The following is a 137,426-nucleotide window of genomic DNA, read 5'->3' as shown; positions in this document are numbered from 1 at the left end:
CCTCACAAAAAACCAACGTATCATCCGCAAACAACAAATGCGATATATGCATCCCCTCACCCCTCCCACCACTCACCTTCCACCCAGATAAGTAGCCCCCACTAATAGCCCTTCTCATCATACTACTAAAAACTTCTATGGCGATCACAAACAAATAAGGGGAAAGGGGATCTCCTTGTCTTAGCCCCCTCGTGCTTTGAAAAAAACCGGATGGAGACCCATTAACTAACACGGAGAATTTCACTATGGAGATACACCAATCAATCCACTTTATCCATCTCTCTCCAAACCCCATCTCTTTAAGAACAGCCAACAAAAAGCTCCAGCTAACACGGTCATAAGCCTTCTCTATATCCAACTTGCATAACACCCCTCCCACATTGTCTTTCAATCTTGAGTCCACAGTCCCATATTACTTTTATTGATGATCACACTCGCCTATGTTGGGTATATTTGTTGACTGATAAAATTGAGGTTCGATGATCAGTCTTCATGAACTTTCACTCTATGATACAAACTCAGTTTCACACCGAAATTCAAATTCTTCGTATTGATAATGGTACTGAATAGCAAAACGGGGTTGCAGAACGGAAAAATAGACATATTCTTGAAGTTGCTCGTGTTTTGATATTTACCTCTCACATGCCTTCACAATTTTGGGGTGACTCCATTTTGACAGCCACATACCTTATTAACCGAATGCCTAGTCGGGTCCTATCTTTTGTTACACCCCTCCAGAAATTTCAAGAGTTTTTTCCTCATTCTAGACTCGATGCACATCTTCCACTTTGTGTGTTTGGGTCCACTATGTTTGTCCACACTCAAGGACCTAAGCGGAACAAATTTGATCCCAAAGCGCTTAAATGTGTCTTTCTTGGCTACTCTTCCACACAAAAGGGCTACAAATGCTATGACCCAATTTCACAAAAGTTATATGTTAGCCTAGATGTCACATTTTTTGAGCATACTCCCTATTACTCGCTTCAGGGGGAGTCCGTGAGTGAAACTAGACCACCTTTAACCTTTGACTACCTCGATGTTGTTGTGTTCGAATCCACTCCGTGTCTTATATCTATCCCTTCGCCTAATACAGAAGGACACTTAAACTCAGGGGGAGATACGAAATTACAGACAAATAGGGAAACACCCATCTACTCAAGGAGGCCAAAATCGAAGTTCAATGAGATACTCATCTCCAAAGTACTAAAAAAGTCAGAACCGGTGATAGTTCCAACCCCTCGGGAGTCTGGCTCCAATCCTGATCAAGTAACAGATGACTTACCCATTGCTCTTAGGAAACAACCACATTCATGTACTCTCCATCCTATCTTGAAATTTGTGTCTTATAATGCTTTTTCTGCAAAGTGTTGTACTTTTACAACTAACCTTGATAGAATCCATATTCCTAAAAACATTCCAGGAAAAATTGGAGATTACAAAATGGAAAGAGACGGTGATGGAAGAAATAAGGGCATTGGAAAAAAATGGGACTTAGGAAGTGATGAATTTGCCAAGAAGGAAGAAGCCAGTGGGTTGTAAATGGGTATTCACAGTGAAATATAAGGCGGATGGCACAATAGAACGATACAAAGCCCGCTTGGTTGCAAAGGAGTTCACTCAGACCTACGGCATCGACTATATCGAGACATTTGCACTAGTGGCAAAGCTGAACACTATACGAGTTCTTTTATCCTTGGCAGCAAACCTCGACTGGTCACTCCATCAGTTTGATATCAAGAATGCCTTTCTGAATGGTGAGCTGGAAGAAGAAGCGTTTATGATGCTACCACCAGGGTTCTATAAAGAAGAAGAAGAAACCAGGGTATGCAAATTGAAGAAATCTCTCTATAGTCTCAAGCAATCACCGAGAGCATGGTTTGATAGATTTGCAAAGGTGATTAAGAACCAAGGATACCAACAGGGACAGTCGGATCATACTATATTCTTCAAACAATCCAACGATGGAAGGATGACCATCCTAATCGTGTATGTCAATGACATTATTCTCACTGGAGATGACACGGGAGAAGTGGAAAGGTTGAAGAAGGTCTTAACCACAGAATTTGAGGTAAAAGATCCCATCAAATGCGGTATTTCTTAGGAATGGAAGTCGCCAGATCAAGGAAGGGAATTAGTATTTCCCAAAGAAAGTATGTACTCGACTTGTTCACTAAGACTGGCATGCTGGGATATAAGCCAAGCGATACTCCTATCAAGGCAAGAAAAAAGATGGAAAGCGACGGAAAACCCGTGGATAGAGAGAGATATCGGCGACTAGTAGGTAGACTGATCTACCTTTCTCACACTAGACCAGACATTGCTTTCGTCGTAAGCGTGGTTAGCCGGTACATGCATTCATCGAAGGAAAGTCATCTTAAAGCAGTGTATAAGATCCTCATACCTAAAGGGTTCTCCAAGGAGATGACTATTCTTTAAAAAGAGTGACAGTAAGAAGGTAGAGATTTATACAGATGCAGATTATGCGAGATCAGCAGATGACAGAAGGTCTACTACAGGCTACTATACCTATGTCTAAGGGAATTTAGTAACACAGAGAAGTAAGAAGCAGAGTGTAATAGCCAGAAGCAGTGCCAAGGCTAAATTCAGAGCAGTTGCACAAGGTATGTGTGAAGGACTATGGTTGCAGAAATTGTTAGAAGAACTACACATTACAATAGAGTTCTCCATTAAACTCTATTGTGACAATAAAGCTGCCATTAGTATTTCTCATAATCCTGTTCAGCACGACAAGACCAAACATATAGAAGTGGACAGACACTTTATAAAGGAGAAAATTGAGAAAGGGATTATTTACATGACTTATATCCCTACAAGGGAACAATTGGCAGATATTTTCACCAAGGGGTTACAGAAATCAAGTTTTCAAGATTTTATTTGCAAGTTGGACATGATTAATATCTATGATCCAACTTGAGGGGGAGTGTGGAAATCCGATATAATTTGAATGGTGATTTGTAGGATATTGAGGGAAAGATTAAGGCCCCGATTGTGGGTAATTTGTGTGATTTTAATTTTTTTCCATATTTTTATTTTTTCAATTTCTTTGCTCTTTGTGTATATGTTAAATAGCGACTCAATTATGTAAAAAAAATACAATTTTGAATGAATATTAGAAAGATTCTCAGTTTCTACATAGGCCATACACAAAGGAAGCCAAGAAAGCATAACAAAAAAGAAAGGGCAACAAAAAAACAACCACCCCTTCAAGAATATTCCAACCAGTCTACAGAATCTAACATGACTAGGGAGCCTCCATCAATGTACATCCTAACCCACAACAAAAGATTATAAAGAAATGAGAACTTTAGCACATGATCAAACATTTCTTTGCTTTCTAAAGATCTCTGGTCCTATCATTTTGAAGGATCAGACACCAGAAGGTCTATATTATCAAGTATATGCTTCTATCGAAGCTCATCAGTTGCATGAGTTCTTCCACTATCAAGGAGGTTTTACCACTTTCACTCCCATTCCCTCCAAGTTGGCATTTCCCCTTCATGCTACAATTAGCAACAAGGGATGGGAACTCCAAACATGTACAGTTGCATCATAAATAGTAGAAGCAGAGGTACTATCACTCATAAATGGAGTGCTTTCCAAGATTTAGACAACATGGAAATCCCATCCCAACACCCGCCGCCCCTCTCTCCCCTGGGTCATCTAGACAATATGGAAATGCTCTGTTCAGATTGCTGACTTTCACTATATATTAGAGCCTGTTGGACAAAAATAGAGAGATGAAAACCATGCATACTGAAGGAGAAAGTGAATAGAGGTCCAATACTTTTTACCGTCTCCATTATAAATGCAAGTTCACTGATACTTCTGCGTCATGATGTTCTATATCTGTAAGTATAGAGTTGCCAAGCATTAATAGTTTTCTCATTTACACTCCTATCTTCAGAGTTCACTCTCTACATCAACATAGCGGCATAAAACCTACTCAGCTATAAGTAAATTTCACCCAATTTTTCTATATGCTGCTCATATAAAGGAAATATCTTCATGCAAATAGCAGATAACTACCAGCATACAATGCAAACGCTAAAGCAATTGATAAATTCTGAACAAGTTAATAATCATTATGCAAACTAATTTTATATCAATAAAATATAGAATAGCATTGCAAGTCATTTTCTAGCAAAGCTTTTGCTGTTTTTCTAATGTTAACTTTGGATCATGGTGCTTTATATTTGAACCAATCAATTGTGATTAAATACCTGCGAAAACAAGCCAAAAGGTGTTTGTTCAGTTCGCATAACTTGACCCCTGCCACCACAAGTTGAGCATATCCTCATCTTGGAGCCTATCTTTGCTCCAGTACCAGTGCAAACTTCACATGTTTCCAGATGGGAAAGCTCAAATTCCTTTTCAGCCCCAAATATAGCCTCAGAAAATTTTAAAGTCATGTCATAACTGAAACACTAAGGAATCTGGGGTCAATTCTAATGTACTCAATAACCATCTAGAAGTAATTTCAGTGCGAAACAAACATATAATAAGAAAAAGAAACAGCATTTAACCAGCCACCAATGACAAATGCTAAAGTAATTTATAGAGGGGAATTTTTTTTTTTTTTTTTTTTTGATAACCGAGGAACCTTCCATAGCCAAGCCCTTAGGACTCTCCTTGAAGACCCAAACCTCGGGATACTGACCGCCCACAACAACCAGCACCGGGTAAATTCAGGATATCATCAGTAACAGAATTCGATGTGTCACTTGTTGGGACCACACTTCCCGGCATTCGCCCTAACCAACTGGGCTACCCTTGCGGGTAATGTGGTTACATGAATATAATCTTCATGTACCAATTACTGTATGTTTTTACATAATTATCAAAATACAATCACTGCCATGATTAATCAATAAGAGTAAGGATTCCGCACATAGAATTGGTACAATAAATCAGCTGCAAGATAATATACTACTGGACTTTTCTCTGCCACGAACAAACTCAAAAGAAATAACACTCAACTTTAACAAGTACATTACTTTCTTTTTCATAATGTTCAAGCGAAGATGAAACTTCTCAAGCATTTCACAATTGCAAAGTATATCTTTCTCACTGAGATTTGTCTAGAAAATAGGAATCGCCTCAGATACGAGCAATGATCTGAATTCTACTAGCTATGCACCTTTGGCAAAAGACAAAGACAATAGCATAACAAATTTTTTAAAAGATGAGTAAAACAGATAAATAACACATGAGTGAATAAATAAAGAATTCAAATACATCACTTAAGTATTATAAAAGAAGGCAGTAATAGTTGCGTTACAAGGAAAACAGTGAATTAATGGTTATATCTATAATAGAACAAATAAAATATGAAAACCAGGGAGGGAGGTAGAGAGAGAGAGAGAGAGAGAGAGAGAGAGAGAGAGAGAGAGAGAGAGAGAGAGAGGCAGAGGCTAATTTTCTCACTTACACTAATTTAAAGATGCAACCATTTTAGCATTAATGGTAGAAAATAAAGATTACATTCAAACATTTCCTTTTCAACCATTGCTCACAGACCAAGACTAATTTGCAAAACTATAGATATGCCATTTATTATTAGCAAAAAGTTATCAGGTCTCAGGAAAATTACCAAAAATTATGAAATAAACAAAACTAAATTGCATTAAGCATTACACCTATCCAGTGCACTTGATTAAAAAAGTACTGCTTTCATTCCTTAATTAGTTGCACAATCAAAAGTGACAAAATGCAGAATCTAGATTTGAAAAATCAAGTTCCCACCATTAGTCAGTACTCTAAGGCCCATGTTTAGAGAGATGAAAGTTCTTCTGTCCATAAGTTCCGCACTTACATAACCCTAAAATAAGAACAGAATACACAACTAGTTCCTTTTTAGGCAATAAGCTCTTATAAAGAAACTATACAAACCCAGGTCACCTCCAATACAACAATTAATGAAAATATAATAATTATAATTTCTCAAGCGATTACAACATCAAAATAAAGAAAATGTGACAATGTTATTAAACACAAACAAAATAATGGAGCATTAGAAATTCAACTGGGCCATACAACTAAGACCACTTGTAGTCTTGTATTCAATCAACCTTCTCATAGTGCAAAAGAAGGTAGAGATTCTGTACCCAGTGAGTAGTGTAAACATTTCTCTTCATCTCTGAGTACCAAAATTAAACATTGCCCTAAAATTAGCACACAAGGACCACATTGCCCTAAAACAGGGTTATTAAAATCTTGACTCACCGTATATCTTCACCTTTAGAGACAGTAGTACGCCGCCGTGTTCTGAATCCAGCTTGGTCCATACCAGAGAACCCACCCATGCTTGGTCCAAAGAAGGTTTCAAATAGATCAAAAGGATTAGTCTGTAGAAAAAAAAATTGATATCAATTGTAGATTTGCAAATTTGCAGTAACATTTTGCCATGCAAATGATTTTGTTTTCTGATCCTTTCCCCCACCCCTTATCACTTGAGCCAAGCTTCAAGGGCTCATACAACTGATTTCCACAACCTTGGTGAGTTGGATGGAAGTTGATACATTTCAGGTCTATTCTGGTGTCTTTACTACATATCGAACATTCAATAGCTCAATAGCCTTTCAGCATTCAAAAAGTTGTGGCTTTTAGCAAGAGTTAAAAACACTTCAGACTTTTTATCTTGTGTTTCCACTATTTTGTCAAGAATAAAATTTTGTAAACAAAATGCTCACTAGCATACTCTATATCATATCATGTTCAGTGACAAAAAGAAATCAGCACATAATTAAAGTTTTCTTCAGATTGGTTGGGCTGTAAGTGAAGCGAGGGTGTTGTTTTTTGTCTATCTCTCCTTTTTTTGCCTTGTATACATCGTGTATAATTTAGGCGCTTTTAATACAATTGTTACTTATCAAAAAAAAAAAATGTTTTCTTCAAATAGTTCAAAGGTAGTTCAAGGCGTAAATACAAGCCAATAAAAGGCCTATGCTTCTCCAAGAAAATGTTGCCTTTCAGTATTTATTATTTGTCACTTGTCAGATAAGTTTTAAAAGAAATACAAGACTATCTCATACCTCCTATCCCTATTGGAAAGAAAACAAGAATATGCTATACCGTATAAGCACCAGCTTGTCCCCCGACACCGCTCTTCACTCCAGCTTCACCAAATTGATCATACAAAGACCTCTTTTTATCATCTGATAGCACCTGACAAGTTGTACTTCAGAATTCAAAAGACAATCTAATGAAAGAGAGATAATGAACTTGAAGTGTACATTGATAGCATGAATTATAGGCATTCATAAACATGAAAAACATAGTATGGGCTCCTGAGACAAATATGTTGGCAATGGCAAAATGAAAAAGGTTGATAGAATCCTAGAGTAAGAGCTTCCAAAAATAAAACCAGGACAGTTATGTGCAAAACAAAGTGAAAATTTGTTGCATTCTCTTCTACTTTCATATAAAACATGCAATTTAATTAACCCCAAGGGACATTTGTGCCTTTTTCATGTCCCAAAAACATTATGCATTGTGAACTAGTATTTTGAGCCACCAAGAAACCATACGTTCATACAATAAAAGTCAAAATAAGGATGCTGAAATAGACAATATTTGGACAAAAAGAGTATCATAAAATGCTAGAGCTAACTCTAATGAATTGGTCTGTAAGTTTGGTAAGGTTCAACTAGGCCAAAAAATCCAGAAAAGGATTGACCCAGTATGAGCTGAAACTGAGCCTGAACCACACTCAAGACAGATTATTAAACCCCAACCAGCCCAGAAAAATTGTTATCATCTAATATCATTGAAGATTAATAAAACTGTTGAAAATTGGTATTCATTATTCATGTAAATGGTGGCATGCACAAACACACTGATCTACATTCAAATCCAAGCAATTGAGTTGGGGACCTTGGGCTGGCAAGTGCAATGCAGAGTCATAGACCCATCCAAAATCATATGTCATGCCTAAATCAATGGAAATATCAAATCGCAACATTGGAAGTCCCAAAAAGTAGGTTTTTTTCAAATCCAAAATAAGAAGTTAAAAAATTTTCAAACTAGTTTATATGATTCATTCAAAAATCTAGAGACTGTAATTCACTTTTCTTCCTTAGGTTACTTCTCATTTTCAAATCTTACTCATTCAATGTAATAAATCAATTCAAAATCATAGAAAAACCAAATATTTTTATCATATAACTAGTTTTACAATTTAAAAGACAGAAAGAAACCAATAAAGAAGTCCCAACCCTAGAATTTCCTGCTAAGTTTTAAAACATCATTAATTTCACTAGAAACAATATAACAAGAAAGTTTAGAAATAATTTTTATATATACAATTCAAAAAGCACTTATAAGCGATACAAGATTTTAACAAATATACATATACAAAAGAAACAACAGTACACATATAATAGGAAAATGTTAAAGCATAGTGAATATTTGTCATAAGTTATAGGCATCATGATAGGCCAAATTAAATTGATATTAAACATAGGTTTGGGGGATAAGGTGAAATGCATATTGCCCCATTTGGCCAAAAGTCAACCCTTGATAGCATTTGCAATTCTTTTTCTTTTTCTTTTTTTTGGAGTTGAGGAGAGCAGCTGCCCCAAAGTCCACATTGAATCTGACTCTAGACTTCAGAAATTTATAGATTTGTGTCAAATACATGAACTTACATCAAAATTAGAAGAACATTTTGTAGGAATGAAATTTTCAAGTTTCTCAATTGTCAGCAATACACATAGACAAACATGAGCACACAACAATATCATTGACATATAAATAAAGTACATACTATCTGTCCATAGCCAATCTATCTCATTCATAGATCAATCATATAACTGAAAGCTTCTTACTTTCAAATAAATGATAATAGAGAGGTGAAAAATGGGTTATTTGGCATCAGCAAAAATGGTCTTTTCATAGAATCTTAGTCTGAAGTGTTGGCTACTCGAGGACTCATGGAGAGTAGGGTTTTCAGTGTGAGTCCCTTCAATTCCATTTAAGTTTACTCTCCTGAATTGGCAGTGGTGAGGATTAGATGATTGGTGGTTGACAATTTGATTATCAGGAACTAGATGACCCCAAAATAGTGCCAGGTGCAAGGAGAAAGTGGAGTAGGTGGAACATTTATTTCTTTAATTTAAAGTGGCCTTAGGAATTTTTGGCATTTGTTTATCTTTTACGATTCAGATGATTATGCAATGTTCTATCCATAATTTGATGCTGGATTAAAGGATTAGCTTGAGCAATGATAGAATAAGGAGGCTTTCAACAGCACCACACGTAATCTTTTAGAGTCTTTAGAAAGAGAAGAATAATATAATTCTTGAAATATCAGAGCTTATGGTCATGAAGTGCAAAAATGTTGTCTCCAGGAAGATTTTCCATCAAAGAGGGACTGATTCTCTGGGAAATAACCCCTCTTTTTTTTTTCCTTTTGGTTTCTTTTTCTCCTTAAGCTCGTTTTCTTTTCTCTTACTTCTCTTCACCTACCTAATTCAGACGCTTTTCACATTTTTCCCTCTTAATAAATTCAGTTTACATATCAAAGATATCAATCATAAAAACGTCCTAATTTTTAAGATTGAAAGGTGATATTATGGCGTAAAGTGCAACAAAAAATCAATTTAGGGCTAATTCTAACATCCTCATATTGATAAAGCTTATATTAATAATTTATTTTTTTTCTTAATAACATTTATTTAGTCTTTTGATTATATAAAAGGAGCTGTAACCTTATCATTTTGGATCATAGCAGTGACCATGATGTGCAATTGTACCTTAAAGACCTTACATTACATATTTTATCATCAATGTGTCATAGCATTGCATAACCTATTTGAAACTTCTCAGTCACTTCTTCCACAATTTTTTCTTTCACCACCATGCTTTCCATGCATTCTAAAATAATGCATTTTTTTCTAATGATTAGAGCTTGAATGCAAGATGCCATTAACTAGGAACTACATCAAGAGAGTCACAATCTAGTCCACTCAAATTCAAATCTCTTAGTTATACAAGACAAAGCATAGGAGAAATAATGATGGTTTTGGATGTGAGGACAAATAGAAAAAAGGAAGCACCCATAAGGAATGAGTTTTAGACTCAAAAAAGAAGGGCAATGGTAGAAAACAAGGGGAAAAAATCAATGTACCACATGCTTAAGCTTAAGCTTGAGAATTGTTAGACAACCAATTTCCTAAAAGCTTAAGTTTGTAAGATTTGGGTCCAAAATATAAATCATGATTTTTAGCATCCTCTCTCATGTGTGGCCTCATACCTACACAAGGAGAGACACAAAGGCCCATAGGAAAACAACCACAATCAACCTCTTTTAGGCTCAATAAATTGGAAAAATAAATATGCGGTGAGGCTCCAATACATAATCTCCCACCAAATGAGGATCTAATACCATATTAATCAACCAATTTTCCTAAAAACTTAAGCTTATTGAATTCAAGTCCACAATATATATCATGCTCTTTAACAAGAAGGAACCCAAAATGCCTACCCTGTGTAACTGAAACAAAAAGACACTATTCCATTTATTTTGGAATGAATAAATCAATATTTCATACCTCTAACAGACTAAGATGTATATACATGAAGATGGCAAAGAAATAGCGTGACATTTACAATATCAAGGACATAAATTAGGGAGGATGGAGGAGATTAGGTCGACAGGAAGAACCACATAGTAAGAGGGTCAGCAACTCAGCTAGAGTTCCAAGAGTTCTCCCCTTTTGTCCGCCTAGTGGTGGGCAATGGGGAGAGAATTCGGTTTTGGGAAGATCTTTGGTGGGGAAACCAAACTTTGTGTTCTCAATTTGCTGATCTCTACAGAGTTTTTTCTGTGAAAAACCTCATTGTTTCAAATGTCCTTGGCAATTCCTTACCATTGTCTTGGAATTTTAACTTTCGCCGCAATCTAACGGATTCAGAAATTGATCTCCTTCAGAGATTAATGTCCTCCCTTAATTCTATGCTTCTTTCCCCTTCTTCATCAGACTCAAGAGCGTGGTCTTTGTCTTCGTCAGGCTCGTTTTCAATGAAATCTTTTTTCTATGCCTTGTCAAGAGTTTCAAATCCTTTAATGTTCCTTCCGGCCAAGTTTTTATGGAGCTCAAAAGTCCCTTCAAAGGTTAAGGCCCTCGCTTGGTTAGTAGCACATGGGAAGGTAAACACTAATGACAAGTTGCAATTGAGAAGACCCTACAAAGCCCTCTGTCCTCAATGGTGCATTCTTTGCAAAGGAAATGGAGAGTCGATTGATCACCTTTTTCTTCATTGTCCCGTTACCATTGGACTTTGGCACAGGTTGTTCAATCTAGTAGGTATGATTTGGGTCCCTCCAAGGAGCCTTGAGGACATGTTGGTTATTTCTTTTAAAGGCTTGGGGAACTCATTAAGAGGCAAGACACTTTGGCAAATTGCTTGCCTTGCTTTGATTTGGATGGTGTGGCAAGAAAGAAACAATAGGATCTTTGAGGATAAAGGGAGAATGGAAGAGATGGTTTGGGATTTGATCTGGTTTTATTCTTCTCTATGGGCTTCTTGTACTGAAGCTTTTAAAGGAGTTCCTCTAAGCATTCTACAACTCAATTGGATTGGGGTTTGCCTTTCAAGAGTTTGAAGATTGTTGGGGTTTCTTTTGTTTTTAGAGTTCTATTGTTGAGTGTTTTCCTTGGTATTTGTGTAGGAAGGACCTCTCATCCTTCCCTTGGTTTTTTTCTCTTTCTATTGTCTCTTTTTTCTCTCCTGTATTTGTTCTTTTATTAATAACTTTTAAGTAACTTTTAAAGAAATTAACAAGACAGACAGGCAGCTGCAACCATTTCTTAAAGTAACTTTTAAGCAGTACTGTTGTTGTCACATCTATGCAGGTCAAAATGAAGATCTTCTCCCTTTACATTTCTTGGAAGAAACATAAAAAAAATTGTAAATTTGGTAGTTTCATAATAAGATGCAATCACACTAGGAAGAAACTGAAATTTCTTGAAAAATAATATAAATGCATATCATCTTAAAGAGTTGGTGGTTCAGGCCATCCATTCAGCATGTGGTCTCAGGATGCCAACAGAAAAAGGAATGAAGACCCAGAAAGAACAAGACAATTTAAAAATAAAAAGAACCAAGATCAAAATGAAAATCAGTTATCATGTATACCTCATATGCAGCACTAATCTCCTTGAACTTTTCGGTGGCTCCAGGTTGTTTGTTGACATCAGGATGATACTTAAAAACAAAAAGGAGTAAAAAATCAGAATCCACAGGAGGAAAGAAAAAGGGTGCAAAATTTTTGTGAGCACTACTAGATTTGCAAAATTAAAATGCATTAAAATATAACATACATTGGCAAGACCAATAGCTAGCATCAGCACAAGAGCATATTTCCTCTATACAATTTTTTATGAATTAAAACATGGCAGTACTTAGGTGCATTTTTATTCATAAATAATGCTAATTTACACCAAGTCAAACGAAAGAGAAATTAAATTGCACAGCACTCAAACCAAGATTACAGTGCAGTGTAATCTCCCCAGATCTTCATTATATGTGAAAAGATATGATGAAATATTGGTCAACTTTTCCTTCATCCTGAAGTGGCATTATCCATATGGACTCAACTCCCTGGCTTTGCTAAATTACTTGGGTTGTGCTTGACTGATCCTTTTTTATTAGGTTCCTGATTCCAAACACTGGAGAACACGTAAAATTGGGTTGCCCAAAAGTGCATCATTAGCTTTCATTGCATTCATTTGAGGTGGGCAAATCCATGACAAACACACACATTAAACAAACTAGTAGCATCAAAATAAGAAAACCCCACAAACCGAAACGCAAGTGTCATTCAATGCTCACCATTTCAGCAAATAATTGTAAGCACTTGAAACCCATGTAACTAACCAATGCCACATTGCATCACAGTATGACAAATCAAACTTCTTCAAACAATTACAACCACAGGTTCGCAATTACTCTTAATTAGAATACCAAATGATCACTGCATTAAAGTAGAGCGCTCCATGGCCTAGTTCAATTATGCCCACCCAAAAAAAGAGCAAGGATTGAAGGAAATGCACAGAATGCTTAACAAATGAAACCTTTTTCAGGCATTTTCTTTCCTTTCTCCCACATTCAAAGTGCCAAATAAAACCTAAATTGAACCCAAGAATAAAAGAAACACAAGAATCTGATATTAACACAGTTCACCAACTGAACCACAAATAAAAAAAACACAAGAATCTAATAGAAACACGGTTCACGAAGCTACCATACTCAATTTAGTCACACAGAAATTAGAGAGAAAAGAAAATGAAATAATATTATCCTTAGCATCCTAGAAGACAAACAACACAACTCCCCACTTACTCCCACGAGTCTCCCACTTTCGCCCCAAACCAAAATAAAATAAAATAAAAATTGGCAAAAATTTAACATTTGCTTCCCTTCTCCTCTTTTGCGGCATTTTCTCCACAACCAAACAAAGACCGGTAAATAAAGAAAAACACAGATACCCCCCAAAGGGATGGAATACCTGGCGAGCTAACTTTCGATAAGCCGCCTTGATTTCCTTGCTACTGGCAGATTTGGGAACCCCAAGTGTGGAATAATAGTCCGAAGAAGCAGCAACCACCACAGAGACCCTTTTACTGGATAGAGAAGAAGAAGGTAAGTTTACACAGGCGAGACTCTTGTGGGTCCGGAAATGGGTGCCACCAGTGAAGAAAGAGGAGGAGGAAGAAGAAGAAGGGCCATTGGATGAGGAGAAGAGAAGAAGTGGACGGTCGGGATTGAAGCTGAGAGAAGAGAGAGATGTGATTGCCATGGAAATGTTGAGGAATGATTCAGGAGAAGAAGAAGAAACAGAAAATGGAGAAATGTTGGGTGACGGTAGCGTTCATCCTGAAAGGATGTTTTGGAGAAGTGGAGAAAGAGGCTTTATGGATGAAGAAGGTAGAGATTGTGGGAGAGAGTGGGACCAGACACTCGGAGGATGTGGTGTGTGATCTGCATACATCACGTTTTAAATACTGTCACTCTGACCGTCTTATCACCCTTCGTACACAAATCAGATGTAGCCTCTGCTTTTAATTATTTTCAATTCAGTTGAAAGCATTTAAGTTGTTTTCTGTTTTTAAAATCAAAAAATCAGTAATACCCGTTTTATAAGTTTTTCTGAGACTTATTTTTTTAAAATATTTTTAAGTTAAAAATTTTTAAAAAGTTTTTTTACTATTTTATTAAAATAAATATATTTGGTAAGTTGTTTTTAAAAAATAAAAAATTTGTTTGGATAAGTTATTTTATTTACAATTTTGTATTTTAATTTTGTAAAACAAAATAATAAACTCGAATTTATAAAATATTAATTAAACTTAATTCAAATCTTATTAAAAAATAATTTTTTATTACAAATACATTAAAACATAAATAGTTTTTATTAAAATATAAATAGTAATATTATGACAAATCATAAATTATATTTTTTAGAAAAAAGTTATATTATTTTAGTATAGGGATATTACATCCTATAAAAAAGCATATTTATATTTGTTTTGTTCTTACAAATAAATAATAATAATTTGGTGAGTTAGTTTATCATGTGACATCTTGACATTATCATGTGAATTCTCAAGTGTCTAAAAGGAAGTCTAAGGAGAGGTCTTTTCTCTATGAAAAGGCAGTCCCATGAGGCTGAGGCCTATAGTGATGCAAATTGGGTAGGTTTGGAAGTTGATAGAAGATCTACTTTGAGGTATTGTTCTTATGTTTGAGGCAGTCTAGTAACAGAGAGAAGCAAAAAGCAAAATTAGTGGTCAAAAGCAGTGCAGAAGCTGAGCTTCGATCCTTGGCTAATGGGGTTAGTGAACTAATATGGCAACCAAAAGTCCAAAGAGATTATACTATGACAATAAGCGAACAATCAGTATGATTCACAATCTCATTCATCATGATCACAGAAAACATGTAGAGGTTGATCGACATTTCATTAGAGAAAAGATTGAAAGTGGTGAAATTGGTATTCCTCATGTCTCTTCCTCAGAGCAAACAATAGGTATTCTAACCAAAGGATTATAACGGCCCTTTTTTGAGAAGATGTTAAGTAAACTGGGATTGTTCAATGTCTACAATCTAGCTTGAGGAGGACTATTGAAAGGGTTTTTCCTCAAGATATCATAAATCCTAAGATTTTAGGAAGCAGTTGGACTGTTGTCTTGATTTTTTAGGAATAAAATTTGATCCCATTTTGATTTTTTACCCAATTTATTGCTAATTATTTCTACGTTTTTCTGATTTGTTATTTGGTTGGAGATTTCTATTTAAACCTCAACTTTCTCTATATTTTCATTCAATATTTTTTTTTTAATAATAAAATCAGTAACAATGTTCTTTTTCTCTCTAATACCTTTTCCACTATCTCTCTCTAAAGAATTCAACATCAAATGGTGGGATAAATTCAATCAAGAGTTCAGGTGTAAACAAAAGATTTTGCAAATAATTTCAAGGCTAGGATCATCAAATTCAAAAGATTCAACAAACTCTTCTCATGGGTCAACTCAAGCAGAATTTCTATCTTTGAAAAGCAAATGTCAAGCTTCATTAGCAACAGCTATAAATTTAGAACAATATCGTCAAGGACTTATTCAAACTCTCAAGCAGTTTGGAGATGATCAAGACAATGAAGAAACATTGTAAATTATTAAACTTTATGTGATGAGATGATAACTCTAGAATTTTATCATGCTAACTATATGATGCAAAACTGTCTATCCTAAGAAATCTGAATGAACTAACTCTACTTAATTCTTTCATAATGCTACTCATTGTCACAAAAAATAATCACAATCTTATCTTTAATCAATTTAAATAATTTTATGAACAAGGACCACCACAAGCAGATCAACACGAGACTTACGCTCCTTTTGCCTTTAAACACCACTATCTAAGCTGACCAAACCGTTCATAGAAGAAAATTAAAAAAAAATATATATATATATATATATATATTGAAGTAAATTGAAACTACTTAATTAGCAACACAAGTAATGCCTATTAATCATCCTATTTATCATCCCATCCTATATATATATATTTTTTAATATATTTTGATTTTTTTTTTTTAATACCAAAGGTAGGGGAATCACACCCAATGGCCACAAGAATCTAGATCAAGTTGATAGGTAACAATAAATCTTTTTTATAAATAAAATAGTAAAGCCTAAATATGTGATAAATTTGGTAAAGAAAAACTAGAGATAGAGTTATCATGATTTTATAGTATTCTAAGTTGTCATTATTTTGGATTAGCTCTAATGCATTTATTTGTTTTTAAATTAAAATGATTAATTATTTATTAAAGATAGTGTAATCTTAAACTAAATAAATAAGGATAAAATATGAATAAAGATTTTCTAAAATATTTAATGAAATAAGTCAAACAAAAGAAGGAATATTCTAGAGAGTTTCACAATTCGATGTCAAGTCATTAGAGAAAGAGAGCACCATAAAATCTAAGGTTTACAACCAATATCAATGCATAATCAAATTGAATCTTAAGACCAATATTGCATCCAAAACTATTTTTTTTCCTTTCTAAAACAAATTCTCAAAACCATTAAGTGAATGAAATTAATTAATGATTAAATGTTTGACTTTTTAACCTTTCCTACTCCTTGTAGCTTTATTTTGGGAAAGATAATGATAGGGAAGACTAGACTAAGAAACATTAGCATCGAGTAATAATCTAACATATCATTCCTCAATACAACTCACAAGGATAAGTGATGCTTAATTTTGATTTTCAATTTTATTAAATCAAAACTTATATCCATCTTTGTAGATTTGACCATTAGATTCGTTAATAGTATGATCAAATTATAGTAACTAGTGATCAAGGTCTTCCTAAGAATTGCTAGTATTTTGATTAAAATCATTTGTAATTTATCTAGGGTACACTAAGGATTTATTTATATCAATTACATCTTGAAAATACTTTAAAAAAAAACACACACACACACACACACACAATACACACAATATTTTTACCATGTTCTTATTACTCATCTTTGGATTATTGATCTTCATGTTAGCATCTTCAGATCAAAATCAAGTTAGCTAAACATGGTGGACAATTTCTCCTCATAACTTGTTACTCTTCTCTGGATTCTTCATCTTCATGTTAGCGTCTCTGAATCAATCAAGTTAGTCAAACATAATGGATGATTTCTCCTCACAACCCATGTTTGGCTGCCAAGAAAATAAAATAGAAAGGTTGAAAAAGAAAGATAAAAAGAAATAAAAGAAAACCTAAAATTTTATTAAAAAATTCAAGAGGAGATATCAATCTTCCTCTCTCTATTCTTTTCCAAATTAAGAAACCCCTAGAAACCCTAGAAATTGAGTTTTTATAGTTTCCACAAAAACCCCACATGTAGCATGTTCCTATTGGCCACTTATTTTACAAATAATTATCTAAAATGATTAAACAAATAATAAAATCATGATTTCCAATTGTATGGGGTCCATTTAGAGTAGACAAAGTGCTTAAGATACAATTTCCGAGGTGGAGAAGGCAAACATCAAAGTAGCAGTATATGATTTCAAAATTGAGGTAATTTCAAAATAGATTTTGAAATCTTAAGTTGAATTTCCAAATGATCATTTAACTCTGTGTAGTTGTCTTCAAATGACTATAACTTCTTCATTTTAGCTCTAATTTACTCACTGTTTGAAGCGTTGAACTCTTGACTTCTTGAGCTTCAAAACTATATGTGGTTTGCCCAAAAAAGATCATGGAAAGTACTTCAAAAATCACCTCAAATTTAGGATATGTACTACTATTAGGTTTGAGTTCCAAATTTCATTTTAAGCTTGATTGCATTTGCTTCCAACCCCCTTTCTTATGATTGTTGGCCATCTACCTCACTCCATAATATTCATTACTAGTATTTGATGTTCATGACTTGCTCATCATGCCCTTGCTTGGGTTCACAAGTCTCAAGGCTATCAATTATGCATGTTTAACCCCTTCTACCTCCTTGGTTAATAATGAATTTTGCACTTATCATTTTTTTATCCCTTAAACCTAAAATTAGGCTCAAAATTGAAGTTGGATCCATACATAGGGTTTTAGCATCAATTTGAGTTAAGTTGGATGATTTGAGTTTTTTTATATAGTATAAATCATATCATATATGTGTTATTGTAGCATATATTTTGGCTCCAATTACTAGGCAGATTGCATAGATTCGGGCCTTTCTTATTAATACTAATGGTTTTCTATTGTTGTTCTTAGAATGAAATTTGATTTAGAGTACTATTAAATCAATTTTATTTTTTGTTTGTCATCTTGCTTCTTCTGAAAAAGAACAAGTACTTTATACAGTGACTTAGCTAGCTGAAGCAATTCCGCATCCAACAGCTCGTTCAACTTTTTCCTTAGTTTTGCCAACTCAGGTTGTGACATGCAATAGGGTGTGCTAAAGGACATTTGTGAACTTTTGACCTGCTAATGCTTGTTCAGATTTCACTGTATGAAGTTTAGTTTTTATATTTATTGAAACCCATCTTGAAGTAAGGATTTTAGTCTTAAATGTTAGAACTTGGATTCCTGTGGGAAGAAAGTGAAGTTGGCAAGCTTTGGATTGAAGGGGATTTGAAGTTAATTATAGAAAATGAGTGAATTCTTGTGAGCATTTGGCAGTAGAAATATCTACAACAGATGAATGGTGATGGGTTTAACATTCCCTATTAATGATTGAAAGAGAAATTTTGCCATAATATTTGGAAAAAAAAATATGAAAATTTGTCTTAAAATAATGTGACTATTGGCCATAAATATTTTTTTTTAATAAAAAAATACATTTTGTCGCAAATTTTATTTAATGGTTAAAGGTGATTTACACCAAGAATTTGTTTTTCATGGTAAAAACTTATTTGCTATAATTTTTTTATGGGAAAAAATGATTTTCGTTATGAATTTATTTTGTGATGAAAAGTAATATGCTACCACACATTTTATTTTATAGCAAAAAATTTCTTTTGCCTACGGACTTTATATTTTATGATTAAAAATAATTATTCATAAACTTATATAACAACTTAGCACAAATAATTTTGTAATAAAAACTTATATTTGTTGTAGTGAATCTTGGATATATATATAGTATAAACATCCACAAAGTTGGCATACATTTGTTGGTGTGGGTTTGTCGTTCATCCTTTGTCTTTCTATTTTACACCCTCAAGTCATTCTCAGTTTATTTGTGTCATTCATCTAGTTTTCTTCTTAGGATACAAGTATATAGATTTTCTAGTGAGGGAGTGGGTCTTTTATGAGGTGACCTACCAATGATGGAATGTGTCATTAAATCCCAGTGTTCAATTACAAAGACTTTGTTTAGAAAATATTTTTTTAAATTATTTTATAATGTTTTATAAAACATAAATTTATTTCAAAACTTGAAATGTTTGTAGTTAGTTTTTTATATTTTTATCTATTTTTTTAAAATAATTTTTATATGTAGTGTTTTATTTTTAATTATTTTTCATATTTGTATGATTATTTTTTTAAAGACTCATTTAAAAATAATTAAAAATAACTAAGAGGTATTTGTTTTTTGAATTTTTTGTTTAAAATAATTTGTTTTTAGATTTTCGGTTATTTTTTTTCTTAGTTTTTTTTATGACTTATTATAAATATTTTAACTTTTTCTAAATGAAAAAAATGGCATACGGTTTGTTTGTTTGTTTGTTTTTTTTTTTACTTTTTAATACTTAATAAAAATGAAATATTATAAAAACGAACAACTTAATACTTAACACTATTAAATACTATTTAGTTTTAAGTTCTATTTAAAATTACATGGAAAAAAAAAACAAACACCACCTAAATATTTATCAAAATGCTAAGTTTTAAAAATTAGCATTTCCTTCCCAGCAAATGTGTCACCATTGTTTTCTTATTATGTTTTCCTCCTTCCATTGACATATAGCTTGCATACTATACTAATAAGTCAATACTACATCATATCCTTGATCTTTCCTTTCTTGTAGGGAAGAGAAAATAAACTTTTGATCATAATTCAATACCACACAAAACCAAGATAATCCCACAAGCCAATATATACAGACCATACCATATATGGCTTGCAGCATACTAATACCAAGTTGAAACAACTAAGGAGTAAACTCTAATTGAATTGCTAGTGTGATAGGCAATCGACAACAGGTTTCACATCCTGTGATCTCCCCTTGACATTGAAGCACTTAACCTTAGCCGCCTTCTTTGGATCCATGGTTCTCAAATTGATATTATCAAGCACAATGTTGGTGCAGGCAGCATTCTGACTACAAAGCAAAGACATGGCATCATCCCTAGTATAAGTCCCCCGGATCCCACTGTACGATACGTCGCTCACCCGAACTGCGTCGCTCTTTGATGTTCAGAAAGAAATTGTTCGCAAATCATCAACTTAATTCAATGGAAAAACTAGAAGCTATTGCTGGTATTCTAGTGAGATAATTGTTTAGGTTTGGTTGAGACATTCACATAAGATCATGACTACCATTGCCTAGCTAATTGAAATCTTTCCTTACATTGTTCTTGCAACCTCCGCGGGGACAGTAAAATTGGTCGATGACAATGGGAGTGCCAACTTCTTGGACTTCAATGTTCTTGTATGAAATGTTCCTGACACGGCCCCGTCCTCCCTAGGAAAAAAAATTGAGAGTAAAATAAGTTGTTCGCAAACTTTCAAATTGGAAATTAAGTGGTTACTTGCCTGCCATGTTTTGATCCTAACTCCAATCCCAGGTCCTTTAAATGTACAATCACTAACATCTACTTTTTCCACTGATTCATCAGGTTTTCCAGGATCTCCAAGCGCTCCAATACTGCAAAAGTGTCAGAAATTCTTTGTTTTAATTATTTTTTAATGAAATAGACTTCGTTTCGTGATTTTAAAAAATGCTTTTAAAGTTAAAAGTATTTTTTTTGAAAAAAATTATATATTTGATGATAATTTTAGAAAACTTTTTTAATCTTTAAGTGTTAAAAATATTAAAAGTGTTTCATAAAATTATTACCAAAATGGCTTATAGATTATATTTGATAATAATTTTAAGAAATATTTTTAATCTTTTTAATATTTGAAAGACAAAAATTTTTAAGTGATAAAAAGATTAGAAATATTTCATAAAATCACTACAAACACACTTTATTAAAGTGTGTTTGATAATGATTTCAGGAAACGTTTTTAGCACTTGAAAATTTTGATCATTTAAATGTTAAAAATGTGAGAAATATTTTATAAAATCATTGTCATACACATTATAAATGTTTGACAAAATTTAAGGAACACTCTTAAAAAAAAAAAAAAAATCACTTAATGTATTGTAAAATCACTTATAGTTTTCTAAAGAAATATTTTGTAAAAACACTTCAATGGAAACATTGTCAAATGTACTATTAGAAGCATAGAGAACAATAATCACCTAATCCCATGACTAGGTGCACATGTCATGCCCTTTATTTTGATATTAGAAGAACCCGCACTAATAGCAATACAGTCATCACCTACAAAGATATTAACTTGTAACAATAATAATAACAATAACAACAACAATGACGTAAATAATATCGACGAGAAACATAAGTTGAAAATCAATTAAAAGGAAAAAAAATAATGATAAAAAGCAAAAATTATATCCTTTTTATTTTAAAAATGAGAGGGAGAAGACCAAGAAATACATATGAATTCAATGGTTTTATTATTTTGTTGCTCTTGGAGGGGCAAAGAGACTGCAAATTTACCAGTTGAAATGTGAGAGCGCTGTACTCGTACATTCTTTGAGCTAGCAATATTGATACCGTCTGTATTAGGGCTATCTTCAGGGGCGATTACTTTGATCTTAGAGATCAATGCACCATGGCATTTGGTGATAACAATGTGTTGTTTTTGGCTGTTGAGATGGGTCAATCCTTTAAGCACCATGCCTGGACACTCATAAAATTTCAGTGCCTGTCCATCGCAAATAACACAGATCATCAAGTCTTAACACTTTTTGTTGCAAAAATATGTTTTTTAAAAGAAAATTCATAGATACGACAACATTTAGAAATCATTTTTAAAAAGTCGAAAGTCTATCTATAATATTTCATGAAGAAATATTTGATGAATGACGCTCTCTAAAAACACTTCCATTAAAAACACCTTTTACTTACGGCTGGTCTAAAGTCACTGTCATGCTGTTGCCACCAAGCAGACCCTTTGCCGTCGATGGATCCCTTTCCCCACAGAGTAAGCCCTTTCACCTTATGGAAGAGAAGCCAATAGTTACCGTTGAATGCCCTTTTGTTGGTAGATGCTACGAGTTTTCCTAATACCTAAGGGCAGATTAGATAGTCATGGAAAAGGTAAGCATATGGTGCTTTCTTTGAACAAACGAATTACTGTTTATTTGTTTATTGGGTTGGTAAATTGATTACCTGAACAGTGATACGAGAGGCTTTGCATGGGCCGCTAAATTTCACAGGCTTCAGTAAGAATGTCTTCGGTGGTATGATAAGGTGAGCATCATGTGATTGACCATGGCAGACTGCAGACCATGCCTTCATAAATGCCTGCACAATAAAATTTTTGTGTTGTACCCCTATTAATCAGTTAATTAGCTAGGAAAGAGGATCTTCTCGGCTTTGTCTTCTACTATGAAAACGAATATGGTAATAATATATATATATATATATATATATATATATATATATATATATATTAAGGGTTATTTGATTAAATGATTCATGAAAACTTAATTTTTGAAATTTGACTTTTTCTATTTTTTTGTCTTATTTTGACAAAAATGTCCTTATTATTTTTTTAGTAAAAATAACTTTTAGTTTGAAAACCTACATATAAATATTTAAAATGATAAATGACATTTATATATAAAAAAAATAAGTTATTCTAAAAAGGAAAAAAAATCTGAAGGGTTAGATTCACAATTTAAGAATTATTTCATCCATTTTAACTAAATATTTCATATATATATATATAAACATTTGACCTTCTCATACCTTGATCGGTTCAATTCACTTAATTGGGCCAAATGTAATTGAATTGGTTAGACTGACAACCCAATAGCTAGATCGATGAGCCCTTCTTCTTCTTTTTGAAAAGAAAACTCATTTCAAAGCTCAATATTTAAGGGTCTGTTTGGAAAGTGGTGAAAAAATCTTCCTTTATTTGCAAACGGTCCATAATAATTTAATACCTAGTAGGATAACAATTCACCTGTCCTTTGTAAAACATTTCAAAATAAAGTAAAATTTCCATTACTTGATGTGAATAATTAAACAAAAATCAATTAAAATATTAAAAAAATGCACTTAAAATTGAAAAATAAGATAAAAACTAAATAAAATAGTTCACTTTAATTTTGATTTGTATCCTCACTAACATTATTCACATGATGAGTAATAGTACATGTATATTTTTTGTTATATTTGATAATGAACCGTTATTTTCAATTAAACCAATGATTTGCCTCATGTTAAAATGGTGGATTTGTTTTCAAGTGATATTTTTTTTTTATTGTTAAGTGTGGAATCTTAATACTAAGTCAACATGGTCAGTTAAAAGATAACCAAATTAGCGTACTTTATTCTATTTATTTGAACAAATAACCTTAATTAACAAAAATAAGTAAATACGGTGATACAATTAATATAATAAAATAATATAAAATGTGTTTGTATATTTAATAAAATAAGAAAAAAATTCTAAATATATAGAAAAATTAAGAAAATTTTTACCATAAAAGAAATGATAATAATAATGATGACTTAAGAGTTGTGCTTTTAGTCTTAAAAATATTTTTTATAAAAAAAAATTAAAGTTGGATTAACCATTTTTTACATAAAAAGTGGAGAGAGAGAGAGAGAGAGATTTAAATCTTGTTAACGTTAAATTTTAGTTGTACGTTTTAATCAAAGCAAAACTAATGTCGGAAAAGAACCGAAATGTCTTTCACAATAGATTAGGGAAAGGGAGGGACAATTACTTTGGAATCATCTGTTTTTCCATTGCCAACAGCTCCATAGCTCACCACATTGAAAGAAGGACTGAGTAGAGAATTTGTCATAATGCTCATTCCAGATGTTGCCATGCACAACATCAAGAAGAAGGGGAGAAGGTCCTGCATCCACCATAACCCATACCCTACTATGAGTCCATATAAATTATGCTTGTAAAATCTAAAGAAAAGAAAAAATGAAGTAAGTAATTCTATATATAGCAGAAAAGAAATCAAATACTCTCTTTTTCTTTGGCTCCCCTTGGTTTACTACCTGAACGATCACTGTGCTTGGCAACATATCAAGGTTATAAGTTTGGAACTAGGTTGAAGCTTGCTGTGATCACTAAAACCTAGCTGAGCAGGAGCTCTTCCAGCTCCATATTCATGAGTGAGATGCTAGACATTCTATCTGACGGTAAGCTAAACAACCACAATGCTGTTTTTATCAATAACATGTTTCTCTTTCCACTTTTGTAGCTTGACAATCTATCAGACAATACTCTCTTTCTCCAATTTAACTTAATTTTTCTTTCTTTCTGCAACTTGATTTTCATAGCTTAACATCAGAAAATGGGGACAACCAGAAAAGCAGAATGGCCAAAAAGAAAAGAAAATGAATACCATCTGTGATACTGTTGTCATGGACCTGAAAATGGCTAGCTAGCGGATGTGAATTGTATATGGTGAGATGTTTGTATGGACTGTTGGACTGTTGAAGCTTTTGCAGTGGAAGAAGTGGATGCAATGATTGGGGAGGACAAGTCCTGCCTTTATGTTATCAAGAAAGCCCTATATTTTCTTGACGGTTTCAAATTAATGCTATATTTACTCAGACTTCGTCTTATACTGTTTCTCCAATTATAGCGTTGGAAATAACAGTCCAAGAATGAAAAATGGTTTCCTATTTTCAAGTGCCAACAGCTCAGATGACCTAGTCATTCTCCAAAATAATCTCATCACAAAACCTACTTTCTGCTACGTACTGAAAGTCATCACCATCCAGGCAAAGCCTTGTTACGGTTGAATTGTGTGTTCGCATCCAATGTCACTGATAGGGGTCTTTTATATTTTTTTTATGTGTTGTTTTGGAGAAGAGTAAAGAACAAAATAATAGTAGATACCTTGGTTGAAGGTTTAATGGTGAAGGAAGTGATGCTACGTACTGGTAATGTGGAGATCATGGTGTAAGGAAATTTGACGTCAAACTCAAGAGGTAGAGAAGATTCACATCAATAGATCAGTTCTACGATTTGTACAACTATTCAATACCCAACACACCTCTAAAGTTTATACCATAACCCAAAAAGGGTTAAATCGATCCAACACGGTTTTTGCGGATTTGGGTCCAGTGCAATTGTGTTTTAGTCAAATTCGTATCAAGTATAATTTGGGACGAGTGTAATTGTGTTTGGTCAAGTTCGTGTCTATGATTTGGGTCGAGTTTAATTATGTTTTGATCAAATTCATATCATGTCTACTTACAAAAACCATATGATTATAAGCATGTCCCGATAGTACTTTCATATGACATGAACACAAATTTGGTCCCTAATTAACCTATTTATAAATTTAATTATTCAGTTCACTGGTATTTAACTCATTTTAAAATTTATTTTTGAATAAATAAGTCAATTAAGTATATTAGGATGGAAGATTAATAATATAGACTTATACAAAACCTAAGTTGGAAAGTCAATCATATAAACTTATATAAGACCTAATTTAACTTAATTGTTAAATGATTCAAATAAGTTCCACATTTATTTAGTTTATATTTTTAATTTAATTATCATTTATGTTGTGTTTGGGTCGAGTTGTTTTATTCAAATGCATAAGTTTTTAACAACAAAAATACAATCCATTAACATAAACTATTACCCCTAACATCACCGACGTTGGTGATTACTTATGACACCGACGTTGGTGATTACTTATGATGATTCAAACTTAAGGTTAATTTGGTAAAACTAAAACTTTAACACTTAATGATGATTCAATTCATATTTTACTAAATTTATTATTTTATCTTTATTTAAGTCATTAAATTATTAAATCTATTTATCAAATGTGGCTTGATTTTGCCATTTTATTTGTCTTTTGGGTGGGATATTGTAAGAATGAGATCTCTAGATTCTTTAAACGGCATAAATTCTTTATGCTTACTTTTTATTAGTATCATAAGAGTGAAAATATGCAACAAAGTAGGCATAAAAGAAACAAATAAACCAATTTCCACTCATTGTGGATGATAAATATTTAAAAATAAATACTAATCAAAGAATATAAATTTATCTCCCAAAATAATAGAAAGGACAGATTGAGATTCTGTTTTGTAGGAAGTGTTTGTATCCTAAAAAGTTTTTTTTTTTTTAAATATATATATTAGGGGGTGTATGGCATGTTTTTTTTAAACTTGTTTTTAAAATAAAGAATAAAAAATAGTTTTTAAAAGCAAGTTTTAAAAAACATGGTCAAACACACCATATTTTTCTTTTGTTTTTAGAAACCAGTGAAAACAACTCATATTTGTTTTCTAAAAATTGTTTTCTATTTTATTTTATTTTTAAAAATTGTTTTCAGAAAACAACTGTTAAATAGTATTAAAAAAATTTTTAAAACAGGTTTTTATTTTTGAAAAAAAAAACTATTTTTAAATCATATTGTCATATATGCTTAAATTATTTGTTAAATTTTAGGAAACATTTTCAAAAATCTGAAAAATCACTTGTAATATTAAAAAATCACTTATAGTGGTTTTTGAAGAAATATTTGGTTGGTGATTATCTTAAAAATATTTTTAGAGAAAACATTTATACTAAAAACGATTCCAGTAAAAACACTGTCAAATCCACACTAAGTTATTTTCCTTACCTCATATTTGGTAGTACAGATTAAGACATACACTTCTGCTAATATTTGGATTTTTTATTTTTTATTTTTGTGATATTTGTTCTTACAAGTTTACGTGATATGTCAAGAAGCTCTTTTAGGTGGAATATTTGGGAAGAATGAATATGGGCCCACCTAATAAAACTAATTTCATATCAATTTGGTCGATTAAAATGGTCAAGTAACCTATGAGAGTCCTAGGAAAATTAGGAAAAATAAGTGGGGTTAGTTATTTATCTTATATTATCCTTATATAATTTTTTTAAGATCATATCCATATAATATGCAACATATGCCTTAAAATTGAATCTATCCTTAGATAACCAATTGTCTACATGGATTTTGTAATCCTTAGTAGGATTGTTTGTGATCATCTTCTTACATGGCTGCAGCTATGATCTACCTTTGGGTTTCCCTTAGACCTTATTCTTTACGTAATCCTTAGTAGACTTAAAAGAAAGGGCCCCTAAGAGTGATATTGCTGCAGTATACAACACTAGCTATGAATTCGAGTCCAAAATTGACCAAGGGTCGGATTAGTGGACTATGAGTGATTTCCCTGCATAAATACATCATTCCATTATTATGGATCTAAAATGATGATTTTTCTCTTTTTCCAACTTATCATTGGTTAACAAATTGATGCTTCTTCTTTTTTTTTTTTTTTTTCCTAGAAGTCTAGTATTCAGTGATCAAACTTGTGAGAATCCACATTCGAGCTAAATATTTTCTTTCTATTCCTTTTTTTATTGATCTTTGTGTTGGTGCAAAATTGGTGGTTTTTATGCATGCATGATTTCTCGATGAAGAAAGATACGAGAGCATTCTCCTTGGCATAGTGTACTTTACCTAGACTATACCAACACTTTTGAACATCATATTACTTTGGCACTTTTGAGTATTAAATTACTCTTTAACACATTTGAACATCAAATTACTTTTATGTGCCCATGTATCATACTAGTTGGTTCGCCTTAACATAATGCCTGAGATAGAGATAAGATATTTTGCTACATCAATCATACTTAAGATTTGAAAAAAAATGGAAGAATTATTTTTCCATTTAGACTATGTTTGATTGATCGAGTTTGATTGATTAAATGTAATATGAGATGAGATAATATCATATCTTATATTTGGTCTTATATATATATATATATAGTGGATCATAAATTTATTTCTATTATCATTTTTTAAATTTTATATTACTTATTTGAAAACAAAAAAAAAATCAATTAAAAGAAATTAATTTTTTAATAAAAGAAAAGGTGATAATATAACCTAAAATAATACTAATAGACAATATTATTCAACATGGAAAATGTTTTTATATATTGAACAATATGATACAATATTTAAAAATTTTTGAATTTAAGATATTTTAATAATAAAGGAGTAAAAAGTTATTTAGTGAATTATAATGTAATGCATTTAACTGTATAGATATTATCCGTTTTAGACCTAAATAGATTCTCATGGCTTAAAAATAGGTCTACATGGTTGTGAGTGAATCATTACAAATAGTATTAGAACTGATTCTCAATCTTGATGTGATTTTTTTTTTTGTAGTGTCCTATATTGGACAAGAGAGAAAGTTCTGAATGTTATATATAAGAGAAAAAGTTTATAATGCTCCCAATTATGTAAACGAGTTTTAAAGTTGTGAAAACCTTTCGAACTTAGTATATAGTTATCATTTTATATATATATATATCCTATTTTACCGATCCTTAAAATGAAAATTTAAAAAATATGAATTTTTAAAAAATGCAAAAATATTAAAATACCATTCAAACCAAATTCTGTACGTACGGAACTAGTATCAATTCTCATCTGCAAGCTCTGAGTTTTCACGAGTGATGGCGCCACTGAGTTCTACACAAGGTGACACAGACCAGGTTCGTGTATGGGGATTCTCAATTGATTTTTTTACTTTAGGGTTTGCTGAATTTTCATTTTTTTTGAGCGAGAAGAAGCAAATTCTGGATTATATATTTTTATGCAATTTTCCATTTCCAAGTAATTGGAGGCTTAGTTTCACCAGGGCGAATAGTCGTGTTAGACAATATGTTCCAATTCAATTACCTTTATGATTTTGTGAATTTCTTCCACCGTGTGTGTGTTTGGCTGTTGGGAACAAGGAAGAGAGGAATCTTCCTCCGTGTGTGTGTTTGGTTGTTGGCAACAAGGAAGAAAATGAGAGGAAGCGCAAATTTTGGATTCTATGTTTTTGCTGCCCAATTCAGTAGCCATGTGAAATGAGTAGTCTTGTTAGAAAAGGAATAAGTGAAAGGCAGAGAGAAACTCAAACTGTAATCACTCTCAAACTTCTCAGCTGATTTTTGCTGGTCTAGGTCACCAACAGGCCTATTTTCTTTCAGTACCTTACTTGATAGTGGCATCAGGAAGCTCAAGTTAAGCTGAATCTCCAATGTTAGTGACAGGAAATCAGCTACTAGATGCAAGGTTCAGCCTCAATAGTTGGTCTTGCGTCATGGATTGGTAATTGGTAAACTGAATATGAATTTGTTGCTTATTAGTTAGGAATCATGAAGTCTCCGATAATGGTTCTTTTCATTTCATCCAATGCGTGACATCTCTAAATCCTTTACTTCTGTAAAAATTAAAGTTGTAGTTGCTTAATTCATTCACCCTTGCCATTCTGTTATGCTTGGCCTCTGCATGGTATAGCTTCTGAATGTCTTTTCTCCCATACCTAGGACAGTAATTATTCAAGTTATTTACCTAATTATTTAGTTATTTGAATTGGAATTGGAATTTTTATTGAAACAGGCACACCTAATTTGAATCCCTTGTTGAAATTTTCTTGCCTTTCTTGTCCAAAGCTGAAAGCAAGAATTGGTGTTGCAGGATGAGGCTAAGATTCTCTTTTTAGGGTGGTCCCTTAATCCCTTATGGAAGTACTTATTCCATGTGAACTTGAGGAATGGATGATAAAAACACAAGCACTGAAGTTGGACATGAACTAAAGGATCCATTTCTTGACTATAAGCAGTCCAACATGTTTTGCTTGTTTGTTTGTTTGGCCCCCCCCCCCCCCCCCCCCCCGTTTTTTTGTTGGCCTGCTGCGTAAGCAGACAGTTTTTACAGACTTCCATTTTCTCTGGGGTAATAAAGAATGATCCTCATTTTCAAGCCTTGGAGTGTCTCTTTTGGTGATATTGTTATCTTGTGAAAAGGCTTCGGAGTTTAAGAGTAGCTCTGCATTTATAACCATGTTAAGTGAATGAATGAAAGAAAATTGGGAAAGTTGGTATACCTTTCTCCATATACTTACACAAAAACAGAACTAATAATAGTAGAAGATTGACAAGAAACTTGCATTAAACGGGGTCATAACATTTATACCTTTTTTTAGTTGGAGAATACCCTAAAAACACACATTTAATTGCACACGGATCTAATTTACTTCTAAGATGGTTGTGCACTTGAGCAAATGTAGTGCAACAAAACACCTTTAAAGGTAATGAAGTGAACAATTTAGTGTGTGGATAAAATAGTTGAAAAACATCCAATGTAATTTGAAATTGTAGGATCATTGTAGGCATACAATTTATCAAATATGAGTTTGTAAGAACAACTTCTCCCCAAAAATGTTTTGGAACCTTAGTGGTAAACATAATTGCTTGTGCAACTTTCAATAAATGTCTTTTCTTTCCTTTCACCAATTCCATTTTGTTGTGGCATGTCAAAACATGTTGATTGGTGAATAATTCCATTTTGTAAACGCAACTCTCCTAAAATCTTTGAAAAATACTTTTTTCCCTTATCTATTTTAAGCACCTTAATTTTTGCTTGAAATTGGATTTGAACCATACCACAAAAGTCTTTTAAAGATTTTTCCACCTCAAACTTTTCCTTTAGTAAATACAACCAACATAAATGAGTGTGATCATCAATAAAGTTAACAAACCATTTTGTTCCAAAAATGTTAGTGACACATGAGGGACCCCACACATCACTATGAATAAGAACAAAAGGTGTGGATTTTTGATAAGGTTTTATAGGAAAATGAGACCTATTGTGCTTAGTTAGTTTGCAAACCTCATATTGAAATAAGATGGTTTTTTTTCTTTAAACAACGAAGGAAAGAATTTTTGCAAATAATAAAAACTAGGATGCCCTGATCTATAATACCATAACATTATTTCATTCCTAATAGTTCGAGAAGAGACTTTATTTACTACTTGAGCTTGTCTCTCTAGAACGACATTATCAGTAAAGTAGTACAACTTGTCAACTTCTTTACTGCCAATCTTCATCCCCGAAGCCAAGTCCTGGAAATCACAATGAGTAGGAAAGAATTTAGTTACATAATTACTGTCTTTGGTGAACTTACTAATGGACAACGGATTACAAGAAAGGTTAGGCATATGTAAAACAGAATTTAGCACAAGTGCTTTAGAAATATGAATAAATCCCTTTCTTACAATTGAGGACAAAGAACCATGAACTATTCTTACCTCTTGGCTACCAGAACATGGAGTATACAATGGAAATAATTATGAACAACCAAACATATGATTTGTTGCTCCTGAATCTATGATCCAAGGAGCCTTTGCTTTAGAAGAAACACTTAAGGCAAAGAAGAAATTACCTTTTTGAGCAAGGGAACTGAAACGATTTGGAGTTGGATTATTTTGTGATTGGTTAATAAACCTGTGTAGAAGCTCTAGTTGTTCCTTTGTGAAGGGTTGAGTCTCAGCTCCTCTAAGATTGCTTGATTGTGAGTTTTTAGCCTGAAAAGCATGGTTGTTTCTCTCCAGAAAGTGATTGTTTTTAGCAGGCTTCCCATGAATTTTCCAGCATGTTTCCCTGGTATGTCTGGTTTTATTATAATAATCATGCCATACTTTAATCTTTTCTCCTTCTTTCCTGGAGTTTTTCTGATTGGCAACAAGGGCAGTTTCAAGTGTTGCTGTCAATAAGCTGAGTTTTCTAAATTTTGGCCAGTTTGTTGGCCATTCATCATAACATTCCTCCCACTTTCTTCTCTTTTAATACATGCAAAAACCTCTCGTACAGATTGGAGAGGTTTTCTTCTAAGAATTCTCCCCCTTGCTTCATTAAGCTCCAAGTTTAATCTTGCCAAAAATTCAAAAACACTCTTTTTCCAACAACCTCTTGAACTGGGCAACGTCTCTTGCATTCTCCCATTCTCCCATTCAGCTTCATGATACTGATCTAACTCTTGCCAGAGACCCTTAAGAATATCATAGTATTTCATGACCTCTTGAGCTCCTTGCTTCGTTTCAAGAATTCAGGGTTTAATCTCATATACTTGAGCTGAATTGCCTAAATTTGAGAATATCTCATTGACTGCATCCCACATTTCTTTTGTTGTTGATAAGAACAAACATGTCTTTCCAATTTCTGGATCCATTGTGTTAACAAGCCAGGCCATCATCATTGAGTTTTCGGCCTCACATGTTTGAAATGCAGCCTCATCTACTTTTTCTGGTGGTTGCTCCATGTTAAGGAGCATGATATGCATATTGAACCAAAATCTTGCAAGCTTAAGATTTTAGGAAAATTGGTAGTTTAACATGGTATTAGAGTTTGGTTTGGTAAGAGGTCATGTATTCGAGCTGCTTCTCCACAATTTGCATGTTTATTTCCCCATTTGCATGTCGGTAAGTTAAAAAAAAAGCTATTTGCATTTGTTTGTCTCTCTCTCCCCTATCTCTATGTCTCTCCATGTGCGGGGATGGGGCTGCATGTGAGGGAGGGTGTTAAGGAGCATGATATGCGTATTGAACCTAAATCTTTCAAGCTTAAGCTTTTAGGAAAATTGGAGGTTCAACAATTTATTTAGCCAAGCACAATTATTCATATCCGAGCATCAAAATTGCAGTCAAACAAGAAGTCATACATCACATGTAATTAATTCTTGCAATAAATTAAATTAATCAAGTAACAAATTGGAAATTAGAACAAGGGCCACTACGTGACAAGTGTTTAGTGCATTTCTCTATAGTTGTCTTGCTATTTGGATTTATTTTCATGTGAAATGGAAACATTTTGAAGACACTGATAATAAAATTGAAGAGAGAAGATAACATTTGAACAAAGGTCTTTAGTGGGGAATTGGGAGCATGGATTTCTGTATATTTTGTTTATGCTTAGAGACACTGGTCTGAATTTCTGCTAATTTTAGTAGATTTCCTAAGGTCTCATGTGAGATATATTTTCATATCTTTTTATTTATTTATTTTATTATTATTATCTTTTTACTCTTTGTCATTGTGTGAATAGAGTTATGCTATAGTGGACTTTGCTAATTGACTGAATATCCATAGTGAAAAGTTTCACTCACTTTTCAGGATACAATTAGCAAGATTGTCTCTTTTATTGGAATTACTCTTTATATGCATTGTTGGTCTAATATTGCTTAGCTAAATTTAGTATGTTCTTTTAACTTATTTGTCTTTCTTGCTTTGACAGGTCCTCACAGACAAGAACTTGTTTGTGAGAACATTAGTATTAAACAGGCCTAGACAATTGAATGCCCTCTCCTCTCAAATGGTATGTCAAGAGCTTATTGGGTACTTTATTTTCCAATCCTTAGCTGCATATTACATTGTTATGTAATTCAACCATCAATTGCATTGCCTATATATATTGTTTGCTCTTTTTCTGTTTCTTGTTGTGCATATAGGTTATTTGCTGTGGTGTTGTGTTTTGCATGCCAATGCAACTTCCTGGAACACTTATTAATGCTTACATGTCACTGCATTTTGTCAATATGCCAAGGGCATGCAAATGGTTGTAATTCCTTGGGAGTTGGAATTGGGTGCCTGCATGAAGTGTTGAGTACCCAGGATAGTCAACAAAAGAGTATTTTAAACATGTAAAATATTATTATAAAGAGAACTGTTACAACAGGACTTGATAATAATGACCCATGCACAAGCGTCTAGCTGATATTGTCGTTCTTCTTCTAGATTTTACAAAACATAAGAATATGGCTTTTAAAATTGTTGTTTAAAACTATTTTCGATAATAATTATTGAAAATGGTCTAAAATTTTCACCTAGGTTTCACATTTAAATTCCTTAAATTTTGAATAGTTGATGGGATATATATTCATCCTCGAAGTTCATAGTTGATGGGATTACCATCAAAGGCTCTTCTTTATCAATCCTCTCAAAAGTCATGGTTACATTTGAGATTTGATGCTTACCAACCTCATCTTTCTCGCTTGGTTTTATCAATATGTTTGTTAAGCAGTAGAACACGGAGTGGAATATCAATATATACTTAATTAAAACAAAAGTTTGTTTTAGGGTAATTTTGGTAAAAGGGTTTTTATTTGTATCATTTTTTGAAAGTGATATTCTTATATTTTCCTTTTGTGCTAGTAATGATGCAAATTCCAATTTGATAGAGAACTCAAGTTCATTTTTGTCTCTCCTTTCTTTACAGCAGAAAAATAGATGAACTAATGTGCGAAAATTTTTGTAAGAAGTGATATGAATGGACTTCTAGAGAAAGGTATTGGAGGAAACAGGATAATGTATTAGGAACACACATTTGCAGAAAGTAAGGAGTCAAGATTTGAGCACAATGTATGTTAACTAGGGGAATAGGCATCAGTAGACTTTTGGAAGCAAATCATTTATGAGTTATATAACCTTTTTCCTTACTTAGAAACAACACATGAAGATTCAAGTGTTATCTTAGGGGAGAGCTTGGCCAACTATCTTTAGTTTATTGATAATGTTGTGAGTACCTCCAGGAAGAGCTCAGGGTTTGAGCATGTATAGGTGCTCTCATAGGGTCTGGTGCCATCAAATTGGCTGTTGCAAGAGAGGGAGGGAGGGGATGGTTTGGGGGATTGGGTGGGTTGAGTACCGGGTAGGGTATAAGCCATTACAAAGAAATGGAAGTGAAGGGAGCAGATGATAGATGCCCATGAACCAGCTAGCAGAATTGAAAGGAGTAAACCTAGTCTTTTTCAAAGACAAAAAGGGAATATAAATTAGATTTAAAAGAAACTAATACCACATAGAATGACATGGGTGATTGTAATGAAGATGTGTTCAAAGGATTTCTCAACAAGACTTAGGGCAAATTACAATAAATCCATAGAAATTTATGAAGGCAGATTGGTAGGTCTAATTACAGAACTTGAAGAAACACCCGGATGAGATAAGTTTGAGTTTTGAGGGTTATTTCTTGCATGCCTTCTTATGCCAATTGTGGTACAGTGTAATTCACCTTTTTGTTCCTGTCTTGCTGTCATGGTGTTATGCATCTTCATGGATAATTTCCATTTTATTATAAAAATTATTAAATGATTGGGAGACTGGATAAATTAACCAACTTGCTATTAATTAACCAACTTGAATTCAATGGAGTGGGCGTTTCACAATTATTTCTGTTGCTGTTTCTTCTCAGATCTCTAAGCTCTTGGAACTTTTTCTAGCCTATGAGGAGGATAGTAATGTCAAGTTGGTAATCATGAAGGTACTTTGCCTGAAGCACTTTCCTTTTGGATTGCAGTAGCTTGTATTGTAGTTCTCTTGTCTTAATGTTTCCGGAAAATCTAATAAAGTGCATGATAAATTTATATATTAAGATTGATGACAATTATAGTATAATGACAGTTGTTGGTGATTGCTGATGATTAATCATTGTTTTTCTTTCATAAGGTGTTCTTTGCAGTTGGTAAAATGCATGGAACTGTGATTATTGTAATTAAATCAAGTCTGGTGATAAGACCATCTCAAACTCCTTTGTAAGCTTGTGGCAGTTTGAATACATATCCTGACTAGATTGGTTTGAAACTAATATTTTCTTTGTTAAGAAACAGAACAAATCTAAGGTTTTCCTTCCCCCTTTCACTTTTCAAGGTCTCAAAAAATCCACTTTAAAGAGGCATGTTTACAGTTAGTAAAACGGTTGAAAGTATGGTTGCAATTAAAACAAGTCTAGTGATAAGAATAGTTAGACCACAGCATGAGTACTTGTCCCGATTGGATTTCTCTGAAACTAATTTTTTCTTTTGTTAGGAAATAGAGTAAAATTAAAGGGCCTGTTCAGTAGTGGAAATAGAGCTGGCTTCTGGTTTCAAAAGCATGAAAATGAAAATGACACTGCAAACATGTTTGGTATCATCCTGTTAAAGCTGCATTTAAATATTCCCTAAAAATGGTTATTTTTGGGAAATTTTGAACTTTTTTTCTGTGTTTCAAAAAATACAAGCACTTTATAAATTCAGAATGATCCAAAATCAAACATGTTTATTATTTTCATTTTTGAAACACAGATATTTCTGGATAAGACCAATTTTATTTTTGTTATTGAACAGGCCAAAAATTCTCCCTTGCCTCTCACTTTTCTAGTTTTGAACTAAATCTACTTTAAATGTGGGGGGTTTAGCAACTCAAGTGAAAGAAATTTTATGTCTAGTCTTGATATAATGGAACTACTTAAAAGGTGTAGTCTTTGAATTAATCCCCAAGTTAATATTTTATTGCCTATTTTAGGTTTGTCCATTTATATTAATTCTTTAGAGAGAGAAAAAATCCCATGTAAATTTAAATAAAATCAATCACTTCAATGAACACAGGATGTAATGTGGAAAAATCACCTAGCAACTTACTAGGTGTAAAAAACCATGGATAGTCTCTCGACCGCTAAATAATCTACTAAATATGAGAAAATGGTGCACAATTTTACCTAATCAAATGCACCTACTTCGTAGGGTTTTATACTGTCAACACCTACAATCCTTTTCCATGTTCCCGACGCAACACTCTTGTGCTCCTTAGTGGATCCCTTGAAGCCCTTATCGAAGTTTCATGATAAGATCTTTGACCTTTCTTGTAGCTGAAAGTTACTCTTAAGAAAGATTTTTAAATTTTGAGAGTTGGAGGATCAAGCTTTTGACGAATGGTTATGCTATTTTATGGTTCATAAAAATCCACATTCCTTTTTAAATAAAATATCTCTATTTATATTTATAAAACTCTTTTTAGAATGAAATACCAATTTAAAGATAATCACAATTTTAAAATATTACAAAAATTCTTTTTAAAATCAAACACAAATTTAATGATAAACATAATTTTAAAACTTATAAAAAACAATTTTTCGAATTAAAAATACAGTGGAAATCAAATTAGGAAATAGAAAGTATTCTCTTCCTAATTTCTTGTATTAGCCATTCCAAAAGCTCTATCAACCATAAATACATGCTTGCCTTTTTACAATTCCAAATAACCCAAATCCAAATTTGATGAAGTTTGAATTTGTCTTGAAACGAATAAGACCTAAGGAAGTAAGTTGCATCTAATTAGCAAGAAATGAGCAACATTGCCAACGAAGTAAAATACCTTAACATCAGGCATCATGAAGAATCATCTGCTGTAACATGTATGTTCATAATGAACATCAGGAGATCTGCTGTCATGTTTTTTATAACCATAAATCCAATTCTATTCACTGAGATCTATTGATTTTGTAAATCGTTTTGTTCTTGTTGAGTTACAATTTTCCTAAAAGCTTAAGGTGATTATGATTTTGGCACACAATGTATATCATGTGTTAATACCTCCCATGTGTGGGGGGCACAGACAGTAGTAGCTTCAGACAAATTGATCACAAATAATTAGACAAATAAATAGATGGGAAGAGGACTTGAATTTTCAATGAATCAAAGCTTTGATGCCAAGTTACCAATTTTCAAAGAAGTTTAAGCTATTAGGATTTGGGTCTACATGGTATATCATGCTCTAATAGTTGTAAAAGGAAAAAACAAAAAAAACATCCACTGTTAGCTTGAAATTAAATAATGGAAAAAAAAAATGCTTGTCCAATCATCACTTGGCAAGAGAACCATCCAGTCTGCCACTAAAAGGTAATCTGTCACTCATGAAAATGAGAAGTTCTGAAATAAAGAAAAAATAAAATGATGAAAAGTACTTCTCCTGTTATACTCTTTCCCACTTTGATACATTCTTAAGTTCATGAATTTTGAGCTGGTATAGTCACCAATCTCTCTCTTTATCAATTATCTTAACAATATAAAATGCATCTCACAACAACAATTAGATCTATGTGATGATGGGGCACTGATAAGGATGGATTATAGCTGCTGGCATTATTTTAGGTTGAGTCATGATCTTCACAGTGTAGAGATATACTTAAGTTATATTATGAGTATTTTTTACAATTGAACTATTAAATTAGTATGTGGGAAAGGACTTTCACTTCAAGTATGTAGAGCCTTACATACCTAGTTGTCCAAGAATTTTATTACACTCAAGAGAGCTAGATCCAGAAAATCCCCATGTTTGTCTTAGCAGGTGCACACTTAAGCAAGTTGTTAGCTATGAGTCAAGTGTAGGTCACTTCCCAAATAAGTAGCAGAGAAACATATATACATATATGTGACAATCATAAACTGAACTATATTGCATATGAGTTTCAACTTAATTTTGATTTAAGTCAAGAAATACCACTAGGACAGTGATTAGAATGTGCTCTGAACCAGGGGTTTGTCTTGGCTATTGAAACAAAAATCCTTACTTTACTGGGAAGGGTATGGCATCCTCTTGGGGTGCTAGTGGCTGCAGGTGGAGGAGCACTTGGAAGTGTTGATGTCTTGGGTGTCCCAAGAAAAAGGGGAGCCTTGAAACTGAAATCTTAGATTTGGAAAATTCTTGATCTCTTTAGAAGCTAGGATGCTGCTTTACTTGGATGTGCATGGCAGCAAATTAGAAAGCACATAGTTTGGCCAAGAAAGGAGCCTTTTAGTTGGAGGTTTCTGTTAGGAATTTCCTATCCATTGGGTATCCTCTCATGGGCAGGAATTGTGTCAGTTTTTGTTGTATTTTAGGAAGGACCATTGCTGGTTGTTTGTAGATAGTTTTACTTGAGTCTCTTTCTTCTTGTATCTGGTTCAAAGAATAACTCATCCTTCCTTATATTCACTTCTTTTTTATTAGTACAAATTTTCTGGTTTCCCATAAAAGAAGTAGATAAATCGGAGAGATCTCAAGGAGAGATTTCCCTATGCCCCACATATTATTGTTTGATTAATTAACCCTTAATGTGATGTAAACTGCATAAAGATATTTGATTAGAAAAATCTAATAGATAAATACTTATATGAGTAAAAAAGGATGGCACACTCAATGTTATTTCTCACAGAGATCTTTGACCTCAATGGTGATTCAGAATTTGATGTAGATCACAATGTCCCGTGCATGCTTTCCTCTAGTCATTGGAAATAATATGTTGATTTCAGCTTACAAGGAGAGAAATCATTATGGCTTGTATATTACTTGTTATCTGTCTGTAGGGGAATGGAAGAGCATTTTGTTCTGGCGGTGATGTTGCAGCTGTGGTTCATGATATTAATAGAGGTAAAATACCACCTCCTTGGCTGGTGTGTAACATTCATAGTTATGGTTAGCTATGAACTCAGTGAGGAGGATGCATCTTTTGTTTTTTGTTTATTGTTTATCTTCTCCTTGTTGCTTGATTATTATTATTTTTTCCACTCTCTTTTCTTACCTTTCAAAAATTTTCAGTCATCTCCCATCAGGAAGATGCTGTCTTTATGCAAGCATGTGCTAGCTTCATTTGCATGACATAGAGGACATGTTAGCAATGTTGGTGGTAATTTGTTGCCCATTTGTATGAATCAGGTAATTGGAAAATAGGTGCAAAATTTTTCTGGGAAGAATATATCCTGAACTATGTTATGGCAACATACAGTAAACCCCAGGTGACCCACCATTGTGTATTGAGTTTGATTTTTTACAATTATTTGTCAATGAATATTGTTCTTGAAAGCATATCTTGCTGAACTCAGTTTCAGCAGTCATCATATGGAACGGTTTAACCTTATTATTTACATGTGAACATAATTAAAGGTTTCGATTCTTAATGGAATTGTTATGGGAGGTGGTGCTGGTGCTTCAGTGCATGGTAGATTTCGCATTGCAACGGAGAATTCGGTATGTCTCTCTTTATCTGAGGTTTTAAAGGATGAACATAGTTCAATGAGTTGCACCATATAATATTTCCTCTAAAGTGAACATGGATTAATGAAATGCATAATCTAAGATTTTCTCTATTCTGTTAGTTCCAAATGCCTATCACTAGAATTATGAATAAAAGACTTATATGGTACCTCATTTTTTTTCATTATTATCATTATTACTACTACTACTACTTCTTCTACGGGTACTTCTACCTCAAGGTTTTCCATTACTACTACTACAGCCTCATGTTTTTCTGTTGCCACTACTACTACTACTTTCCTTTTCTAGTAGAATTATTATTTTGAAATTTAAAGCACAAAGAAAGACATACTACAAGGCCTGAGAGCATAACTGAGTGGCGATGTAGCAATTAGTATGAAGATTATCCATCCAGATTGCAGCTCCCACAGTGGTGCAGAGCCAGCTGCTAACGTTAAGTCATGGTACATTCTAAAACACCAACCGGCACTCATACCACATAATTACCTAGTACAAAGATGAGAAATTCTTTTATATTTGAGCAATCAATCTACTTACTGCTCTTCCATAAGCTTCCTTGCCCCTGCAACTCTCATGCAACAACCTGTGAAAAGGAGAGAGCATTTAACTAAAAGGTTTTCCTAGACTACCTATCTGGCATCCCATCAAGCCCAAATTCATGAACTTGCAGAGGCTTCTGTGACTTTATCATCAATTTCCAGCTAAAAGATCATTACAAAGTAAATTTCTTTTGATTGGGGCAAAGTTACAAGACCATGCTAAGTTGCAACAATGGGCTTTGGTAAACCCTCTCTTCACCCCCCACAACACAATTCAAGGACCCTTAATTCTTCAGCAGTCAGCACTTTGTCCTAGACTCCTAGTTCATCATTTAGCATTCCATATCGTCAGTAAACCTGGATGATAAGAAAGATGGCAAATATGTAGGGTGCTAAAGATTTTGTAAGATAATGGAGAAATGTTTCTAATATGGGGAAGATGAATTGGTGGAAAAATGTGGCATACATTTGGTGATGTGAACTTGGGATATATTCCACTTCCAATGTATTGCTTTTTGAATCTTCCATACACAATGACACCTGGCTGTCAAAAGATCATGATATTCAAAGGGGAGTGGTGAGGGCTTATCAAAATCTTTTATCGGATCCAAGTGGTTGGCGCCCTTGCTTGAACAGTATTGAGTTTGACAGTATTGGGGTTGAGGAGGCAGCCAGGTTGGAGGAGAGGTTTTCTGTGGAAGAGGTGTTCTCGGCTCTTTCAGATTTGAATGGGGACAAGGTCCCTGGTCCGGATGGGTTTTCCCTCGCATTCTGGCAATTCTGCTGGGATTTTGTCAAAGATGAGGTTATGGGTTTTTTCAAAGATTTTTTTGAGAGGGGAAAATTCGTCAGAAGCCTGAACACCACATTCCTAGTTTTAATCCCTAAAAAGGGCGGGGCTGAATATTTGAGAGATTTTAGACCCATCAGTTTGGTGGGAGGTCTTTACAAGCTGCTTGCAAAGGTCTTAGCCAATAGATTGAAAGAGGTAGTGGGAAAGGTGGTGTCTTCAACTCAAAATGCCTTTGTTGAAGGTAGGCAAATTCTTGATGCTGCGTTAATAGCTAATGAGGTTCTTTGCTGAAAAGAAAGGAAAGTGGGGTATTGTGTAAATTGGATTTAGAGAAGGCCTACAATCGTATTAATTGGGATTTTCTGCTATCAGTGATGCAAAAAATGGGTTTTGGGGAGAAATGGGCTGGGTGGATTAGATGGTGCATATCCACTGCCTCATTTTCTGTTCTGGTTAACGGTTCTCCAACTGGTTTTTTCCGAAGCTCCAGGGGGTTAAGGTAAGGAGAGCCTCTCTCCTCTTATCTTTTTGTTTTAGGAATGGAGGCTTTAAGCAGCCCCATTAACAGAGCAGTGAGAGGGGGTTTTCTTTCAGGCTGCAGGATAAGGGGAAGGGAAGCCGTTGGGATCCAAGTTTCGCACCTGCTTTTCGCTGATGATACATTGGTCTTCTGTGAGGATTCCCAAGAGCAATTGACATTTTTAAGTTGGTTATTACTGTGGTTTGAAGTCACTTTTGGTCTGCGTATTAATTTGAACAAAAGTGAAATTTTACCGGTGGGTAGAGTGGAGAATGCTGAGTTATTGGCTGCGGAGTTTGGCTGTAAAGTGGGATCTCTCCCTTCCACTTATTTGGGGCTCCCTTTGGGTGCTTCGCATAAGTTGGTGATGGTTTGGGACGGAGTGGAAGAGCGGATGCGGAAGAGACTTGCCTTGTGGAAGAGGCGGTTCATTTCTAAGGGTGGAAGAATCACTCTCATCCGAAGCACTTTGGCGAGCATGCCAACCTACCTTATGTCATTATTGCGTATGCCAAGAGTGGTTAAATTAAGACTCGAGAAAATTTAAAGGGATTTTCTTTGGGGAGGGGGAGCGTTAGAGAAGATGCTTCATCTTGTAAAGTGGGCTGTTGTTTGTACTCACAAAAAGAAGGGTGGATTGGGGATTAGAAATTTTTCTACTCTCAATAGGAGTTGGCGTTTTGCAGTTGAAAGAGATTCCTATTGGAAGCTTATTATTAGTACGAAGTATGGGGTTGAAAGAGGAGGGTGGAGTACTTGCGGGGTTAGGGAGGGCTATGGGGTGGGGCTTTGGAAGGAAATCAGTAAGGAAGGTTTGTTACTGCTCAACAATGTTTCATTCTCGGTGGGGGATGGCAAAAGGGTGAGGTTTTGGAAAGAAAGTTGGTGCGAGAACATTTCCCTTTGTGAGGCCTTTCCCTCCTTGTTTGATTTAGCGGTTTCTAAAGATGCGTGGGTAGCGGACTGTTGGGATTCAATGAGGGAAGAGGGAGGGTGGACTCCCCGCTTCCTTAGACCTTTCAATGATTGGGAGGTGGAGGAGGTGGAGAGATTCCTTTCGTCCATTCAAGGAAAGAGGCTGAATGCTGATGTGGAGAATAGTATGGTGTGGAAAGAGACGAAAAATGAGATTTTCACTATAAAGTCACTTTATAATTCTCTTGTTCATAGCTGTGCAGTCTCGTTTCTGTATTGTATTATTTGGAGTCCGTATGTTCCTACAAAGGTGAGTTTTTTTTTGCTTGGGAAGCTTCATGGGGGAAGGTTCTTACCTAAGATCAACTTAAGAGGAGGGGCTAGATTTTAGCTAACAGATGTTCCTTGTGTTGTGCTAAAGAGGAAACGATAAATCACATTCTTGTTCATTGCTCTAAGGCGAAGGTTTTGTGGGATCTTGTGTTTTCTTTATTTGGTGTTAATTGGGTCCTTCCGTTTACGGTTTGAGAGACTCTTAAGTTGGTATATTTCTTTTAAGGACAAGAAGCATAGAAAGGTTTGGCGAGCAGACCCTCTTTGTTTATTTTGGATGGTTTGGAAGGAAAGAAATAGGATAGTTTTTTTATAATGAGGTCTTGTCGATTCAAAGATTGAAAAATTCCTTTGTTTGTAATCTCTTTTCGTGGGCTAAATCTTCTGTAGTTGTAGGCCCCTTGACTTTGTTTAACTTTGTGGACTGGTTGGGTTCTTGTTGAGGGTTGGTGAGTGCTTGTCCCTTTTGTTTCCTGTTTTTAGGTGACACTTGTATACTCTCTGTATGCTATGGGTCGCCTTTCAAGCACCCTTTATCTAATATATCCTTGTGCGTTTATCTATCAAAAATCTTCCATACAGTTCTACTATCTGTTATCCTTTGTGCTTCTTGGAGGTTTGATTTTTAAGGGTTCTTAGGCATTATGCACTTAATGGGGTGAATGCTTGGACGTATGATTTGGCCATTTTGCATGTTATAAGTCTTAACCAACAGATTTGTGATTTTGCTCTTGGCATTAGATATTGCTATTTCTCCTGGCTTTTGATGAAATCTATTCATACTTTTAGAGGCCATATCCACTTTTATTCTTATAAATAAGGATAGAATTTTCATGCTGTCAATTGTGTTCTCTTTTCAATTCTTGTCAACATGTTCCTCACAGTGGACTGTTCGCAGGTTTTTGCAATGCCAGAAACAGCTTTAGGACTCTTCCCTGATGTAGGCGCATCTTATTTCTTGTCAAGATTTCCTGGTTTCTTTGGTAATGCAAGTTATACCCTTGATTTATTTACACATGCCTGCAATCGATATTCTCATTTAGATCTCCAAACCAATTATCTGAGCTGCCTTTTTCTTTCAAGAGGTTGTAGGTTTTTTATTGTAAAATTCCTTTCTCATGTTTGATCAGAGAAATGGAAGTTATTTTATAAGCAGGAGAGTTATGCATCATATATAGTTCAATGTATTTTCTGATGAGTTCCATCATGGTTGGAAAGACTAAAGGCTTGAGATTTAAATCTTTTTGTTTCTTTCTTCTGTTAAAAAAAATTGAAATTAAATTTGGTTTCTTTAGAAGGATCATCTCTAACTTTTGTAACCTTGAATGTCATCGTCAATAAACGTAGGAAATGTTCTAGTTTCTTATTTCTGGGCATGGTATGGGACAAAACTGAAAGTTTATGTTCCCCAATGATTAAAAACTGTACCAGAATCCAATGAATAAGACTTTACAGCTCATGGCTAAAAAGGTTCAACTGTTTGGCCAGACCATATGGTCTGTTAGTTAAAACTGTTCAAATTCAAAAAGAAAAATTTCAAGAAAAAACAAAATGAAAATCATATACTGTCCCCTAAAAGCACAATACTTTGACGAAGGCTTCCATCTATGCACACACATCCTGTATGCTGTAACCTGTCAGGTTGTCCACCCAACTAACATTGACCTGAAATTTGCTGGTTAAGATGTTATCCATTGGGTTTATCACTAGAGTTTTGTTTTTTGTTTTTTTTTGGTGATAAGTTGGTTGGTTTACTGTCAGTTAACCAGTGATGATAATCTTACACACTGGATTGTGTGGAGAGAGAGGAACGCTGGGATTTTCGAGGACATTTGGAAGAAGCCAAAGATGACGTGGGATCAGCTTCATTTCTATGTTTCTTTTTGGGCTCATTGTACAGACATTTTTAAACCCTATCCTTTGAGTGTAATTCAGCTTAGTTGCTTTTCGATATCAACATCCTAGGTTAGGGTCTATAGGGTCAGAAGATGTTATGCATGTATAGGCATTTTGTACCTTTTGTATAGTCTTCCTTGGTTAGTGGAGGTTTACTTAGTTCTTTTGATTAGGTTTGTACATCATGGGGAGGATTCCTCATCCTTCTCATGTTTCTTTTCTCAATTAATACATATGTTTTGTTTCTGATAAAAATTAATAAAATAAAATAATCTTACACACAGAGTTGTCAGTTAATATTGTATTTTTAAGTTCTATATTTTGGGTTTTATCCTTAGGTATTGATTCGATCCATCTTTTGGACAGTCTCTATAATAAACCTATTAGCATATTTTAAATTCTCCACTTGACCGAAACTTATCATATTTAGGATTGAATTAAACAACCTAGCCTTATTGCATTTGAGATTCAATTAAACAACTTAGCCATATTGTATTTAGGATTTCAATTAAACAACATAGCCCTTTCAGCACTCATTTGAATTTTCGGGGACACCTGGTAACTGCTGTCTTTCCTCTCTGTAACATTTTACTCTCAAAGATGCTCATTTAGTTGTCTAGGGAACACCTCATTGGTTGCTTTCTGTAGTTTTCATCCCTAAAGTGATACTCTGGAAGTTGTGTTACAACTACTTTGGTTGATTGCTGGAATTTTTTTCAGGCTACAGGATGGCTTTAGTTTTTCTTGGTTGTCTGGATCTTGAGCTGATCTCAGCCTTGCTCTTAAGATACTTGGTTCTTTGAAATTTGATTAGATGGTGTTGGCTTTAATTCTTTTCCATCATGTTTGATCTTGGCCTTATCTGCTTTTCAAGTCCTTATAATTTTCCATCAGCCAATTTTTGTATCCCTCATTTTTTTGAGGCAAGGACAAATGTTGAATTTGGATTAATTTGTTTCTAAATGTCTCTTTGAGTGTTGTTAAATGTATGGTGGTCCACTTATGGTTCATATTAATCTATTATTTGCTTCTCAAGGTTATATAGCTTCCATTAAAGGGCAATGTTGATACCATATTCCCATGAAATTTCAAGAACAAAGCAATGCTAAGCTCAATCTATTGTAAGCTGCTTGAAATTTTGGGAGTTTGGAGGCAAAATTTTTATGTTGCTCTTTAAATCCTGAAATAAAACTAATTCCTTACTATTCAAATAAAAATCCATGAAATCATTCAAGTTAGAATATTCATTGGCTTATTAGGAACCTAGGTATCTGCTGCTCTTGATAAAGAGACCTTAGCTTCTCAATGCTTCGCCAAATGAAAAGAGGGAAAAAGAGAAAAATTAAATATTCTTGTTTCCAGGCTTGTATTTGCTCTAGCCTCTATCATCTGAGAATTGACCCAAAATGATATGTTGAAGTGCAGTGGAAGAGTGTTCAACCTGCACTGCTGGTTTGGTAATTTAGGTTCGAGTAACTGGTTGAATAGATTGATTGGAAGTCGGAACCTGCATAAAATATGTTGCCTGAAGGCTGCTTTATCGGCTTGCTATCTCATATGATATGTGTGTGGGAAAACCAATGAACTCTTTCTAGCATGCTTTGCTGACATGGCTTATTTCAAGACAAAAGGAAAAGAAAAGATCCATTTCACAAATTTCACTAATAAAATCACATTTTGAGTTAATGCATTCAGTTGCACCACAGCCCCATCTATATTGAAGGTGTTTGAAAAGGTATAGTACTTCTATGTCTATATGAATGTTTAAGAGCCTTATCATTTTCGTTGATGATTGTGATTGGAGTTCATTGATTGGGGCTATGGACTAATCATGAAAGAACTGCAATTGCCTTTTTTAACAATACATATATAAATTCTTTCTGTCTTGATTACTGTGCCTAACCTTAAAGAACTTTGCCAACTAATACTCATTTGTGCTATTCACTCATTTTTCCTCTACAAATCTGGCAGGAGAATATGTTGGTCTGACAGGTGCAAGGTTGGATGGTGCTGAAATGCTTGCATGCGGCCTTGCAACTCATTTTGTCCCTTCAGCAGTATACGTCTTGTCCCAAATCTCAATATGATTGTTATGTATTACACCAAGTTGAGAGCTCAAATAATAACAAAAAACAAAATATACTTCTCTGATTAAGGAATAATACTAGTTAGAAATGGTGACACGTGTTAACATGATTTAATTAATGTGAAACTGGGATGTGGCTAGCCAAATTGGGTTTATTTTGATGCTAATCTTTTGAGTTGCTTAAGTAACTTAAACTGAATGTTTCTTAATACTATGTGTATCTGAAGAGACAAATCCATGTCTACAACTGCTAACAATGAAGCAAACTTCTATTTTGATTTAGGTCTTTTACGAAAGGGTTAGGTCCATGGAGATTTATGAAAATTTGTTTTTGTTTTCAATAAGTAATAAATTTGTAAAGAATGCTAAAAAAGAGGAGTACTCACATATATGGAGGATATATAGGCAACATATGGTAAATGGAAATTAAAAGAAGAAACTACAATAATAAGCCTTAAGCCTCTTTGAAGTATTGGTGAGATCCATAGAAGCCAATGCCCCTTCCCTAAAATCACTAACCAAGGAAACAGAGATTTAAGAAAAACATCCCAGAAGTTCAGCTTTGCTAACACCAAAGCCTTCAAAAATTTGTGATCTCTCTCCCTCCAAAGTTACCAAGTTAAACACAAGGGGAACATCCTCCATAGTTTCCTCATCTTCTTCACAAGTTTCCATGCCAACTAGCCAAGTTAAAACACGAAGTGGCCATTCTTAACACTTTTCTCCTCTTCTTGACAAACTTGCCTGCCAAAGGTAAAAATCATTCCACTCTTTGAGTCTACCTTAATGAATTTCAAATAGCCCCCTTTCTCTTCCCTGGAATATTAATCGCCCTTCTCACCAAATTTTCCCATCCACTCATTTCCTTCATTATGTTTCTCTGTCAATTAAAAACCTCCAAAGCCATTTTCTTCACAAGCATTATAACAAAATCCATGCTGTTAAAACCAAGACCACCCTTTTCCTTGCAAGAAAAATAACCTTCCTTCGGATCAAGCACCCCTCTCCTCTCCATAACCAGCATCTCTTCCAGCCTGTAGAAAGTTCCCTTGGATTTTTCTCTGACCTTTTTCATATTGTTATTAGGATTACAAATGAAGAGATAAAATGAACAGCAAGCTTGAAAAAGTGCTCTTGTTAAGTTTTAGTTTGTCCCCTTAGAGAGATTTTGCCTCTTCCACCACAAGATACTTGCTTTAGGGCAATGAAGTATTCAATGATTAGCTGATTCTTCCTCAACTTTACACATATAGCATCTGTTTGACATTATCATCCCCTCCTTTTAAGTTGACAAATTGTTAAAATCCGTCCCCATGCTGCTTCCCATGCAAAGAATCCAACTCTCCCAAGTATCCAGGGACTCCAATCTTTTTTTCCTCAGACTAAGGAGTGGTAGAAGGATTTAACCGAGAACTTGCCACACCTAGACTCTTTCCACCCCATTCTGTCGTCCTTCTCTCTCCTAACTAAGCTCTTCATCAACTTCTATAAGAAGGTCATCACTCCTTCAATCTCCCAATCATGAAATTGTCTTAAGAAGTGGGGACTTCACTGACCACCCTCCCTAACTTGCTCCCACATCTCTACCACCCATGACTTTTTATCGTTAGCTATAGAGAATAATGTAAGAAAGAATTCTTCCGAAGATAAGTCTCCACACAATCTATCATTCCAAAATTTTACTCTTCTTCCATTGCAACCATAAAATGAGATCTGCTCATGAAGGACTCCCATCTATTTCTAATAGCCTTCCACATGCCCATACCATAACGATCCTTACACCCTTTGAACTCCAAGCCCATCTTCCCAACTTTTGTGCTATTACACTTTCCCATAGGGATTCCCCCTCAATTGCAAATCTTCGACTCCACTTGCCAAGAATTACCTTGTTTATAGTTGAGAGATTTTTAATGCTAAGGCCTCCATACTTTTTGTCCGAGTAGGCTATGGACCAATTAATCAGATGGGGATCAACCAACATTGAGAATCTAACAATAGAGTAAAAGCTAATCAATCCATTTTCTGCAGAAATTCATCCTCTAAGGAAATAGATATAAAATTCTTGGTTACATAATTAGCTTTCTCTTTAATATAGACCCAATGGCTTTATTTGCAATGAGCATGGTGTTTACAATTTGTTCCTCCACAAATGCATTTGAACCTCAGTAACTATTCCTCAATAACCCACTTGATCCGATAAGCTAGCATCCTCTGGTAGCTTTTTTTATTCCCTCCACCAAACTTTTGGTCTACACCCCTTATTCCTTACGCGCCTCCCTTCTTATAATTAGCACAACAAAGATCTTATTCATTTTTTTTTCCTTTTAGTTGAATTTCTAATTTGTGTTATTAGAATCTTTATTGAATTCCAAAAGAATTTAAGTCCTATTTGGTTTTCACTATTTGTTAGTCTCGTGTTAGAAGGTTTTGTCTTGGAAGTTTTTAAAAGTAAAAAATATGGTCTGTTAGTACAAAACAAATTTGATTGTGATTGCTGGTAATTTTTTGAGTTCTTACTTGTTCTTATCCTCTTTAGTTTTAGTGCTGCTACTATTAAAGTTCAATGGGTACTGTTGAATTTATTCTTATGACCTAAATTTCTACTTTCATAATGCTGAACCTCTTTCTATATTCAATTCTTTATTTGAACAGCCCAGAGTGGCAGAGCCTAAATTAGTCGCCCTCCAAAAATTTGAGCAATTTGTTTTTCTGGAATTCTAGCAGCTGACCTTAAAACCTAGAGTTTGACTTCCTTATCCGAGAACCCTAAACCATAGTCTTTCTAATTTCTTGGCTCACTAATCTTTTTAGATAGCATTTCAAGATTTACGTGTCGTCTTGTGTCACAATTATTCTGTATATGTGTTGTTCTGTAGCATTTGAGTGAACAACAAATGCATGATTGCTACATTGAAACCATGTAATGCCTCTCTGTTGAGGAGCACTTTGTCTTTTATTTTTCTTTGGAGTGATTTGCCTTCTTAATTCCTTTTTATGTGTCTTAATCAATGGACAGAGATTGTCTTCATTAGAAGCAGCACTTCACAAGTTAGATTCAAGTGATCCAGCCATTATTTCTGCGGTGATTGATGAATATTCGCTGCAACCTTATTTGAAAGACAAGAGTACGTACCACAGGTAAGTTCGTCTTAGCTCTTCCTCTTTAGGGTGTAATTAATTTGTCGTTGTGGATTGTTGTAAGCTATTTACCTTTTCCTATTCCTCATATAATTTATTGGTGACTGGAGTTCACATATGCCAAGAGGATACCAGATGTCTCTAGGATCAACAAAATTAGTATTGGAATTAGTGGTTTGTGCAATTATTTTATTATGAAATATATCATGTATCCTATAATGACCATATCAGTAAAGCAGGAGCAAAGATTTAACTGGAAGAATAACTAAAGCAAGACTAGAAGTAGTCCGGAAAATTGACAAAAATGCTACTGGGTAATCACACATTCCAAAGAAAGCTCAAAGCTGCAAAGTCTCAATTGGATTTTGACTAACTCAAAATAAATAAATAGACCAAAGACCATCATAATAAATCCTAGCACTTAACTTGAATAAATCCTAGGTATCAATTAAAAACCCTAGTAACCCATAAATTGCATAGAAACTTGTGTTGTTCAATGCTAAAATAGGATGAAACTGAATGGCACTGTACTATGGCATCGGGACAGTAACTCATTGCAGTAAATAAAAATCTCTCTGCCTTTCGTTACATTCTGACAAATATAAGACTTAATTTTGTCAAGTTTGGAAAATTAATATAAATAAACTTTCTTAGGCTCATTTGTTCTTATAAAGCCATTGGCCTTCTTTGTTGTGTTTTATGTTTAAGGAATGGAGGATCCAGGGACCAGCTTTTCCCCATTGCCTTTTTGCATTAGAGTTACGCTAGAGACTGTTTTTGATGGCTGGGATAGCATGAGCAGCTCCTAAAGGGAGGACCCTGAGGGCGGAGCTACCTTATCTATCTTGTGGTTTATTTGGGCTAGAGAGGAATGCCATGAACCTTTCACAATAGGAAGAGATCATTGGTTGATTTGTGGGAGAATATTATTCTCCCGCAACTCTTTAGCTTTCAGTCATCCAAAAGTTCCAGATTCTTCTGCAGTTACCTTGAATTATTTCACTGGAAAAGATCAGTATGCCTCTCATATAGGAGAGTAATAGAGATTCGGGTAGACTGGATTCCTCTGCTTGAAGGTGTGTTGAATACAAAAGCAGCCAGCTAGAGGCAATTTGCAGCCTCAGCTTGTCAGAGCATAGAAATAATAATCTTCACTACTAAATTGTAGAAGGGGCTTGTTGTGTTCCTTGAGCATGGTCTTGTGTCATGGATTGGTAAATTAAATATGAACTTGTGATTTTGTTGGGAGTCGGTGTTTGATTATGGTCTTGTGCCATCGATTAGTGAGTTAAAGATGACTTTGTGACTTCATGTTGGGAGTGTTGAAGTGTTTGATCATGATCTGTTTAATCTTATCCCATGCTTTGACATCTCTGAATCCTTTCCTTTTGCAAAACCATTTTTGGCTAATCCAACATATCCTTGTCATTCCCTTAAGATTGGTGCCTTTAAAATGTAACTTCTGATTGTCATTCATCCCTAGTCTATGAAGCTAATTTGTCAAATAGTTTACCTAACTGTCATAGTTTTGTAATCGGAGGTTTCATTAAACTAGACACACCTCTTGATCCATTTATTGAAATTTTCTTGCCTTGCTTCTCCAAACCTCTGATGCAAGAATTGGTAATGCATTGAAGGATGGGGCTTAAATTCTCCTCTTAAAGTGACCACTTGATCCATTTGACCAATATGTGGTTGGAGCAAGTGCTTATGCAAGTGATTGGATTCGTTCCATGTGAAATTGAGGAAGGAATGGGCCAAACAGTTGATTAGGACACCAGGCAGAAATTGGACTAGAACTAAAGGATCCCAACTCTTGAGTAGCAGCTATCCAACAATATATTTGCCAAGTACAACAGTGGACATTCTATGCACACTTTCATTTTCTCTATGGTAGTTAGGAACTTAGGAATGATCTGTACTTCGTTTTCAAGCCAAATAATGCCTCTGTAATCTTGTTAAAGACTTCAAACTTACAAAGAAAAGAAATGCTCTTCTGTTCTTGTAACCATGCTAATTAAATGAATCAAGAAAATTTAAGGTTTAGGAGAGATGGTATATTTTACTTTGTCAGACTTATGCCTGAATAATGCTAATAATAGTACAAGAACAGGGACAAGAATGTAGAGAGACAAGAAACTTGACATTTCAACTCTTACTCCAAATAAAGCTCAGAGCTGCTACTTCTCTATAAATGCTTGATAATATGAAATAGATGATTGCAGCTCTTTTGGTAGACTAGAAACTCTAATAGTAAATAAGTCTATCCCTTGAAAAAACTAATCTTATCCATCATTCCAACCTAAGGGGAAAAAAAACAGATAAGAAAAAGAACGAACAAGATGCATTATTTTCGTTGTTACAAATGTATAATAGCATGAATAATACCTTCATCAATAGTGCTACTTGTATTTTGCACCAGTAGCATAAATAGTTCTGCTAAATAACTCTTCATGCTGATGTTTTAGTAACCTGAAATGTTCACTGATTTGTAAAGTTGAAATATAGACAATTTAGGACTCAAAATAAAGCACCTAAAAAAAATGCATTTAGTTTACTCATTATTGCAATGCATGCATGCAAAGGGTATGGAGGACACACTAACATAATTGCCCTAGTCTGGTTAGAGAAGATATACCCTATATGGAAGCCAAAACTATGAAGTCAATTATTAGCAAACCTAGGGTAATCACCTAAGAGGGGAAAGGGAGGGGGGGGAGGGGGGGGAGGGGAGTGGTGTTTCTCTTTTTCAAAATTTCAAACTCAAACTATGTGGTTCTACACCAAACATGCATATGTACCTGATCTCCAAGCTCCAATCCAAGCCTTGAGGTTTCTCTACTAAAGAAGGATTCTCCTCAAACCAAGGACGCCTTGAACTTTACATGCCAATAGACTTTTACAATTTCTTCAATTCTTCTTACAAATAGTCTCACGCTCCACTCTCTCTTACACAAGAGCAATAAATGGACTATGGTGGGATTGAAAAAACTAGCATTGCAAATTGATTATAAGTGAAAAGGTCACTAGCATTGTAAATTGTTAGTAAGAGTTGCTAGATTGGTGACCTGTATTTTCCTATTATTCTGGGTTGTTACAACAATTATGAACCATCTATTACAGAAATATAATTAACCCAATTATAATGTAATTATCCACAAGTATCAATATACAAGAAAGAGTTTAAAGGATCATCTCTATCAATGCTATGTTCCAATACCCTATTATGGTATCAAAGCTTGAAGCTCACTCATGGGGAAAATATCTTCCATAGCCATCACTGCCCTATCTGAAGAAATGAAGCTATCTCCAATTGTTCCACCTATTCAAGTTACCAATCCTCCCAAGCAACTCGTTACCATGAAGTTGGATGATACATATTTTTCCTGGAAACATCAGGTTCTTATTGTAATCAAAGGTTATGGAATAGCAAACTTCATTTCAGAAGCTATGATTCCTCCTTTGGAATTTCTCGAGGAAGGTGGAACTAAAGTGATCAATCCTGCATATATTGTTTTTGAAAGGCAAGATAATCTACTTGTTTCTTGGTTGTTAGCCTCAATTAGCCTTGGAATGTTGTCTCAACTCATTAGATGTGACCGTGCAAAATAAGTTTGGAGAAGAGTATAACAGATTTTTTCTTCTCAAAGGCAAAGGTAACACAATACAATTTCAAGTTGCAAAGTCAAAAGAAAGGTGGTTTGTCAATGAAAAATTACTTGATTAAAATGGAAACTTATTCATACATATTATCTTCATCTGAACATAATATTTATGAGGATCAGATCTTGGCAATTTTAGCTGGTTTTGGTCCAGAATATGATTTTGTTGTTGCTATGATCACTTCCCATGAAGATCCATATTCTTTGAAAGTTGTTTCATCTTTGTTGCTTGCTCAAGAACATATGATCAAACAAAATTCAATCTCTTTTACAGAAACATAGCCATCTGTCAATCTATCTACACAAGGTGCCCGAGGAAACAATCAAATCTTTCAAAGAGGTTGGGGTGGAAACCATAGCCAGGGTTGTGGTGGTAGCCATGGCAAGGGACGCACTTGGGGGCATTCAAAACCAAAATTATGTGGAAAATATAGGCTTATAGTGTACAAATGCTACTACTGTTTCACCATATCATTTATTGGATTGAACAACGATGGAACTCCTTCATCTGGAAACTCCAACAATCATGCTTCTAATTCCAACTTAATGTTGGCAATGGTTGCTACTCCTAATACTATCAATGATGGCAATTGGTATCTTGATTCAAGTGCAACAAATCACATTACCAATGACCCAAATAATCTTAACTTAGGCAGTGAGTACCATGTTAAGAACAAGTTACATGTAGGGAGTGGTGTAGATCTGCATATTAGACATAGAGGCCATTATATGGTTTCTCCTTCAACATCTTCTGCTAACCAATTTAATTCTAAACAATTTTATCTTAAAAACCTCTTGCATGTACCTTGATTTCATCCTTTGTTTTGTGTTGTAAAGGATCAAGTGACAGGAACAACAGTTCTCAGAGGAAATCTGCATGGAGGATTATATAGATTCAATCTCACAACTCAATACACCGGTGCTAGAGTTTCTCCTTCTACTAGAATCTTTTCAAATCAACTTAATGTCATTCATCTTCAACTTTTAGTGGCTGATTGTTCAATAAAGTCTCAAACCTCAAGTTCTGATCATTCATGTCAAAATTCAATTTCTTGTCAATGAAATAATTTTGTGATTGATTTGCAGCTCAAATGGCTTGGACACCTTGCCTAGAAAGTAGTTCAATAAGTGTTAACTTTTCACAATATAACTCATCATTCTAATAAATTTCCTTTAGTTTGCTCAGCCTGTCAAATGGGAAAAAGTCATAAACTTCCCTTTCCTAAGTCTTGCACTAAATACATTTCACCTCTTCAATTTGTTGTTGATGTGCGGGGTGCAACTCCGGTTCTTGTTAGGCTTTGTGGAGCCTAGTTTTGTTTGATCCAATTTGACGACCCGACCCGAATAATATTGTATGGCTTTTTAATGGGAGATTTATTGAGGCCTGTTGGGCCGTTTAGCCCATTGTGGAACCACCCTTTTTTATTAGGGTTTTTTTAGTGTGGTGGGGTTGTCGTGTTATATATATAGAGAGAATATTGTAGCCGCCTTATTGTACTCTGTATTCTTCCCTGATAATAGTGATATCCCTGCAACTCCGTGGACGTAGGCAAATTGCCGAACCACGTAAATACTGTCTTGTGCGTGTGATTATCTTTTCTTTGGCGTGTGTTTTCTTTAATTTTGTTTCTCACGGGTTGGGAATTCGGTTTAATTCCCTACAACTGGTATCAGAGCCTAGGGTTAGGTTTGAGTGGGAGCAATGGCAGAGGAAGCAGGAAAGGCGTCTGGAATAGAAAAGTTTGATGGCACAGACTTTGCGTATTGGAGGATGCAGATTGAAGATTATCTCTATGGGAGGAAATTGCATCTACCTCTTTTGGGGACAAAACCTGAGAGTATGAAGGCTGAGGAATGGGCGCTTCTTGACAGACAGGTTCTAGGAGTTATTAGGTTAACTCTGTCTAGGTCTGTTGCACATAATGTTGTAAAGGAGAAGACCACAGCAGATTTGATGAAGGCTTTGTCCGGTATGTATGAAAAGCCGTCCGCAAACAATAAGGTGCATCTGATGAAGAAATTGTTTAATTTGAAGATGGCAGAGAATGCATCAGTAGCACAACATCTGAATGAATTTAATACAATCACAAATCAATTGTCGTCTGTAGAAATTGATTTTGATGATGAGATTCGTGCTCTGATCGTCTTGGCTTCTTTGCCAAACAGTTGGGAGGCAATGAGGATGGCAGTAAGCAATTCTACGGGAAAGGAAAAGCTCAAGTACAATGATATACGAGATTTAATTCTGGCTGAGGAGATTCGCCGAAGAGATGCAGGTGAAACCTCAGGATCTGGTTCTGCCCTAAACCTTGAGACAAGAGGTAGAGGTAATAACAGAAATTCAAATCAGGGTAGATCAAATTCCAGAAATTCTAATCGGAACAGAAGCAAATCTAGATCAGGCCAACAAGTACAATGCTGGAATTGTGGGAAAACAGGTCACTTTAAAAGGCAATGCAAAAGCCCTAAGAAGAAGAATGAAGATGATTCTGTTAATGCTATAACAGAAGAGGTACAAGATGCATTACTTCTTGCAGTAGACAGTCCACTTGATGATTGGGTTTTGGATTCAGGAGCTTCGTTTCATACCACTCCACACCGAGAAATCATACAGAATTATGTTGCAGGTGATTTTGGTAAGGTGTATTTGGCTGATGGTTCAGCCTTGGATGTTGTGGGTCTGGGAGACGTCCGGATATCGTTGCCCAATGGGTCTGTTTGGTTACTGGAGAAGGTTCGACATATTCCTGACCTGAGGAGGAATCTAATTTCTGTTGGACAACTTGATGATGAAGGACATGCAATACTATTTGTTGGTGGTACTTGGAAGGTTGCAAAGGGAGCTAGGGTATTGGCTCGTGGAAAGAAGACTGGTACTTTGTATATGACCTCATGTCCAAGAGACACAATTGCAGTTGCTGATGCAAGTACTGATACAAGCCTATGGCATCGTAGACTTGGTCACATGAGTGAGAAAGGGATGAAGATGCTGTTGTCAAAAGGAAAACTACCAGAATTGAAATCCATTGATTTTGACATGTGTGAAAGTTGCATCTTAGGAAAACAAAAAAAGGTAAGCTTCTTGAAAACTGGCAGGACACCGAAGGCTGAAAAATTGGAACTAGTACACACTGATTTGTGGGGGCCTTCTCCGGTTGCATCCCTAGGAGGTTCAAGGTACTACATCACTTTTATTGATGACTCAAGTAGAAAGGTATGGGTTTATTTTCTAAAAAATAAATCTGATGTATTTGAAACTTTTAAGAAGTGGAAGGCCATGGTTGAGACAGAAACAGGTTTGAAAGTAAAATGTTTGAGGTCAGATAATGGAGGAGAGTACATAGATGGAGGGTTCAATGAGTATTGTGCTGCACAGGGAATTAGGATGGAGAAGACCATTCCTGGGACACCACAGCAGAATGGTGTGGCTGAGCGCATGAACAGAACTCTCAATGAGCGTGCTAGAAGTATGAGGTTGCATGCTGGACTACCAAAAACTTTTTGGGCTGATGCTGTTAGCACTGCAGCTTACCTGATAAACCGAGGACCATCAGTTCCCATGGAGTTCAGACTTCCTGAGGAGGTTTGGAGCGGTAAAGAGGTGAAGTTTTCACATTTAAAAGTTTTTGGTTGTGTTTCTTATGTTCATATTGTTTCTGATGCTCGTAGCAAACTTGATGTAAAGTCAAAAATATGTTTTTTTCATTGGCTATGGTGATGAGAAATTTGGCTATAGGTTTTGGGATGAACAAAATAGGAAAATCATCAGAAGTAGAAATGTGATATTTAATGAACAGGTTATGTACAAGGACAGGTCAACTGTAGTGTCAGATGTTACAGAGATAGATCAAAAGAAATCTAAGTTTGTCAACTTAGATGAATTGACTGAAAGTACTGTCCAGAAAGGGGGTGAAGAAGATAAGGAGAATGTAAATTCACAGGTAGATCTGAGTACACCTGTAGTTGAAGTTCGCAGATCTTCCAGGAACATTAGACCTCCGCAGCGTTATTCACCTGTTTTAAATTATCTCCTGTTGATTGATGGCGGTGAGCCAGAGTGTTATGATGAAGCCTTGCAAGATGAGAATTCAAGCAAGTGGGAGTTAGCCATGAAGGATGAGATGGATTCCTTGTTAGGGAATCAGACATGGGAATTGACTGAATTGCCAGTAGGAAAGAAGGCTTTGCACAACAAGTGGGTATACAGAATAAAGAATGAGCATGATGGTAGTAAACGTTACAAGGCCAGATTAGTTGTTAAAGGGTTCCAGCAGAAGGAGGGCATTGACTACACAGAGATATTTTCTCCAGTTGTGAAAATGTCAACAATCAGACTTGTACTAGGAATGGTGGCTGCAGAAAACTTACATCTTGAGCAGTTAGATGTGAAGACAGCATTCCTTCATGGTGACTTGGAGGAAGACCTTTACATGATTCAGCCAAAAGGGTTCATTGTTCAGGGACAAGAGAATCTAGTCTGCAAACTGAGAAAAAGCTTGTATGGCCTTAAACAAGCTCCTAGACAGTGGTACAAGAAGTTTGACAGTTTTATGCATAGAATTGGGTTCAAGAGATGTGAAGCTGATCACTGTTGCTATGTTAAGTCTTTTGACAATTCTTACATCATATTACTGTTGTATGTGGATGATATGCTTATTGCAGGGTCTGACATTGAGAAGATTAATAATCTGAAGAAGCAATTGTCCAAACAATTTGCAATGAAGGATTTGGGAGCTGCAAAGCAAATCCTTGGTATGAGAATCATTAGAGATAAGGCTAATGGTACATTGAAGCTTTCACAATCAGAGTATGTGAAGAAAGTTCTCAGCAGGTTCAACATGAATGAAGCTAAACCAGTGAGCACACCCTTGGGGAGCCATTTCAAACTAAGCAAAGAACAGTCACCGAAGACAGAAGAAGAAAGGGACCATATGAGCAAGGTGCCCTATGCCTCAGCTATTGGTAGCTTGATGTATGCTATGGTGTGTACAAGGCCAGACATTGCACATGCAGTGGGAGTTGTGAGCAGATTCATGAGTAGGCCTGGAAAGCAGCATTGGGAGGCAGTCAAGTGGATTCTAAGATATCTGAAGGGTTCATTAGATACATGTCTTTGCTTCACAGGTGCAAGTTTGAAATTGCAGGGTTATGTAGATGCTGATTTTGCTGGTGATATTGATAGTAGAAAGAGTACTACTGGGTTTGTTTTTACTCTAGGTGGTACAGCTATATCATGGGTTTCAAATCTACAAAAAATTGTTACTTTGTCTACTACAGAAGCTGAGTATGTTGCAGCAACTGAAGTTGGAAAGGAGATGATTTGGCTACATGGTTTCTTAGATGAATTGGGTAAGAAGCAGGAGATGGGCATTCTACACAGTGACAGTCAGAGTGCAATTTTTCTTGCCAAAAATTCGGCTTTTCATTCAAAGTCGAAACATATACAAACAAAATACCACTTTATCCGTTATCTTGTTGAGGATAAACTGGTAATACTTGAGAAGATTTGTGGATCTAAGAACCCTGCAGACATGTTGACTAAGGGTGTCACTATTGAGAAGTTGAAGCTGTGCGCAGCTTCAATTGGTCTTCTAGCTTGAGGACAGGAGGATGAGTTGTAGGGATGAGGGACTGTTTCTTGGAGGATAGCGGTTTGATGTTGGTGATTGGACTAGTCTCCAAGTGGGAGATTTGTTAGGCTTTGTGGAGCCTAGTTTTGTTTGATCCAATTTGACGACCCGACCCGAATAATATTGCATGGCTTTTTAATGGGAGATTTATTGAGGCCTGTTGGGCCGTTTAGCCCATTGTGGAACCACCCTTTTTTATTAGGGTTTTTTTAGTGTGGTGGGGTTGTCGTGTTATATATATAGAGAGAATATTGTAGCCGCCTTATTGTACTCTGTATTCTTCCCTGATAATAGTGATATCCCTGCAACTCCGTGGACGTAGGCAAATTGCCGAACCACGTAAATACTGTCTTGTGCGTGTGATTATCTTTTCTTTGGCGTGTGTTTTCTTTAATTTTGTTTCTCACGGGTTGGGAATTCGGTTTAATTCCCTACAAAGTGTCCTAAATTCCTAATTAGTATAGATTCCTTTTTGTAAAGAATATTATATAGAATATTTCTAAGTTGATATATTATTGTAATATTAGACTTCCTTATAAAATAAGGAAGGTTGTTGGAAATATCTCTATAAATATTCTAGGTCATGAGGGGAAAAAGTTATGAGATGGAGATGGGCCTGTAGAGACTATACAAGGTGGATAGAGATGTGAGGAAGAACGGGAGGTACCCGGTGGAGCGAGATGGCTCGTAGCAAGGTATGGATACAAGGAGTGGGGAAACATGGGATGTTTCGGGAACCCAATAGTTGTATCTAGTTCTGTCCTCTGTAATATTCTCTATTGTATAGTGGAATCATTATCTCTCATCCGTGGACGTAGGCATGGTTGGCCGAACCACGTTAAAACCTCGTGTACCGTATGTGTGATTGTTTTATCTTTGTGTTCTTGAACTAACATTGTTGGCATCAAAGCTTTCGTTGGCACTACAACTGGTATCAGAGCTTGGGTTGAAGAATTCTGGAAGAGCAAAAGATCACAAAGCACACAAGATGAAAATAAAAGGAAGAACGGAAGGTTGTTGGCACTACAACTGGTATCAGAGCTTGGATTGAAGATTTCTAGAAGAGCAAAAGATCACAAAGCACACAAGATGAAAACAAAAGGAATTTTCACTGAAGGTGGAGTCGATTGCTCTCTCGTGGTGATATGATACAAAAAGGTTTGTGTCATGGAGAGATTGAAGATTAACTTCATGGAATTTGGTCCAAGGTGGAGATTGTTAGGAAGTGTCCTAAATTCCTAATTAGTATAGATTCCTTTTTGTAAAGAATATTATATAGAATATTTCTAAGTTGATATATTATTGTAATATTAGACTTCCTTATAAAATAAGGAAGGTTGTTGGAAATATCTCTATAAAATATTCTTTACAAAAAGGAATCTATACTAATTAGGAATTTAGGACACTTCCTCACAGTTCTTTCTCTAAATGCTTTTCAGTTTTATGTGTTGTTTGTTTATGCTTACTCTAATACATATGGATATATTTTCTTAGATGCAAATCTGATGCATACCAGTCTTTTCTTCATTTGTAAGGCTCAGGTTGAACTACAACTAAATCAGAAAATCAAAATCCTATTAACTGACATGGGAGGTGACTTTATAGCTCTCACCTCTTTCCTTAACTCTTGTGGTATCTGCATATGCACTCTTACCCTCATACTTCTGAGCAAAATGGTCTATTTAAATGTAAACATCGTCACATAGTTGAATTAGGGCTTACTCTTCCTGCTCAAGCTTCCTTACCTCTAAAATTCTGGTTTGAATCTTTGGTCACTGTTGTGTTCCTTATTAATAGGCGTTTACCTAACACAATCCTGCAGCAAAGATAACCTTTGGAAGTATTGTTTCACATTCAACCTGATTATAATTTCTTAAAGGTATTTGGATAAACTTATTATCGTCACTTAAGACTTTATAACAGTCATAAGTTACAATACCATTCTTTTCCCTACACATTTCTTGGCTATAGTGATGTCCAAAAGGTTATTAAATCCTAACTCCTGATTGAAGAATCTACATCTTATGACATGTTGTGTTTGATGAATTTACATTTCCTTTTGCTTCAAAACCACATAGCCAGACTTCTTCCTCATCTACCATTGATAATAAGTTGCATCTCCTTCCATCTCCTATACTAAAACCTTTGCTAACATCATCTAATGATTCACCTAGCCACCATCCTATTGAGTCTCCCACTACAACACCTTTTTCTCCCCTTCACCTGTGCCAACTCCTAAACCTGATTCTTCATCAACTTCCTCACATGTTTTATCCAAATCTGTCCATGATTGAAGTAATGCTCCATTACCCACTAACTTACATCCTATGGTTACTCGTAATGAAAAGAGGAATTTTCAAGCCTAAAGCCTATGCTGCCACTGATCTATCTATAAGTGAACCCACTTATATTGATAAGGCTTTAAGTTGTAATCATTGGAAGACTGCTATGTTAGATGAATACGAGACCTTGCCTAAGAATAAAACTTAGTCTCTTGTAAATTGACCTCCTAATAGGAAGGTTGCTGGCTGCAAGTGGGTCTTAAAAATAAAAAGAAATCCTGATGGTTCAATTTCAAGATACAAAGTTTGTTTGTTAGTTAAGGGCTTTTACCAACAAACTGGCTTTGATTTCACTAAAACATTTAGCCCAGTGGTGCAATTAGTAAAAAATAGAGTGGTTCTTACAAATGCTTTGGATGGAGGATGGGAGATTAGACAACTTGATATTAATAATGCATTTCTCAATGGGATTTTGCAAGAAGACGTGCTTATGCAGCAACCACTTGATTTTGAACAATACAACCAGCAAGTGTGCAAGCTTCATAAAGCATTATATGGCTTGAAACAATCCCCTCAAGCCCAATTTGAAAATTTTTAGTCTTCCTTGCTTCAACTTGGTTTTGCATCCTCTAAAAGTAGATTACTTATTGTTATGTTGACTCTGCTGAGGGATTTCAGAACTTCTACTGAGGATGATACAGTGAGATGGAAAGGGGAAGGCAATGGCGTTTTTGGGGCTAAGGGGGCCTATAAATTGCTGGTGGGGTCTTCAGCCTGTGCCTTCCCGAATAGACGCATTTGGTTGGATAAGGTCCCAACAAAAGTGTCTTTTTTTGCTTGGGAAGCCTCGTGGGGGAAGATCCTCACCTTGGATAAGCTTCAGAGAAGGGGGTGGCAACTCCCGAATCGATGTTTTTTGTGCGGCTGCGAAGAGGAAAATGCGGATCATATTCTAGTTCACTGTACAGTGGTTAAATCTCTTTGGGAGATTGCACTCGCTATTTTTGGAGTCCAGTGGGTGTTCCCAAATTCAGTTATAGATGTGCTTCTTAGTTGGAGGGGTTCTTTTGTGGGAAAAAAAAGGAAAAATACATGGAATTCCATTCCGTTGTGTATATTTTGGACGGTGTGGAAGGAAAGAAACCGGTTAGCGTTTAGAGGAGGGTCTTTAGATATTCAAAAATTCAAGAATTTTTTTGTATGTAATTTGTGGAGGTGGGCTAGGGTGTACATTGGTGAGGATTCATATTCTCTTTAGGCTTTTTAGAGTGGCTTGCGGTCACTTGAGGGTGGGTGAGGTTGTGGCAGCCTTTCTTCTTGGGCTTTTGAGTATACTACCTGTATACATGCGGCTTATCAGCCTTCATTAATATATTCTGATGTTTATCTATCAAAAAAAAAGTAGATTACTTATTGTCTTCCAATTTACAACCAAGTCTTGTGTCATTGCCGTAGTCCATGTGGATGATATCATTATCACAAGAAGTGATAGTCCAGAATTGACCAAATTGATCTCTTGTCTCAATGTTGTTTTCTCTCTTAAGGATCTTGGTAAAATCAACTATGTTCTTGGGATACAAGTCCAACACATTGATTATGGGTTGCATTTGTCTCAAAAGAAGTACATCACTGACCTTCTATAGAAAGTCAACATGTTAAATTCCAAGCCTCTGCCTACACCTATGATATCTAGTCTACAACTCTCCTCTCTCATGGGTGATTTGATTCTGAATGGTCATGAGTATAGAAATGTGGTAAGAGCATTGCAATACACTACTATAACATAGCCTAAGATATTCTATACTGTTCATAAAGTCTGCAAATTTATGCATCTGTTAGATACTCACTGGAAAGTTGTTAAAAGGGTTTTAAGATGCCTAAATAGTACTGTTGAATTTAGTCTTTCATTTACAATAGTTGATAGGTTGGGTTTGATTGGATATTTAAATGCAGATTAGGGGAGTAACCTAGATGACAGGAGGTCAACCATTGGATTTTGTGTATACTTTGGTCACAATATTGTTTTGTGATCATCTAAGAAGCAACATACAGTTTCAAGATGAAGCACCAAAGTTGAGTACAAGTCTTGCTTCTGTTACCTCTGAAATTTCGTGGTTACAATCATTGTTATAAGAACTTGAAATTCCTCAACCAAGGAGTCCAATGGTTTGGTGTGACAATTTAAGCATAATAGCAATGTCTACAAATTTTATATTGCATTCTAGAACTAAACATATAAAGTTGGATCTCTATTTTGTGTGTGAAAAAGTCTTAGCCAAGAAGTTGGCAGTCTAACATTCTCCTACCATAGATCAAACTACAGACATATTGACTAAACCAATTTTCTTAGCTCATATTGTGAGATTACGTGACAACCTAAGTATGAGGAAATCCACCATGAGCTTGAGGGGGAATGTTGGAGCTAACCACCTAGTTAGCTGCTAGTTGTTAGTTAGTTAGTGTTGTTAGATTGTCAACCTGTATTTTCCAATTATTCAAGGTTGTTGCAACAATTATGAACAATCTATTATAGAGATATAAATAACCTAATTATAATGATTCTCTAGAAGTATCAATATACAAGAAATAGTTTCAAGGATCATCTCTGTCAATACTCTATTATTTTATGGACTTTAGATGAAATTTAAACAATTTCAAAAAGATGTTAATTTAATTTCCCATTTGAGTCCTTAAGGGTCTGTTTGCTTAGATTGTGTTCTATTTTCATTTTCAAAGAAAACAGAAATAGGAGCTGAAAACATGTTTGGACAATATTTTTCCATTTTCATTTTATGGAAAATTGAGCTTAAAAATAGAAAGAGTGAAAATTCCAATTGGTGTTTTCAAAATTTTCTTAAGAAAAGTGAAAAATGTTTTTTGAAAATGAAAAAGGGAATAATATCACATAAAAGACCTTGTGGGACCCACGATATAAAAGGAATAACAATATTACGAATATCAAAGAAATATTAATATAATAAAACATCATCTCATATATATTTGAAATACAATATAATCTTAAATTAAATATATAGTATAAATATTTTATTTATTCCTTAGACTATGAATTACTATAACTATATATATTTTTATATTTGAATAATTTATTTAATTAATTATAAGTATATTAAAATATTTTATAAACTGGTTTAAAATAAAAAAACAGTAAAAAAAAAATGAACAAATGTAATATAATAAGGTCCCATATAAAAAGTAGTAATATTATCCTTTTTAATGGCAAAATCTCATGTCATGATATGTTTATTATATTAAATTTTAATTATATTTCTTTTTATCATTTTTTTATGCTAGTTAAAACTCAAAAACCAAACAAGATTTTACAAATTTAAATTTCTAAAATAGTTTTTACTTTTCTCAATCAAACATATTTTCAAGGGGAAAAAAAAAAGAAATAAGAATTGTTTTTAGAAAATAAAAATTAAAAAATATTTTTCAAACCAAACACAACATAAAACTTTGAAAAACCTTGAATGAATGAGTTTGTTGTTGATCAGATAATTTTTCAAAAAAGGTCATGATGAAAGTCATGAGATAATTGCACATTAACCTAGTCTTACATTTGCACAAAATTTCAATCCCTAAGAAAGCATGCTCAAATAATGTTTTCTTCACTTGAACCAAATGCATTCTTCTTGAATTCCTTAATCTTGCTGCAAGAATTTACACCCATCCAACACTTTGAAATCAAGGATGAAATACTAATCCTTTGTTTTGATATCATCAAAAATCAGTTTTGTGAAACCTTGGGCTAACAGAAACCAACAAAGATAGAATTGAATTTTAGACTAAGCACTTAGTTTTGTTTAATTATTTAATTTTAAATTGGAAAATTCTACTTGGTCTATAGTCAGAATGCAAAGGATAAGGAGTTTTCTTTGCAAATTAGGAAATCATTTGATTTGGAAATGGGATAAAATGGGTTTAATTTTGGCCGTCTAGCCAGACCATATTTTTCTGATTGTATTCCTTTCTCTTGCTTAGTATTGGAATGGGGATTGGTTTAAGTTTTTTTCCCCTATTCATGTCAAGGTCGTTGAACCATAGAGAATTTCTTTGTACATTTTCTCGCCATGTCTTATTTCTGATCTTCTTACTCTAATTCTTGTCTGATTTATACTTTTTCCTATTAATTAATTAACATTAACCATACACCTGAAATCTTTTCTAAATCCTAGATTTAGCCTGAACATTTGATAGACTATATATGTATGTACGTTCAAAATTTTGGACATGCTAAAATAGTAATGAGAGATATCTTAGTTTGTTAATGTTAGAGAACATGATATACATTGTGGATCCAAATCCTTCAAGATTAAGCTTTTAGGAAAATTGGTTGTCCAACAGTTAAAAAATCATAATGAAGGATGTCTTCAATTTTTGGCTTGGCTCTTCATTATCCATATCCTCATTTCAGTGGTTATTTTTCTGCAGGTTGGACATTATCAATAGGTGCTTTTCTCGGAGAACAATTGAGGAAATTTTGTCTACTCTTGTAAGTTTTTTTTTTTTTGATAAGTAAGCACAGAATATATTGATAAGAGGCCAAAAAGCCACACGTATACAGGGGGTATACAAATTAGCTAAGCCTCACCACCAAAAAGACAACAAAAAACCCACCAGCCCTTAAGTGGAGGCTATCCACTCCAACGAGCCTATAAGAGACAGCGACCTCTCTCCACTATACATTCTCGCCCAACACCATAAATTACAGACAAAAGAATTTTTAAGTTTCTGAATATCTATCATCCCTCCCCTAAAAGCAAGTCTATTTCTTTCCTTCCAAAGGGTCCAAAAAATGTACAACGGTATAGACTTCCATATCTTTTTCCTTTTTTTCCCTACAAAAGGGCCCCTCCAGCTTAATAAGACCTCCTTTACAGTTTCTGGAAAGACCCACTGAACACCAACCAAAGCACATATCATATCCCATAGGACTTTTGCCACTATACAATGTATGAGGATGTGATTTACAGTTTCCTCTTCGCAGCCACACAAGAAGCACCGATTAGGGAGGTGCCACCCTCTTTTCTGCAGCCTATCAAGCGTAAGCACCTTGCCCCAAGTAGCTTCCCAAGCAAAAAACAAAATTTTTGTTGGGACTTTATCCACCCAAATGTTGTTCTTCGGAAAATTATTAGCCACGGTATTTACCACCAAGTTGTAGGCTTCTTTTACTTTAAACTGTCCGTTTCTCCCCCCTTTCCAAAAAACAACATCCTCTTCTAAAGTAGGATTGTACCCCCTCAAAGTATGAAGCATATTACCTACCATCTCCAACTCCCAATCATTGAATCCCCTCACAAATCTTAAATCCCAATCTCCTTGGCCCACATTCTGATCCCACATTTCTGCTACTGTGCCATTCCTATTAGCAGCCATCCCATAAAGGTGAGGAAACCTTTGGGACAGCACTGTACAACCGCACCAAAGATCATTCCAAAAACTGATTTTGGAACCATTCCCCATATTAAACGCCATATTTTCCCAACACCAATCTTTTTCCTTCATAATTTCCTTCCAAACCCCTACTCCAAACGTCCCATTAGCCTTTTTGGTCATCCAACCAAGTCCCTCTTGCTCGTATTTCGCCAAAAGCACTTGTTTCCACAGATTTTCCTTTTCACAAGCAAACCTCCAAATCCATTTTCCCAACAAAGCTTTATTTAGCGGGATTAGCTTCCTTAGGCCAAGCCCCCCCTTTTCCTTCTCCTTACACACAATCTCCCAATTAACAAGGTGCACTTTCCTTTCCAAGTTTCCTCCTCCCCAAAGAAAATCCCTTTGCACTTTTTCTAGCCTTCTCGCAACCGACTTGGGCATACGGAAGAGAGACATTTGATACAATGGTATACTAGCCATTGTGCTCTTAATAAGAATAAGTCTCCCACCTTTGGAAATATATTGACGCTTCCAATGCGCAAGTCTTCTTCTCATCTTTTCTTCCACCCCATCCCACACGGCAGCACTCTTGTTAGGAGCCCTCAATGGCAGCCCCAAATACACAGAAGGCAAAGAGCCCACCTTGCAGCCCAATTCCGTTGCCATCTCCTCCATCTCTTCCACCTCTCCAACTGGGATTATTTCACTTTTATCCAGATTTATCCTTAACCCTGAGGCGGCTTCAAACCAAAAGAGAATCCAACTCAAATAAGTTAGGAACTCCTTCCTGGCTTCACAAAAAACCATAGTATCATCCGCAAAAAGCAGATGGGAAACATGCACAGGCTGCCTTCCTCCTCCTCGGATCCTACATCCCGACAAAAACCCCCCTTCAACAGCCCTCCTAATAAGATTGCTCAACACCTCCATTCCCATCACAAAAAGGTAAGGGGAAAGGGGATCTCCTTGCCTCAACCCCTTAGAACTTGGAAAGAACCCAGCCGACACTCCATTCACCAACACCGAAAACTTGGCTGTGGAGATGCAACTCCACATCCAACCCATCCACTTTGGACTGAACCCCATCTTTCTCATGACTTTCATCAAAAATTGCCAATTTAAACTGTCGTAGGCTTTCTCTATGTCCAGCTTACAGATGAGACCTCTCTCTCCCCTTTTTTGCCATGCATCAATTACTTCATTTGCAATTAAAGAGGCATCAAGGATCTGCCTCCCCATTACAAAAGCATTCTGATCAGTTGAAACCACTCTCCCTATCACTTTTTTGAGTCTATTGGCTAATACCTTGGCCAAGAGTTTGTATAGCCCCCCCAAGAGACTGATAGGCCTGAAATCCGCAAGATCCTCTGCCCCCCCCTTCTTGGGAATCAAAACCAGAAACGTATTGTTAATGCTCTTGATGAAGGCCCCTTGCTCATAGAACTCTTTGAATAACTCCAACACCTCCTCTTTAACCAGGCCCTAGCATCTTTGCCAAAAAGCCATAGTAAAGCCATCCGATCCTGGGGCTTTGTCCCCATTCATCTCCATCAGGGCACTATGGATTTCCTCCTCAGAGAAAGGGTGCTCCAAGTTCTCTGCCTCTTGCTGATTTAGTTGCTCTAACTGCAGCATTTCAATATCCGCCTTCCAATCTGAATTTTCCGTAAGTGAGTGTTGAAAAGCATTAACAACCCCTTCTCTCACATCCTTCTCCTCAGTCATCCACACCCCATTTATCTTTATTCTGTCCATATAATTGAATCTACGATGGGCAACCACCATGCGATGGAAGTAACCTGTATTTTTGTCCCCTTCCCTTAACCATAATTCTCTGGAATGCTGCCTCCAGTGAGTTTCCTCCAAAGAAGCCCACTTAGCAAAACTGTCCTTTGCTTCCTTTTTTGATATTGTTTCCTCCTCTGAAAGTCTTCTCTCACTTTCCACCATGTCCCAGTGGTCCACTAATTGAAGGGCAGCAGCTTTATTGTCTTCCAATCTCCCAAACACTTCCCTATTCCATACTTTAAGCTTTTGCTTCACTGCTTTCATTTTTGTAGCCAACCTATAGCTGGCACTGCCTCTCACCTCCACTCCCTGCCACCAGCTATGGATTAACTCTTGAATCCCTTCCACTTTAAGCCACATGTTCTCGAATCTGAACGGAGAAGGACCTCTTCTCACAGTACCACCCTCCAGCACCACCGGAAAATGGTCCGATACAGGCCTAGACAACCTTTTTTGAGTCACGCTACTGAATTGATCTAGCCAACTAGAAGAGACCAAGAATCTATCCAACCTGGCCCAATACAGATTATTAGGCCCCCCACTCCACGTATGATCTCCTCCTTGCAACGGGAGATCAATCAGACCTAGCTCACCTATAACCTGGGCAAATTTCCTCATTGCTGCAGAAATTCTCCCTTGTCTATTCCTCTCATTTTGAGAAAGAATAACGTTAAAATCCCCCCTTACACACCAGGGTTCTTCCCATAATCCTCTGATTGCCCCGATCTCATCCCACATATAATCCCTCTCATTTTTGGTGAACGGGCCATACACCCCCGTGAACACCCAGACAGCTCCATCTTCCACCTTCCTAAACCGACAAGAAATAGAGAATTGACCCTTCTCCCACTCCAACAGCTCCAGCAGCCTTTTATCCCAACAGACCAGAATGCCTCGTGCCGATCCAGAAGCATCCAAGGCCCTCCAATCCAAGAATCTTCCCACTCCTATGCTTCTAACCACCCACTCAGACATCAATTGAATTTTCGTTTCCTGAATACAGAGTAAGTCTACTTTCTGACTTTTCACAACGGCTTTAATTAATTTCCTTTTAGAGTTATCATTAGCTCCCCTCACATTCCAACACATAATTTTAAGCTTCATTCACTTCTACAATTTGGCACCCTCTGTCCTGTGAAGGACTGCTCTGCTTGCTTCCTCCCTCATAATTTATTGAGCATTCCAGCCTTTTCAACTCCCTTTCAAATTTTGTCTTCTCTAACGCACCTCTACTGTATATCTTTTCTCTTATTTTTCTGATTTTTGCCAGGAAATTCAAAATCTCCTTCTCCAACCCTTCTGTCGAGAAGCCTAAAAACTGGCTAAATTTGGCCAGATTGCAATCCTCCCATCCATTCTCCCTTTCCTCTCTAGCTTCTTGAGTCACGGCCAACTGTGACCCTCTCTCCCACTCCTTGTCGTTATTATTAACAATGTTGACTTCGATCAAATCCTAGCTCCCACCTCCATTATCAACAGATTTAAACCTACTCAGCGGGGTGTCATTTTGAATCTCCTCACAAGCAACCCCAGAATGATCGTAATACTCCCCCTCCGGAGCCCGATCAAAAGGAAGAGAGGAAAAAGAAGAATACCCCGAGGCCCTAACCCCCCTTTGAATCAGAATAGACCCATACCTCGATTCCTCTTCGATTAAAGCCCGATCAGTCACTGAATGAGACGGTGCCATTTGCTGCTTCCATACGTCTTCCTTCTCCCTTATTTTGAAGAAATCATCTTCTCTATTTCTTCCCTCACTGTACTCATCCCGCGCCCAGAGAGAGACCCTCTCTAACTTACCATTTCTGCTCTCAGGCTGGGACGGGCTTAAAAATTCCCCCACCAGACCATTATTTCCATCCAATTTTGAGCTTGCATCAGCCCACCAACCTGGCTTAGAATAGGATGGCCCAATCCCAGGCCCATCCTCCTCAATCACCACCCCTTTTAGTTTTAACCCTTTTAATTGGCTCAATGTCATTTTTTCCCCTCCTTGGGCCTTAGGAGATAGCGGAACCTCATCAGGCCCAGCCCCAACAGACACCACCCCATGCCGTTCTGGAAAAAGGCTGGACCCATGGGAATCCTTCCTGTCCACAGACGGGCCTGACTGGAGAAGCCCATCCTCCTGACCCAGATCCGCAGGAGACCGGGCCCCAGACCCTGCTCTGGCCCGTTTGCCAGTCCCATCCCCACCCACTCCTCTGACCTACCCATCAGTCACGTTAGCAGACAGCAGCAGCACCTCGGGCCTTGCACTATCCAACTCTCCAACGCGCGGGGTAGCGCGTGCCGCAGCTTCACCCCTGACCTCCTCTCTGTATTTTCCCTTCACACGGCTACCTGGTTTCACCTTCCTCATCTCCGGCCTCACTTCCCACCAGAGATAAAGGGAATAACACACCTCCTCTACCACTATATCTAACCTGCTCGGCAAACTTCCATTCCTTGTCTTGACACGGATGCAAGCCCATTCCAGGTCCACCATCTTCTCCGTCTTGGGATCCATGGCTACAAAACCTCCACACTCGTCCCCCACTTTCCGCAAGATGGACGGAACCCATAATGAAACTGGAAGCCCTAGGATCTTTACCCATACTTCCTTCCTGCTCCCACCTACATCTTCACAGCCACACCTAGGACTCCATCGTTCCAGCCCTAGCTGGACACCTCCCATCCGCTTGCTTCCAGCGGACAGAACACGATCAGCTTCCCCCTCAAACTGGAACTCCAAAAGAATCCTGCCCTTTTCCATCCTTGCCAGCCCTAGCTTACCCTGCAACCCCCAGGACCTCGCCATTAACCCTCCTAGTCTCTCCATGTCCATTCCATTTACTGAGCTAGGATTCCAGCTACCTACAAGGCAATGCTCCAGTTTACGCAGGTTCCCCCTGATTTCCTCTTCTCTCACTTCCACTCTTATCACTTCCCCCTCCCTGACATTCGTCCCCTTCACCATTTCTGCGAACGACTTACCCATACTTGTTTTCAACATGACCCTTTCCTCCTGCTTATTCTCCTCTTTGCCATTGTTTCCTACCACCTTCTTTAACATCTCCGCCATGAAGTTCCACCCCCCTCTCTCGCCTCTCCCTTTCGGAATAAAAATATTAAACCTCCTCTTTTCTTGTTCGACCACCCCTAATCTAATGAAAGACCCTGCTTTGTTCTCATCCCGCACCAAAGAATAGGCTCTTCCATTTTCCCTCCAACCCCTTTCCCATTTTCCTTTATCCTCTGCCTTGATACACTGGTTCAGGCTATCCAGGAGTATTTCTGCACTCGACAGCCCCAAACGGACCCAAGAAGAAACCCCTCCCTTGCTTTCCTCAATAACGATTTGGGTTTTGCCCTGTTTCTCCTCCACCCCAATCTCGAAAATCTTTGACTCCACCCCAAAGCTCCCCTCTTTCCTTCTTCTCCTTCTTCGCTTTCCTTCGCGAAAAACTCCCTCATCGCCCTCCCTCTCTCGCTCCATGATGACTCTTTGACTCTACCCGATTAGTAGTAACCATTACTGTTGACCATTCTGTGTGCATTCCCTGCTCTTGTAAGTTGATTAGATGGATTGTCTCTATATGAGAAAGTTGATTTGATGTCCTCTTTTGCTTTTCCCCATTGGGTTCTTGTTGCTTCAGTTCTGCTCTATTCTCTTTTACTTTTAGTACCTGGAACCTAACCATGGATGAAAATGTTGCCATTTACTTGACCAGATTCTTAGTTCTCTGTTGTAGGAGAGGGAAGCTGTAAAAAGCGCTGATGACTGGATCTTTTCAACAATTCAGTCTTTGCAGAAGGCTTCCCCAACAAGTCTTAAAATCTCACTGAGATCGGTATGGATGCATGATGCCATGGTTAACATTTTTTTTCGTTTATAAAAGTTCAATACTTAAGCATCAAAAGCTATAATTTTGAGGATAGTTGGTAATCTCGTATGAAAATCTGGAAAACAATCAAACTTATTGATAGCTACATGGCTTAGCTTTGTCTGAGATAGGAAAAAGGGTATCTTTTAGGTTGTTGGAAAAGTCAAACATGAGATCTTGGGCTTTGGTTAAAACAAAGTTGAGTCTAAGAAGAACCATACCAGCCTTAAAAAGTTGAGGAAAAAGGGTATCCCAACCACTTGGTTTATGTGCCCAGATCCAAAAAAAAGGGAAGAGGGAGGGGCAGGGGCATTGTAAGGTGGGTTGCTATTTCATTCTGCTTTATATACCTTTTTTCTTTTGTTTTTCCTTTCTAGCTCAATACGTCCTTTCTCACCACCTTGAGCTTCATTGTTTTCCTTCCTTATAACTCCTTTCCTTGTAATGCCATCAAATCATTTACCATCAGTTGATATCTGTCATATGGTGAAGCACAAACATTCTGGAAAAAAAGAGTGAAGAAAGTTGTAAGGAAGATTAAAATAGAGAAGATTATAAATTTCATAATGGTTAGGGCTCAATCCTTTTGTTATATGTCCACTACTAAGTAATTGCAATAAATGAATTTATTAGGAGAAGAAACAAATAGGCATCAGGAGAAGGTTTCTATTGTAAAAATTCATCCCAGTGATCATAGCAAACAAATCACAGAGCACTAAGCCTTAGTCTTTTCTTTTGGTAATTCTCTTTCTTTACAAGTTTTGCACTAAAAATTCCTGCATATTTGGGACGGAATGATAGGTAGTAAATTTGCAACTAACATGAGGATGGTTACCAACCTTTGGAGTCCAATAGGGTATCAATGATTGGTTTAGACAACCAAGATCAATGGTGCATAATGATTTTACAAGGTCATTCGAGCTTTCCAGCTAAAGCTGAAGCCAAAAGGGTAAAAAATTACATGCCTTTCATAGGATGTGTTTCTATGGACTGACAGTTACTAACCTAATAGGCTGAACTACCTATCGAGGTGCTTATTTTTCTCTTAGGCCAAGGAGTGTTTCTCTAGCAGTATCAATGCATGGAGCATAATTTTAGGTCCATGGTTTGAAGTTGCTCCTATGCTGCCTCGTGTACTTGAGAAAATGTTCTGAACACAGCTCCTATGTGTGGGTCGGGTCCCAACAATTATTTAACTTTCTCGTCAAGGTATACAATCCTAATCAGAACTTTAGAATTTTATGAATCTTGATCTTATAATTTTAGTCCAATTCTGCCAAGAATCTCCTCAGCACAGTTGCATAATGAAATCCGTATAAAGTTGATAGAATTGAGATTTGACTCTGATTATGACAAGTTGAGGGTTTTATTTTTTTTTTATATTCTTTGTGATGTGTGGTCCCATGAATCCATATAAGATTTGGCTTCATAACAAAGACTTCTTCAAGAAAAGGTCTGAAGAGCTGTGAACTTCTCAAGTCCCTCATGATTCACTCCTTGGAAGTGGATGTGGGGTGGGAGGAAAGGTGTTTTGAGCTTAAGGAAGATGAGGGTGCCAGAGGGCTTTCTTTATCACTGGATTTTTCATGAGGGAACATTTTCCTTAATGTTTGAAGAGAAAGAAGTCTCATGGTCATTGGAGTAGTTGCATGGGGCTGCAGCATTGGAGCAAAGTGGGGTTTTTCGATAAGAAATTAGGGCACACTTAAGACTCGTCAAGGTTCTCTGGAACAACATTGACAAGTGTATTTGTGACTGAGTTTATGACAATCTGGGGACCCCTATTTTGGGTGATTCTAGACGTACCTAAAAGTAGTGATTGGACCAATTGTGTCTGTTGATCTCTTCTAGATCCAGAGGAACTGGAAAAAGAGAAGGTTTTTTCGCATAGCAAGGGAATGAAAGGGGGATGAGAATTGCAGCTGGGGAAAGGTCACCTTTCTGCTTTTATGTGAAAATGGTCAAGGGGGGCACAAAATGAAGGCATTACTGTCATGGGAATATGGTCATGAGCCATAATCTGAGTATGTGGCTTGTTGGTGGATTGGATGAGTTTAGGAAAGTTCTTGCAGAGGTGTTTGGTGGTTGGGGGCAGCTTGTATTGCTTAATTTTCCCTAAAAGGTGGGATCTTCTTTGTGGACTTAGTGGAGGACACCATTTTCTTAAGCAAGGTTGGATCAGTAAGGCTAAAGGATGAGGTTATGATTTCTTTACAAGTAATTGCAGAGAGCTGGCACAAACTGGGGCTTTCCTGCCTGGATGGTGGGAGGTCAAGGACTGCTTTTCCATCTTTGGAGTTTGGACCTCTAGTTCATTTGGGCCAAAAGTGTGGTTAAGGTGATGGAGATAATCTTCAGATCTTTGAAGTTTGTTAACTTAAATAAGAGTTTAAGAGGGTATTGGATAAATCATCTTTATGACTTAATATGACTTAATGACTTAATTTGTCATTAAGTAGATTAAGCATATTTGATAAAATAACTTAATATCACCATTTAAAGTCAAAACCAACTTTAAGTGTTAAGTCAAAATAGTTAACTTATTCTTAATCTCAAATCTCTTTTGTCTCGTATACCTATGTTTAGTGAGAATATATTTTACAACTATGACTTTACATTTACAAATCATCTTTTATAATAAATTATTTTTGTAGTTATCCATGTATCTACAATCTTTAAATATGAATGTTTAAAAAATAAATTTATTGTTTAAGATTAATGAAAATATAAATGTTAATTAAAATTAATGAGAGTAAATATGTATTTAGAATAGATTTTAAGTTAATTTTTCCAAACAACCTTAATACTTAGAGCAAATAATAAGTGATAAGTTTTAAGTTAATAACTTAAGGACAATTTGATTTAAAGTCAACTTGAGTTATTAAATAATAAGTATTAAATTTTATCAAGCACCCCTCAGTTCTCTTTGCTAGAACATTGCTTGATAATGATGGAAATTTTAGAGGGGCATAGAGTTTGATGATCTTTGTTGTAGTTAGCAGAGCCAGAGAAGATAGGATTCAGTCCCATTACACTGAGTTAACCCATCAGTTCACTGAATTAACCCCACCACCATGTGACACAAGGTACTTGTTTGGAAGTAAAGTTTTGGTTGGAGATACAGCATAGGCTAGCCTATATGGCAGAAAAGGAGTGTTGGTGGGGAACAAATTGAGGCACATGGTTTGAATTTTTAGTTGTGATGAGCTTCTTCCCCAAACAAGACTTGGTAGAGGCAACAGTCCTAGCTGGCCTGGACAACACTAGTTCAAGATATTCTAACAGGGATATCCCAGGAGAAAACCCAATCGGTAGGTTTAGTTTAAGTACCCCTGTTGGTTAAGTAGTGTGCAATGCATTTGATAATTGAAAGATTTGTCACTATGCAAATGGAAGGATGGAAACAATAACCAATTTCATAGCTTTCACATTCATTTTTGAAAAAATAAACTGTGAAAAATTTATTGAAAATGGTAGAAATATTTGTTTTATTGAAGTAAAAAATAGAATTTGTATTTAATAATATGTGAAATAAATAGGTTTATTGCTCCCTAGTTGGGTTCCACCTTCAATGGGTTCATTCAAGTTAAATTTTGATGGACGTGCTTTAGGACAACCAGGGCAACTGGAGATTGGAGGAGTGATAAAAAAATCCATAGTATTGTGGTCAGAGCTTTTTCAAACCCAGCAGGAGAAGGCTTAGCCATCGAGGTATGATGGGTGTCTCTATCAATTTCCTCATTCAACTAATAGTGTTGTTGATCTTTTAGCAAAGAGAGGAGCAATTTTTCGGGTTCATTTTCTAGGAGATTATTAACCCCCTTGAGGAGTGTTGAGTCACTTCTCCTTGTATACTGATGGGTGGGTACTCTAGTGATGTATAGATGTCCTTGCTCTATTGGAGAAGTTTTCTCCAGTTCTTTTGATCAGATTTTGTAAAAAGATTGAAGGATTCCTCATCCTTCATTTGTGATTCGTATCAATGAATATGTTTGTTTTTGATAAATAAATAGGTTTGCTATGACATGGGACATAAAGGCTGCTTGTTTGGGTACTAACGCTATGTTTAGTGCAAAGAAAAGAAAAAAATTGCTAAGAAAAATGATTTTCTCATATTGGTTTTTTCCTATGAAAAATAAGAAAAAAAATCAAATATAATTAAAAATAATTAGAAATTCATATATTTTAAAATTATTTAATCCTTATATATAAGAGTTATAATAAGTAAAATGAGTTTGAAGTAACATATAAAAATAATTTATTGATTCTAAATCCATTTTTTATTTTCTTACACTTTTTTCTTTTACTTTTCCCATCTATTTCCTTTCCCTCGCATTTTCCCTCAGATTTTCTATGCCTTAAGTGTTGCTTTTAAATCCCAAGCATGAAAAATCAAGGTAGGTAGGTATTTAAGTGTTGTAATACTCTTCTAAAATAGGGAAAACATTCAGTACCCCAATTTAAATAGTTCTTTTTAACACATCGAGTGGCACATTTGGAAGTAAAAACAGAATAACAATGATAAGTTGCAAAGTCCAACTTCAAAAACTTGGAAATCCATTTCCTTTATATGATAAAATTTAGAAGCCAAACCTAGAAATTAGCTGAAAAAGTCCGTTATGAGATTTCAAAACCACTGCAACTTAAAGTTTGTTTGCTCTTTTCAATTCCAGATTAGAGAAGGAAGGGTCCAAGGTGTGGGTCAATGTCTCATCCGTGAGTACAGAATGGTTTGTCATGTCATGCGAGGAGAAGTCAGCAAGGATTTCGTGGAGGTTTGCAGCTGATTCAACCTTTCTTTTCACCCTTTCCTATCTTGTAAATGACCCTAAACACAACGTTTTTAAATGCAGGGTTGCAGGGCTATATTATTCGATAAGGATAAAAATCCCAAGGTTGTTTCGCATTTTTCTCGATCCCTCCATCTTAGAGCATCACATTCTTCAGAAAGTACTCTACACATGTAACTGAAGTTCAGTCTTCTAATGCTAATGTGGTTTTTTTAACCCCTTTTTTTCAGTGGGAGCCTTCCAGATTGGATCAGCTCAATGACAGTATGATAGATCAGTACTTCTCCAGGGTAGATGACGAAGAATGGGAAGATTTAAAGCTCCCTGCTAGATCCTCCTACACAGCATCTGCATTAGCAAAGCTTTAGGATCTAAGTAAAGGGTGCCTGCATTCTACAGGAGAGCACATCTATAGTGGTAATTGTTGTTGGGTATTTCATTTTAGCCATGGAGTATGGCTAAAGACTGCTATATTTCACTGTCTCAGGGTCATAAAACTGGCTATATTGTCAACTTGCTAAGCACAATAAGATAGGCCGGCATGTACCAAAATGAATAAAGAATTTAGAAAATAAAATGAAATAACAAATTTCTTGTATACAGATCTTACTCTCATGGAGAGCTTTGAAATTGGACGCCATTGATCGATTTTGCTGGACTGCGTCACATCTGGTATTGAAGTTGCTGCTATCTTATGGGAGGATTTTTTTTATTTAAATAATATTATTTTGAAAAATTCTTAACCCTGTCACCCTGTTCTTCTTTATTTCTAGTTTTTAAAAATAGATAATAGAGCGTAAAAACTAAGTAAAAGTTATTTTCACTAGTTTTTTTTTTTAAAAAAAAAAAATATATATATATATATATAGAGTAATTAAAAAAATTAAAAAGCAAATAAAATTAAATATGATATCATTTTTCTTCACTTTTTATAATTTAATATCAATATTGAAGATCTTAAGATATGATATTTCTTTAAATTATAAATGCTTTTATAAATTTTTTTTAACTTAAGATTTTTTTATTAATCTAATAAATTTCAAATCAAACTATATAATATACATAAAGATTATTAATTTTTAAAAATAATTTAAAACTTAAAATTTGATTTAATCACTTCTTGAAAGTCACGAAATAGGATTCATTTTAATGTTTTGACTAGTTTTTCTTTTTGTATAATAATTTTTTTTTTCAATTTTTTCACTAAGTGTATAAACTCCAAATCAAACAGGATTTAACTCATCAAATTCATTAGCTAATTTAATAATTTTAAAAAATAACTTAACACCCAAATAGTGATCTAATTAATATAAAAAATTTATAAAAAAAAATTGATCTAAAATAACTATTGTTACTCGTGTACATAAAATTAGATTTTCTCAATGTTTTCACTAGATAAATGAATGTAAAATTAGACAAGATTTAACTTGTTGGATTTGTTAATGAATCTAGTAATTTCTAAATATAATTTGAAACTGATACAATTAATATTAGAAATTTAAGGATAAAAATTGATCCAAAATAACACTATTGTTTCTCTTACACATAAAATCATGTTTTTAATTTTTTTCACTAGACAAATAAACTTGAAATTAAATAACAGTTAATGTATTGAATTTATTAACAAGTTTAAGTAATTTCTGAAAAGAAATTGAAACTCAAATAGTGATTTAAGTAATATAAAAAGTTTATGTACAAAATTTGTTTAGAAGAACTTTACTGTTTATATTCTTCATAGAATAATATTTTTTTGAATGTTTTTTCACTAGGCACATAAAATCCAAATTAAACAAGATTTAATATGTTGGATTCATTAATAATTTTATTAGTTTTTATAAATAATTTGAAACTCAAATAGTGAACCCATCAATACAAAAAATTTATAGACAAAAAATTAGTTTATAATAACTCTATTTTACTTTTTTTACACTTAATTATATTTTTATAAATTTTTTCACTAGTGAGATAAAGTTCAAATCAAGCTACACTTTGTATTGAATTTATTAATGAGTTTAAAAAATTTTAAAATAAGTTGGAACTTAAAAATATATATCTAATTACTACAAAAAATAATAGACAAAAACTAATATGTTAAAAGTTATGACTTTACTATTTATTCTATATACACAATTATACTTTTGAATTTTTTTCACAAGATAAATAGATTTTGAATTAAATAATATAAAATTAATAATTAAATTATTTGATGAATCTTTTAATTTTAAAGAATAATTTGGAATTCAAAAAATTGATTCAATTAATTACATATTAAATTCAAACATTTTATAATATTATGTTTGTATTTAAGTGCCAAATGTGTGGATATAATAAAAAAAAAATGAGTTATTTACATATTAAAAAAAAAAGAAGATAAACTTACTTGTTTATACATTTTAAAGAAAATATTATCAATAATTATTTTTTTTAAATTATTATTATTATTATTATTATTATTATTATTATTAGTTTTTTTTTAAAAAAAAAAAAACCAATTATACTTTTACAAAAATGTTAATATTCATATTTTTATTAACATATACTACAATAGTATATTTTTATTAAAAAATATAATTTATGATTTTATTATAATACTATCATATTTTACTAAAAATTATTTATTTTTAATTTATTTGTAATTATAAAACTAATTTCATTTTTAATAAAACTCAAATTAAATTTAATTAATATCATGTAAATTAAATTTACAATATTTTTACAAAGTCAAAATAGAAAATTCTTTTTAAAAGCAACTAATTCAAACAAGTTTTTTGTTTTTTGTTTTTAAAAACAACTTGTTAAACACTCTTACTTTTATAAAATTCTTAAAAATTGTTTTTTATTAATTTTAAAAAAACAAGCCTTAGAAAACATAGTAAGACCCTATATTAAAAAGAAAAAACAACAACAACAACAACAACAACAACATTTTATGAAATAGTTACAAAAATACCATACTTTAAAAATTGTTTTTTTAAAAAAAAAATTACAGAGAAAATCATATTTTCAAAATATTTGATAATGGATGTTCCAACTTTCATATTTTATTTCTTTCCTCTTATTTGAGGTAAAATTGTCTTTTCAAAATTAAATTTTGTATAATCATAGTTTATAAATTTGTATTGAAATCTTTTGAAAATATGATTTTGACATTGTAAGGCAAAATTATTTTTTCAAAATGAGATTTTAGTATGATAATAGTTTATAAATTTGTATTGCAATAGTTTTTTCAAAAAAATAGATCTTATATGCAATATTATCTTTTAAAAATGTGATTTTAATATGACCAGAGTTTATAAATATGTATTGAACTCGTCTTCTTATAAGAAAATTTTAATATGAATATAAAGTAGCATATATTTTTTTAAAGTAGATTTACATGTGATGGATTTTTTTTATAACCATTACAAAATATCCATAGGATCATGAGGTCAATTAGGATATTAGAATATTAAATAAAATGCATTTTAATATAAATCTTCAACATGTATTTATTCATAAACCCTTTTGCAAATATTCTCAATGTTTGAACTTTGAACCCCTTTCATTTTCGCTTGTGGGATGCAAAAATTTAAGGTTATATTTGGTTCCCAAAAATACTAAGGAAAGGAAAAAAAAATGTTAAGGAAAATAGTTTTTTCATGTTTGGTTTCATCGTAGAAAATATAAAAGAAAATCAAATATAATTAAAATTAATTTAAAATTTATATATTTTTAAATTATTTAATTTTACGATAATAGAGAGAAATAAATTTGAAGAAACATATAAAAATAATTTATTAAATTTAAACTTATTTTTTATTTTTTTTTCATTTTTTATTTCTTTTTATTTTTCCTCTTTGTTTTCTTTTCTTCGCATTTTTCCTCAAATTTTCCAACAACCAAACATAACCTAAAGGTCAGTTGCTTTTTTTTTCACACATCTTGTTATTATCAAACTTTGATGGTCAAAATTTGATGAGCAATTATCCCATTTAAATAAAATTAATTCTTATAATTAACTTTTTTTTATAATTTCTAATGTGTTGGATGTTATTGGTATAGAAAATTATCTCTAATACTATTACTTCATTTAATTAATTTAATTCAATTTGTTTAATGCCATTTTCATAATTTCTTTAAAACCTGTTTTACAGTACTTCTAGTTAAAATATCTCTACCAAAATTGTTTTTTAATAGTGCGAATGTGAAAAACACTTTTATGCTAATACTATTTTTTATAATATCTCATATAAGTTTTAATGTTTTCGATATTAATAAATTATACAAAAGGACATAATTTAATTACAAAAATACCTATAAACTATTAAAAAAACTAAGATTTATTATAAAATATGAGATTTTATTGAATTTGTAGATAATTATCTAAATTGATGTATATCTTTTTGCAACTTCCTATAAAAGGGAGACTTCTAGTGAAAATTCAATTTGATCTCTTCTTACATTTTAATTTATTTTTTTCATTTTCTTTTCCTTCCACTTTATTATTTTACAACAAGATTAATCATTTTTACTATTGTAAGAAAATTTTGATAAAAATCATAATTGAGAGGAATGGAATTAAATAGAGCTGAAATCATAATCCCAACTGTGAAATCCTGTTCTTACCATAATAGATCATAAATGGAATGAGATTCTCATTTTTATCCCACATCCCAAAATTCCAAACATACTCTAATGCATTAGGTTTAGCAAAGAAAGTCGAAAAGAATACATGAGCACAATTGAGTTCTACTTTTATTTATATCAAATGTGATCTCAAAGAGATCCATGAGAAGTCAAAGGAAAAACAAATAGTACATACCCAAAATCAAAATGGGACTTCCCCAAGGTCCTTCCAAGAAAAATGCAGCATGGTTGCAGAAAACCAGAAAAATGAAGTATGTTCCTATACCCACATATCTGATTCCAAGATGCACAACTCAAAAGAGATGAACCAAAACGTGGTGAAGGAAAAAGAATGGAAAACCCAAGAAAAGAAGCAGAAGCATCAGTTTCTATCATTAGGAAATGATCAAGTATTCTATACATATAGAACTGACAAAGGCTGTCTCTCCATATCTATTCAACCTCTTAAAATAATAAAAAATCTCCATGAACAATACATTATAACCATGATCATTTATTAATTCTCACATACAAAACACGGGTATCAACTTACATCAGTCTCACTGACCTATGATCTCACAACATTTCCCCATGAACTAAGAGCAACCCACATGAAAAAACGGCAACAGAAGTGGCCCCTTGTTTTGACATGCACACAAGGCCCCTCTTGCCTCTACATGCACCTCCATCATATCCATCATAAACTTTGAATCTCTGGCAGATAAGAGGATTGACCACATCCATCAACTCTCCTTGTGTTCTAATGTCGTGAGTGTTTGAATGAATGCACTATAAGGTTAGGGTATACATCTTTCCTGACAACAATTGCTTTTAAGAGAGTTGGTAGCACCTGAGGTCCTATAAGTAGTATGAGAACTGAGGTCACGAGTTTGAACCCCAAGAGTGTCATTGGGGGGGAGATTGTTGGTAGATCGGAGGGTTGGTCGTGTCCATCAACTCTTCTTGTGTTTGAATGTTATGAACGCTTGGGTGAATGCACTAAAATGTTAAGATATGTGTATTTCCTAATAGAAATTGCTTTTAGGAGAGTTGGTAGCGTCTAAGGTCCTACAATCATGATTCACCCAACTACTATACTGTATGAACTCTTAACCTAAAGAGAATATTGACCTTGTGTTAAAATCAATATGAGAGTTTGACTTTAGGTAAGATCCTAAAGTGGTCATATATCTTTATGGATTATGTCATTGTTGATGGAGGTTGGTAGCAATAAGTATTCTCAATAGAGATACTAGATATCTCATGGGATTGAAACAGTGTGTCCCATTGGGTAATCCAAAAGACATATAATCATGAAATTTGTGGTGCCACAGTGGAATTGACATATGTTTTTTATGAGCTAAATCATGTCATTTGATCACATAATAAATTAGATTTGTAACTCAAATATTAAAGAGGTAATTTTGATAGATGATAACACTACCTTGTTAAATTACAAACACCAATTCATAGGAAGTTTGTATGCAATAGATAATAAGTGGCAAACTCAAGCTTCGTTTTGTTGTTATTTATATATGGTACTAGAATATAGTTGATTCTCTTTAGTAGAATATTAAATCAACTTTAAAATTAGATTATAAGGGGGTTAGTACTCCTATGGGTTTCAGTGGTCCCCTCTTTGAGCTCATATACCTTGATGACATGGTTTATAAGGATTGAATTAACTTTAGGTTAACTCTTGTGCATATGGACGTTTTAATAATTATGCAATGTTGCATAAGGGATAGTGAATAAGGTATCTTGACTGAACTAATTAATTAATTAGATGACTTTATGTGGTTTATTAATCAATTAGGACCTAGTTAAGGCTAGATTAAGTAACCTAAATCTTGGTAGGTTCAAGTCACTTATGTTTAGTAGGGGAACCCTATAAATACCCTTAGGGGTTGGGTTTCCATCACGTTTTGGTGAGAACCGTCTTCCACCTCCAGAGAAAGATAGAGTCAAAGTTTGCTCTCTTCCATTACCCACACTTTGGAGTGTCAAAATCATGGTTCGAGTTATCGAGCAAAAGATCTTAGGTGCACGAGACCTTCAAACTTCTTATTCTCCATGTGAAATTGATCTAGGAACATCCAAATCCAAGTATAAACTTTTTCTTCTCTAGATCTTTATCTTAATATGGATTATGTAGTAAGGAATGGAGTAATCCGGTTTTCCCTACAATGATATCTCATGGAATTAAGATAATGTGTCCCTTTAGGTGATCCAAATGACACGTGATTATGAAATTTGTTGTCATAGTAATTCCTTTAATAGGATTTGACATATGCTCCTTGGAACTAGAGAATATCAGCTGATTACTGTAATGAATAGTAGGTCATGGATCGAAACTTTGCTCATTCTAATTTCATAGGTTACTGCAATGTAGTTTACTCTATTTAGTATATTGTTGAGTCAACTTCATAATTAGACTCTGCAATGAATATCATAATCTAATTTCGTTGGAACTAGAGAATATCGGTTGATTACTGCAATGAATAGTAGGTCATGGATCGAAACTTTGCTCATTCTAATTTCATAGGATACTGCAATGTAGTTCACTCTCTTTAGTAGATTGTTGAGTCAACTTCATAATTAAATTCTAAGAGAACCACTATTTTCCTATGAGTCTCAATAGTCCTCGTCCAAACTCCTATTTCTTTACAAAAATAAAATAAAATAGATGTTAATAAAATTTAAAAAATGGTTAAATATACTTTGGCCCATCACCTATGTTTTATACTTTACTCTTTTACATTAAAAACCTAACACTTTGCCCCTAAATTTGTTAACAAACGATATTTTACCTTTAATTACAAACTCTCTATAAAATTATAAAAGGAATGATTCTTTTTTGCACTCTGATCCGAACATTGATTTAAACCTAGGTGGAATCAACAAGTTTGAAATAGAATTTTTCAAACACTTCCAAAATATGACAGACACCGGTTTTGATTTTTCATTATAAATTGCTTGTTGACTTTTTAATAAATTTAGGGGCCAAAGTATTTTTTTTTTTTTTTTAAACAATTTTGGGGGACAAGTGTGCGGTTTAAAATGTGAAGAGATAAAGTTTAAAACACCCCAAAAAATTAAAATGAGTGAAGTATATTTAAAGTTTTGAAAAATCATAAAATCATTCTTCAAAATAAGTGCTTTTATCATTTGTTGGCCGCCCCCCAAAAAAAAACATATATAATACATTTGTAAAAGACAATAAGAAAGAACTAAAAAAAAATTACATAACAATGTTTTTTATAAGATTATTGTTAACAAAACATTATAAGTCAAAGGAAAAATTACCAAATAAAGTGGGTTAGTGGCATGAATGACCCAAAATTGTCACTTATTTTGATAATTCTTGTAAAGAATATATAAAAGATGAAAGACCATTTAGCAAAATAATAGACTAAAATTCCATAATATCCTTCAACTAAAAGTGAGTCAAATTTTGAGGACATTTAAAATGCCTTAAAGTGGGTGAAATTTTTTTTAAGGGCATTTAAAGCATGTGACCTCCACATTAGCCATATGTAATCAATAAACATTTAATTTTAACAAATTTTTTTACTTTTAACCCTTATAAATTAGAATGTGTCATGATGAAATCATTTGGTATCTAAAACCAAAATACTATATGTATCTTCTAAATTTTTTTTTTTTACTATAATTTTTACATTTTATATATAAAAAAAAAAGGTTTCATAATTATGTAATAATATTTTTTTAATTTTAAATTAATAAATCATGCTTCTGTATTGAATTTAAGGAAGATGAAATGTCTAGTTTTTTATTTGAATTATCTAGAAGAATTAGAAAATAATGCAAAATGCTTAATCATCTTTAGTTTTTAATAATAAAATATTTTTAAAAATTATATAAATTTTATATTTTTTTTCTTTTTCACTATGTTTTTATCTTAATTTTTATATTTTCTTTCTTTCAATGCATTAAGTTGATGATGTTGATATATTGTATGATTTGTTGATGTCATGAATGAGGTATTAAAAAGTATCTCAAAAGCTATTACTTTAGTCATAAAATAATGATACGACCCGTGTAGTTTATATATATATAATGCACTAAATTAATGATGTTAATATATTGGTATGACGAGTTAATATCAATGTCAAAAGGGTACAAATAGACATTTCTTAAATTATTAATTTTTTCATAATTAAAAATTTTAAAAGATTAAAAAGATCCTAAATGACCAAGAAAATTAAACAATATTATTTTATTGTTATATTATATTAAATATAAACACAAATTGAGTTGTACAAATTAAAGTTGTACTTTACTTTCAAAATTTTCAGAAAAAAAAGGAAAATATTAATTAATTTGTTTCAAAAGAAATAAATTTATTAGCAAACCACACATTTCCTGAAAATAGACCAATTTTAAAAATAATAATAATCATATAGATTTTTCAAAAATACATTTTGATTTTCTGCCTTTAATACTTCAGATATATCTTTCTTTCCAACTCATAGATGACACACATTTACTGCTCCATAATCCTTCATTTAGAAACTTCAATTACAGCAGTCGAAACTCAACCAAAACTGCATTCACAACAAATCATATCTTATGATATTTTTTGGATTGCAGATAATCAATTCAACCCACATTTTCTTTAATTTGGAAAATATGAAACAGTTCATTGCATTGGATGATATCCACATTGTTCTTATCTCTTAGTAGTGAGTTAATTGCTTTTGTAGGGCATTTGCCCTATAAATAGTGTCCTTGGGCCATGGGGTGGCCTCAGAGCAGAAGACAATCTGAGAGAGATGGAGGTGATCCAAGGTGTGAGGAGAGTAAGCATACTGGCAATGGTGGTGATGGTGGTGTTTGCAGGGCATGCAACAGCCAGCTGGGAGAGTTGCTATGGCCCATGCTTCTTGAAATGCATGGTGAACTCCAAGAAGCTCTTCTCTTGTGCCTTCAAGTGTTTGAAGCAGTGTGTATTTAGGCCTGCTTCTAATCCACTTTACTACTGCAGCCTTGGGTGTTCCATGAATGAATGTGCTGAGCTTAGCAATGGTATCTCTCTCTCTCCCTCTCTATCTCTATCTCTCTCTCTCTCTCTCTCTCTCTCTCTCTCTCTCTCTCTCTCCCTCTCTTTCCCTCTCTCTCATCTATCTATCTATGTTTATGTGTGATTTGAGTTGCAGATTCAGAGAGAATGGAAAGTTGTGTGGAGAACTGCACTTCCAATATATGCAGCCCCAAACACTGATGAGATTTATGCACATGAGGAGAGAAGGCCATGAATATGCATCTTAGGGAAATGGTGGAGATGAGTGTGACTCTTTGTTTGGGATGAGTTATAATGAGCAATAAATGAAATAAAATTAGAAGCCATGGGCTATGCATTCATAAATTAAGTCTGGACTACCCTTTAAGTTACTTTTATTTTGAAATTGATGTCTTTCATTGACTACTAGTTATATTTTAATAGCTTAGTTGACTTCTAATTTGAATTCAAATTAAGCTAATTGATGAAGAATTAGGGTTTTTCGACTGTAAATTCTTAGTATTACTTTTTTGAGCTATAAAAAATTAATTACTAGAATATTAAATTATATTGGATGTTATAAAAAAAATTAGGAAAGATAAAAGGAAAATGAGTGAAAGTGAGAAGGATATTATAAAAAAAAAAAAAAAAAGTTTAAAAAGGGGCATAAGAAAGATAAAATGACAATGAAATAAAGAAAAGAAATATATGAAACAAAAAATTGATATAATTGAAAAGAGTGATTATTTCTATATCCACCAAATATTTATATACATATGTCTTAATTAAAATTCCTTTAAAATGTTTTATTTAACTTAATTTTAAATTGAACTTACTATTAAATGGTATTAAACAATGTTAAGTATTAAGTTATTTACTTTTTATGTATTTTATTTTTATTAAGTATTAAAAATTAAAGGAAAATTCATTTGTTACTTTTACAATTAAAAAAATTAAATATTTTAATTTTTTTATATTCAATAAAAAAAATTAAAAAAAAAAGTAATAAGTCAATAAAAAGTCAAAAATAAATTATCTGAAAGTAACTTATTTTTAGCAAAAGGCTAAAAAATAATAATAATAACATTTAAGATAAAAATGACCTTTAATAAAATAACCAAAATACCCTTAACATTGTTTAAAACCATACTCCTAAACACACTTTTAGTGCTTAGTCTTACTAGTTTTGGACACCACAAAATCGGGTTTTTTTTTTTTCTTTTCATCTCTCTTCTTTAAAAAAAAAAATCTCGTTTCTTAAACCTTAAATTATTTCAAATATTTTTTTATTAACAAACAACTTCCAAAAAAGGATTTTACCTATTGAGAAGGAAAAATTGAAGACAAGGTAGGTGTCCAAGTGAATAATGGAAAGGATATTTTAGGTATACCAAAAAAATTTATACAAATGTATTAATGAGAGTAATGTTTTAAAGTAGATGTGTAAAACGGTGGATGTGTGAAGTAATTAGGTGAATCCAAATATATCTCAATTAAAAAATCAATTTCTTTATTCTTAATTTGTATATTACTTTATATAAAAATTATTGTACACCTATCACAATATCCTACACCACTTGAAGAAGTTTGTTTTTTCTTTTTTTTTCCATTTGAGGTAATCCATATAGTTAATAATAAAAAATGCATAATATACATAAGTTCGAGTTCCCTCATGATCATCGGAGGATTTATCTGATTATTAATTTCAAGACTCGTGGAATTAATCGAACTATGCATAAACTAGTCCGGACATCCACAATTATAAAATAATAATAATAATAAATAAATAATAATAAATAAATAATAGTTTCTTCATGTTTTTGAGTATTAATAATATCTTTAAAACTTTTATACCATCACAATAGGTATATCAAAATAGTGATGAAAATATCGTGGAAAGTTGACAATATATATTAGGATTTTTTTTTTCTCATTTATTGGGATATTTTATCGATTTGTCCACACAATTACTCAAAGTCTATGGCGTCCAAACCTTATTTTCTCTCGGTCAAAACTCAAAAATGAAGGTAAGGCCCAAACCCAACTCCTTTTTGTGCAATACACAGCATTCTTCGTTTCTTTTCCTACATAATAAATATTTAACATTTTTGTAAAAATAAAATTTTAATAAATTAATTAAATATAATAAATTAATATATTTTAATTATCGTATTTCCAATTGTTTTAATTTATTATTAAAAAATTTAAAATCATAAGTTCCATATAATAATTAAATATAAAAATAAAATTTGCAAATAAAATTATAAATACTTTTAAAATAAAAAATAATTATACATATATCATCTCTCAATACAAAGTAAATCATTTTAATATTAAGTGTTTTTTCAAATTCTAATATAAAACATTACATTTTTTTTATATCTCATTTTGATACAATGATGAAAATATCAGTTTTCATATATATATAATTACTTGGATTTTATAGATATATTGAAAAACATCGATGAAAATCTTGATAAAAATATCAAGACAAAAATGGATCAAAAGTTATAAAAATATGAGGAAAACTAAAAAACAAAAAATGATAAAAAAGCAAATAATATACATGTTGAAGTTATTTTGTTTCGTTAGAGGAAAAATTACAAAAAAACTAAAAAAAAAAGGAGCACCATTTTTTATAATATTCATCCATGCATACACTTTTCACCCTTCCCAACTCCACATTAATCAACTCAATAATTCTCAAACCAAAAAACCAAAAACCAAAGACCATGTTTGTGAATTGTTTTTAAAAATGGTTTTAAAATAGAAAATGTTTTCTCATATTTTAAAACATATTTGTTAATTTTCTTTACAACGGTTTTTGCATAATTGATAAAAATTATTTTAAAAATATATATATTTGAAAGCACGTCAAATAGGTTGCAAACATTTCAAGTTCTTAAACAAATTTTTATTCTAAAATACATCATAAAACTATTTTCAAAGTCTCCTTAGGGAGTTCCACCTTGAAAACAAAGATAAAAACAGCTTTCATAACACCAATCATCACAATATCACAATTTTAAAAAATAAAATAAAAAATAAATAAATAAACTAATTTGATGTCATATATTGCTTTCCAAGCCCAACCCAGCCTAACCAAAACCCCCTTAACAGATGACATTGACAAAGGTGGATTACAAATTCTATTATATAAATAACAGATAAAGAGCATTTTATAGGAAGCATTATGATTAAGAACCAAAGCATGAGAGGAAGGACACAGCAACAAGCCCTCAAAGATCTTATATGATATATATAGTAAGAAATTGAAATTAGTGCAAAATCTTCTCACAAAATGAGAATGCCATTAAAATTTAAAATCACTTCAAAATCTTCTATTAGCAGAGCTGAAACTAACTCCATATTTTGCTTACAACGACAGCCAGACAACATGACCAAATGGGCCATGAAAAAGACAACAAACAGGTCCCTGAGCAAACACCATGAATGAGCCCAGAAATTTGAGTTGAGTTTTCTATCATGTACTACCTTCCATCTCTTTCTCAAAAGATATCAGGATTGAAGCGACCGGTGACAGAGCTGCTTTGCTGCATATGCCTCAGATGCATTGACAAGGTATAGTTCTTCACCTGGCATGACAACCGTAAAGTAAAAACTAGCTTCCCAGAACCTTTTAATTGATAAAAGATAAGTTCTGTGATGCTAACACATTTAAATATTTTTGTGTTAAGTTCCTGTGAATTGTGGGGGTTTTGATGTTCACCTCTAGGGTTCTCAGCTGCTCCTGATATTGAGGGACCAAATGCTTCAACATCTGCAATTCTCTGTTCCTATCATCATACTCTCTCTGGCGTTCATGCTGGATAGCCACACCACGTTTGAGAATAGTATTTTCCCGCATTAGTACTTCAAGTTGTTCCTTTAGCATTATATTTTCCTGAAAATAAATAGTGTAACTAGACAAGGCTCCAGAAGGACAGTTTGTGATTAAGCATTGTAGCATCTGTAAAGAAGAACAGAAAAATCTAACTTCCATGCAAGTTTCAAAACAATCTTCCAGCTTAAAAATGCTAGATGATTCCAAAAAACAAGCACATTCTGCTTTTTTTCTCTTCCCACTAGATAAAACTTCGCAAAGAATGCATGCTTAGGCACCTCTACTGTTTCCCATTACCTTTTTCTCCTCAAGGCACAAACTGAATCATTGCAATAGCCAACTATTTCAGAACTGCACTCTTTAACTTCAGAATCTTTTTCCCACTTCGATGAACACAGGAAGATGAATCCATTCTGGCAGACACTTTTATGCACTGACACATTTTGTCATGGTTTACATGATTTAAAGATCATAATTTCAAAAAAAATTGTCAACTTTGTCAGAATCTCTATTAGATATGTGTCCCCAGTAACTCATTTTTTGTGGAATTTATTTTCCGAACTTCTGCAGCCTAGTCCCACTGGCATGCAGAATATTCAAGCATATTTGCCTAAACAAATAAATACCCACCTTGTAAAATGTCTGTGCTACCTCAGCATCAGATCTTGCACTGATGGATTTCTCCAAACCATTCAGTGCTCTTGTTGCACGGGCTCTGGCATCATCTACATTTGCAGCATTCATTATTTCCCTTACAAATAATTCCACCCATTCTCCACCATCCACAGGAAGGTTGTTTGAAAAAGCAGTTCCATCAGCAGTTATGCTACCTGCCAATTATAAATGCAGCTGTTAGAGTCCTGCCCTCAGGTGAAACCAACCATAGAAAGAGAATGCAGTTTCAAGCAGCTAGCTCATAAAACAGCTTATAAGAATAGTTTAGTTTTTACTGATAATGACTATGTTAGGTAAAGTAGTATAAGGTTATGAGGAACACATCCCCAAACATGCGTACATTGAATTGACGATGACTGAAGGTCCAAAACAACAACCTATCCCATCTTAATGACCAGAATGACAATTCATTATTTGGAATGTATCAGCTTATATTAAAGAGGATTGAGCTCAGAATAAAGTATGTCACATGAAATTTATAGCTCAAAATCTTTAGATTTTGCATGATACTATAAAGAATGAAATTTATATGCAATAAAAGTATGCATCAAGGATATATATGGAAAGGACTCGAGATATTCAAATTTGTAAACTTTCATCTGGATCTCTTATGTTTAAGTAAGAAAAATTTTATCTAAATCAAATGTGTCATACAAAGGTTTAGGCCCCTGAAAGAATATAAAAAAATTCATTAGAAAACATACAAAATGGGAGTTTCCTACTATAGTACTTATTTTCTAACAAGGAATAGTCTGGACGAGAAAATTTATAGTTAAAAAGAATTTATTAAATATTAAAAAAAATTCTTCAACTTTCATCAGCAAAAAACTTCCTCACAATTAGACAACTTGCACAAAAACATGAGTCATATACATCTTATCAATTATATTTCTAATAAGGAAAATTAGACATCAACCTATTCCAAGGTCAAGAAAAGGTTTTGATGGGGTGTCTATGAGAGAAAGAGACGTGATGAGATAGACCCATAAAGTAAACAAGAAGATTGTAAAAAGGAAAGGGTCTATTAGGATCATATAAAGGGAAGAAAAATAAATATTTCGCTCCCATATACTAAAAATCCATGAGGACTTGGAAATTCCTAAAACAATTGAATATCATGAGGTGGAAACCAATTTTTTTACGTTATTTGAGACATCATTTTTGAAGCATATGATTCCTTGTTATGAACTTAGCCTACAAGATAATGAGATCAACACTCCAAGAAAAGAGTATGAAAAGTGAATGATTTGCATGTATGATGTCTTTTAAGTTGTCGTTAATTGAAATGTTGGCAAAACTAAATAGCTTATCCATTGGATCTAATTGCTTGAGGTTTTCATTCACAGCTACTCATCTCATACATGATAAGATAAATATATTTTTTTTACATATTTCCAGTCTAAGAATTAATGTACAAGAATTTCTTAAGAAAACATTAATTATTGGGTAACAGGATTATTAATAATCCACCTGAGAACCAAGTTAATTCCTCAAAAGAATTACAAGCCATTAGAGAATACTGTTTCATAAATATCAATTATTAGAGGATCAACTGCATAGTAACAAGTGAAACCAAAGCATAAAAAACATTTGTACCAGATAATCAATGCAGCTTCTAGATACTTTGGAAAACCTAGACCTAAACATCAAAATCCAGCCGAGCAAACAAGATAGATCTCAGCTTGCTCTTTTCTAAAAGAATAGACAAGTCTCTTATAGAGAATAAGAGCATACCTTTATCCATGTTTGCAGCAAAGGTCCCTTCAACTGAACCTATTCTTTTCTCCATATATCTTGAATGATGCTCATGCAGGCCCTTCATGGCAGAATCTAGGTCATTGTCACATTCTGCCAGTGCTCTTTCAAGAACCTGAAAAGTAATACAATTAAATGATAATTAGTCACAGTAGCAAAGAGATAGCTACAAATTATCTCAACAACTGTGCAAGAAAATAATATTCTGTCTATTAGGCTATCAATCAATGTGCAAAAGGAATAAAAAAAATACAAATATTTCAAAGCAATGTAACACTAGAAACTTCAAACAAAATAGAAAACAATATAATCAAGTGTCAGGATTCTGAGTCCAAGTCATGATATTGGCAATTCCATTAAAAATGTCAATTACCAAGAAAGATCTCCCTCCAATCCTGAACAAAGAAATTAGAGGCAGTGGAGAGTTTACTAAATCGACTTGCTTGAAGGCAGTGTCTTCCTGAGAGCATGAGCCAACTTAATAGATCTTTTCAGAAAAAAGAGAACTTTTTGCCTTCAATTGGATATTTTCTAATGCTTTTAAACCCAAAAACAGTATTTCAGCCTTACAGATTAAAGGTGCCAAGGATTGCAACACAAGCCAATCAACCAGGTTGGCAGCTCAGCCTCAATGGATTGAGTTCCACCTCAATTGATTGAGGTAGAACACACACCTTTGATCAATCAGGTCCACACATAGCTTTCCATTAAGTGTACAAATTGATCTAAAAAGTTTTACCCCATTTAGAATATCACCTGTTTTCTCAATTAATATTTATGTTGTCTAAAGTTCTTCTCATGGAAATTTTTCACAGATTTAGAAAATAGATTGGGTACTTGCAAAGAATGTAGCTTATGAAAAGTATTTGCTCATATGGAGTGTTCAGTTTATGGATTCGGATCCTGGAGTTCAAGAACTACAAAGAAGCATTGGAAAAGTGACAATGGTGCGTGTAATTCACGGCATGGAGGTCCGGTGTGGAAAAATCAAGTCAACATCTGAATTTTATCGAAAGTTCCAGATTTGGTATCTTGTAAACACCCACATTCATAACTTCTAGTGAATTTAACTATACCTAGGATCCAACCAACTTAGATTTTTCTCCCCGATTCGCGGAGTTTCCAAATAAAAGCTTTATCTCATCCTTTCCCCAAACATAATTCTCTCACTCTTTTTGTCAAGAAAGTTTTCCATTTCTCACTCAAAAAAGATACACAAGAGTCCTATCTAGAACAATTTTCTTATGTCCCAACCAAAGCAAGGAAGATTCCCTTTCCCCAAGAAAGAAAAAGATTCTGTCCACCATGGATGCATGTTAAGAGCTTAATTAAAATGACAAATTCGGTATCAAGGGTAAGGCTTCTAAATGACTTCAAGTAGATCCATTATCAACAAACATATCCATTTTGTGCAGAAATATCCATGCTCAATTCATCTAGTACAATTCACAAAGCAGATCATTCCTACGTCACCATTGTGAAAACAAAGAACCAGACTTTCTATAACTAAGAGAAAAAACACAAAACTATCTTCTAAGGAGTACCATCACTTAGTAAAATAGCAGGGTAACAGTATCAATTTTCTGATAAAAGCCCACCTCAATAATTCAAAATTTTCTCACCAATCAAACAGACGAAACCAACCCAATTCCAACAGAAGAAATAAAACCCAAACCGAAATCAATATATGTAGCATTTCAAGAGAGAAAAAGAAACACAAAAAAACAATCCTCCAAAGACCACAATCGCTACACGACATAATCCCAATCTCCTAACATCAAAAGAACAATCACAATGCCATTTTTTAAAATGATGAAAAAAAGAAAAAAAACCGAAAAAAAAATCCTCCTTTCGGTTGCCGAATTCCGAACCTTAATTCCCGTTTCCAATAAAACAAACAAACACTCGCATCAGTCAATCCAAAATTTTCTCAGAGACCAAACAGATATCAGGAGAAATAAAAACAGAAAACGAAATGAATACTACATCGTATCTGAGAAAGAAAAACAAAACCTGGAAGTCGAGGAGAGGAAAGGTAGCAGCGAGTTGACGAAGGGGAGCAGAGGGTGGTGAGCATCTGGGAGGAGAGTTGGAAGAACAGCGAAGCTTCTTGGAAGCCTGAGGCGGCGTCGTTTCGATGTCGTCCATGAATGATCTCTTGCTGCCGCAGACGGCCGCAGACATTTTTGCTCTGTTGTGTCTGCTATCTCACTTCACACTTTCACTGCGACTTCCAAAAGGGACAGACATTTCTCGCCCTCTGTTTTCCTTTTTAGTTTTTATAGCATCATTTTCTGACGGTGCTTAAACCCGTCCGACACCTCATTGGGACCCACGCCTCCTGTGGGCCATGTGGGTTGCTATTTTTTTCGTTTTTTGCCCTTTCGTGACCAAGAAATCAAATTTGGATCAAGATATTTTCCTAAAAATAGAAATGAAAAAATTAGGTGACAAGAAACCCTCCAATATTTTTGAAACTTCATCAACAACTCTTTTTCAAACTCAATAAAAACTTTTATGATCAAAATTATTTTAGTTAATTGATATAAAAAAATTATTGAATTTAAGTTTCTTTTATTTTAATATTATGTTTGATTCTTAAAAGTATTAAAGGAAAGAAAAAAAATATATTAAAAAATTAGTTTTTGTCTTTTTTTTTTTTTCATATTTCCCCTCAAACTTTTTTAAAAACCAAACATAGTCTAAATTTATTAAACCCTTTTTTTTATCTGAAATTAGGTTTTTATGTTACCATAGATTTTAAAAAGTATTTCTAATTTTTTCTAACACCTTAATTTAGAAGTACTAAGTAAGAAGCACTTCTAAAAAACACTTTTGATATTTTCTATCATTTGTAAGTAGAAGTAAGAGTTTGTTTGATAATGATTTTAGGAATCATTTTTAATATTTTGTATTTAGTAGTAATTTTAGGAAGTATTTTTACAATAAATATTTAAAAAATAAATTTTTTAAATATTAGAAATATCATAAATACTTCCTAAAATCACTATCAAACATACTTTAATACTTGAAAATTTTCATCATTTAAGTGTTAGAAATTTAGAAACATTTTTTAAAATCACTGTTAGACGTACTCTACTTAAAAGGTAAGAAGTGTTTTTTTACCGTTAATATCTAATAGACTTTTAGAATGTGTTTGACAATAATTTTAAAAAACCTTCTTGAAATATAAATATTCTAAGTGTTAAAAAGGTTAAAAACACTTTTTAGAACCACTACTAAACAAAGTTTTAGAACATGTTTCACAGTCATTTTCTAAAACGTGAACTAAACCCACTTTTAATGTTTTTAAAAAAATTAATTTGATTCATAAGATAGGCTTATTTTGTTTTGCTTTTAAAATATAAAATATAAAAATTTTATTTAAAAAAAAAAAAAAGAATGGGGCTTTCCTTATATTTGAAACAACGGTTATTAGAATTTTCAAATTTTGAAAAAAGGCTGGCATGATTTTGTTTAAATAATTTTTAAAAATTATTATGCTTTTAAGGTAAGTTAATACGAAAATTGTGAAAAACATTAACTTCTTTCTTTTCTTTTCTTTTTTTCCTTGAAGAAACATGATTCAAATACTTCCAACAATGATGATTACAGAAGCGAAAGCTTCCAATCTACTTGAGCGGCGGTTACAAATCCAGGATCCCGAAAACCCTCATGCTCCACCTGAGCAGTTGCAGAGCCAAAGACCCATGTGGCAGAGGTTTAATGTGGGATTGCTTTTCAATACAGATCCTTCCAAATTTCATGAACTCCATGAGAGGCAACAGAGAAGACTAAAGCAGGCTTGAGATGGTGGTGGAATAGGCATACACAATCAATACATTCTTGAAAATTCAGAGTTGGGTACAAATTTAACAAATTGAATATAGGCAATTGCTGCCCGCCCACGGCTTCACAGCCATTTCATCCCCATTTCTGATTAAAACTACAATAAAAGAAGGAAAAAAAAGGGAAAAGAAAAGAAAGAAAAGGCACAAGCGCCTACAAAAGGAGAGGATTCTTCACTAGACTGACTTGACTCAAGAACCAGAAAATTGCACAAATGGAGCTTTGTGAGAGCATGCCTCATTGAGAAGATGATCCACAAGGGGAACTGAGCTTTTGCTTCCAGGGCACCACAGCCCACAATCCCAGTAATAGGTGATACTTCAAATGACTGAGCCTCTTGCCACTGGAAAAACCACAAGACATGCATGTCAAAAATGATATAGCAACTTGTACCGAAAGTAGCAACTACAAAAACCATCCACCTGTTATGTTTCATACAAGTTCAAGATGTTAGTAAGTAGGGTTGTCGTTAAGAAATCAATGGTGAAACAGCCAGGGTTTGGTACTAATACGATGCCAGGTATTCTTCAACTTTGAGAACCAGGCACCAAGCAGAAGCATAATGAACCAGATTTAATAGAGAGAATCACACAACCTTTGCATTCCATGGAATCCAACAAGTACACAGGCATGTCATATTTCAAGCATCAAATTTCCCAACCCAACTTCATTTCTGGGTCACATGGGCTATATAGTATTTCAGGGGTTAGGGTGTTGTTTTAAAACCGACATTTTTAGATTGGTTGACAACAGAAGGGAGGGAGCTTGGTCGATACCGCATGCATGGATAAATTGTTCCCACTGAGACAGGACCAAAGCAACACAGTTAACACCATTCATCCTTCCCATTGTAACACCAAGTAGCTCAATGAGCAGAAAAGCTCTGGAAGCATAGCTTGCATTTGGTTTACATGTTCACAAACTATTTCATGGCCTACTCAAGTACAAAACCCGCGATAGTTCTACTTGATGGAAGCAAGGAATGGTTATGGATCATATGGTTCAATGTTATGAACATCATCTCGATGTAGTAGAAACAATGAAGTTGAGCTTCATAGTTTCCAAACAAAAAATACATACAAAAGAATAAAGAAAGAGGCATACCTCAACCATAAGTTTTTCCATAATCATTATAGAGACCATAAGAGGCTTTCACCTCATATAAGCTCAGGCTACAAGTAAATCTTGAATGGTTTTTTATAATTTCTCAACCAATTTCTATAGGATGTAGAATATACCATACGCTCTCAATTACCACTGAAGAAATTATGTTTGACTTAATAATAAATATCATGAAAACAGCATGAAACTAGAGCAAGAAGGCAGTAATTCAATAAAGGATAAGGAATAAAAAGGAAAGACTTGGAAGATAAATTCTGCATGGGAGAAGAAACATATATTGAAAAAAGAAGCCAATGTTACCACTCAATAATAATCCAGAGTAAATGTTTTGAATAATCTGGAATTTTTTTGCAATATCTAGAATATTTTGTAAATTATTTTTACAACAACAAAATTGGACTACTTTTCTTAAATAATTAAGTTGATCAGAATTCCACAAGTGGCTTACATTCACAGTAGCCCTAGACAAAGCTTTATAACCCTCATGATTTGTAAGCATGAATTCAGTTATCAGAGGCGAGGATGACCTGGATAATGCTTAGGGGAACCGACAAAGCATGTTTCAATATAAAGAGCCACCATATTTTTACATAATTTTTTCTGAGAACTGTTAGATTAATAATTCATGTTGTATATAGAAAACATCTAAGAACCAACAAGAATACTAATGGACATCTTTATTCTTCTACGTGTCTTGTTGGTTCAAAAAATTATTTATTGACATTTGCTATATACAGCAAGACATTTTCAACAGTCTGGACCCACTTCAATTGCGTTTTTTTAACTACTCTTAACAATTTACAGAAAAGTTCCCCCACAACACACAAGCGTGCATACACGCACAAAATTCTCACATTCCTTCACCTTTCTTGGTGCAATGACCCCACTGTTGCATAGCACATATACCATCTAGTATAGTAGTAGATTTACCAATACTGAGTAGATTCATCAATTCATATGCAGCTAATATACTGCCACGTAAAACCATCCAGACTGACAAGTCATGCACTGCCATCTAACATCATAAATTTACACAGAATTCTTTAAATGCATGGGACCAAAATTCTTTATCAAACTTGAGAATCAAAAGAGGTTTAGAATAATACCATGACAACAATTGTCTACTTGCGGGGCTCCACAAGGATGTACAATGGCTTTCCGTTTAACCTGCACTGTCCCTGCAAAGCACATACTCATTAGACCCAAGCTACTACAGCAAGACAACATTAAAATCCAGTTTAGCAAGCTCAGCTCAGAAGAGAAACCACAGTACCACTTTTCCCTAATGAGTTATAGAGCATTGATATTTCATTAATATTAAACAAGAAACTGAGGAACTGTGTCAAAGGGCTACACCATTCATGAAAATCCTTCATTAATTTGGATGGATCAAATATAGAGTTAAGCTAAATTTAGATAAAACAGAAATAAAAACAAAATCATACAATAGGTGGGAAAAATCAGGTGAACCATTCACCACACAAAAATAAATAAATAAACAATATGGAAATTGGTATCAATGAGAAAAGAAGGGTCGGTCATATATGTTGGTAGTGAGTCGGGTTGCTCCGTTTGGGTTCCTCATTCAGCTAATCCAGTCACAGACCAGTTAGCTAAACAAGAAGCAATGTGTTTGGTCTCTTTTGTTAGAGATTTTCTTCCCCCTGGAATGTATAAAGTATCTCTACTGTGTGTACCTTGGTTTTATTCCTTGTGAGGATGGAGCTAGTTTTTTTTTAGGCGAAGGATACTTGGTTACTTTCTGAGCAACATACATCTTTGAAGAATTGCTCATCCTATTCTAGTTGTATTTATCATTTAATGGATGAAGATGTTTGTTTCTTTTAAAAACAACAAAAACAAAACAAAAAAAAGAAAAAGAGGTTGGTCAGAAGTATCATCAATAACATCTCAGATACAAGACATGGCTAGTTAATCGATACTACAGTAACTACACACTGGCAGAAAAGATAGGTTACTCAGAACATCCATGTGACCCAAATGACAAAGCACATTCTCTCTTCTTTTTCCTAAAATATTTACTAGATAGGGTAGCTTCACTAGAAATGGTTTCAGTATTACTTTCAAGTTTGTATCAACTACTACAAGGTCTCGAAAACAGACCAGGTAGCAGCTCACAGTTGCATGCATGATACCCACTTGTTAGCAATTGATGCAGCTACTACTAAATAAAGTAAGGTTAGATGTTAAGCACAGAACCATATGATGCACCAACTTGACTAGCTATAGAAATGCTTAGGCCCAACCCTTTCATGTAGTACTGACATAATAATTCACCAACTTCAAATTCATCCATCAGAGAACTGAAACTTTGGGCAAATAGCATCACTATAAATGCTAATTTGATCACAAGCCATCCAAAAATGTTAATTAGAGGTTGAACCATCTATCTAAAATTAACAAGAGCAAAAACATATAAAACATTAAATGTACACCATTACCTTAGCCTCAGGCAACCCGATAACGCATGCACATTCTACTACTTCAGCTCCCACACGTTCTAGTTAGCAGCATTTCCAAGCATAATAATGTTAACCAGAGAACCAACAAACAAACAAAACAGAATAGTAGAAACATTAGAAGGGCCTCCAGGTCCTTACCTAATAGTTTTATCGCTGCGCAGAGGGTCCCACCTGTAGCAATCAGATCATCAATCACCAATGCTCGTTCCCCAGGTTGAACAGCTCCAACATGCATTTCTAAACGGTCGGTTCCATATTCCAGAACATATGCTTCAGAAATAACTTCTCCTAAATTCAAAATTTTGAAGGTTTGAACTCAGAATCCATAGAAAAGAGTTTGATTCAATCATAAAAAGTAAAAGCTACTTACAGCACTTGTCCATCTAATAAAATGAAAGGAATTCAAATATCACATGAGCCAATTGGGCACTACGAGACAGTTTTGCGATGAGAGAGTTTTTCAATAACATTTCATTCACCAAAACTTTGGCTACCAAAAGGTATGCGAATTCTAAGTCCACTGTTCCAAAATAGAGAGCAAATTTCATATAATTATGAGGGCCGGCAAGCATAGTTTCATTTTGACATAAAGGCATACCTGGCAACTTATTAGGTTTCCGAAGAGGAACGAATTTTGCTCCAATGGCCAAAGCAATCGAAGGACCAAACATGAATCCTCTCGCTTCAACTCCTAGAATGTCATTTAAAATTGTGAGCAGACATCAAACAGACCATAGAATTACAAACTTCAGGCAGTAGTCATAAAAAATTCCTTTACCCACTCTTAACTGTTGAGTATCAACAATTAAATGGGTCAATTTTATGAGTTAGACAAATTTATCAGATGACCAGAGGCCAAACGCCAGCCCATACTTTAAGCAATTCATTTCTTCTTCTGTTTCCTGGGAAACTAGAGCACTGACATAATGGCATTGTTCATAATTTTCAAATTTACAGGGTGACACACAGGTTGAATTGCCAATTGTGACTAACTTTCGGCATTCCCTTTCTTCAAATATTTTAAGGCTATAACTTCTCAAGTTTCACCCCATGTCCAGAATGCCTAGCCCATATTATCAGCCATAGCAAGCAAACAATAAATACTATAATGACCAATTCATGAAGATGATATCATAGTTCAGGAAATCTCAGGTCAGTCCAGATCAACAAGAAATTTCTCCAGTTCATCAACCAAAACAATTATAAGATCGATGAGCCACATTCTTGTTCTGTTAATCAATCTAAGAAACCAGTCAAATAAAAATACTCTCCTGGAGGAACAGAATAGGAACAGGAACAAATAAACAAAAAAGAGGGACATACAATGAAAATAGATAATGAATTAAAAGAAAGAAAAAAGATATGATTGTAACGATTTGCTCTTTCATATGAGGGCCGAAAATCACATTGTAAGCCATTGAAATATATTTCACAGAGCTCCTGGTTTTGAAACCCAAGAAGAAGTAAAGATGAAACAAGAAATGATGAACAAAAAGGAAAAAAGGAAAAAGAGAGATTCCACTAATGAAAGTGTTCACACAAAGTCGTCTCTCCCCATTAGTGTTTTTGAGCTTGAAAGTGAGAAATGAAAACAAAAATTTCTTAAAAGGGAAAAACTTTCCCTTCTAACCCACTTGATAACATTACCAATCACTAGCAAAAGATTCAAAAAAGAAATGAAAACAAGTATTAAAGAAAAATAAGGCCATCATGCCACTTGACAAATGGTAATCCCATTAAACCCTCTGTCCCAAATTAGATATAGAAAGGAGAAGACTTCAAGACTAAAAAAATAAGAAAGAAATGGGTGTGAAAGAGAGAGGATACCAGCCACGACAGAGATGCCCATGTCCCTGTAACGATCAACAAAGATATCAACAGTGTCCTTGAAGGCCTTGTGATCCAGCAACAGAGTTGTTATGTCTTGAAACATGATACCTAAACCCCAAAACCAAAGAGGAGAAAGGCACAAAAAAAAGAAGAAGAAAAAAAATCATTCAAATGAACAAACACCCCACAAAGAAACATAATACAATAGACCCAGAAAAACAAAGAAAAGACCTTGCTTTGGGAAGTGAGGCACCACTCTAATGGCTTCTGATATGGCCTTCAGCCTTGGGTCTCCTTGCAACCCATTCTCACCTGCAAACATCTCTCTCTTTTTTTCCATCCGCTTTCTCTCCCGCTTGGGTGTCTCTCTGAGCTTTTTCCCTCCCAAACACAAGTCCAACCCCCCCTCTCTCTCTCTCTCTCTCTTGTTTCTCACTCCAAAGTCCAAACAAGGAAAGAGTTGAGTGTGAGAGGGAGAGGCCTCAAAAATAATATATCTTTGTTGGCCGAAGCACCACTGAAGAAGATCCAACTGCCAAGTGCTTATGATTTATAATCACTGTTTTTTATTGTTTTCCCATTATTTAATCCCCAATAGCAAGGATTCAGTGCTTTCATGTTCATGTTAAACCCTTTTCCTAATCCTAACCCTCTGTAATAACACTAACACATAGATGATTTTTGTTTTCATTTTTCAAAATTCTTTAGATAAAATTCTTAATCTCACCTGGGTTTATTTCCATAGAAAGGTTTTAATTTTTGTAGAAGATTACACCCCATGTTCTATCATTTATTCACTAATCATTTCTTGAATCAAATTTCATGAATTAATCATTTTCCTTCAAGATTATGCAATCATGAAAGAGTAATTCTTACTCATATATGAGTCCTTATTTGACATGTTATATAATTTATTACCAAATGTCCAATGACTTTATCTTCCATGATTTCCACATCAAATTAATGATTTTGAATTTGACTAACTATTTCTTTTTTTAAATATTAAATAAATAAATAAATAAATTTATTTAGATTTTTTTTTTTTAAATACTTTGTCTAAATTAAAAAAAAATTGAAAAATAGTCATTTGTATTATATTTTTATTGAAATTTTAAATAAACTCAATCAATTAAAGTTTTGAATTTGGTCGATAGTCTTGGCATCCGACGGCTGAATCGAAACGACTGAAATGGACAGTGGAGATCATTAGAAGCGGTGGAACTCCAAACATACACCTTTGACAAAATCGAGAAAAGGGCATTTTTGATAATTTCAAGAATTACGGCTGCGGATTGCAGAGAATCAAGTGGGAGAAGATCCGGGATATTGGTGGTGGTCCCCAGGATCGTCCTCTGCCTCAACCGGCCCACGTGTCACCTCCTCATAATATCAAGGTCGGCCCTAGTGTGGGCCCCTTCTATTAAATGAATGGCTCAGATCACCTCCAGGTATTTCCTCTATTGTGTCTTTGTTTCCTCCATGGATGGGTCATTATAAATGTGCATACAGAAGTGTGCGTACCCGCATGATACACCATAAATGTCCTCCGTACATAGAGCAATTACTCTGCGGTGTGGAGCAGCATGCGTAGGGTGGGCCCACACCATGAGCCGTGTGATGTCAGCGGATCTCTGATCTCAGCGGGAATCTAAAGATTGGATATCAACATGATTGGGTGATCACAGCCCTTGATTTGACTCATCACGTTGACTATTGGATTTGTTCCATTTTTTTATTTTTTTCAATTGTATTTTGATTTAAACAACGGGTTTGTCCGGAGACAGCAGAGTTTTAAATGGTGTGGTGACAAAGACATTACGGAAGGCATTGGTCGAGACGAGTCCACCTGTACCCCATATTGACCCAACCAAACCCTATGCCTTTTTCCTAATGTTAGATGGTAGATATTTTTTCAACTAAAAATGTTGAATTGTTTTTCCATATAATATTATTTTTTTATATAAAAATATTATATAATATATATGTAGGAAAATGTCAGGTTGTCCATTGAGTATTTATGAAATTGGTAATCTCCACCATTCGAAAATCTATTCTTATCCTCATGAGGTGAAATAAGTTTGCCTCAAGTTGGTACTACTCTTGCGAACTACGTCGAAATAGTATTTTATCCCTAAATGCCTAATCAATTATTATGTCTTAATGCATTTCATCTTAATGCATTTCATCGAAATAGTACTTTACTCGTAAATTATCATTGAATTAGCAATAAAAATAATTTTAGTCTATAAATACAATCGGAATCAAAACTGATAAAAGATATAGATTAGGTTACACGGGGCAATCAAAACATTGGGATAGTAATCAAATCTGAAAAAACACATTTTTAATAGATTATAAATATAAAAATAAATTGCTTAAATGAAAATAAAATAGAAAAATAATAGGTCTAGCATTTTCTACTCGTTCATACCAGAATAGTACATCGATTTTTGTTTTGAATGCTTCAAACATTTTCTAATAAATTTTCAAAGATAAAGTTAGTTAAGATTTGTCTTCAACAAACCGATTATGAATCCAATGTTTTGATGCTTCTATTTCAATGATAGCTTCGTTTCAACTTCCTACTTTATATATATATATTTTTTGCTATTAAGATAGTAATGAGGTCAAAACCCAATAGTCAACTTGAGTGACTCCATTGCTTTTGGGTGGGATGATATATATCCATTTTTATTAAAATTACTTTTAAATATATTTGAAATTATCATTGTGTGTCGAGCATTGCCATTTGGGACTGATGTGGCATCCTACCATTTGAAACCATTCAATGCAATCCAGTAAAAGCATCCGAAATTGATATATTAACGAAGTTATTCATTCAATACAACTAAGTAGAAACATCTAGAGTCGACATTTTACTGAAGTTAATGGTTGGCATCCGACAACAATCATAATGTGGGTCTTGAAATAAGAAGAAATGTGATGTAATTCTAGGGGCATGAATACGAATGTGTCCTCAAAGCACATGATTAAAATGTGTTCCATGTGTTCATTAGTAAGTCGAGATACTCGATCATGTGATCATAGGCATTTGCCTCTAAAGAGAAATAGAAGAATTGATAGTGGGCAAACTAAATCTAATTGAACATTGAGTGCACCAACAATAATATTTTAAAAACTGTTTTAATTTTAAAAATAATCTTAATAGAATAAAAATTTAATCAAATAAAAAAAATTAGTGTCCATTCAGATATATTTTTTGTATTTAGTCTATTTTTAGATAAGATATAAGAATATCTACAAACTTACATTTAACTAGTAATGATTTTAAAATTTATTTTAAAGAAATTTGAGATATTAAAAAAATTATTCTATTAATTTTTAAAGTTTTAAAATAATTTTTGAAGACATAATATAAATTTATACTTTTTATGTAAAATATTCTATTTTATATAAAAGTTTTTAATTTTAAAAATACAAAATAAGAAATGTGTCCTAGATTAATTAAAAAAAAGTAATGTAATAGTAGGGTTTGTATTACAATTCTGTTACAATATGATGCCTATCGAAAAAATATCACTAGTATCATGTATATATTTTTTAGTCTCATTATTTATACACAATCTTATTTTTTTATATTTTATACCTTAATCTTATTTGTTTGTATTTTCATTGGACGGCTTAAATCTCATCACAAGTATTCAATGCTCTGAATTGTTTATTCTATATACACCGGTAAGTCACGTCAACATTTCCCTTTGTATTAAACAAGTTGATTCAATAAAGACACAAAGATTTTGCCTTCCAAAAAAGCAAATAAAAAAGAGGACACAGTTGGAAAAAAAACCAGATTCAAAAATACATTACCTCATGATCATTAATATTTGGAAAGTGCACAGAGCTATCCTGCAGAAGCAAGCAGAGGAACATTTCCGAAAAGACCCCATGCTCCCTATAATTGAAGGGCCCACAAATGGACGTACATGATCACTGTTGACGCGCACGCGTGTGTACTGTAAAGCATGATCGCTAGATTATTTTCATATGGATACGTCCCCACCTCTCAACATCTCCAGGTTTATTTACATCCCATATCCATATAAAATGCTTTTGCTAGCCCTCCATCCCACGCCCCACGTTCATCACAATCACAAAACATGAAATCTCCACCGTTGATTCCACCACCTTAGGTCCCCAAGTCACGTTATGGATCATCTCAGATCTTCTTCCTTTTAAGTACCATCAAGTCAATGCTCATGCATTATTATCTTTCCTCTTTCTTTTTCTTTTTCCCTTTTTTTTTTTTTTTTGCCCCTTGAAACTTTTGATCTAATCTTGTTTTAACCTTTATGATTAAGGGACCCTCAATCATGGGCTTTGAGTTGTGTAAATTGATGGTGTATTGGTAGGGTTGGAAGCAAGCACCACTCCCATTTACTTATACAATGGGGGTTCATCACTCTAATGATTAATTTTCCATTTTGTTAGGAAAAAATGGAACAATAGTTGTCAAATTTATTAGAATATCAATTTTAAATTAGATTTCAATTTATGAATGAATCTTAGTTAGGGGAATGAATTGGTGACCTATAAAATTTTGAAGTGTGACCCGTAAACGTATTCTCCTTTTCTTTTTTCTTTTTTCTTTTTTCTTTTTGTTTAATTTTTTGCAAAATAAATAAACCCAGGCAAAGATGATGTCACAATATTCCCCAAATAATGCAAATATATAAAAAGTGGAAGCAAATGATATCGACAATCTTCCAACATAAGAAATAAAGATATGACGATATAAAGTGGAAAATCTTTAAAGGGATAAAAGAAACTATTGACCAATCACGGTAATAAAATATAATATAAAGAAGATATTGAATACAAGGTTTTATCTTACCCAATGTCTTTAATCCTTTCCCACGCCGGTTGTTTAGTACTTTGAGAAATTTAGCTTTCCACTAGCTTTATATGAAACCCCTTGGAATCACCTCGAAACATGATTTAGGCCTTTTCTTGATATTTGGGCTTAAAGGATGAAGATATTTGAGCCCAAAGGTTGAAGAACTGGGTAAGGATAGAAACAAGTAATGAATCAACAACATATTTTATTGAAAGTTTTCGCACTTAAATACCCAAAAGCTTTCACAAGACATGAACATTCCCTAATATAAATAGGATTTGAAGCTCAAGGAGACATGCTCAAGTCTCTTCACTATGGATTCCTTATCTTGAAATGAATTTAAATCAAAGGTGAAGACGTTTGTGCTATAGAAATAGAATGGTTTTCATATTCATTGTTCCATTTAAGATTTGAGGTGAGAAAATTGGTCAGTGAGATAATCAATGAAAATTCTTAGACATCTTAGAAGATAATTCAAAAACCTTTTTTTCCATCACTACACAACCATATAAATATATGTTAGAAAAAATATTAAAATGGGCATCCTCCTTATAACTCACACCATAGGAATTAGATATGGAAGTTATGAATAAGAGCTTAACAATCTTTTGCAAGTGTGAATAAACTAATATTAAGCGATAGATTGAAACAAAAACATCACATCCAAGTTCCAAAACTAATACCGAAAACATTGAGAAACTAACTCTAGGAACCCTCAAGTAACTCAAAAGATAGAAAATAAACCTCAAAACCAAAACAATTATTCATAACCAATAATGAAAACATGAATAAAGAGGGATGGTGAACACCTATTGAGAGTTGATTGATGAAAGTAACTCAAGAGAAAATTTTCCAACCACCCAAAGATGAACAACAAAGAAGAATTTATAAAAACTCATTTCAAGATAGAACATTGACCAAAGATCTAATACCAACTACCAAACCTAAAAAAAATTGACTAACTAAAGGAAAACTCATAGTTGTCAAAAAAGATGAAAAGATAAAGCACCACGGCTGTGATGATAATAGAGGAGATGAAATGGTCAAATATGAAACTAGGACTCATAATGATTTTAGAGCCAATTAAAAAAGATTGGGGATTTTTTTTTTAATTTTATGAATATTCCTTTTTTTCTTTCTTTTTAAGATAAGTGACATTGATAAAGAAGGATTGATCACCAATTTGATAAAAGAAAATCAACTCTCAACTTATGCAAATAAAGTTGATCATTATGTTTGGTCAATCACCATTTCGATCACATAAAATCAAATCTTAGTTTTCAGATAATACAATTGATTGATAAAATTGATTGATTATCATTTTGATAACAAATAATTAGCTCTTAATTTTTCCTGAAGAATAGTTGATTAATTGGGACATGCCAAAAATTAATACAAATGAAAAAAGAAAAAACCCATATATATAACCCTATGAAAGGAATAGACAAGATGATTAAAAAAATTGAATTGATCCTAAATAGAGTTGAGATAAAAACAATAAATACAAAATTTGAACTATCTACCGTTTAGTTTTCTAGATGCATAATGATAAAAAACACCATCAAGAGACTACTTAGAGTTGAAAATCAAAACATTGAAATAAGAACCTTATCAATTTATCATATACAAAGTTAAGAAATAAGAGACTATTAACACCATATCAAGTACCTTCTAACTAAAAAGAGTCTCATAAATTCACAAAGAACTAACAAATATTATAGATAGCATACACTTATAAGACTATACCTATCTATAAATCAAACATCATTTTTAAGATTACATTCATCCCTAGGGTAGCTTAACTCTATTTCCTATAAGTCAATTTACAACTTTCTTTACTAGATTTCTATTTAATATGACTATTGTACACCCCTTCACCCATACAATATTTGAGTTAATTTTTTATGAAAATATTGGCAACACACTTAGGATTTGATTATAATTTTAAGATTCACTAAAGTGGACACTAGGGATTCCCACCTTTTGCAATTGAAGCATTTTATATTTTGAAGATTGCAAGGTATCACAACCATTTCGGGAAATAAATGATATTCTTTTTACTTCTTTTTGACTTTGAAAAAGGATAAACAATCAAGAGGCCATAAAAATCTAAATTTTTAGGAAGATTTTTAAGCGACTTTACTCCATCTTCAAAGCACATTAAATAAATATAAACTTATGTTTGAACTTTAAGAACTATTCATAATCTTTTGTGACAATACAAAACTTTCCTTTGAGCCGTTAATTACTTACAAGATATGGTATTTAAACATGTAGCTTATCCAAGCAAATCAAAATCATAATAGCTCATAAACTAGCTCATCAATCAATTAAGTTAAGAAGATTTTTATATCTTAACGCATCTTCTAGGTCATTATAAAACAAAATAACCATTTGTAAGGAAGATAAAAGAAATATCTTTATAGACACATCAGTGATGATAAAAATAAAAAGAAGAAAGATTTAAAGAGATACAGATGAACAAAAAAAGAATCAAGAATAAAAATAAGCAAAACACACAAAAATATTTCAAATCTAAGAAAACATCTAGAACTTAAGAATATGCTTGAAAAAATGTCCTAAACATGCTCTAAATGCAATTAGTCGAGAACACAATGACCTATGAACTTCTTAAATGATTCAAACTTAGAAACATACATCCAAAGATTTAGTACAAATTTTAGTTATTTGATCGTAAGTAGGTTCATACTCCAAGAAGACAACTTTGTCTTTTACCAAGTCATGAATGAATTAATGTCAAATGATGATGTGTTTGGTTCTAGAATGAAAAATTATTCTTTATAGTGTCAATGACATTGATATTATCCGATCCCTTTTGTTTATCGCTCTTAATTTCACAATGATATGATCTTTTTCATTTTCAATTAATCTATGACTCCAAAAGTTAATAAATTCAATTTTATAATTTCTACAAAAAAAAAAAAAAAAAAGATAAATGGGATTTTTTACTAACAATATAACAATTGTCAAAAGTTCTTGAGCTAATCATTATGTATTTTCCCTTTAAACCAAACACCTTGCTTATGTTTTATGAAAATTGGAAATTTAACTCATTTTCACATATTTAGATCATGCTTTTTAAGTTGACCTTTAAGCCTTTCTTACATAAAGACTTTTTCAAGATTAGGAATGCCTAGGGCATAGCTAGTGCTTTAACCTTTTTGCCACATTACCCTCATTAACACATTTTTTCTATCAAATTCAATGGATTTAGTGAAAAATAATTTATTACTAGTTATATGACATGAACAACTACTATCAAAATATCATGACTGTGACTTACTTGCTTTGAGATGTGTGTGAATAACCGAACATTTAATATAATTCTTTTTTTACCCAAATTTGTTTAATATTTGAAACTTTCATATTTTCATTGAAAGTGCTCTCATTCAACATAGCATATAGAGGGATCTTTGAGCCATTGTTGGGCACCCTTTTTACCATTCATCAATTTTTTGTTAGGTTGGATTTTTTTTTTTTAAAATTACAAACAATCTTACATAACATTTATTATAAATATGTCATATTTTGCAATAAAGTGCAATGAAACTCAATTTGAGAATGAGTTTTCTAATAAGGTTCTTGTCCATAAGGCTTGACAAAAACTAGTTTACTATTATTTGGAATAATATTTCCATCAACAAATTTGAAGCCCCTTTCATCAAAAGATTTACACCGTAACTTAATTAAATCATCGAGTCTTAAAGTTAGAATGTAACTCTTCCTTTTTAAAACTTAACTCATATTAAAATATTTAATTTTCACATTTTAATCCTTGTTGCTTTTTTCTTCATTTTAGCATGTTCATTTTCAAAGAAAGTAATTTTGTTGAGTAATGATTCTTTATTTTGGATTTATTGCAATTGACTTATTTGTTTCAATATTTAAACACTCCTTATACAAAGTCTCGTAAGTTATATCAAAACTCACATCATCTTTTGAGTTATTTGACTTATTTGAGACATTTCTTTTAGTGTTTCATTGATTACTTTTGCTACGAAGACAGTGAATTTAACACACTTATTACATTCATTTGTTTTTTTTTTATGTTGTTTTTATTAGATTCAGATTCAACAAAGTGACTTATAAAACTATAAGAAAAAAGTAATGACCAAAAACCCAATTCCTATACCGATAATTTTGACATCACTACATGAAAAGACGTGTTTGCACTCAACCGACGTGTTTTTTAAGTCAATAAAAGAGATAATGATAAAATATTAAAACAAACTCCAACACTTGTTATTTTATCATATGATTTTCAATTCATTCAACAAATTATGGTACAACACCATTTATCATATGAGTAATTAAGGTTTTCAATCATAAATCTCCCAACCTAATAGTTGTTGGAAATATGTCTCACATTCTTCATAGACATTCAAAACCTATGAGAGACATGAGATCTATTTGTCTCACCCAAATGGTTGTGGGACGTGATCCATCGACAGTCGATGTATATTAAATAAATGGAGCATCCATACAAATGGGCAAACATAGAAATTCTTTCTTCTTATATTTACCTTTGATTGAGAGACAATGGGAGAAATGTATGGAGAAGAAAAGTAGTAACATGTTAGTGCATATGATTACGAAAGGAAGCCAAAAGGGTGTGTAAAAGTGAGCACAAAAGTCAAATATTCCCATGTGAAATTGTTTCAAAGTGGTTGATTTGAGGGTGTGTGGCACACAAGGAGTAAACCTAATGAATGGGGGCCATGGGCACAATCAAGGGCCACATTAGTACAATTTCCCTGTGTGCCTAGGGTGGTTAGGATCATTCCTTAGGAATGTTTTCAAGCCTATTCCCCTACCTTACTAGTCCGATATGATGCCATATTTGTTGATATCTTGTTCTTTGTTTTTTGTAATTCTTTTCCATACTTAGGTTTTTTAGCTGTATAAAAAAAGTCAAAATATTTAGTTTTTTTTATTAAGTTAAAAGTAACCTGTTGACAATATCCAATATAATTAAATTGAACTTATTAATAACAAGTTCATTTTATCTATATTGGATGATGTTAATATGTTACTTTTAGCTGAATAGAAAAAACCAAAATATTTAGTTTTTTGTATTCAGCCAAAAAACAAACACCACCTTAATATTGTTGTGTCTAGGCTTTGGATATATTTTTTATTTTTTATTTTTAAAATAATTTTTTATATAAAATAAAATATTTTATAAAAAAAACATAAATTTATCTCGTATCTTTAAAAATCATTAGGAATAAGGTTTTGATTTCCATAATATCAAGAATAGGTTTTGTGTACTCTTTGTTTATAAATTAATTCTTATTTTCAGATATTTTATTTGAATAGACAAAACAAAATTACAATTTTGGACCACATTTTTACATCAATTCAATTTAGATTTCAAACAAATTCAAGTTTATTCAAATCTTATAAAAAAAAAGAAAAAAAAAAGCATTAGCTTTTTCTTTTTTAAATGATTTTAAATCACTTTTTCAAAGCTTGGAAACACATTTTTTTTTATAAAATATAAAAAATTATTTCTCAAACTATATTTGGTTTTGGAAAATTTAAGAGAAAATGCAAAAAAAAAAAAAAAAGAATAGAAAGAAAAAGTGGAAGGAAAAAAATTATATAAGTTTTTTTTTACTAATTTTAATTATATTTATTTATTTATTTATATTTTTATAATAAATTTAACTATGAGAAAATCATTTTCTTTACTATTTTTTTCTTTTTTTAACATTTTTCTTTTTAACCATGGGTCATAAATAAAACTAATATTAGGGTTTTGTATATTATTTCAGAGAAATAGGGAAATACTTGAGAAAATGAGATGAAAAGAAGGTTGAAATGCTGGTTTCCACTGAGAGAAGACATTGAATGAGGAACAAAGCAGTGAGACACGTAAAGGAATGGTGAAAATGCTTTAGAGCACAGCCCACGTGAATGATATTCTATCTCTATGGCTGTTTTATCTTTGGAAAGTGTCTTTTGAGATGTTATGGCTTCCATATTTGACTAATGTGGCCTTCTTTGCTCTACAACTTTCCCACTATCACTTGGAAAAAACTAACTTTTCTAAGTTATGATTATTTTTTTTAGCAACATCATCTAAGGGTAAACTCAAGTCTGCCTGACCTAACCCGAGCACAACTTGATATTTGAGTGGGTTTAGATAATTATTTTTAACATTCGGATTGAGCTTGAGTTATGTTGTTTTAATTTGAACTTAATTTGGATTGGGTTCAGATCAATATTCGAATAACCACCTAAACCCCTGATTTAATATCTTTATAATATTTATAATATATATTATCTGATATAATAATACTCATTAAGAAAAAAATATCAAATTATATTATATTATGTATTTTTCATTTTTTAAAAGAAAAATATATAAATTTATATTTATTCTTTTGCTATTTTAAAATTTTATTTTATTTATTATTTAAATTTTTATATAAATAGATAGAAAATAGTTTTAAAAAAATATTGTGAACAAATTTTGAATTATCTAACCTAAGTTGAGTGCCTTGGGTTAAAAATTGGGTTGAGTTGAATTTGACTTGATTGTTTCTTAATTCGAGTTGGGTTTGGGCTAGTCAACAACCTGACCAACCCGCCCAAGTTGTAGTGCTGGCATCATCACACCGAATATATAAATGTGAATGATGATAAAAACAAGTCTGAATTCATATTTATATGTCAAATAAATTTATTAATAATGAATCAAGTAAAGGAATTTAATGAGTTTTTGTCCATGAAATACACGGTTTTGTTCATGAAATTATTAGGTGTGATTTCGATAATTTTTTGTTTTAAAAAACTAACGTTCATTTGATCATGTTTTTCTAAAACTTGCTTTTAAAATTTGTTAAACAAGTTTCATAAAATATGACCAAATGGGTTTATGTTTTTTTAAAACTTGGTAAAAACAATTCCTATTTACTTTCTAAAAATTCTTCTCTATTTCACTTTATTTTTAAAAATTATTTTCAGAAAACAACAATAAAATAGAGTTAGGAATTTTTAAAAACAAATTTTCATTTTTAAAAATAGAAAACCGTTTTTAAATTATATGACCGAACAAGCTCTAACTAAATTTTATATAAAATGTAATATAATTTAAAATCCTTTTAAAAAAAATTAAAGCTTACTATCTCAAATTTTAAAAATACTTTTTAAGAACATAACATAAATTCATACTTTTTATAGGTTCTACTATTTTATAATTTTAAAAATAAAAAAAACTTCCTTATCCAAGTGAGCATTTAAGGGTGCAATTAAAAAGGGGAAAAAAAAAAATTCATGCCTGATATTATTAGTTCCCACATAAAATTCCAAAGTCATCACCTACTGAAACTTTTTAAAACTTGAGAATTCAAAACTTCAGTGCCTAGTAATACCTACACTCTCCTATCACTCAACTCTGACTATTTCCCACCGCCTTCACACACACCGACAGTTGACCCTTTCGGAGCCTTTGATGCGCCGCGAACTGGTGGATGGACTTCTGAATTCCGGCAAATGCTACCAAGAACTCCGCCGCGTCGGTTTGGCTCAATACATTGTTCACCACCATCTCCAATGCCTTGAACCTGTCATCATTTTCATTTCAGGCAGTCATTACAGTTATCACAGTTATTACAGTTACATTGTCTGTTATGTTGGTTAAGGTTGAAGAGAGAGTGAAAATGGACCTGAGGCTTTGGGCCTTAACGATCACTTGGTGGATCTTCTTGAACTCCGACTGAATGCAGCGCAATGCGGCGCCACCCGTACGGTGGTTCATGGGAGCGAAAGGGAGGTGGAGGACACAGGTGGCTTGGATCTCCGCCATCTCCTCCTCCACCACCGTCTCCTCGATGCGTAGCTCGTGGATCAGCTGCGGCAAGAGGCGCTGGATGGCCGGATACGACCCCGACAGCGACGGTGAGGTGCGGGCCCGGGCCCAGATCAGGCCCAGAATTGCGGAGGGCCGCCAGTCGCCGAGCCAGGCTAGTGAGGCGAGCTCGTGAGGTGGAGCCCATTGGGGCATGAGTAGTTGGGCCACATCTTGGAGACGGGCTGAGACCAAGGCCCGGTTGAAGTGGGCATGGTACATGTGGAGATGCTGCTGAATGAGATCCTCCAGAGTCCATCTTGATTTGAGGTGTTTCTGAAGCCTTGCTACTCTGGACTTCTGTTCTTGCAACCAAAGCCCATGTTTCTCCAAGGATAGATCGTCTCCTGATAAAACATATAAATTCTCAGCTCTTGGAAGTTGGCTTGGGGGCCCATAATAACATAGGCCAACCATACGGCCCATACTAGGGAGGCCCAATTTGTAGCATTCCAGTGATTCCACCTTGTTTCTACGAAAACCACCAAAATTGAACAGCCTAAAATAGGAAAAGTGCACTAAAGCCATTTGAGGCAGCGGTCCAACTCGAACGATTCACCTCCGAGTTGTTTAACCGAGTCAAAACGAGTCACCTTTATATGGATTGTAATTCGTAAAGAACCAGGAATGCATGAATTGATTTCTTGGTTTTGCGCAAAACTAACTATTTTTCTTCCAAGAAACTTGCTTTTTCTCGGAAAAGTTAACTTCCCAGGAAAATTAGGGAGAAAGTTTCTGGGCTAATACCTTGTTTGGTTGTTTCTCCTTTCCGGAGGTTCTTGTACTGGACTGACTCTGTTATGTCATCAAATTCACCTCCTTCAGTTTCTTCTCCTGCCACTGATTTTTCTTTGCTTTCTTCCTCTTCTTCGCTACCATCATCTTCATGAATGTATTTCCTGCAAGAAGTTGGCAGTTTGGTTTGCAAGAAAATGGAAGAAAAGCAAGTTTAGGACTTAAAACCAAATGGGGTTGGGACATTTGCTCTAGTTACTTTATTTTCTCGGCAACCAAACAAGAGAGTTTTAGTGCACTCCAAATATTTGTTTGTTTGTCAAGAAAAGAGGAAGAAAGAAGAGAAGAAGAAGAATGGGACGAACTGAGCTTACAAGAGGGGTTGAAATAACGTTCCCTTCATTTTTGTCTTGTTTATGAGCTCCGTACTTCGATGGTTTTTTCTGGCAGTCTCTCAATTTTTCTTCCACCATGAACCTTGTAAATGGAGCCAAGAATTTATAGGAAAAGATAGGGGTAATTTGGTCATGATAATTTCTTATGGGGCCTCAAACTATGGGCTAACCCAATAAAGATTACATTTGTTGTCGGATATGATTCTTCAATCCGACCCATTTTATTGGTTTAAGTCAAGCATTTTCCCTGCAACCAAGCAGGTCTACGGTTCAATAACGGCGTTCCTACAATTTATGAAAGAAAAAATTCATCTTCTGGACTTTCATTTTGTGTGTAAGAGAATTTACTTGGAAAAACTGCAACGTGTAACGTGGATTAAGAGGGTCTAAAACCTTATTTGATATCTGGTTTTTTTTTTAAAAAAAATAAAAATAGAAAAACGTATTAATCAATTAAAAAATAAAAAATCAATTTTTATTTTTAAAAACAAAAAATAATTGTAATTTTAAATAATATCTTCTTTTTTTTTTTTTTTACGTTGTTTTTAAAAGATTGTTTTACAAAATAAATATATAATTATAAAGAATGTTTAAAAATAAAGTACTAAAAATAATAATTATTTTAGAAATATATTTGAAAACCTTAAAAAAAGTTAAAAACGTTTTAAAGTCGGTTTGGTATTATGATTCAAAAATAATTTTTTACTTTTAAAAACAAAAAAGCGTTTTCAAAACTTTTTTTTTATTGCTATTTTTTGAAATTAATTTTTAAAAACAAAAAGAAATATGAGTTAAATTTGACATATTTCCTGAAACTCATTTTTAAAATTTATTTTTTATTCTTTAATTTAAAAACAGTTTTTTTTTAAAAAAAAAATTGAAAAACATGCCCAAGGGACCTTATATTTCCAATGAAACTTTTGACAAAAATTGTTTTTAGGCTTTATTTGAAATTGTCCTTCAAAAACAGATTTCTAATTCACTAAACAGGTTCAAAAACTTATCTTAAAAAATGACTTTTTGAGAATTTATTATAAAAAACAAATTACTTTATAGAACAAATTTTAGGTATTTACATTTATTTTTTATATGGTGTTTTGAACTTTTAGGTAAATATTAAAAATATAAAAAATACTTAAATTTTTTTATATTCTTTATAAATACATAATACTTTCACGGAAAAAATATATATAAGTTCTAAACAAAATTCTTCAAAACAATTAAAAATTGCTTTAAAACCTGTTCTAAAATTCTATATTTTGATAATTGTTTTTAAAAAGGTTCCCATCTAAAAAATGTAATAAATTTCATCCCTTCTAATAAGAACATATACAATGCATGAGGAAAGAAGTAAACAAGACCGAGCTTGTCCACATCCATCAACCAAAGCCTACTTTCCGGTTTCCATTACTGGAAAATAGAATGAACATCCTCAATGAAGAGATGGATGGACTTTAGAAAATGAACCCAAAATAGAAAGTTTCCAAACATCATCACATAAGGTATACATATTTACAGGTCTGTCTGGTAGTTATATACAGTTCACCTTCTATGTTGTAGACTTTTGAGAATTTAGCCATAGCCAAATAAAGAGGGATGAGTTACCTAGCAGTAGCTGTGGGAGGACCTTCTCGGAAAAGGATGTTAGCAACTGTGGGAGGAATCCATGCTGGATTGCCACCAGCTTGGCCATCCTGACACTGGCCATCATTTGGGGTCAGATTTCTTGGGCTCTTCCTCATTCTTACACACACATTTCCACCAACAAAGACTCCAAGCTTCAAGGTTGTAAATACACCAAATGCAATGACCAAAGGCCTTACAGCCCAGTGAAAATCCTCAATATGATGGTACTTCTCCACCACACCATGACACTTATCAAAGGACACTAGTTCCACTTCAGCTGGATCAGCCAAGAAGCTGTTTGATTCAACCCCAAACACAAACCTCCCTGGGAACCTTACGACAAGACACCCATTTGGAAGGACTTGTGCAATCCTCCCAGTAACCCATGCTCCGCCCTTTTTACGAGGCCAATCAAACCTGGGGGTAAACACATTTGTCTTCAGCCTCACGAACTGTCCCACATAATAAGTTTCTGCCATTTGAAGCTCAGAGGAATGCCCTCTCCAGAGAGTCTCAAGCCCTAGAAATCCAACAGCTACACTTCCATCACGCTGCACAGAATGTAGAATACCAACAGTTGAGTGCTTTCTGTTTGGCTCTTTCAAGCGCACCCAATCTGTCACTACCAAGCCAGATGTGACCCTTTCAAGTGTTGACACATGCACTCTTAAAGGGTTGTGTTTTCCACGGATTTTCACCAGAACAAAACCATCTCGATCATTGTCACCATCGAAACCAACCACAGTCCCTTCTGGAACATCCATGATTTGAGGTTTACATGCATTTAGTGGCTTTCTGGAACGAACTATGTCACCCACATGGAGAGAGTCCTTTGAGAGGAACCAGGATGTGTAGCCACGGCTATTTGATCTCTCTGTACATGTTCTGCTTTCTAGACCAATCCATCCTCCATCACTGTAAACAGCATTCTGTGAGCTGCAAGTTCAGTCGCAAATCAATCAGTTGTTAAAAACAGTGCAGATTGAACAGAGTTTCTCTTAGAACCTCAAAAATAATGTAGAATGACAAAATTCTTTAGCTCTGTCCTCTACTGACCAGGTTACTAGTTCAAACTAGAAGTACTGCAATAGCAATAAGTTCAGACTGATAGGAATCTGGAGCTGGTTTGATATTTGAAAAAAATATTCAAAGACCCTTTTGCTGTAATTAGAAAAGACAATATCCCTATGAAGCTTGAAATCTGAAATGTATTACCACTTTTTTATTCTCTGAAATTAAAAGTAAAATAAAAATAGAAAAAGATAGAAAGCATGCAAGAAAGAAAAGCCTAACTCTTACATCACTTTTTAAAATTTGAAGGTATGTAGAGATTCAATAAGTTGGCACTTGGAATCTAATGGATGTATTTAGCGCACTGCACAAAGTCATAATATATCTACAATTATAGGAAACAGGTACATACTAGAATTTGTGCAACTACATATTTTTATCTATCTTATTTTTCAACATGAAAGATGAAAACTTACAACCTTTTGGTAATATAGAGTCCCGTTTACAGGACAGTATAGGGAGGTTTACAAGTTATCAAAAGAGAATAAAAGGTTATAGTCCTATCTGTACTTTGTTAGCTAAGGTAGTGCATAAACTAAAATAAATATATTATCTAAATCCAATCTTATATTGCGATGTCAAGGAATGAGCATTTGACACTATTTCTTTCTATTTCTCATTTATCAGACTTCTTTTTCTGGGAAAATATATTTCCATTTCTGTCAATTCATATAAAAAATTGGAGTGAATAGGTTATACATGACTATGAGCCAACTAACTTTTATAGATGGAAAAGGAACTGAAATTGTGACAAGTTCAAAAAACAGGTCATGAAGGTTGGGCAGAGTTGGATTGAGGAGAAGGTGATTACTGCTAAACTCTGGTTCCACTGAGAAGCTCTAAATTATAGTCCAAATCTAACAGACTAGCACATCCAAACACCAGAAAACACTGGTAAGAAGAGAGAAATTACTACTTTCTTTCCAGATGCACACAAGCAAGGCCTTCATGTATTGGCTTGGAACTCTCTAAACTTACAAAGGGAGACTAAACTTCTCTTAGTTCTTCAATAAACTTGCACATTCTTAACTTTCATATTTGACCCCTTCACTTTAGAGGTATCTGATAAGGATTTCTATAAGGAGCTAATTTTTAGCTGTCATATTTAGCTCCTTTATTTTAGGAATTTGATTGCTATAATTATTATAAGTTAGGAGCAGACTGTAGGGATTTATTTTATATTCTTCCTTACAGTAGTTCTTCATTTTCTTATATATACTTGTACAAGCTGTGAAGTAGATACACCAAAAAATCTCTCTAAATCAGCATGGTATTAAAGCAATTTCTATGCTCATTAGTTGTAAACTATTACTGCTAATCTACTCCCATTAGCCTCCTATCCCTGCTGTTTGAGTTTGCAACTACCGTCACTCAAAGAATCAAGTCTGAGCTGGTGTTAAGAAACTTTTGGTTTCTGGTACAGCACCACTCATGCCTTCAGCTGTGATGGTTCAATATGATAACACGAATGTTCAAATGACTTCTAACATACTTAATGGGACAGATTATGCAACCTGATCCTAGTTTGTGAAGCTGTAAATTACAGGAAAAAGGAAGCTGGGATGCTTGATATGAGAGACAAAATAGCCAGCTATTTCTGATCCTTTCTTCTCTAATTGGATCAAGGAGGATGCTAATCTTATGTCATGGCTACTCTATTCGATCGCTTCAAATATTAGTGCCACTTTTCTCTGACTTCCTACAACACATGATATCTAGGATGTTGTGGCTCATACACATTTGATGCTAGTGATGCTTCTTGAAAGGAAATGTATTCTGAACTTACTTGATGAAAGTGAAATGCCAGCTTGTAAACTTGTTGGTACTCAGTTGGGTGAAGGCACAAATGGTATACCAGTAGACAAAGAAAGATACCAAAGATTGGTCGGGAAACTAATATACTTGACTCATTCTCGTCATACTTTCCCTAGCAAAGCCAATGCAGTGAGTGTGGTTAGCCTGCTTATGCATGCTCCTTGTGAAACACACAAGTTGATTTTACATAGGATTTTTAGGTATTTAAAATCTGCTCTTGGGAAAAGTTAATTATTTTCTGAACATGGTCATTTGAAAGTAATGGGATATCTGATTGGGCAGGGTTTGGAATACATAGAAGACCAACTTCACAGTATTGCATATTTGTGGGAGGAAATTTAATCATGTAGGATAGCAAGAAACAATCTTTTGTGGCTAGATCAAGAGATGAACCAAAATTTAGAGTCATGGCTTATGGTTGAGGGCCCTATTAAAGGAGTTAAGCTTCTAAGGATCCAATGAAGTTTTTCAGTAATAACAAGTTGTCATTAGCACTGTCCACAATCCGGTTCAGCATTGAGACATATATGCTAAACAACTTGTCATTAACAACTTGTACTAAACATGTTGAAGTGGATAGATACTTTATCAAGGAAATTTTGACAGAAGACAGAGAATTAGTTTACATATATATTAGGAAGGGACAAGTCAAATGGGACTTTGAAAGTGACACTAGCTAGACAAGCTGTGCATTTGAGACATATATGCTCTAGCTTAGGGGGGAGTTGACAAGTATTAATTATATATTTAGAGGTCTCCAACCTAAGACTTTCTACATTAGCTTTCATGTTTAACCCCTTTGTTTTAGGGGTTCATTATTATGATTTCTAACGAGAAGATTTCTAATCATCTTTATTTTAGGAATTTGATTATTATGATTGTTAGAAATTAGGAACAAATTTTAGAGGTTCACTTTTTACTATTCCTTGTAAGGTTTTTCCCCTTTTCTTAATTAAAAAATTCTCTCTAGATCAGCAAACACCACATTCCTAGGACACCCATAACTAAGATAAAAAAATTAACTAATATATGACCTACTACAACTCAACAATCATCCAGATGTTTCTAAGCTTAATATCTGATGACACTCTACAAACTCCTGTCATAGCATGACAAATGACAGATATCAAGCTCTTGAATTTTAATATTTTGGAGACATGAAGGGCTCAAAATAACAAGGACATGAACATAGAATTCTTGATATAGATTTCAATTCACAAGAATTGACAATAATACACCATACCAAGGAAAAACTTTAAATTGAACTTTGGAAACCTTAATAAAAGAGTGATACCTCATCTAAAGATAAAATTTTATAAATAAAATTCATACAAGTGAAGGAAGTGTCAAATGTGACATATAAAGATCACCAAATCAATAAAATATTTTATAATTTAACAATAAAATATCATACAATTTTCACTTCTTAAAGACAAAAAAAAAAAAAACTAAAAATAGAGGGAGAAAAGGTTGAACTAGAGAGGAGCTGCAAAAGTGGCTGAAAGAAATGCCCTTAAAGTCCAATCAATTAACAGCATCACAATGCCTTATAACACAAACAAGACAAATAGGGATATCTCAAGATTTAAGCATCCTTGATATCTTAAGATCTTACTCAAAAAGGTGCACATTCAAACTAACCAATATTTCTAATTAACCTTTATTTGCCCTCCAACCTGCCCAAGTTGCATCACATGTGAGATTTTTTTTTTTTTCATCATTTTTATTTTTTATTTTTTATTTTTTTGATAGGTAAAGAAAATTCATTAAGAGCCAAAAGGCTAGAGAAAGGGTATACACGTAGTATACCAAGTACAAATCAGCAAAAAACAAAAGGATGAGCAAGCCTGACCCTTACTTGGTGGCTAGCCAGTCAACGAAATCTATCAAAGACAATGTATGATCCTCTATGTATACCCTAACCCAATTCACAAAAGTGTACAAAAAAATGGATTTAATATCTTGATCGTTCCTCTCAATATCGTCGAAAGCCCTTCTATTCCTTTCTTTCCAAATGGTCCACATTAGGCAGAGGGGGGCAGCTCTCCAAGCTTTCTCTCTTTTCTTGCCCACAAAAGAACCATGCCAACCCAGGAGGTTTCTTTTCACAGAAGAGTGCATCACCCATTGCACCCCAAAAAGGGAGAAGATCAAAAGCCATAACATTCTAGCTTTTTCACAGAATAGAAGAAGGTGATCTGTGGTTTCCTCCTCTTGTTTACACAGAAAACATCTGTTGGGAATGCTCCAACCAAATCTCTTCAGGCGGTCAGTGGTGAGAAGCCTGTTCCAAGCCGCCTCCCACCCAAAGAAGCTAGCCCTAATTGGAACCCAAGGCGACCAAATAGTTCTAGCCGGGAAGGGGGGCTTGGTGTCCCTTGAAAGTGAACTGTAAAAAGACTTGACAGAAAACGTCCCATTCTTGTTCTCTTTCCACCAGAGTAAGTCCTCTACACCTCTTCTAATGGTCAAAGGATGAAGCTTACATAATAAGCTTTCTACTTCTCCCACCTCCCAATCATTAAGGTGCCTGTTAAAACGAAGTCCCCAGCTTCCCCCAACTTCATCTTCCTCCCAAGCCTCAGCTACCCAACCTTCTTTGTTGACAGAAAGATTAAACAAGATGGGGAAAGCTTCTTCCAAAGCTTGATTTCCGCACCACAAGTCCTTCCAAAATTTCACTCTAGTGCCATCCCCTATGGTGAAGCGGGAATGAGAGCGAAAGTTCTCCCAACCATTTCTAATAGCCTTCCAAACTCCCACTCCATAGCGGTCTCTCACTCCTTTGGAGCACCAACCCCCTCTTGGAGGTCATACTTACTAGAGATAATTTGCTTCCAAAGGGACTCATTCTCATTAGCTAATCTCCACAACCACTTCCCAAGGAGGGCCTTATTAAAAGTAGATAGACTGCGAATGCCCAGGCCTCCTTTCTTTTTAGTAGCACAAATAGCCTTCCAACTCACCAAGTGGGGTTTATTCTCTAAGGCACCACCGCCCCATAAGAAATCCTTTTGGATCTTTTCAAGCCTTGCGCACACTTTCTTGGGGATCACAAAGAGGGAAAGGAAATAGGTTGGGAGACTAGAGAGAGTGCTTTTTAGCAAGGTGAGACGACCACCTTTGGAGAGGTATTGTCTTTTCCAGAGAGACAACCTTTTCCTGAATCTTTCTTCCACTGCATCCCACACCCTAGTAGATTTGTAAGGGGCTCCAAGGGGAAGACCCAAGTAGGAGGTAGGTAAACTCCCTATCTTACATCCCAAGACCGACGCAAGAGTCTCCATAGGGATGCCCTCCCCCACTGGGATGGCCTTCGTTTTGCTCAGATTGACTTTTAATCCTGAAATCGCCTCAAACCACATGAATGTCCAACTAAGATAATGCAACTGATCTGCTTCGGCGTCACAGAAGATTAAGGTGTCATCGGCAAACAAGAGATGGGACACAAGCAGCCCCTCTCTTCCTCTTCCTCCCACTCTGAAACCCGAGATAAAGCCCCCATTTCTTGCACAAGACAGCAATTGGCTAAGGGCTTCCATGGCAAAAAGGAAAAGATAGGGGGATAGGGGGTCTCCTTGTCTCAATCCCTAGAGCTACGAAAGAAACCCGTGGGACTTCCATTGATGAGGATTGAGAAGGTAGCCGTAGAGTAGCACCAATTCATCCACTTTTTCCATCTATGCCCAAATCCCATCTTAGTCATCACATCCATGAGAAAGTCCCACTTGACATGGTCAAAAGCCTTCTCTATGTCCATCTTGAGAAGGAGGCCCGGATTGTTGCCTTTCAATCTAGAATCAAGGGCTTCATTAGCGATGAGAACAGCGTCCAAAATCTGTCTCCCATGAACGAAAGCATGCTGTGAGTCTGAAATCACCTCCCCCATCACTGATTTTAGTCTATTGGCAAGGACTTTGGCAAGCAATTTGTAGACACTCCCTACTAAGCTGATTGGTCTGAAATCTCTTAGGTCTTCGGCCCCCTCTTTCTTAGGGATGAGCAAGAGGAACGTGGAATTTAAGCTTCTTTGGAAAGTCCCATGGAGGTAGAACTCTCTAAAGAGGCCCAAAATCTCTGGTTTAACAACGTCCCAACAAAACAACCAGAAAGCCATTGTGAAACCATCCGGTCCTGGGGCTTTGTCACCACAGAAGCTGCTTAGGGCTGCAAAAATTTCTTCCTCTGAAAACATAACTTCTAGGCTGCTGGCCGAACCTTCTCCCAGCTCCTTGAAGTTAAGGCCATTGATACTAGGCCTCCAATCCCCTGAATCTGAGAGTAAGGCCTGGTAGGCCCTACATACACCTTCTTTTATATCATCCAAGGAAGAGAGATTCACACCATTCACTTTTATCTTAGACATGAAGTTTCTTCTTGCCTTAGCATTGGCCATTTTGTGGAAATATTTGGTGTTTTTATCGCCTTCTTTTAACCAGATTTCTCTTGACTTTTGTCTCCAAGAGGTTTCTTCCAACAGGGCCCATTTCTTATAGTCCTCAAGAGCCTTGTTTTTGGCCTCCACTTCTCCAGGAGACAGAGGGTTCTCGTTCTCCTTGGCCTCCCATTGCTGCAGGCGAGAGAAGGCCTCTGCTCTATTAGAAGAAACGTTGCCTACCACCTCTTTGTTCCAGATTTTAAGGTCCTTCTTAAGAGCTTTGATCTTCTCAGCGATGCAATGGCTACTATAGCCTTCGACTGAATAGCCATTCCACCAGCTTCTTACTAGGTCTTTTTTTATTGGATGGTACAATTCAGGTTTTGAGGAATAATGTTGGGTAAACATTCTTTTCCCTTCCAATGATGCCAATAATAGCTATCGACCAGCTAAAATTGATGAATTCTCTTGCCACCTGATCCCCCTCTTAAGGAGTCAACTTAATATATCAGGTGAAGCACAAAATAGAGGGAATTTACAATTTTTTTTTCTTTTCTTCCAGATTGGACCTTTTTCTTTTCTCCATCAAAACAAGATCCTTAAGCTGCTACACCAGCCTGTATCCTATTGATTAAAGAGAAGTCTTTAAATAGTGATCAAAGCTAGATTCCTAAGACTAATAACCTGTATCTTTCTGGTTACCTCATCAACATCCTTCCTCCTAGCTCAACATACACTCTAAATCTTGACTTGAACGAAAACTTAACTCCATTATTTTATGGGAATATAAATACAACGATAAATTTCCATTGTCTTTTCTTCCAGTTGCTCTCCTCTCCACAAATTGAAATGGAGCACTTCACGTACACAAAGGCCACAGTAGCTTCACAAGATGGACTGGGTTGTGGGGGAGTGCATGTAGGAAGACAAACATTAATGGACAAAATCATTTTGGTCCCTAAACAGATCCAAGGATTGGTACTCGGCTATTGCAAATTCAGAAATGGTACATTTAAATGCTATCCCCTTCTGAAGTTATCAAAAGGTGATGGAAGCATATCTGAAATAAGTTGTGAGAGTAAAGGTGCCTTAGTGGTTACATGTTGTACCAAGGTTTGTCTTCCTTATTGGTGTAGATTGGGCGGTTTCTAGGAGGTCTTTTTTTTCTTTCTGGAAGAAAGAAAGAAAGAAAGAAAACACACAGAGACACACAGTTGCAGTATCTTTTAGGGGCTTGGGGACAGAAGATAGAGGGTGGGCTTGTGCTTGTTATGACACTTGGGATACGTTCTGTACCCAGATTGAGGAATCTGAGAAAAGGGTTACAATTTCATCTTTCTTTGGATTTCTAAAACCAAAGAGTTTGTTTGTCAGGCTTTTCTCTATTCTAAAGTGAGGAACAAAGTCCAGCTCCCTAAGGACAGACCAAAGTTAATTTCAACAGTAGGCACAGGGGAACCCAATGCAATCAGCCATTGGAGATTTGTGGAGGAACCATGCAAGCAACATTATTTAACATTCTCTATCCCAGCAGAAAATGGCTTTGGTACAGAGGCCCAAATCTAGGCTCCTTGTAAGTCTTGAGGTTCTTTCATTGTTGAAGTAGAGAGGACTTGGAGAAGTAATGATAAGAGTGTGAATCTGAGGGTGGGTGGTTGGAGAGGCTTCTTGGATTCTATAGACAGAATGAAGTGCTAGCTAAATGTGGTCTTGATGCTTAGGAGTTCCCAAGTTTGTTGCATCCCATCAATGGTTCTAAGTTTTTCCAGTTTCTGAATCTTGCGCCTTTGTCAGGTTTGTCATTCTTTGGTTCTCCTTTTAGAGGACCCCTTGTCCTTTTGATCATGCTTTTTATTCCTCCTTTTTCCAATAAAATTCTTGGAATTTTCAGAGAAAGATTCAAATTTTCCTCAGATCAAGGGACTGCATCCATTGAAAAAGCCAGCAAGGAGGATAACAGATCATGAAGACCTTATTGTGCAAGAGAAGTGTTATGAATAACCACAGGAAGACCTTTTTCTATTTCAGTAAATTAAAAGGAAAATGAATTGATAGATAAGAAAACTACCTTTCGAATGCTTGCAAAATATCTACCATTAAAGGTCGATTACGGAGGTCATACTCAAAGCAGCCATTGAGAACATTCTCAACTTCAGGCGGCAGGCCGCTTGGAATAAGCGGTTTTTCTTGCTTAATAACAACTGATTGATACATTTCTTCAATTGATCTCCCACACCAGGGTTGAACACCAGTCAACATCTCCACTATGCTGCAGCCAAAACCCCATGTATCAGTTTCACAAGATATTGGTCCTCTTACTTCTGGTTCCCACTGTTCTGGAGCCATATAATTTGGCGTTCCAAGTCTCAGAACCATATCAGGATTGGGCAATGGAATCCCAAGGAGTAGATATGGGATTCCCATATCTCCTAGAACCACTTGGTCATGTTCATTAAGCAGGAAGTTAGATGGCTTAAGGTTTAGCACCAGGACCCCTGTGGAGTGCAACTCCATAACTCCTTTAGCCAACTCGATTCCATACCTGTAAGCATCAACATTTTCTTCAGAATAAGATTTGTTCCATCTTCACTAATTGCAAGCTTCAGAAAGAGGAGATATCTCCCAAAAGCATCACCTTAAAACATCAGACAATGGAAGCTTGCCTCCTTTAAGATGAGCCATTCGATCACCCACCGATCCCTCATAAAATTTCATAGCAATGCAGACCTGTCCAGACATCACAATGAGAAACGAAAGAAGAGGATTCAGAATGTCAAATTTCCCGTGATCAAGATAGAAAGCATATATACACCTATAAACCCCAAAATATACCTAAAACCCAGGTTAAACATTACATGACCAGTTTTGATTTATAATATGTTTCGTAAATAATGATAACAAGGAGGTTCAAGATGTGAGAAAAAATACAAGGTGCAAATGTGCCTTAGACCAACATCCATTTCGTTTTCTATAGAACCGGATTATGACTGGGGGCTTCATGTGGTCCATGTTCTAGACTACCTGAACAACCTCTTAATTGTGGAGAATTACCTTTCCTGTCTTGATTGAGATACCATGCAACCAACAAACACCTTTTAGTTGTCGGCATTTCAAAAATATCCCTGCAAATTTATCCAAAAACATTTGCATGTGATCCTCCCTTATCGTATGTAACATCTTAACAGCAACTTCATGATATTCATCATAATCATCTGCGGACTGATGATGCGTTGCTAACCAAACATCACCAAAGAGGCCTCGTCCAATCCTGTGCTTAAGTTTCAAAGAGGCAGGATCAATCCATGGGCTCAACTGGGTTGATGTAGCTGCAACAGTTCTAAGGTGGTCTGGATCTCCTTCAAAAAGCTCATACTCAAAAGAAGCTGGTGGCGGAGCTGCTCCAATCTTCTCAGCCATTTTTTCCTATTAAATGATATAGTGGAGAAAAGAGCAAGCAAGCAAACAATAATCAATTCCACATCCTTAATAAGGCTATGAAAAAATATATATTCAAAATACAAATGATAAAAAAAAGAACATCACATTTAAATGGTGATCATATCCTCTGTGGCTCGATTGGGACAAAACATTAATCCTAATTCCTAACTTAAAAATCCCTGATGCATTAAATGTGCGCATTTAAGATTCACCAGAAATGGAAGGGAAGACCCTGGTTCTTGTTCAAGGAGTAGAACTTTTGCTTTGTTGTGTTACTAAAACACATACCTTATTCCAATGGTCCCTTGAATAACCATTACCAAATAATGAAGCTTCTCTACAATAAATTTGAGGATCTAGTCTACAAACAACAATAACATGGTTTCTCTGCACTACCAAACCGAAGTTGTCAACTATCAAAACCTAGATAGTTCACAACCTCAGAACTTATCGAATAGAAATCCAATCACCTCTCCGTTCATTTCAAGGAAAATACTTCCTGAAAATTCTATATAATCCCATTCTGGTATTTGAAAAAAACATGATAACCTAAAAAACATGAACCCTAATAGAAACGATCTATCTTCAAACCAAATATGATTGCTAACAGAAACAGGCAAACACACAGACGCATAGAAAAAAAAAATTCTCTTTTACTTTCGATTTGGATGCTGAGGAGGAATAGAAAAGAAGATAAAGATCGAACCCAGCCAACCTAAGAGTTGGTACTATTTTCGTTCAAGTGGAGGGGTCGCTTTTCATAATGCCAGTTTACGATTCGAAAAAAGAAATCCTAATTTCTTTTCATTTCCCAAACCGCAGACAAACAATTTCAGTATCAAACTCACCAGTCTAGAGACAACAGAGCCAGTTCATCAAAAGCAGAACTTGGTTGCTAAAATACTTACAGAAAAAGACAAGAAAAAAGAAACTGAAGTTTCGAGGAAACAGCACAACTATACAACCCACGTTATCCAAAAACAAACTTCATTTTCTCTGTCTTTCCAGAATTTTCTCGGAAACCAAACAGAAGATAGCTTACCAAAACAACAGTGAGTGTGGCGGTAGGCCTTGAATAAGACGCTGGAGATGTCGTCGAGTTGGAAGTAAAGTAATCGAAACCCTAGAGACCAGAGGGTGGAGCGAAGGAGCGAAGGAGCAAAGAAAGGAAGGAGGATTGTTATGGCTACAGGGGATGTGGGATTTTTCTTGCTACTACTTGTCACGTGTCTTGTCGTGCCACGTGAGGAAACAGCATTGAAGGATGTGGCGCATTATACAAGAGTAGAGAAGTAGAGAGAAACATGAGAGACGTGTCGGTAACACCCACCGAGAGGCGTAGGCGTTGCCCTTACGATTCTCCCTTAGACGGTCGCTACGTGCTTTGATGTCTACGATGAAAACAATCCGTGAATGATGATGCCTTTGATTGAATGCCAAAATGAGGGGGAGAGTCCTGTTAAAGGGCATTGGAATAGGGGTGGCTTTATGTTTTTGAAGTAAAATCCAACCATAAAGTTCTAACCTTGGAAAATTTTGAATGAAAACAAGCGTATTGAAAACGATTTTGTTGAATTTTAGATGCATGGAATGAGTGCAAACTAATTTGTGTCTTAAGGTTTTTTTGTTCCTTATTTAGGTTTGAAGTATGAAATGTAAACCCGAAATATGATAGAGGCATGTTACGTGTCAAGAAATTTGAAAGTTGAATCAATTGGGTTTATTTGTATAATTCTTGAAACGAAAATGAATAAAGGACCATTGATTTTGAACTCATCATACTAATTTCAAAACTTTCGAAATGACATTATCGAGTTAATTGAAATTGAAACGAGAGTACGAAGTTCAAAATTTTCAAACTAAAATCGAAATGATGGTAATTTTGAATTGTAAATTTATGCATTGATGCCTTTGTTTTTGCTCATTTTGATCTTCATTTGACTTTTCCTCCACAATTTGAGTTGTTTTTGCTTTTTTCTTGCTTTCTTTCTTTTTTACAATCGCCTAAGAAACTAAAAGTGTTAAAGAATGTGTTTAACAGTAATTATAGAAAGTATTTCTAGGTTTTATAATACTTGAATGATGAAAATTTTCAAGTGTTAAAAAAACCCATAAACACTTCCTAAAATCACTACCAAACACACCCTAATATAATAAATAGTTATTTTAGTTGGTTTATTTGAATTCAATAACTAATTCATTGTATAACTGATTGATTCTCTTCTATTCCAAATACTTATATTCCAATGAATAGATATTTATGTTTATAAGAAAGGTTATAATATCCAACACTTTACTTTATATAACATAGAATTATAAAAAGGAATTACTAAACTGACTTTTATCAAGTAATGTAACCTTTAACAGATTAGATTAGTTACAACAAATAAGATTAATTACTAATCTAAGATGAATTTTCAAAATTTTAATTAAGTGTACTTTTTCTTCGAACTTGATCAATTAATATAAAAAAAGATTAAAGTTTTTAATTAGGTAAATGTTGGGTTCTAAAACTTTTTGATGTATTTTATTCAATTTACAAATGTAGTATGATAAAAATAGACAGAAATATAAATGGAAGCCCTTTGGGTTCTTTATTTTATATTTTATCAACTTCAACCAATTCTATGCTCAACCTGAAATTTGTTACTCACAATCCTTAATCCTAAGATAGGGAATGACTACAAGGTGAGTGCGAAGCATTTTGTGAAGTTTTAATCCCGAGAAAAGAGTCTTCATCCACTTGATAGGAAAGATATGATTGGTTGAAGTACAATCTGAAATCCAATATGGATGCATAATTAGTTTTAGGATTTTTATTAGTTAGGATAATACTTCTTTTATTTTTATTTGTCCTTCATTAGTTGTTTTGATTAACAAACTTCAACACCTAACAATTTTTCACTTTTTGGCAAAAACATGAAGTCATTATTGATAAATAGCCATAAACAAAGATTCTTGAAGTTGCTTAAAGTGTAAGAATAATATGATAACGATATGGTAAAGCTCCTAGGGATAAACTCAAGAAAAGGTAAATCTTTTAGGTTTCTCTTTAGAACACATGATTTCCTCAAGAAAAATGAAAACTTAGTAGTGGATATCATCATTTCAAAATTTTCAATATAAACTATATTGAAACTTAAATTAATTTGAATTTTGAAGAGTAAATTCCAGACTTCTTTTATAATCTCTTCGGTTCTCATTTGAAACTTGGTCCCATTTTAGGTTTGTGACGATCAACAGTTACCACCTTCACTATTTTAAACTTATAGAATTCTCATTGTGTGATTTTTACTTCAAATATTCTTAGTCTTTCTACCCAATTTCTACCATTCTAATTTTTCATATTTGCAATACATTGGGTTTTGGAGTAATAGCTTGCTCCAAAACATGCTAGAAAGTGATTTTTAACTTCAATGATGCTCTGTTAGGCCATTTTGTATTTTCATTTGATACAATGCACTCTATTTTCCTTTCTTAGAGTTCCATTGATTTCTTGGAAACCCTAGATTTTGGGAAACCCATGTTTGGATTCTTTGTCACAATTGGACACTTTTCAATGCTTGAATACATGAGTTTTTTGGCATAACAAATGATGGATTGACAATTAGGATAAATTTTACATGGACATTGCATTTTCTTGGTCTATTAAAAAAGTGTTGGACTAATTCATTTTGTTATTTTGACACTTATACATTTTAGTTCTTTTAGGTTATTTTATAATTGTTTAGGGTGTTAGTATTGATTGGTGTTAATGGCATATATGTGAATCCTATTTTCTTTGGGAAATTATAGGGTGAGTGTTGGACTAAAAAGGAAAGTAGTTTGATAGAATGATGGTCATACCTCTTTTGATTATGACTAAAAAAGGAGGAAGAGTTAGCACCAAATCTAAAGTAGTGGTGGGGTAGTCATTGGTAACCCTACTTGCAAAGTCACAAGACAAAAGCAAGCATTGCAAGAAGCTCACAATAAAAAGAACGAGGATAGACCACAAGCCAAGCAAGTAACTCAAGCTCTTGCAGTCACATCACTAGTTTCAAAGCCAGCCCAAAAACCAATTGAGAAGAAAAATGAAAGACAAGAAAAAAAATAAAATTCAAAGGAAAGAGAGGCAAGATTTGAGTATTCTACTTAACGATGTAATAGGGATTTTGTTTATGATATAGATGCATGTTGTCTCTTAGCTTATCTTATAATCCATGCCCTTGAGAGAGAGATATTACTTAATTGGATTGATATAGCCTTCGCTAGTCTTCTAATTTGTGAGTGTTAGAGAGCTCTATGGTATTCTAAAGAATGATTGATGGGGTGATCAATGAGTCTTGCATTTCTCTAGTCAAGGGTGAGATGTCTTTTCTTCATTTGCTTTATATCAAACACTGTCAACTCACCCTTGAATGTACCTTCTAATATTATATTGTATTGGTTACATATCCATTCTTCTAAAGAATGGCCAATGTGTTGGCTCCATAGGGCATTCATTCGCAATCAATAGTCACATGGTCAAAGATGTGGTAAATCCTTTGGTTTGTAGACCAGGTTATAAGGTCTAATTTATCCTTTATTGGACATGAAATTAAGAGGAAATGCCTTGCCTAAGAGAGCTTTTATAGGATGGACAAGGGAAAGTGGTGGTCATCCTCTAAAATAATTATGGAGACTATTTCTTACTTTTATGATAAGATTTGGTGAAACAACTAACCTCAAGTTGTCTTTATGTTGTCTTTATATTCATGTATGATATTTGCTTTGTGACGTATTAAAGTGAAAAGGTGTAACTTATTCCTAACAACATTTATCTAATCTAATTTAAATTTTCATTATACTATTTATTAATGTATGATTTAAATTAATTGCTCATTATATTATTTACATAATATTTTATAAGTGTATTAAATGCTATCAATAGGAGGAAACAAGTGTTTCCATCTACATTAGGTAGATGAAGAATTAGGTAGATGAAGAATGACTGTTGTTCAATATGAATTGGTAATTAATCATGTTTAATTCAAACCTAATTACTTTTAGTCGTATATTTGATAAGCAATTCATATGCAACTAAACATGTACACATTTGCATAATTGTGCAAATAATTTAGAAGTAGGTAGGGTCGAGTCTATCTATTCAAGTCCACACCAAAAAGCATGTTCTGAAGTTGTGGTGAATTCTTGATATTCTTACATAAAAATATTTCAATTCGTAACTTCATTTTATTATTATTAATAATTTTTTTTTTATTTATAGGAAAAAAATAAAAAGATTGAGAGTTCAAATTCAAAATCTACATGTAATAATGCCCTTGCATAAGTGTATGGTATATTTTGATACATTAATTAATTTTAGTTATATTTTAATTCATGTATCCTTGGAGAGGAGGTAAAGGGTCACATGTGTAGACTACGTAGTATGGATGGTAATAGAGCATGATCAAAATTGGTTGCTCCTATCTTGACCTTGTCCTAATAAAAAAATTAAACTGGGTAAACTGAGGTATGAGAATTTTTCACACCACACGACCCCTGCACCTTACCCTAAACTTGTCCAAGGTCTAAAAAAAATTAAAAAGAAAAAATCTCAAACCTTTTCATTTTAACCCCAAACATATCCTATTAGGGGCAAAGAGGGTAATCGTAAAAATCCATTCTGTTACCATCCCTGCGCAATGGGGTTTGTAAGTCTGTTATAAAAAAGATAAACCATTTAGTGAAAAAAAAAAAAACATTTGAAGAGGAGAGCAAAGCTAATACTAATGAATTGAGAAACTCTAAAATGAATTTCAAATGTTAATAATACAATTCATGAGATTGCAATTATAATAGTTTTTTTAGTCTATTATTTTATTAATGTTATAATTTGAAACTGATATCATGTATTTTATTCATTTAGAAACTATCATAGAGCATGTCCTAGACTATATCACAATCATAAAGACATATATATATATATATATATATATATATTAGCATCCCTATAAACTTATTCTTTTATAAAATTTATTTATTTTAACTAGATTTTATGTAAAAAGATTTAGGTGGATGTTTAAAAATTCTCTGAGAAATAAATTTTAATTTTTTTAAAATAATTTTATATATAAAATACATTTATAAATGTGCTAATTGACAACATTTGAAACAATAATGGTTTAGTGTATTTATAATAAACCTCAAGGGTTGTGAATGAAATTAATTCTAAAGGTTTTAAAAAATTGCTCAAGTATAAATATTGTTTTAGAAGAGCGCTATTTTCTATGTTTTTATTTTTCAAAATTTAAAATAGAAGGGCGTTATTTGAGTTAAAAATTGTAAAGATTCTTTTTTTAAAAATAACTACTTTGAGTTTTAAAAAATAATTCTAAATGATCAAATTCACATATTTATTCTTATTAATCTAAACTAATATATATTTTTATTAATATTAATCAATTATTTTTTCTGTTAAATATCTATATCTAAAATATTATAGATGTATAAGATAATAATAAAAAATTAGCTTCAAAAAATGAATCATGGGTGTAAAGTCATGGTTATAAAATATATTTCATTAAATATAGGCAAATGATATAAAAAAGATTTGAAATTAAAAATAAGTTAACTAATTTTAATTTAATACTTAAAGTTATTTTCAACTTTAAATAGTAATATTAAATTATTTTATCAAACACGATTAATCTACATAATGACTTAAATTAAGTTATTAAGTCATATTAAATCATTAAGTTAATTTATCATACACCCTTTTCATGTTATTCTTATAGTTGAATCTTTTATCATATTATTTTGTGATAATAATAGTGCTATTATACAAGCTAAAGAGCCTAAAGCTTGCCAAAAAACAAAGCAAACCAAAAGGAAATTTCATTTGATAAGGGAAACTTCCAAGATAGGAGATATAGTAAATTACAAAGATAACTTTTGCTGATAATGTTGTCAATCCATTAACCAAACCTTTGAGTCAAAAAGTGTTTGAGAAATATTTGGCAAAAATGAGTACATAAATTGTATCTAATCGGCTTTGAGGATCAGTCGAAGATCAAAAGAATTGTACACCCTAGAAAGCCAATGACAAATATTTTTTATGGGTATAAATTATATATGTCATAATTGATATATTTGTTCTTACATTATATTATATAGAAATCATATTGGTAATAGAGATTATTAATGATGAGATATTATTTTTAATTGCCTTATAAATATTAGATAATTTTGAAAGAAATATTTGATAATAATAATAATAATAAATCATTCATTGATCTTTACACATGGATGCATGAATTCATAAACAAGAAGTAATATATATATCTATATATCTATATACATATATATATATATATAGGTTCCAAGTGCAAAACCCTCCACAATCTTACATACATGATGTCCTTTTAGCTTTATGCTAAAATTTAGATTTTTGAGAGAGACAAAGGAAAAGATAGAAAGAGTATCTTCTAACAAATCGATTTATTTTTTTATTTAATCATGATGCACTTTTATCTATTTATAATCATAAAAATAAATTACGGTATTTTGTCAACTTTTGGAACTTTATAAAGTTTATTGCCAACTTTACACCTATGGTAACATTATATTTTACTTGTAAATTAACACCGTTTGTAACTTCACCATTCATTTGTCACTTTACAAATTTTGTTTGTAATCTTACTATTTATCGTAAATCTACAACTTTTATAACTTTACAACCCATTAGTATCTTTTACAACTTTTTTTTTTAACCTTACACTAATTCAATGTAAATTTACAACCATTACAATTTATTGTATATTATAATAATTTAACTTGTAAAGTAAATACATATGATTAATTAACTTATTTGTATTTTAAAAACTCTTTATATTTCAAAGTCAATTGTCTCCTCAATAAGTTAAGGTGAAGACATGTAGCATGAGACCTTTATAGGATCTCTAATTTGTAGTAAGTTTATTCCAAATAAATTTATCAATTGCAATTATATTTAAAATAAACTATAAGAGACTAAGATAGACGTGATCTTATCTTTGGGTGAAATTACAAATTGTTTTAAATATAAGTCCAATCGACAAATTTATTTAGAATAAACTTACTAAAGATGTATAAATCCCACAAAGATCCCATGTCACATGTCCTCGTCTTAACTTAGTGAGAAAAGACAATTGACTTTGAAATATAGACGGTTCATAACATATAAATAAGTTAATTAATCATAGAAATTGTAATACATAATCGAACTATAAAGTTATAAAGAAAGTTATAAAGACATTGATGAATTGTAAAGTTATAAAAGTTGTAAACTTACAATAAATTGTAAGGTTACAAACAAAAATTATGAAATCACCAATGAATTAAGAAGTTATAAATGTTCTAAATTTACAAATTAATTATAATATTACATTAAATGTAAAATTATCAATAAACTTTGTAAAATTAAAAAAATTG

At 33.9% G+C, this 137,426-nt stretch overlaps 7 protein-coding genes across 10 annotated transcripts; 1 reads left to right on the top strand and 6 right to left on the bottom strand.

The window, feature by feature from the left end:
• Window positions 1-3,781: 3,781 nt before the first annotated feature.
• On the bottom strand, window positions 3,782-13,952 carry LOC117921645 (chaperone protein dnaJ A7A, chloroplastic-like). Of its 3 annotated transcripts, none has more exons than XM_034839595.1 (6): window positions 13,532-13,942; window positions 12,160-12,228; window positions 7,093-7,185; window positions 6,244-6,365; window positions 4,242-4,437; window positions 3,782-3,867 (listed from the first exon to the last, which is right to left on the bottom strand). In XM_034839595.1, the coding sequence occupies exons 1-6, from the start codon at window positions 13,820-13,822 to the stop codon at window positions 3,862-3,864; spliced, it is 777 nt and encodes a 258-aa protein (XP_034695486.1). In that variant the 5' UTR covers window positions 13,823-13,942; the 3' UTR covers window positions 3,782-3,861. The 3 variants fall into 3 exon arrangements, with proteins under 3 accessions (XP_034695486.1, XP_034695485.1, XP_034695487.1); XM_034839594.1 differs by having other exon boundaries at window positions 3,837-3,935; window positions 13,532-13,950; XM_034839596.1 differs by lacking the exon at window positions 3,782-3,867 and having other exon boundaries at window positions 4,345-4,445; window positions 13,532-13,952.
• A 6,113-nt stretch (window positions 13,953-20,065) lies between these two features.
• Window positions 20,066-24,846, bottom strand: LOC117922731 (probable polygalacturonase At3g15720). Its single transcript, XM_034840939.1, has 9 exons — window positions 24,691-24,846; window positions 24,055-24,189; window positions 22,487-22,621; window positions 22,223-22,384; window positions 21,812-22,019; window positions 21,493-21,574; window positions 20,781-20,892; window positions 20,596-20,709; window positions 20,066-20,432 (listed from the first exon to the last, which is right to left on the bottom strand). The coding sequence occupies exons 1-9, from the start codon at window positions 24,709-24,711 to the stop codon at window positions 20,202-20,204; spliced, it is 1,200 nt and encodes a 399-aa protein (XP_034696830.1). The 5' UTR covers window positions 24,712-24,846; the 3' UTR covers window positions 20,066-20,201.
• A 3,911-nt stretch (window positions 24,847-28,757) lies between these two features.
• On the top strand, window positions 28,758-78,284 carry LOC117922589 (3-hydroxyisobutyryl-CoA hydrolase 1-like). Its single transcript, XM_034840749.1, has 14 exons — window positions 28,758-28,856; window positions 33,424-33,504; window positions 35,380-35,448; window positions 39,290-39,353; window positions 39,639-39,718; window positions 39,867-39,950; window positions 43,976-44,060; window positions 46,945-47,030; window positions 50,076-50,197; window positions 66,227-66,287; window positions 72,697-72,795; window positions 77,502-77,603; window positions 77,682-77,723; window positions 77,849-78,284. Exons 1-14 carry the CDS (start codon window positions 28,818-28,820, stop codon window positions 77,984-77,986), a joined length of 1,152 nt encoding a protein of 383 aa, XP_034696640.1. The 5' UTR covers window positions 28,758-28,817; the 3' UTR covers window positions 77,987-78,284.
• A 12,197-nt stretch (window positions 78,285-90,481) lies between these two features.
• Window positions 90,482-95,767, bottom strand: LOC117921567. Its single transcript, XM_034839483.1, has 5 exons — window positions 95,534-95,767; window positions 93,500-93,635; window positions 91,721-91,920; window positions 90,977-91,150; window positions 90,482-90,842 (listed from the first exon to the last, which is right to left on the bottom strand). Exons 1-5 carry the CDS (start codon window positions 95,702-95,704, stop codon window positions 90,756-90,758), a joined length of 768 nt encoding a protein of 255 aa, XP_034695374.1. The 5' UTR covers window positions 95,705-95,767; the 3' UTR covers window positions 90,482-90,755.
• A 1,564-nt stretch (window positions 95,768-97,331) lies between these two features.
• Window positions 97,332-103,304, bottom strand: LOC117922769 (adenine phosphoribosyltransferase 5-like). Its single transcript, XM_034840985.1, has 7 exons — window positions 103,036-103,304; window positions 102,802-102,912; window positions 101,573-101,665; window positions 101,113-101,262; window positions 100,954-101,012; window positions 99,598-99,669; window positions 97,332-97,712 (listed from the first exon to the last, which is right to left on the bottom strand). Exons 1-6 carry the CDS (start codon window positions 103,142-103,144, stop codon window positions 99,613-99,615), a joined length of 579 nt encoding a protein of 192 aa, XP_034696876.1. The 5' UTR covers window positions 103,145-103,304; the 3' UTR covers window positions 97,332-97,712; window positions 99,598-99,612.
• An 11,644-nt stretch (window positions 103,305-114,948) lies between these two features.
• On the bottom strand, window positions 114,949-116,794 carry LOC117922674. The gene is made up of 4 exons (XM_034840851.1): window positions 116,645-116,794; window positions 116,283-116,434; window positions 115,354-115,882; window positions 114,949-115,251 (listed from the first exon to the last, which is right to left on the bottom strand). The coding sequence occupies exons 1-4, from the start codon at window positions 116,671-116,673 to the stop codon at window positions 115,077-115,079; spliced, it is 885 nt and encodes a 294-aa protein (XP_034696742.1). The 5' UTR covers window positions 116,674-116,794; the 3' UTR covers window positions 114,949-115,076.
• Window positions 116,795-117,963: 1,169 nt separating this feature from the next.
• On the bottom strand, window positions 117,964-130,222 carry LOC117922076 (E3 ubiquitin-protein ligase KEG-like). Of its 2 annotated transcripts, none has more exons than XM_034840084.1 (5): window positions 130,036-130,222; window positions 128,607-128,978; window positions 128,191-128,282; window positions 127,624-128,097; window positions 117,964-119,227 (listed from the first exon to the last, which is right to left on the bottom strand). In XM_034840084.1, exons 2-5 carry the CDS (start codon window positions 128,970-128,972, stop codon window positions 118,267-118,269), a joined length of 1,893 nt encoding a protein of 630 aa, XP_034695975.1. In that variant the 5' UTR covers window positions 128,973-128,978; window positions 130,036-130,222; the 3' UTR covers window positions 117,964-118,266. The 2 variants fall into 2 exon arrangements, with proteins under 2 accessions (XP_034695975.1, XP_034695974.1); XM_034840083.1 differs by lacking the exon at window positions 130,036-130,222 and adding an exon at window positions 129,099-129,605.
• Between the last annotated feature and the right edge of the window lie 7,204 nt (window positions 130,223-137,426).

This window comes from Vitis riparia, chromosome 9 (genome assembly GCF_004353265.1).
Source record: "Vitis riparia cultivar Riparia Gloire de Montpellier isolate 1030 chromosome 9, EGFV_Vit.rip_1.0, whole genome shotgun sequence".
NCBI lineage: Eukaryota > Viridiplantae > Streptophyta > Magnoliopsida > Vitales > Vitaceae > Vitis > Vitis riparia.
The sequence above is the reverse complement of the archived record's forward strand: the minus strand, read 5'-3'. Positions and strand labels throughout refer to the sequence as shown.

Bases quoted from the DNA above. Each gene is read 5' to 3' on its own strand.
- LOC117921645 (XM_034839594.1), bottom strand. From the start codon at position 13,822: ATGGCAATCACATCTCTCTCTTCTCTCAGCTTCAATCCCGACCGTCCA. The intron at 12,229-13,531 runs GTATTCCATCCC...TTTGTTTTTAAG, and splicing joins ATCGAAAGTTAGCTCGCCAG to TATCATCCTGATGTCAACAA. The intron at 6,366-7,092 runs GTATAGCATATT...TTTTTTCTACAG, and splicing joins GACAAGCTGGTGCTTATACG to ACTAATCCTTTTGATCTATT.
- LOC117922731 (XM_034840939.1), bottom strand. From the start codon at position 24,711: ATGACAACAGTATCACAGATG. The intron at 22,385-22,486 runs GTAATCAATTTA...ATCTGCCCTTAG, and splicing joins CCTCTCGTATCACTGTTCAG to GTATTAGGAAAACTCGTAGC. The intron at 20,893-21,492 runs GTGATTATTGTT...ACACTTTTGCAG, and splicing joins GCACCTAGTCATGGGATTAG to TATTGGAGCGCTTGGAGATC.
- LOC117922589 (XM_034840749.1), top strand. From the start codon at position 28,818: ATGGCGCCACTGAGTTCTACACAAGGTGACACAGACCAG. The intron at 39,719-39,866 runs GTGACCCACCAT...ACATAATTAAAG, and splicing joins CAACATACAGTAAACCCCAG to GTTTCGATTCTTAATGGAAT. The intron at 77,724-77,848 runs GTTGTTTCGCAT...CCTTTTTTTCAG, and splicing joins ATAAGGATAAAAATCCCAAG to TGGGAGCCTTCCAGATTGGA.
- LOC117921567 (XM_034839483.1), bottom strand. From the start codon at position 95,704: ATGTCTGCGGCCGTCTGCGGCAGCAAGAGATCATTCATGGACGACATC. The intron at 91,921-93,499 runs GTATGCTCTTAT...TATAATTGGCAG, and splicing joins TGCTGCAAACATGGATAAAG to GTAGCATAACTGCTGATGGA. The intron at 91,151-91,720 runs GTGGGTATTTAT...ATTTATTTTCAG, and splicing joins TAGCACAGACATTTTACAAG to GAAAATATAATGCTAAAGGA.
- LOC117922769 (XM_034840985.1), bottom strand. From the start codon at position 103,144: ATGGAAAAAAAGAGAGAGATGTTTGCAGGTGAGAATGGGTTGCAAGGA. The intron at 101,263-101,572 runs GTATGCCTTTAT...TTTTGAATTTAG, and splicing joins GAAACCTAATAAGTTGCCAG to GAGAAGTTATTTCTGAAGCA. The intron at 101,013-101,112 runs GTAAGGACCTGG...GCTGCTAACTAG, and splicing joins CGCAGCGATAAAACTATTAG to AACGTGTGGGAGCTGAAGTA.
- LOC117922674 (XM_034840851.1), bottom strand. From the start codon at position 116,673: ATGAAGGGAACGTTATTTCAACCCCTCTT. The intron at 116,435-116,644 runs GTAAGCTCAGTT...AACTTCTTGCAG, and splicing joins ACGTTATTTCAACCCCTCTT to GAAATACATTCATGAAGATG. The intron at 115,252-115,353 runs GTCCATTTTCAC...AAATGATGACAG, and splicing joins GTTAAGGCCCAAAGCCTCAG to GTTCAAGGCATTGGAGATGG.
- LOC117922076 (XM_034840083.1), bottom strand. From the start codon at position 129,194: ATGCGCACATTTAATGCATCAGGGATTTTTAAGTTAGGAATTAGGATT. The intron at 128,098-128,190 runs GTGATGCTTTTG...TGATGCTTACAG, and splicing joins CCATTGTCTGATGTTTTAAG to GTATGGAATCGAGTTGGCTA. The intron at 119,228-127,623 runs GTAGTTTTCTTA...CTGAACTTGCAG, and splicing joins ATTTTGCAAGCATTCGAAAG to CTCACAGAATGCTGTTTACA.